At 49.8% G+C, this 143,704-nt stretch overlaps 3 protein-coding genes and 1 pseudogene across 5 annotated transcripts; 2 read left to right on the top strand and 2 right to left on the bottom strand.

The window, feature by feature from the left end:
* Positions 1–32,710: 32,710 nt before the first annotated feature.
* LOC144153419 (uncharacterized) lies at positions 32,711–79,352 on the bottom strand. Its single transcript, XM_077685066.1, has 8 exons — positions 79,323–79,352; positions 74,940–75,344; positions 70,589–70,971; positions 67,673–67,829; positions 63,923–64,152; positions 38,335–38,673; positions 33,516–33,717; positions 32,711–32,988 (listed from the first exon to the last, which is right to left on the bottom strand). The coding sequence occupies exons 1-8, from the start codon at positions 79,350–79,352 to the stop codon at positions 32,869–32,871; spliced, it is 1,866 nt and encodes a 621-aa protein (XP_077541192.1). The 3' UTR covers positions 32,711–32,868.
* A 3,122-nt stretch (positions 79,353–82,474) lies between these two features.
* Positions 82,475–99,375, top strand: LOC144151909 (glutathione S-transferase B-like). Its single transcript, XM_077683075.1, has 4 exons — positions 82,475–82,616; positions 86,467–86,680; positions 88,038–88,229; positions 99,001–99,375. Exons 1-4 carry the CDS (start codon positions 82,522–82,524, stop codon positions 99,190–99,192), a joined length of 693 nt encoding a protein of 230 aa, XP_077539201.1. The 5' UTR covers positions 82,475–82,521; the 3' UTR covers positions 99,193–99,375.
* An 8,509-nt stretch (positions 99,376–107,884) lies between these two features.
* LOC144151910 (glutathione S-transferase Mu 2-like) lies at positions 107,885–121,067 on the top strand. 2 transcript variants are annotated; one of them, XM_077683076.1, is made up of 4 exons: positions 107,885–108,063; positions 113,062–113,275; positions 116,913–117,104; positions 120,771–121,067. In XM_077683076.1, the coding sequence occupies exons 1-4, from the start codon at positions 107,969–107,971 to the stop codon at positions 120,960–120,962; spliced, it is 693 nt and encodes a 230-aa protein (XP_077539202.1). In that variant the 5' UTR covers positions 107,885–107,968; the 3' UTR covers positions 120,963–121,067. The 2 variants fall into 2 exon arrangements, with proteins under 2 accessions (XP_077539202.1, XP_077539203.1); XM_077683077.1 differs by lacking the exon at positions 120,771–121,067 and adding an exon at positions 118,265–118,407.
* Positions 121,068–134,276: 13,209 nt separating this feature from the next.
* Positions 134,277–138,063, bottom strand: LOC144152142 (uncharacterized; annotated as a pseudogene). Its single transcript, XR_013319074.1, has 2 exons — positions 136,725–138,063; positions 134,277–135,659 (listed from the first exon to the last, which is right to left on the bottom strand). The product of XR_013319074.1 is annotated as an uncharacterized LOC144152142 (transcript).
* Positions 138,064–143,704: the final 5,641 nt, after the last annotated feature.

Below are 143,704 nucleotides of genomic sequence, written 5' to 3'. Positions count from 1 at the left end.
GCAGTACGACCGCCCAATCAATGCGCTGGTTTCGGAGACGCTTGGTGCCAGCGCTATCAACTCCGACTCACTACGCGACACTATCCGCGAAATAGTGAGGGAGGAGCTGCGGAAACTGCTCCCGACGCCGCTGCAACCACAAGTCGCTTCTCTTACCGACGTCATTAGAGAAGAAGTGCAACAAGCGCTGGGAACGTCAACGACGCCAGTAGCACCTCGCGAGCCGCAAGCCATGACCTACGCGGCTGCTGTACATCGCCCTCGCCCACCTGCACCCTATCGTCACGAGGCTCCGTACCGTCGTCCCCTCTCGCCGGCCCGACCACCTGCGGCGCAACCCCCTGCCCCAAGGAAGACCGACGTGTGGCGAACGTCCGACAATCGTCCGCTGTGCTACCACTGCGGAGAGGCCGACCACGTCTACCGTCGCTGCCCCTACAGGAGGCTCGGTTTGCGAGGGTTCTCCGTCGACGCACCCCGCCCCCGAACTGGCCAGCGCCCATCGGAGATCGAAGAATACCTCTCCAACACCAACCGAGGACCAGCCCGCTTCAACCGTTCACCGTCACCCTACCCATACCAGTCGCCGAACCGCCGTAGCAATGCTGAGTTCTCACGTGGAAGGTCCCCCAGCCCACGCGGGGGAAACTAAAAGCAGCAACTTCTGGAGGTAAAGTTGCACGATCGCGGAAAAATGAAAACCCTCCAACGACGCAACGACTCGCGGAAGACAGTGACTCACAACGTGCCCTCATCCCGACGATCCGACCCAGACCTGACGAGACTCCCGTACACGACGACAGCTATACGCCGCGACGCGCACCCGACCGGACCGACACGTCCGCTGAGAAGACGATGACAACGACGACGCACAGTGCCCGACCGTCAACACGTACAAGCAGAGATACGACGCCCCGACAAACCCGGAACTCGAGGAAGACTGCATCTGACGTCAAGGTGTCCATCGACGGCTTTGACGTAGTCGCCCTCGTAGACACGGGAGCTGACTATTCGGTAATGAGCGGACCATTTGCGTCTAAACTGAAGAAAGTTATGACCAGATGGGACGGTCCGCACATACGCACAGCAGGAGGCCACCTCGTGACGCCAAGTGGAACGTGCACATCGCGCGTCACCATAGACGGCACAACGTACCCTGCGGCGTTCGTCATTCTGCCTAACTGCTCCCGCGACGTAATTCTTGGAATGGACTTTTTGATGGACAACGGTGCAATAATCGACCTGCAGACCAAGTCAGTAACTTTTTCTCCCAATCACTCCATGACGCCGGAACCGAACCCCGAACGACGTGCTGCTGTAAGGATTGCCGATGATCATGTCACCCTGCCACCCCGCGCAAGCTTGATGGTCGCAGTCTACTGTGAAGATGCTGCTCCTGACGTCGACGCTATCGTAGACACCGATCAAAGGGTGCTTCTCAACCGTGGTGTGTCGGTCGCAAGAGGCATTGCGCGCTTCAAGGAACACCAATCCCACATTTTGGTTACGAATTTCACCGAGGAGTACCAGCATTTAAACAAGGGCGCGGCAATTGCATTCCTCGAAGAAGCGCAAGAAGCAAGTGACGTGATCGCGGTCGCCGACTTTGAACGCACACCCGTAGAAACCTTCAAGCTCCCGCAGCCTTTCGACGTGAATCCGGCGCTACCGCAAGAACAACGGAACAAGTTATTGGCTTTGCTGCGTCGCTATAGCGAATGTTTTTCGTCGAGCGCAAAACTACGTCAGACCCCTCTAGCGAAGCACCGAATAATAACCGAAGATGGAGCCCGACCCACCCGACAGTCACCGTACCGCGTCTCTTCACACGAACGGGAAGCCATCCGGACTCAAGTCGACGACATGCTCAGCGACGACATTATACAGCCCTCGAAAAGCCCCTGGGCTGCGCCCGTCGTACTCGTAAAGAAAAAAGACGGCACATTAAGGTTTTGTGTTGACTACCGGCGACTGAACAAAATCACGAAAAAGGACGTGTACCCCCTCCCCCGAATCGACGACGCCCTTGACCACCTCTGCCACGCGAAGTACTTCTCATCGATGGACCTGAAGACCGGCTACTGGCAAATTGAAGTGGACGAGAGAGACCGAGAGAAGACTGCATTTATAACCCCAGACGGCCTATACGAGTTCAAGGTGATGCCGTTTGGGCTGTGCACAGCACCAGCGACGTTTCAAAGAGTCATGGACACTGTGCCTTAAGTGGCACACCTGCCTCGTATACCTCGACGACGTAGTGGTATTCGCCCGGACTTTCGACGAACACCTTGCAAGGTTGGAGTCTGTACTCGAGGCCATTCGTACGTCGGGGTTGACGCTGAAGCCTGAAAAGTGCCGTTTCGCATACGGGGAACTCAAGTTCTTGGGCCACGTCGTCAACGCCGCGGGAGTCCTACCTGACCCGGCAAAAACTTCAGCCATTGCGAACTTCCCAAGGCCGAAAGACAAGAAGGGCGTGCGAAGATTTCTCGGGCTGTGCGCATACTACCGGCGCTTCGTCGCAAACTTCGCACGCATTGCAGAGCCACTCACGCGCTTGACGAAAGATAGCACTCCTTTCAGCTGGGAAAACGACCAAGAAAAAGCATTCTGCGAGCTGCAAAAACGCCTGCAAAGACCGCCCGTGCTCGCTCATTTCGACGAAAATGCCGAAACGGAAATGCACACGGACGCCAGTGATATAGGCTTGGGTGCCGTCCTTGTCCAAAAGCAAAGCGGCTGCGAAAGGGTGATCGCCTATGCCAGCCGTGGTCTGTCGAAGGAGGAGAAAAACTATTCTGCCTCTGAGAAAGAGTGCCTGGCTATTATATGGGCGATTTCAAAATTTCGCCCATACGTGTATGGACGGCCATTCAAGGTTGTAACAGACCACCATGCGCTGTGTTGGCTCGCCAATTTGAAGGACCCCTCTGGCCGTCTTGGGCGGTGGAGCTTACGCCTGCAGGAGTTCGACGTTACAGTCGTTTATAAATCCGGCAGGAAACACTCCGACGCCGACTGCCTGTCCCGCGCCCCCGTCGACCCACCACCACAAGACTCTGATGAAGACAGCGCGTTCTTCGGGATCGTGACGGAGAGCGACCTAGCCGCCCAGCAGCGTGCCGACCCCGACTTACGCGTCATAATCGAGTACCTCGAGGGATGCAACGTTGCCGTTCCTAGGACCTTCAAACGCAGCCTACCAGCATTCAGCCTGAGAAACTCCGTTCTCGTGAAGAAGAATTTCAGCCCCGGAACAAGAGCGAATTACCTTCTCGTCATCCCCGCGGACCTTCGTGACGAAATTTTGGAAGCGTGCCACGACGACCCGTCTTCCGGACATCTCGGCACAGCGCGCACTATTGGAAAAATCAAGGCGAGGTACTACTGGCCCGGCCTTACCTCTGACGTCACCCACTACGTCCGGAGCTGCCGTGACTGCCAGCGACGAAAAACGCCGCCGACAAGACCCGCCGGACTTCTGCAACCGATCGCCGTCCCATCGAGACCATTTCAACAGATTGGAATGGACCTTTTAGGCCCGTTTCCTACGTCACGATCACAGAACAAGTGGATTGTCGTAGCGACAGACTACATGACGCGCTACGCAGAGACCGCCGCTCTTCCGAGGGGGACTGCACAAGAAGTGGCAAAGTTCTTTATAAGCCAAGTTGTGCTGCGACATGGAGCCCCGGAAGTCCTAATCACCGACCGCGGAACGGCATTTACTGCGGAGCTGATGCAAGGAGTATTACGCTACAGCAACACGGATCACCGAAGAACGACGGCGTACCACCCCCAAACGAACGGACTAACAGAACGTCTGAACAAGACAATCGCAGATATGCTGTCAATGTACGTTGACGTTGAACATAAGACTTGGGACGAAGTGCTCCCGTATGTCACGTTTGCGTACAACACGGCTATCCAGGAGACGACGCAGCTGACGCCGTTCGAGCTTGTCTACGGTAGAAGGCCAACTACGATGCTCGACGCCATGCTTCCGCACGTAGAAGACGACGACCTCAACGCCGACGTCCACGGATATCTTCAACGTGCGGAGGAGGCCCGCCAGCTCGCTCGAGTTCGTATAACGGACCAGCAGCTGGTGGATGCGGGCCGCTACAACCTCCGACGCCGAGACGCCGAGTACCAACCAGGGGATCGTGTTTGGGTTTGGACTCCCATCCGACGACGCGGACTCAGTGAGAAGCTCCTGCGACGGTATTTCGGACCCTACCAGATTCTACGACGTGTCGGCCAACTTACCTACGAGGTGATCCCCGATGGTGATTCCGGAACATCACGACGACGCACGCGGCCCGAAGTCGTTCACGTGGTTCGCTTAAAACCTTTCTATGGACGATAACGAATTTTATTTTTATTTTCGGACTGTCGCTTATGTTAGCATCGGGTCGATGCACTCTTAGAGGGGGGGGGTAATGCCGCGAACCATACATTGGGTTTGTTTATTTGTGTTTTGCTTTTACCGCCCGGCTGCGCCGGTCTGTGTTATCTCTGCGCCAAGGGAAGCGCGTGTTCCATTCTTTCTTTCTGTGCCGCATGTGTTATCTGTCGTGATAGGGAGAGCATTCCGATCTAACGTGAACAGCCCAGAATAATCTTCTTGGATCTACTATGTTCTCGATGTGAATGGACGTTTCGAGAACCACGCGCGCCGAAAGATAAAAAGCCTGCAGTGCGGACGCCGGAGCATTCGATTCTGCGACGCTCGCTGACGCAAGTCACTTTGTTGACCGCTGCTTCGCCGCCTCTGTATTCTTTTGAGTTGTTAGGGGAGCACAAGTTCGCTCCAATAAACTTGTTTCTCCTGCAAGACAACTGCGTTGTCCTTGGCTTCGTGACAATATATATATATATATATATATATATATATATATTTAATATATAAAAAATATATATATTTACTATTTATATATAAATATAATATATATATAAATTATATTTATATGATTAATTCGCCGCGCTTGCCGTCGCTTCACAGGTATCTGCAGTTTGCCACACCACCCTCTGTTCACACCAGGACTCAACATGCGCTAAATATTACGCCATTTCACCCCAAAACTGATTTGTTTAAGTATAGTTTTTTTCCTTTCACTATTGAGCTCTGGAACTTGCTACCCGGCGATACCCGGGGGCTCCCTTTAGATCAGTTTCAGAGTGCAATATCACATGCGTGCTAAGTAGAGATTTGCATGTTCTCTTGCTTTCTTTGGTCTTACCTTTGTTCATTCTGTATCTTGTGTAGTATTGTGAACCACAAATTTGTGCCCTACGCTCATGTTTTTGTTCCTGCTTGTTATCACCTGCTCATTTCTATGTCCACTCCTGCAATAGCCCTAATAGGGGCTGCAGTATGTATAAATAAATATATATATATATATATATATATATATATATATATATATATATATATATATATATATATATATATATATATATATATATATATATATATATATAGGAAATGAGGGGCTCGTTGAAAATAACACAGAAATAAGGGTTGGCAGTCGAGAAAACCTCGGAAAGCAAAGGGGAGGATGTGGTAGATCATTGAAACAGATTAAGAATTTGGAAAGAAAGAAAGAAAGTGAAGAAAAAATGCCCGCCAGGTGGGATCCGAACCCACGACCTCCAGAATACCGGTCTGGTGCGATAACCACTACGCTACCGGCGGGGCTACCGGCGGGGCGGGGTAGCCAGCGAATGGCGCTGGCTACCACCCGCAAGCACAGGAAACAAAAATACCTAACATAAATAGCCCAGAAAGTGAAGGGGAAAATCGCCCCGCCGGTAGCGTAGTGGTTATCGCACCAGACCGGTATTCTGGAGGTCGTGGGTTCGGATCCCACCTGGCGGGCATTTTTTCTTCACTTTCTTTCTTTCTTTCCAAATTCTTAATCTGTTTCAATGATCTACCACATCCTCCCCTTTGCTTTCCGAGGTTTTCTCGACTGCCAACCCTTATTTCTATATATATATATATATATATATATGGTTGATGGCTAGTTACATCATGCTTTGTGTAGCGATGTTTAGATGTGGCTTATCGTATTAGGACCACCCGTATCCCGACGTGTTTCGCGATGTATTACTCCTGATCTCCTCAATCTTTCTATCTCATTCATCTCACTTTATTCACCTCCATTTGAAACAGCAAGCTCTACCGCTAGCGCGGATGACCTCTTCAGTTTTCATTAAAGCATCCCCTCCCTCCCTCCCATCGCAACTTCACCTAGGTGCCTCTCTTTATACTTTTAGTTAAACGTTTCCTATCGATATCTACGGTGCATGTGCATTTTCTTGATTTGTCGGTATTTACACAGTCGGCATCCTCGTCGTGTCAAGAGACCCCTCCCCGTAGCTCGAGGTTAGCGCATATGCTTCTACTACCGTCAACTGGCACATCATGCTTATATTGATCAGAAATACACCAACCCTTTGGCGAATTCTGCATAATCCCTCTATTTTCCCCGCTATCTCTTCGTGAATCACGAATCCGAACCCGAGGCCCCTCTTGTCGTCATGTCCACCATGGCACAGAATCTGCCGGCTTCTCAATTCCTTAAAGCTCTCACCTGTTATTATGACCTCGCTAATCCAAAAGATATGTCACAGAATGTCCTGTCCGAGAGCTTTGCTTATAGCACAGCTGAGTTCGCTCGCCTCAACACAGTTGGAGTGTCGAAAGTTGCCAGGCTCAAATTCTAGACACGGCCTGCCCGGTCCCAGATATTCTTGGCAGCATCTGGTGTAACCATGACCACACCCCGGTTGCGGTCAGGTGCTCTTTATGCTGCTTGGGACTGGGGAGGCAAGTTTGGACGTTGGTGCATAGTATGCTATATCAGGGTGGCCGTCTCCAGTTCGGGCGAGGAAGTACTGTTCGTGTCCACCATGCCAGTGACCCACAAGCGGGTGGAACTACCGGTTACATCTCTGATTGGGGTGAGAGAAAAACAGACGGACGGACAAGCAGACATACATACATACATACATACATACATACATACATACATACATACATACATACATACATACATACATACATACATGCATGCATGCATGCATGCATGCATGCATACATACATACATACATACATACATACATACATACATACATACATACATACATACATACGTATATACATACATGCATGCATGCATGCATGCACACATAAATGCATACATACATGCACGCCTACATACATACACATCCATCCATCCATTCACACATACATACGTACATACATACGTACATACATACAGACAGAAACACAGACCGAAATTTCCACGTTTACCCGGCGCAATAAACACTGGACTATAAGAAGTCCGAGGACACGCAAGCACTTCTTACGAGCTGTGAATGCTAAAACCTTCTTAGAAAAATAAAAGAAAGATTTATATTTGTCAAAATTTTATGTGTAAATCATGTGAAAGGAGCTTTTGCATCTAGATCCATAGCCATAATGTTTTTTTTAATGTATCTATGGTTTCGGATACACGAAAAAGAGCATTTTATTTCTCAATCCAAGTCAAGAACTGCGCGAGAAACATCCGGTACATTTCAGAGGGTATAATCTGAATGAATAGGAAAACGCGAGGGTAAAACAATGTGAAATAAAAGAAAAGAGGCGAAACAAATGAAATGTTTACGACTTCGAAACTATGCAAAAACTGAAGCGAAATTTCTCAGGGCGCTTAAGTCTGCTTACGTGCTTCGAAGGCGAGAGCCTGGCGATACTTACTAACAACCGCTTTACTGCCTACACTCTTAATAAAAAAAGGTCGTAAAAGGGCAGTAACGGCCGTATTTACTAACTCCTTACGAACTTTATTACCCCGCAGAACGGTACGCAGGCTCTTCCACTAACAACTGCATGGTTAGGGAATTACTGGGTGTAGGAAGCAGTATACACTAGATTAAGGTTGTGCTTATTACTAAGTTATGCATGACCAGTTACTACAGCATGTAGTTAAGAAGGGTGTTATCACTAGGACTTTACTAGTGAGGGTAGTGGTGCTTACTGCCTGCCTCAGTTAGTAACCTTGGCTAGTGCTACGTTCACTACCTCCAGTTACTAAGCACCTAGTGTATACTGTGGCAAGTAACTTGTTAGTGTTTCTTTATCTGATGCCACAACTGTTTTTTAAGCGTGTACATCGTAATGGCATCTTTTTCTTCTCTATTTTTTTTTCATTTTTTGGCGCAGATTACCTCGAACAGCATCTTTTCTGCTGGCCCGTGTACTTCTTCGCTTTCGCTTCTTCATTTTACGGCGCGCATTATGTCAGCAGGCAGACTGGCACACGCCACAGCTGCCCTACAACCATCGTCTTGAGCGGCTGGTGTGTACATGTTCTACTCACATGCTAAGACGTTATGGGTCCTCGCAACCCATAACGCTGCAGCTTATCCAGCAAAATGTTGGGGTCAACACAATCAAAGGTCTTTTTAATGTCAAGAAATATGCCTATCTATGGAAATGTGAGCCTTATCGAGAGCTTGGTTTACAATATCGGTTGCAGAATGAACTGCGGTGTTATTAGAATAACTTAAGCTATGCTGCTGTGAGGCAAATATGTGCTATTTTTCATATATCCTACCATTCTATGAGTTACCGATATTTCAAACAAAACAGCAATGGCAGGCAGGATTGTAACTGGATGATAATGTTCCACAGGTTTGATATCATCATGTTTTATAGACACGCACAACATTACCAAAACGAGCTGTGAATGATCTAAAAAAAACACCACTAAAAGTATTTGATTAAATATATTTTGTAATGGACTGCTCGATATGTCGATATTAACCTTCAGTGTATTCACAGATACCTCGCCATGCCCTTGGACATTATTCGAGGACATCTGTCGAGTAACATAAAGGATTTCTCCTTAAGTTATTTCTTTAAGGACAAAGCTGTTATTCAAATGACTAGGCGAAAAAAAATCATTATTGTGACCAGGAATGGACCTAAAATGGCCACCCATGCTAATAAAATAATTAACTTATCTGCGAAAGCTTCCTGACTGCAATTTATAACGCATAGATCTAGTAATAAACAACGTTTCTGTGATTTCATATTATAATTAATGACGCTCAACACCGTAGAGATGTGTGCAACTCCGCTACTGTTGCATGCTGATGCGGCGATAAGGCACACAGTGGTTTTTTTTTTATGTGCTAGGTTAACTTGTTTAGCTTACTCAGAATAACATTAGCTAACATTCGAGGCATAGGATTTAGATTATTACACTTATCCCACCGAAGCAGGAAAAATAATCAAATGCATTTAGTGGAACATAGCTGATGAGCGAAACGTTTTCACGGTCTGACCCCGACGACGGCCGGTGTCTCTCGAGCAGCCTTGTATGTAACGCTTTACAAGTAATATATTACTTAAAATCAGTTACACTTCGCTGCAAATTTGTAACGCTCTAATCTATTTCTTTAACGGGAAACCAGGTTTGTAAGTCAATTACTTTTTTTTCCTGTAATAAATTAGAAACTAATCAAATAAAATATTTCTTGTCTCAGTAATAGTTGTTCTTAGTACTCGGAGAAGAGGAGCTGCGCTTTGAAATTCGGTACGGTGAACGATGTATTCACAAGTACTTGCAATTCTGCCGTGACAGCTCGAGAAATGTCTACGTGGCAGCCAGCCACAGTTTCGTTGTCGTCGGTGGTAGATTCTCCCGGCCCTACGCGCCCTTGTCTACTTCTTGGCATTCTCATAACAGTATACATGAGTAAGTTTTGAAAGAAACTTGAATAAATGTCACTCTGTTCTCTTCAGAGAAAATTTTGCTCCAAGTACCTGCACATTGTCACATTAATTGGCCCACTGGTTTACAGTAAGTTGTGAAAAAACGCTAGTTTTGTTCATCTGGCACTTTTAGAAGCCACAGCCAAGCAGAAAGTAACCCAAGGGTAATTAGCCGTGTATAACGCTCATTATCCAGCGAATTTGCATATTCATTCATACAGAGGCCCAAATTCAACTCCTGCTCAGATATGCGTTAAAGGGAACTAAAAGCTTACACCTGACTGAACACATACTAACAAAAGACTGGATACTAGTAAACAGCACTTCTCTCCAAATATCGCAGCCACACCTGTTTTACTCAAAAGCAAAAGTTTTCATTGAATTCTGTTTTTCTAATCCACTGTTGGCGTGGACGTCTCCCTATGTTTTTTTGCGATGTTGGTGTAAAAAGTAAAACTATTCTGAGTAAAAAGACGCAGAAACAACATTGACGTTTCACTCTGATATTCTGTTCCCTTTCTGTTTTTCGGGGTTGAGTACCAATACACGGCGATATTCGGTGACCTCGTGAGGTGGCGGAAGGAAGCGCTTGGTGAACGCCGGCTGGGTAAACATTCCCAACCACGTCAGCCGACAAACACGAGGCAACCACTTTTCTGTCATTGCCTCCTGCCAATCCACAAAGGAAGGTTGTAGCATTCAGCTGGGGCAATCGGCAGGATAGCGGCGCGTTTCAGAAAGTGTGTGAAATAGGTCACAGCTTTGCCCACACTTCGATATCTTCCTCTCTCTTATCTTCGTTGTGGCCCAGCTGCGTCTTATACTCAAGGAATGACGCTAAAGATATCAGTCGTGCGTGCATATGGTGGCACATCCGTACACTCAGATAAGCGAAGTTCAGGCACGCATCAAGGCCACTCTTGTGCTTGTTCTGTTAAAAATAAATATTTGATTGATTGATTATGGGGCTTAACGCACCGACGCTACACAGACGATGTAGTGAGGCGTATACGGAAGGGCGCCGAATGAATTTTGACCACCTGTAGACAACCGCCGTTGCGACGACGTCTTATATTTCTGCTAATGTCCGGCTGGCTCAATTTTCTATAGACGATATAAATCTGGGTTTGTAAACGCCGAGAAAAATCAGGTTTAGAATAGGGATTATAAAGGACCTGTAAAACTCGTTTTCAATGTATTACTGAATCGGCGTACAGAACGCCTTGTAAACGCCGGAAGAATCCCGGTTTAAAAACTGGTCGTTGTGATACTATTAAAACCTCTTTGCTGGCTTGTTACACCTTCATTTAAATAGCCTGATAGACGACCATCACGTGCCTTTCGTCCTCGCTCTACACGGCATTGTCGAATAAAATAGTTGAAACAGTACCCTGCGCGACAAAATATAACGGAACGCACGCCATCCATGCTTTAAACAATTTTTGGAATACTATAAAAACACAATCACTTCAAAGATTTTATTGAATTCAGCGCGACACCCTTGCAAACACTTTAATGTATGATTTACGGTTTGATTCTGATTCAGAATGATCAGAGCGAAATGTCTATTATTTTTTTCACAAGTTCCAGTCCTATCTCACTGGCTTGGCAGCGGAGACAATTTCATTAGGGCGTTCCGCTGAAAAAGAGGCATGCGACGAGCCCTTAAGGGGCCGAGTCACTGTTTCTCGTTTGGGTGGGTCCACGCCGAGTTCCGAGGAAAAGAGACATAGACGAACGGGCATCAACAGATAACAATTAGGTTTAATCAATAAGGGGTTGAACGGTGTCGGCTCCCTCACCGGTCTCGAGGACGGGGTATATAGCGTCGGCGCTCGTTCTGCTCCTCGTCAAGTAGAAGCGTATCAGGTGGGTGGCTGGTTCCGGACCGTGGAGGCGAGACCCGTCGCTCTCGCGTCGAAGTGCGCGAAGGCGCGCGCGCGCGCGCGAGAGAGAGAGAGAGAGAGAGAGAGAGAGAGAGAGAGAGAGAGAGAGAGAGAGAGAGAGAGAGAGAGAGAGAGAGAGAGAGAGAGAGAGAGAGAGAGAGAAATAACATTTATTAAAAGAGCTCCCCCTTATGGGGCGGTGGCGGCTGCCCACAGGGCCGCACGCGGAAGGCGAGCGCTCACCGGTGGACCGGGGGCTTGAGCTCTCGAGCAGGGGAACGCGTACTCCGCTGGGCTGTGGAGGTGATCTCAGAGTGCAGCTGCGGGCTGGCTAGCGCGTACTGGTGGACGGTGCAAGGAGCGGCGTTCCTCCTCGTTTAGTTCTCGGGCCGGCTTCCTCCGGCAGAATCGAATGCCGCCGGGTGGAGAAGGCGACCCCTAGGGCTTGTTTCGACGCATTCTTTTACCTCCCATGGGTTGCGTGGAGAGAAGGTATGGCACGGTGGGGAACAAAGGAGAACCGGCCGGTCATTGTTTGCTCCCGCACGTACGTGACGCCTCCACCAGTGTTGCGGGTGCTTCAAGATCGGCTTAAGCCCGTCCCCGCGAAGGACGGCATTGTAGGCACGGGGAATGGTACGAACGGTGGCACCGGTGGCAACGTCCGAACGTCCCAGGAACGTAACAAAATACTAGATTCACCACACCGCGAGGCGCCAATGTGAGAACTCAAACCTACAAAGTAAGATTTTCGAAACTGTTCCCAAAAACACCAGAACCACCCCCAGAAAAGAGCAATGATGCTTGCAATACACGACCAAGAAGTTTTCAAACCGGAGTCTAGTAAAAATATACAAAAAAAAGCCCCATCTGGTCCGCAGAACACGTGTACAGTGAACTAGAATACTATAATAGTGGCGAAAGCAAGGATATTTTTAACTGAAGGCAAAGAAGGCAGAAAACCAGAAATCCGCAGGGTGTGCCTCTTTAGAATACTGGAGGGGAACGAATGTCGACGATGGTCATACAACAAAAAGGTGCGCCATGACGTACGCAGACAAGCTTTGCCACGGGGAGGAATCAAGTACTAAGGAGGACGTGTCTGTTCAGGTCAGGGATGCGACGGAGGTCGTTGGCGCATCGGGGAAGTTGATCAGTCGGTGCTGTCGGGAAATCTGGAGGCTGTACCTATGGATTCTTAAATAGGAGATTGCAAGAAAACGGAGCCCCACCCTGTGCCACCTGATCGCGAGCGGCCGTATGATTCCCAGAAAGGCCAGCCAACGACAGTGTCATGTGACCAGAACCGGGAAGAGCAAATGGACACGCATTCAACGGCTTCGAACGACTCTTCAGAGGAGTTCCATGCTGCTGCGCCCTTACCTGCCAGTGATGATGAGAGCAGGTACGACTTGTGTGGAGGGCGGGGATGGTAGTTCCGTTACCTGTCCCATGGTGCCGGTGTCCTCATCCTGTGTCTTACCAGAGGATATTCCCCGTGGCAAAAATGGATCGGTGAAGAGGCGAGCTCCTGCCGACGGCGAGGAAAAGCCATCCAGCGCTGGCAAAAAGTAAGCGTCCACTGTTCTAGATTCTTCCGACGTGAATGCGGCGGCTAGTGGTCTTGTGCCACTGGCTGCCTTCAAAAAGCCGGGAAGCCACTGTCGTCGGAAACCACCCGCAAGAGGGATATATCTGGAAGTGAAAAGGTTGCTTAAGATGCTCCGGCAGAATGGGAAGTGTCACGGCATTGCACGCTGCCACACTTAACGTGAGAGGCCTAAGAAACAGGAGAAGGCAATGCCAGCTTTTACGTCTCCTTAAACGGGTGGGCGTGTACGTTGCGGCCATGCAGGAGACAAAGCTGTGCAGTGATGAGGACATGGTTGCTGCATTAGAGGCCTTTTTTAGAACATTACAGCGTATGTGTCAGTCCCTCTGCAGGCTTGTCTGGTGGGTGTTTTCTGCTTATAAGCAAGAAAGCTTAGTTTTCCTGTCTCTCCTGCAGTATAGATTATTCTGGGCGTTTTATTTGCTGTGACCTTGTTATGGTACGAGCTGAGTGGCGTATCGTATGCCTTTATGCACCAGTGAATTGTCGGGAGCGTAACTCCTTTTTTATATCACTAGGAAAGTTCCTTCGCACACGAAGGGAAATCCTCCTCATGGGGGATTTTGACTGTCTCTGCATTGAGCACGATCAGCGTACTTCAAAAGCATTGAAGGGCTCTGGTTGAACTAAGTTTGCGCACCGTAAAGCAGCGCAGCTGACGTTGACTTCCGAGCGCCTAATACCAGCTGTCTGGCTCTGGCCAAGCGCATAAGTAGCGCAGTGCTATTGAGATCATCGTTTTCATTCCCGAATACAGTGTAGCGGAAGCCGATCGGAACCACAGCGCAAGCGGCTTCCCCGAGACGGGGCTTTTCCTTTCTCTCCGCTCTGCCGCCGGCTTAACGACAGTGCGCCTTTGTGCAAGACGTGTATTGGCGACGTCGCCGATGGCTTACTACTGGGGTAATTCCCCCACTCTCTTCAACGGTCGCCGTCGGGGGAGGCATAACTTGTTGTCCGGCCGACCCCTGGCATTAGTCCTGGCGCCGTTGCCGTCTGCTCGCTTGGGGGACCTTTTCGCCCTCTCTTTTGAACGACGCGGGGGTTCCCCTTCTTTCCCTCGCCGGGGGACACTCTCAGCGTACGCATCTTTTGAAAATAAACAGTCTTGTCTTAAACTGCAAACGAGCTCCACGTCTGCTTTCTCGCCTCCTTCAGTAGCCGACATTCCGGGCTGCTACAACAGCAACCGCTCCGGTTAGTAAACCCATTTTAGTCACTTTCCTCTGATTTCTTGTTATAGCCACTCATACGGTCATTGGTACGGTACAAGGCTCTAACAACCACTATGAGAAAAAAAATTATCTGGGTTTACAAAAACACGTAAGGCCCGTTTTTTCTTTAAGAATCGCGCCAGCGACAAACCGGGTGGATTCTGTCGCATTTGCCGCTCCAGACGCGGTCAGAGAAGCGATCGTTCTTTTGCCGCACGTAACGTCAAGTTATCAGCAAGCGTGAACGAGATGTTAGTATCCACCATCTTTTAGGCGAAATCCTCGCCCGGAGTTTCGTGCTCACCGTTTAATCTGCCCTAAAAGTACGCCAACCGAAGATCCTAATACATGTGATGAGTGCCGACTGTTCTGGCTCAAATAGCGCCTACGAGTTGAGTCTCTAGATTAGACTAGAGTAGAGTTGAGTTGAGGTAGTTGAGTTGTTGGCGGTACTAGCTTTGGGAGGCTTGCCAGAAACAGCTTCGCCCGAGTGGCACTTTTTCGCGACCAATCACCACAACTCCAGGGTTTATGTCTTTCAACAAGTTCAGGACAAGGCGTAAGATGTCCCGCCTAACGATTCAGGGTCCTGTTGGGAATAGTACTTCCTGGAAGGAGAAATTCGATGTGGCTTTACTGCAAACTTCTCCAGATAAAGCTGAGGGCTCAATCGCATGCGCTTTGCCAGGCAGTTCACGAAAAAATGTCTACCATCATCAAGCACAGCACATGTTGGAAACAGAGGCAATGAGGTCAGATTCAGTTGATAAACCCAAGCCGGGATTCGAGCTGAATTTGTCGTATGCGGAACAGTTACGATGCCTGTGCTCTTTTCATTCTTTTAGTAACACAAGATGGGCACTCTGGGCTTCAAAGGGACGTCAAATGTTCGATATCACCTACCATCAACGAAACATGCGCAGGATATGAAACTCCTAGTTATATTTTTACAACTAAGCAACCTGTATTATCTTGAAGGAGATTTAGCAGTAGTTGATAAGTATCGAAAGCAGAAGCCTCAATGTTTGTATTTTCAAAACATTTCAACTTACTTTGGTGCGCGAGGAATGTTTCTCGCTTTTTTTCTGTCGTGCGCGGACTTATAGTTTTCAGTAGAAAATACTACAACACAGCACAGCACAGGGCAGTTCATCACAATGCACCTGGGCTAAGGCGTGCAACACTAAGAGACAACTTGCGTTTACCGGTCAGCCGGAATGCCAACTATCGCAGCGTGCCTCTTAACCCAACGTATTCCGTTGTCTCATTCATTAGTAGCTAGCCACGTGTTCACCCGATGAACGTTGTTCGATGTTCGAGTAGTCTCGCATTTAAGCTTTACTTCCCTCCTTCGCGGCTTTGCGCTGCAGTTCCCTGCTGTTCTCTGGCCGAATGCGCCGCTTGTGCTCGGTGGCTCCTCATCGACGTCGCTCCGCGGTGGCGAGAGGGAGACCCTTGGTTTCACGCAAAACCACCAGAAAGGATGCTGGTCTCCGCGATGCATCGCCTTCTCAGCCCTACCACCCACACACCCTCAACGAGCCACAAGAGCGTAAAGGAGCACGCAAACAGGCGCCATCAAGGTTGCTCAGAAACGTTCCCGTCGCGTCCAGGACATCAATGGCAGCAAGATGTGCAACGTAGACCAGGAACGTCTTCGATAAGAGCTAAAGGTGGTGCAGACCGCGAATGTATGCTGGCTCGAATGCGTGGGTCACGGCAATAGCAACCACACGTGGCGGCAACGAAAGACGACGAGCGTCGTGAGAACTACGCCCAGAAGCGACGAGCGAACGAAAATGTTACACGCACTCTCGTTTCAATGCAGTTTTGTCACGACGCCAGCGCAATCATTTCAAATGGTGCTACTTGAACTCCATGGTGCAGTTCGGAACAGGGCCATTAATGCCGATGTAAAGTTCATTGAAAGCTTCGCTTTGCGTCGATTCCCACGGAACCCGCATTTTTTTATCTTCCTGACACTACTGTGGAGGTTCGCGCGTCTGTGGGCAAAGGCAGGACCGGTTCCTCAGAGCGTATGACGTGCAGAGGGTCTCGGGTTAAACAGCGGCCACGCCCTGCGACGATCCGCATCGGGCCGCCTAGGAGCCGCCGTGGCGAAAAGTGGCACGCAGCAGGGTTTCTGCCCGTGCACGAGTCGGCAGGTGGAAGAATGAAAAGCAGACGTCGCACGCACCGGCCGCCCAGTCGAGGCCGTATATACATAGGTAACGCTGACGTCACGATAAATATGCCTTGTTGGTGAACCACGTGAACAGCGAAAGGCAGTGAACTTATCTGGTGCTCTTATCTCGAGCAGCGCAAGAGAAGCTGCGAGCAGTGTACAAGAAAGGGCGGTGATGATGTCAGCTGATAAGCTGTGTATATATATATATATATGCAGGCTCGTTTTGTTTTAAGCGATGGTCGCTTACGCCGTATACGACAATTCGTGTGCTTTTATGCTCTGTACGTCATGGGCGTGTTCCAGCCCACATTAAAGTATTCTCTCTCTCTCTCTCTCTCCCTCTCTTTCTCTCTATGTTCTGAGAGGATTCTCAAGGAAAAAATTGGCCGCGTATCTGCTCCTTTCGTTGCAAAGGTCGACAAAAGACGATAGTCTTTATCGACTTTTGCCACGTAAATGCATCCCTTCTCTTTCCCGCTCACCAGTCATGCTGTCCCTCTCCCGTCTCGTTTCTTCCAAGATAACACGCCAGATATTTGCTCAAGCCAATTTAAATTTACCGCGTTCCACTGCTCCAGGCTGGGTGACTCGATGCCAACGCTGCCGTACGGCGGAGACGCGCGTGAATCGAGGCGCCCTACTACAATGTTGATAGAACTACGTTGCCTTACTCCACGAGCGTTCCAAGCGGAACGCAAAACCTATCTAGTGGAACCTTTTGTTGCTGTTGCCATTTGATTTTTTTTTAAATTCCGCCAGGCATCGCGGGCAACAGCAGGCGAGGGTTCTTGCAGTTGATGTAGTATTTTATTTGCTATCGCAAAAAGCAGGCATCCGTAAATTTTTTAATAAATAAACACTGCAAATATCACTCATGTATGGATTTTCTGCCTTATATTTGCGCAATGTCTTGTTCTTGTTCAACAATGTTGACAAGTATCAACATCAACACCGAACTTAGACGTTTAGATTTGTCTGTGAGTATACAAGAATATTGCCCAGCACTTGTGTTGCTCTGGCCGGCTAGCTGAACCGAGGAACAGACAGACTGACATAGAGACAGACAGACCAGCATTTTCCCGTTCAAGTAACCCATGGCAAGAAAGACTGCCGTCTTCAAAAAAGAAAGAAAAAAATTCACAGCATATCCACGGGGTGAATGATGATGAGTGGGCGAAGCTCCTGAGGGGAAATCATCGGTAAAACCGTGACTCTTCAGTGAAAGTTCGCCCACTACATCTGTGTCCGAACGTAACGTCTAGAAAGTCTCGCTTAAACCGCGCGTCGGCACCTTGGGGCTGAGCTCGCCTGATGCGTTTTGCAGACGCCTCACGAGCTCTCACTGCATCGGGGTCTGCCTGCCGATACGCGCGCTTTCTCGCCGCTTCCCGTTCTCTGACGTTTTGGAGATCCTCTTCGCGCCGCAGCCGTGCCGCTTCGCGTACGGCAGGGTCCTCGCGCCGTTGCCGTGACGCTTGGGCCTCTCGTTCTCGAACGCTGGGATCTTGGCGGCGTCGTCGCGCAGCCAGACGACACGCTTCGGCCTCCCGCTCTCGTACGGCAGGATCTTGGCGGCGGCGTAGCGCAGCTTCACGGAGCGCTTCTGCCTCGCGGGCTCGCACATCTGCAGCCTTATCCATCGAGCGACTCCGAGCGCGCGCCAACAGCGAACGGATTTTATTACAACGCTCCCCGCCATCTAGTAAACAATCCAAGAACTAAACTAGAGGTAGCCACGCCATCTAGTAAACAATTCAAGCGCATCTTTTCATCATATACAAGTACCGCCATCTAGTAAACAATCCAAGAACTAAACTAGAGGTAGCCACGCCATCTAGTAAACAATCCAAGAACTAAACTAGAGGTGGCTACATACATACGTCGAGGATGGACAGACCCACGCCCTAAGGAGCTTCGCCCCTAAAAAAAACGCCGGGACACTTATTTACACCTCACGCTATAGTGCTTCGTGCTTCAAAGATAATATACTTTTACAGCAAAGCTGCATACCTCTACCTCCTAAAGGTTTCATCTCCGTTGGGAAAAAAATTCTGCAGAAATTCAGAGAATTATCAAGTAATGCGTAGAATTCTTATGCCACTTGTCTTGAGTGTGAGTTTTTTGCAGTTACTTTTTTGGTTTTTCCAAATCCTGTCTGACAAGCTATCTCTATTTACGCTATTATAACGATCACAAGTAAAACTTTCGCTAAATCTGCATTGTTGTGGAAATGCAGGGCTTTACACGGTTCTTCATTTTCCGTAATTCTAAAGATCTTTTTATTTTTTTAGCGTTTCCTAATGTTTTTCTACAAATTATCTCATTTATGCTAATCTAACGATTATAAGTGGAACTTCCGCAAAATCTGCATCATAGTGGAAATGGAGGGCATTATACGATTTGCCATTTTCCGAATTTTCTTGATATTTTCGTTATTTATTATTTTTTCAAAATTTAGTTGGACCAATTATCTCCATTTACGCTATTATAACGACTACACGTGGAACCTTTCAGAAATCTGCATTATTATGGAAGGGCAGGGCTTTACACGCTTCGCCAATTTCTGTAATTATTTTATAATTTTCCTATTTTTTTTTTAGTTTTTAAAAATTTTCGGCTCGACCGATTACCTCCGTTTGCGCTATTATAACTATTACGAGTGGAACTTTCGCGAAATCTGCATTATTGCGGAAATCCTATGGCTTATACATTTTGCCATTTTCCTTAATTTTTAAATATTTTTTAGTTTCTAGCTTTTCAAAATTTCAACCGACAAATTATCTCCATGTACAATTTATCTCCCTCTCCATAACTGTTACAGTCGGAAGTTTCGGAAAATCTGCATTATTGTGGAAATGCAGGGCGTTATTCGGTTAGCCATTTTCCGCAATTATTTTTTATATTTTTTCATTTTTTAGTTTTTCAAAACTTCCTTCGACTGATTAACTCTATTATCGCTATTATAACGGTTGCAGGTGAAACTTTCGTGAAATCCGCATTATTGTAGAGATGGCATGCGTTTTACGCTTAGCCATTTCTCGTATCTTTTTTAATATTTACCTTATTTTTAGTTTTTCAAAAATGTCGTCCGACCAATTATCCGCATTTACGTTATTACGAGTACATTTCGAATTTTCGTGAAATCTGCATTACAGTGGAACTGCAGGACGTTACACGGTTCACCACTTTTTGGAAATATTTTTCAGTTTTCTTGTTTTTTTTAGTTTCTCAAAATTTCGTTCAACCAACTGTATCGCCATTTACGCTATTATAACGATTACAAATGGAACTTCCGCGACATCTGCATTATTGGGGAAATGCAGGGCGTTACAAGGTCCTGGCTGGGGGAGGGAGGGGTTACTCGGCAAAGAGTGCTACGCATTAAAAATAGCGTAAACGGACGAACTCTGCAGTACGCCTCGCATCTTCCGAAAAAAAAAAAAACATAAATAGCGAAGTAAAGACACTTCATCGCTCTAGTGGTACACATTGGCATCATTGGTGAAAACAAAAAAAAACTTAAAAGGAATAAAATATTCCAAAGTCTTTCGTTCCTCATAGCCATATTTGGCTGCAAAGAACTCACACTCTAGCCAAGCGACATAAGAATGTTACGCATGAGTAAAGAATTCCCTAAATATCGGCAGATTTCTTTTTTCGCTAATAAATAAAACGTTTTCCAGGATGCTGGAAATACCAATGTCCGACACCCTATCATCAAGAACTGGTGTTGCAAAAAGCCTGGACAAAACATTCGTGTTAAAGAAGTGCGCTGTGTAGTAGCAGTAGTCCAGGAGCCAAGTGACGATTTGCCGATCTCTGTCCTGAAAAATTGTTAAGAAAAAAGCCTACCAAGTGCTTCGGGCATAGCTTCGGGCGAGCATGAAATTAAAGCCGTTCCACTTAATGGGAAAGCTGTCGGAATTGCAGAGCAGTGATTCACCATAATGGGCTGTAGCGACGTTATCCGCTCACTGCTACCACCCATCGCATTTCAAACTTCCCACCTTCGCAGTGCTCGCGCGCCCCCTGCCTGAAACTGCGCCAGCGGGAGTTCGGCTCTTTTTGTTCTTGCTTTTCTTCCCGCACGTGTCGGCGTTGCACCGCGACTTTTTTGTAGCGCAAGCTACACTACGCTACCTCGGGGAGTCTTGGCGGGGTGACCAGTTTTGCCCTTGAGCGCTAAAGGTCAAACTACGCCCCCTTCAGCATGCGCCCGGCACGGAGCAGCGGCTCGGTAACGGGGAGAGGTAGGCGAGGAGGGAAAGGAGATGTGCGCGGGACGTGGCGGCGGAAGGCGATAAGAGCAGAACCGTGTGCGCTGGAGGAAGACAACCATCCCGCTGAGGTCTCTCGTACAGTGGCGAGGCTTAAATAACGCTGTGAGGCGAGAAAGTGGAAAAACGCTAATGCTGCGTACAACTGCGCTACCTGCAAGACTTACGCATTAGTGTGAGCTGAATTCCTTCATTTTATCGCTCGCTATCGTAAAAACCAACCCAACGAGCGTTCCTAACTAAATGGACGCGGGCGCTGCCGGTTGATTGCGTATATTTACCTCAAATGTACCTGCAGTTTTTTGCGCTAAACAACGGGGAAATGTATGACAGGTGCCAGCGGTTCACGAGTTTCGAACGCTTATGACTATATAAACCACTTGGCTTTCGAAGCCTCTTTGGGACGCGGCCACGACAGCCGCTACGACTGAACGCCGTGTGACTTTACTTGGGTCCATCGAGCGAGCTACGACGACAAGGCGAGCCCCTAAAATGCTCTGCATTTAAAAAAATAACATCAGCAAATGCCAGCGGAGCAGCCTGCTTCCTGCAAAGGGTGCTCCGCCTCCAGCTTACTCTTTCAAAGGAGAAGCCCGCTTTACGAAAGCGCTCCGGTGGGCTGCTTTGTGCCACGACGCAAGTGTACTGCGTGATCTTACAGCAACGACGGCTGCCAATTGTTTGTTACTGGAATTAACTTATCCCTGGCTGTGCAGAGAACGCGTGTGCGTGACATCACGCATGCGTTGTCGCTATCAGAGCGCATGCAGCACCCTGCACTGACCTAAATAGCAAAACTCTTTTGCTAGTTTGGACGTACGAAGGAATAAGTTTGCTCAGAAGACGAGGACGAAGATGGAGAGGACGAGACGAGCGCGTCTCACGAGTGCATCTGAAGACGACAAAGAGTTTAATACTAACATACACTAGAGGTAAATCTGGCGCTGCAATCGCGGACCGCCGTGGGCGGCGCCATTGCAACTAGCGACATTCCTCGCCTACTTGGCTCGGTTCTTGTTTCGAAGCTAAAATCAACAAAAACGGGTAGCATCGTTTTCTTGTTCATCTTGCATGAAGCTTCTAAATAATTCCTGACAAACAAATCTTCCTGGAGCTTAAATTTTATAGCGACAAAACAAATCGATTATTCTTCTCCAGTAATATTGCTGCTTTTTTTCAGCCAGAGGCAACTTTTTAACCTGTTAGTGAGTACCACTCAAAGCCGTTCAACTCAATGCGAAAGCTGTCGAAAGAGCAGAGCAGTAATTCGCCACAACGGGCTGTAGCGCCGCTCTCCGCTCACTGCTACCACCCAACGCATTTCAAACTTCCCGCCTTCGCAGTGCTCGCGCGCCCCCTGCCTGAAATTGCGCCAGCAGGAGTTCTGTTCTCTTTGTGCTTTTCTCCCCGCACGTACCGGGGTTGCACTGCCACATTTTGCGCTAACCGACCCAACGGGCGTACTTAACTAAATAAACGCGGGCGCTGCCGGTTAATTACGTATATTTTTCCTCAAATGTACCTATAGTTTGCGCTAAACAACGGGAAGATGTATGACAAGCGCCAGAGTTTCGGGAGTTTCGAACGCTTATGGCTATATAAACCGCTGAGCTTTCGAAGCCTCTGGGGTACACCGCGAACAACAGCGTTCATTCTACTTCCGGTCGCCCTAGCGTTCGGACGTGCGAATCATGAGCTCCGGCGGAGCGGTAATGGCGGCTCAGCAGAGCCGCGGAAACAGGCCTGACGGAAGCGACAGCGAGGATTATCAGGTAATACTGCCCCACCTGCCCACCGGTTGTATTGTAGTGAACACGTTATTTTTGCACGGTGATGTGAAAGCAAGACCTTTCAAGGTCGAAAACTTCAGGGACGCGCGTGCACGGACTGGTTTGCTCTCCGAGGTTGTCGCCTACCAAATAAACCACGTCTGGGCGATAACATTCAACAGTGCCGAAGCGACGAAGAGGATGTTGGAAGTCACCGAGCTACAGGTGAAGGGCCGGCGGGGCGTCATCATTGACCCGCAAGACCATCAGGTACGCCTGAAACCGCATTGGCTGCTGCACAGCGTCGCCGACGAAGACATTCGTGCCACCCTCGCGCCGTACGGCAAAGTGGCCTAAGTGAATTGCGAACGCTGGCGTGTCCAAGGCGTTACAGACAAAGTGTCAACGACGAGGACGGTGTGGCTCAAGCTGAAAAGGGGCATCAAGCTGGACGATCTGCCACATCATATAAAAGTCGCGGGAGAGCTCGTCCTAGTGGTGGTGCCGGAGGAGGAGGAGGAAACAACTTTTATTGTCAGACAGAGCGCGTTATGCGCCCGATGGGGTGGCTCCCTCTTCACGGGTTCCATATGCTTCCAGGGCCGCCTGGCCCCTGTGGATCAGCCGGAGCTGGTCTTCCAGGGCGGGGCTGGATAGCAAGATCTCCCATCGCTCGTCAACGGTGAGGATAGTAGGCGAATTACTTATGGGTATAGGTGGGGGGCGGTCTTTGGAGAAATTGCACTCTCCTATGACGTGCTGGAGAGTGCCTAGTAGATTGCAGTGAGGGCATCTGTTCTTGTAGATTTCAGGGTACATTTTATTCTGGAGGCAGGGGTGAGGAAAGGAGCCTGCCTGTATTTGCCTGTATATTGCTTGTTCTGCTCTAGTCAAGGAGTGGTGGGGGTGTGGGAATGTCTTCCTACCGTCCCTGTAATATTTGACTATATCTGTGTAGTTGGTGATGGGTTGCCATCCCCTTCCCTCCTCCTCGGTGGCCCGGGAGTTCAGCGCTCGGGCCTGTTGATGAGCATATTCGTTGCCCTCAATAGAGGAGTGGGCCGGGACCCAAACTAATTCGATCTTTTGTTTAGGAGGCCTAGCTTTTTCGAGGAGTTTTAGAGCCGCAAGGGACACCCAGCCAGATCTGTAGTTCTTGTACGCAGCTTGTGAGTCCGTAACGATCTTGGTGACGTTAGGTTGCAGGAGTGCGAGGGCTATCGCCACTTCTTCTGCTTCCTCTGAAGATGGAGTGTTGATCGATGCGCAGGTGACCAGCTTGTCCCACCCGGTTACCGCGACCGTTGCTCTTGTGGAGTGTTTGGGCAGGGAGGCGTCTGTGTAGAGGACAGTGTCGTCTTCCTCCAGGGTCCTGGAGAGGGCTCTGGCCCGGGCATCGCGCCGTCCGGCGTGCCTTGTGGGGTTCATGTTGCGCGGTAATGGTTTGCTTTCCGCCGGCCTATGCAGTGTCTTCGCTGCAATGGACAGGGTCATGTGCGCCGGGAGCGTAAGGGGCCGCGTTGTACCCAGTGCCGGCGATTTGGACACCTCGCCGCGCAGTGCGTGCCCTCGTACGCGCCGGTGACGACGCGCACTGACCCCGTGCACCTCATGGACGTCGGCGAAGCAGAGGAAGCAGCGCAAGGAACGGGTGGTAGCGAGACACCGGGAACTACCGCGACGACACCGAGGGAAGCCGACGCTAACGAGGAGGGAGGAGACGCTGAGGTAGAGTTCCTGTATATCGCTTAGCGTAGAGCAAGAGTTGCGCGTCTGATTGCCACATGCCGCGGGTTCTAGTTCGACAGGAAAGTCCGCTTTCAGTGCTGCGCACACGACCCCGTATTCAGTCAGTTCTGCTCCACTGAGCATCCACGGTTGCAGAAGCGGCGGCCGCAGCGGCCGTTCAGCTGATAAGCGGCCGACTATCGTGCGCGTTTTTGTCCGCGCTCCTCCTCGCCACTCCTCCTCGCCGCTGCCGCTGGCGCGGCTGCACGGCGGCAGCTCCTACATGCGAGACGGGTGGCTTTCCCGCACAACCTGGAACTCAAGATGGCGGGTGGACGAGCGACTCTGCTCCCCTAGGGGAGCTATTCGCCGTGAGATCGACATGTAGGTGGCGACAGCGTCGCGCTGCTATGTGGATGCTCCGTTGAGCGGCCCGGAAGAATACACACTGTGGGTGCGCTTTGTGCCTTTTTCGCGCTGTATCTGCACACGAAAGGTGCAAACAAGAGAGGTATGCTGTAGTTCGGTTCCTCAACGTTCAATGTATAGCATGTAAGCGGCAATAAGTTTTCATCACTACGACAAAAAAGCGGCGACCCATCGGGAATCTCAGAACGGCCGCAATAATGATAATGAACTTGTACGCCGTGGCTCGTAGTAAGCTCCATCTTTCCAGACTATGCCTTTGAGCCTTCAATAAAATCATAAATAGAAACAAATTAGGAAGGCTCGATCTCCGGAATTCAGTTTACAACAGCAGTTTCAATCGCTTCCACTGGTAGCATGACGCATTGCATTTGTGGGATGCCCTGAAATGGTAACACCACTTAACTGCACCGACATTCCTTCTAAGAGCTTACAATATTTTTTGTGTGTTCGAAAGGCAACATAAAATTACTGAATTTTAACCAGCGCAGAGATGTAACTGCAACCGTTCTAATGGGACTTTTGTGCGCAGCTCCAGTTAAATGAAATTTTAGAAACTCTGAAGGCAGGTTTGATGAATAATGTTGTCGGATCACTTAATTAAGGCTTTCGTCGCAAGTTAACTTGCGAATTAAATTGCTAACGTGCGCAGTACAATCAACATCTCATGTTTGGATGCACTTGCAAAGTAACAAGCAGGTTTACAGTGTGTAAACCAAGCTTCCGGGACCTCACAGTGAGCACAGATTCTCTGTTACGGCTGTGCTGTTGACCATTTGCGTTCCTTTTAAAAGCCAACAGGGGCCTAAAACAGCGAGATGTGTTTTCATTCTTGCGTAATGTTGCTTACGAACCATAAAGATGGCAAATGGAGTTGCCCTGTTGCAGATGTAGTAAAAGTTACTTTTTATTTCTCGTTACGAGACAGCGCAACGGGTTCCCGTTAGCTACTTTGTTTTGTAAACTGAACGTCGCTTTTGTGTTGACGTTTAATTCTTGAGGATTGGTGAAAAAAGGCAAGGATAAAAGATTTCTGTGCATTTCGTTTTCTTTTTTTTCGGAGGGGGGGCTCTGCCAACGTTCCAAGAAGAAGAGAATGAGAATACGCGAAAAGCGAAACGTTGGTTATCAGTATTACTTGTGAAAGTACGCTAGGTGGCGTGTTCCGTAGCGGTGAAAAAGCAGTACCTCAACAAGTAGAAGGCAGTATTTTCATAACTGCTTGACCCCGTTTTGGTCCGAGATTGTCCAGGAATTTTGGGTCACCTTTTTCAAAATGGTATTGAAAGCAAGCATTGTGGGAAAAATAAAAAAATCCAGCGAGCCATGACACGCACCTTCCTCACCTGTGGGCAGCAACGTGCATTATATTACGCGATTTTTCATCTTTCTTTAAACTTAGGTCCCCCTTAACACGTTAAGACGTGACCATATTAGGCATTTGGTTATGCTGAGTGAGACACGTTTCTGGACAAGGTGATCCATGTCGGGATTTAAAAATGGGATGCATAAAAATGGCCCACGTAATGCCATAGGAGTGACGCAAATTGACAACTGCTTACTTTTACAGAGAGATCCTCCCGAAATACTCTTGCGCATCCACAGAAACGTGTTTTAAATAATGCGTAAAATTAGCAACACAGTATAAGCGACGACTACAAAAAAATGGTATTTATTTTTCAAAAGGTACGGGAACAATTCGATCAGACAGGCGCTTGCAGGCGTAAAATACGTCTCGGGTAATGTATGGGCGATAGCGCACGGGTCGTGTGCAGTGTAACTGTTTTGTTTGTTGCTTTTTTAAATAAGGACACAGCGTAATTTTTCAAGGATTGTGGCAAATGCACGGGTATGCACAGGTCTTGTCGCTTCTTACCCGCTTCGTGTACCAAACTTTTTATCCTTTAAAAAAACACCACGCCACCTTCGAAAAGCACCCTTTGACGTTCCCGAAACGGCAGACGATTGCGCTCATCAATAAGAAAAGTGCAATGCGTCGAAACAACGTTTCACACTCAAGCGGTGACCACGGCGAAGATGTTTCGTGGAATTAAACCAGCACATTAACCTGCAACGCCCGCCGATTGTTGCGTTTGTAGAGGAAATTCGCAAGCACAGGTAACTATGTCATTGCTTACTACCAAACGAGCACACATATTGGTTGTTTTGTCGTGTGCAGCACGCGTCTTGCGGCGCACGCAACGTGAAAAAGCAGACGACGCGAGAGCGCCATCCACACTATAGGAGCGGTTCGTCGTGCCGCTGCCAGGGGCCGACTGTGTTCGATCTCAGGAACTCTACTCTGAGGACTCACGCAATGTCGCCTAGAGGAAATTCGCGGAACGCTGAACAGCGAAGAGTCCAGCCCAGACTCCAAGCTTGCACCTCTACACGGAGGCTGGCATGAACACCCTTGCCGACCTCACCTCCGACAGGCATCTAGCACAGCAGCATCGCCTAGCTATGACACCAGCCGGACGTTGCATCATTAAGCAACATCTCAGACTGCAACCGCAAGAACCCAGAAGGCAGTTTCCGCAAGCACCGTGGACAGCAGATGTGCCCGCATATGCTCCAGTCCCTGGACACCGCACCGGCCTTCATGGCTGGAGGGCCGAACAACGGAAACTGACCCAGCATCCTTGGGACTTAAACGGCTAGACGAGGAGTATAACACCGCTCTCAGAATTTTCACCGACGGCTCAGTTGACCCAGTTACTGGGCGAGCGGGGGCTGCCTTCGTGTGTACAGAATGCAATGAAAAGCATAAGGTGCACCTTTTAGACAACATGACACCTTGGATGGCCGAGTATGATAGCCATTCAGAAAGCTGCTCAGTGGCTAGAAACGCAAGAACGTTTCAAAAAATCGGCGATTCTTACAGACGCGATCAATGTCCTACGCCGTCTAAAACGACCAGATGAAACCGCCGAGGTCATCTTAAATATCCGGCAACGCGACAGCACGCTGCGGACCCGCGGACGTCTTGTGACCTTTTTCTGGATACCGGCTCACGCGGGAATCTCAGGCAATGGTAAGGCTCACGCAATTGCTCAACAAGCCGCAAGGGACACATGAACTGGGAAAAGCGGCACCACCCCGGCTTACTTACCCCTTCTCTTCTGAGCATGGACATTCTCCTGAGCTTCCTTCGGTCATAGTGCCATCACCTGCATCTCAGGATGAGCAGACGGATGAGAACTGTGAAAACACAGCGGAGGAACCTTCACCTACTTCGAGCTCGGAATTTTACACCCGCTGCAAGGTGTAAAGGAAATTGTAACTACGAGCGTCTCTAGGATAACGTCCAGTCATACCTCAGCATTGGCCCCGGAAATGGCACACGATCGTTCACAGGATTAGAACTGGATCGGCAAGAACCCCACACTTTTGCGCCACAAAATACGGCAGCCTAGATGACCCCGAGTGTTCGCGGTGCTCAGCCAATAATGACATTGCACACATCTTGTGGGACTGTCCTCGTTTTGCCGACTGTCGCGAACAAGCCTTCAAACCCGTGGGATTGGTAACCCCACCGAGCCTTAAAATGATTGGCTTTATCCAGGCAGTTCCAATCAGAGCGAAGAAAGGCGCCTGCTCGTCGCTCTACGAAACTTCGTCGAGGACTCTGGTCTTCACCATTTCCTTTAATTTCACACCGAATTGGATGTACCATTGGATGTATCCTACTTTTTCCCCGACTCCCATTACCTAATCCCTCTCCCCCTAGACACCAAAATTCGCTAAAGCGTAACATGGCGTCTTTGTATCCCTTGTACATAAAATAAATGCGTGCTACCACCACCACCGGATAAGAGCGACGAAAGACTCTCAAACGCCGGGGCCTCCGGGGAAGCGTTGGTGCAAGGGGAGGAAACCATGGACGCGGACATGGCTGTGACTGTGGCGGGTGTAGCCAAGCGTCCGCACGCTGAAGAGAAAGACGACGCAGGAGACGCGCACATCGGAGAGCCACCAGTGAAGGCGACTCAAGGGCGACGGCTATCGTTGAGTGCCAGGCCCACTATCCCGCCGGGTAGGACCCCCGCGGACACGCCGCCCGGGCAACGTAGCCCGGGTGACAGTGCAGCAGCGGCAGGGAACGCGTAGCCCGACCGAGACGCGAAAGGTGGGCGCCATGCTCTCGGCCTCTAATTGAACTGAAATGGCACAGGACCCCGCCCTGAACATAGCTACGCGTAACGTCACGGGATTGGCAAGCAAAAGAAAGCAAAGTCAAGTGCACAGACTGTTCACTGAGCATTTTGTTGATGTGTTAGTTCAGGAATCCAAAGTTCAGGGGAAGGCAGAGACCGAGAGCATGCATGGTGCGACGTTTCACGGCGAGATACTATGTGTGCTTTAGTCATGCAGCCGGTACCTCGGCCGGTTGTGTGCTTTTTGAGCGAAAGCCGCCTGGTTTAGTGGTTCAATCTGTTATGGCCGTTTGCCTGGAAGGTTTGTGGTGTGCGATATGTCTTTCTGTAACGTTGAGTGGCGTATTGTGTGTATTTATGCGCCTAATTTACTCGACGAGCGGGCAGATTTTTTTTGCGAATACAGGAAGGCATTTATCTAATGATAGGATGATAATATTAATAGGGCACTTTAACTCTGTATTAACCGCACGTGAGAAGACAAGCAGCCGGACTTTTAATGATTGCGTGCTCTGCAGCCATCCCCAGCAGGAAATGATGCCACTTGGAGTCAGCATTTCTCGGAAAGTACGGATGCACGAAAGGATGCTTTTCAAAGCTTGGGGGGGGGGGGGGGGGGATAAGGATGCGAGCACTGAGTTGTTACGCCAGCAGATTGTAGAATACGGGGTGGAGGATGTTGCTGAATGTATGGAGGTAGCCAGAAGCCTACAATACACCCACTTCCAGGGTACACGCCACGCCCGTCTGGACCGGATATACATAACTTTAGAACTGGTTCTGAAGTGCCGCAACTACAGTGTTTTGCCAATGTCCTTTTGTGACCATTGTATGGTAAAGTGTAGGAGATTTTACGACGTGTCAGATTTTACGACCCTACCAGATTTTACGACGTGTCGGCCAACTTACCTGCGAGGTGACCCCCGATGGTGATTCCGGAACATCACGACGACGCACGCGGCCCGAAGTCGTCCATGTAGTTCGCTTGAAACCTTACTATGCAAGATGACGGACTTTTTTGTTGTTTGTTTGGACTGTCTTCTGTTTTAGCATCGGGTCGATGCACTCTTAGAGGGGGGGTAATGCCGCGAACCATGTATGCGTTTGTTTGTTTATTTATTGTCTGTTTTTACTGGCCGGCCACGCCCGGCCCTGTTATCTGTGTCAAGCGAAGCGTGTCTTGCATTCTTTATTTTTATCCCGCACTGGCTATCGCATTCAGATAAGCAGACTGTTTCGTGATATTGCCGCGAACCATGTATGTGTTTATTTATTGTTTGTTTTTACCACCTGGCCACGCCTGGCTCTGTTATCTGTGTCCGCAAAACGCGTCTTCCATTCTTTATTTTTATGCCGCACGGGTTATCTCATTCAGATAAGCAGACTGTTTCGCCCTAATGTCACTAGCCCAGAATAATCTTCTCTGATCTACAATGTTCTGGGTGGAAATGGACGGTTCCAGAAACACTCGTGCCGAAAGATACAAGCCTGTAGAGCAGACGCCACGGCATTCCGATCGTCGAAGCTAGCCCGCACACGTCACTTTGTTGACTGCTGCTTCGCCGCCTGTGTATTCTTTGAGTTGTTAGGGGAGCACAAGTTCGCTCCAATAAATGTGTTTTCCTTCAAAACAACTGCGTCGTCCCTGGCTTCGTGACAATATCACCACTGTCACCTCTGAACACGTCCGGTACAAGTGAATAGTGAATGGTATTGTGGCCTCGTTTAGACGTGCTACTGGCTCAGTGAAAAGTTTGTTTCGTCTGGCAGGGCGTACAAAGAATGCAGCTTCGTTTCGAATGTATACGTGGTAAAATATATCTCGGAGATGTGATTATCCCAATACCTGATAACCAGTTGTTCCTTTTCAAGGAATATAAGCCACGCGAAAATCATAAGCATAGTGTAAATGCTCTGAGTCGTTAAATATGTGCACACCCATGCCTTATAGCGAGAACGAAGGAAAGTTAACGAAACTACGGAATAACAAATGGTCTGCAAGTCAGCAAGAAACAGAGTAGCTCTTAAGGGAATGAAAAAAAAATTAGCAGTGGCTTAGCTCGGCTATGCCATGTTATACGTAGCGTGAGCTAAGGTTCAGCATCCGTACTCCAATTGGATTGGATTTCAATCCAACACAATCCAATTTAATCCAATCCAATCCAAATCAATTGCAATCCAAGCCAATCCAATCCGAGCCAAGCCAATCCGATCCAATCCGATCCAAACCAATCCAATGCTTCTCGCGCTTGCGCAGAACGGCCCTTCACGGCACACGCGAAACCGCTCAACCTCAGCCAGTGTAGCTTACGCTACAAAAAGCCAATGCAATTTCGTAGATACTAAAGACGTTCGTCTCAACTTAACCGAGACAGGAGTCACAAGACCCAACAACTTTCGAAACGCGCTGCTATTCCGCAGGCCTTGGGGGGAGGGCAAGCTTAACTGTCGTGTCCGAATGCGGGACCGAATCAAGGAGTGAACGTTTTAGTAATCACACACACAAGCTGCGCGTTCACTTTCCTTTGGTGTTTCGGCTTCAACGAACAGCTGACAAATAGGCGCAGACGCATGTTTTAATGTAAAGGGTGAGCAGTTCACAAAGAATAAAAAGTGTCGTTGCGAGAGTGGCGTATCTGATACGGCCCTCTGATTTCAGTTTATGCTAGTTTATGCAGGCTCCCTGTATCAAATGGTGATGTTACTATATAGGCGGCTCGCCGCCACGCTGCTCAGGGAGGATATATGCAGCAGATGGTGAATGTTTGCGAGCGCTCACCTCAGGACAAGACGACCTAACATTAAATTGTTTGTCTCGTGATGATGCCGGGGTATAATTTTGTATGATCCAGCGTACTTCTTTCGTAGAATGTTCGTGAAGTTTATGACATATTGCTTGTCCTGGATCAATATCCGAGATACGATATTGGCAAGCGTAACTGGCCTGCTGTCAGCTATGAGGGCTCGGCTAGATTATGTGAGCGCACATAACCGACTTACATCATAGTGTATAGCCGTATCATGGCCATACGAGGAAACTCTGCTTACGGAGGCGCTGGTTTAAGGACAGTGGAATTAAAAGCAGCTCCATGCATTTGCCGGCTTCGGGACGCTGGTCTGTAACACACACCTGGCGCTCATACAGACCGAATGTGCCACACTAAGAACGCGTCAGAAACGTTTACACTATCGTAAATACGCCACATTTGCGAACAGAGTGACTTCTGCACATTATTATGTATTACGAACGCATACAAGAGGTAAATTTCAGTCGTGAACGTGGCCCAAAAGCAGCGGCGACAGTGGGGAGCTGTCCGCAGCGTCCTGCGATTGCTTTCGAAGCGGGCCGCTAGGGCGATTTCAGTGGTGTCCCTACTAAGGTCCCGGGCATGTAGTTTGGTGTTCCTTCGTGAGTTCTGCGTGTGTAGCTGGGAGCTTCCACCCGTCGTGCCTGTAATAAAGAGTTACGTCCCTATAGGTAAGTAATAGGTTGGTTTTTCGCCTCTACTGCGGACGTGGCCCGGTATAGGCAGCATACAAATAGATTGTTCCGAAGCCGATAGCAACTTAACGTGCACGCTCGTAACGCAGTCGGGAAATTCACTTAGGAATTCAGTGCATAAATACGCGATATGTATTTAACAAAATAGCATTTCGTTCGACTAATCAAGTTCTTTCCGACCAACAACTTTATCGTTGTACGGCATCCCGTACAGTCCCCAAAACGTCACTCTGTCTTCGGTGGTGAACAATACCAATAAGCACGCAAAAACATCTGGTGCTCCGTGAAGGCACAGGCTGGCCGTTGTGTACGTGTCTCCTAGAGGATGTTGCACAAAGGCTTTTTGGACTTGCAGGAGAAGGCCTCGTCGAAGTTCTTCATGAGCTCGAACGGAAAGCTGCACGTCGCGGCCTCCCTTATGTCAGTTTTCACGCAGTCCTGAAGTGCATAAAATTAGCAGTCTTAGAAGTTCTGCATTTTTGGCAGTTTATTAGGGATCACACACGACTATGTCGTGTCTAATGAAATACCGATATAATGAAGTCAAAAAGCGTCGCATGCGTTTAGGCGTATGACCTGGTTTAACCGGTAACTGCACGGAGGACTTGTGTCCTCTGAATCCCACTCGGATTTTGTTGTTTCAGTCTAACAATTTACCCCACGGGATCATTCTGTTCTTATCCCCCAAACGGAAGATTTCGTTACAGCGATGCGTACCACTCGATCTAGTTACTACTCTACCTTAAATAAAAGGAACACTTCCTACAGAACTATAACAAAATCAGCCCCCATCATCAGCAAAGTCTATGTGTCCTTCTGATCGTTTCACGCACATTAACCCTGCTAGTTTTAGTTCTCCTTGCTTCTAGTATTAGCACTCCTTCGCCACAAGGGTGAATAAATAACCTCAGGATAAGGTAAACAGGGCCGGTATAGCATTGCATGCTAGCGGTGGTCTGTCCTACCTTGAGGCAGGCGGACACGTACATCACCCCATCTGGGGTAAGCCACGGCAATTGTGGAAGGTCCAGTTCTCGCGTGGCGTTAGTAGTGACCATGGCGGGACGAACGCAGGCGTAGGCGAGGAGGTTTTCCGCCACACCATCCAGCAGGGTCCCCCCTGGTCCCAAGCACTCGACCGGGATTGAGGCACCGGGTTTCACATACCTGTACGGAGAACCCGCGTTTGGTCGAGGTTTACATTACAGAGCGAATCGATGACTTGGCAGCGGCGTCATTATAGCGAATGCCATTGTAGCTGCTGGAATTGGAGTACCCTAGGCATTGATGTGGTGGATGCTGAGAAGTTTCGGCCAATATTATGAACGTGCACACAAGGTTTTGTACTGAAGGGGTCCTAAAGACTGAATATGTTTTAAAGCAAAGCTTTCTAGCTCCACCCGTCAATGGTTCTTTCGCGGCGTGTGAGGCAAAAAACTCCCAGCGCGCCGGAGGCGGCGGAGGAAGAGTGGGGAAGGGGGGGGGGGGGAGAGGGGGGCGGAGGGTTTGACTCGCGGAGCACACTGTAGATGGCGCGGCGAATTTGCCCAGCATTCCCCGCACGGACGTGCCTGCTCGCCCGCAGGCGCGTCTGTGGTACGGCTTTGTCGTCTGCTTTAGCGACGGTTGTTTTCGGCCTGTTTTGGCGCAGCTTCGCGTCCGTTGCACGCTTCCTTCGCACGGCTTGATTAACTTGTTCAACAGCACCTCCTGGGTAACCCGCACCCGACGGAATTAAGCGGTCCTACACGCCAAGATCCGTTAAGGATTGGTTTGCAGGGCGGCAAAACAAAATCTACAAACCACACACAGACAACTGGCCGCTAGAGAAATGCTACCTTTTGCGCACTGTTTGCCCCGAAGGAGACTGTTTTCTAAATTGGTGAATGCCAATTAGGTTGTGCTTTAAGAGGTACAACAAAAGGCGAAAGGAGCCACTAGTTCTCAAAAATAGCGATTATAATAGTTCCCTCAGCTTTCTCGCAATTCTCAAACTTATTAAACTAACTTTTTTAAATCGGTATAAATGGGAATCACTAAGCTCACATGCCGAACTGTTTTGGTGTCTGCTCTTGCGTCGCGCGGTGGCGCAGCCCCAAGCTAGCACATCAGGATGGCTATAGGTTCCGCTGCCTCACCCTTCGAAAGACGTTCCTCTCCGTTTTCTTTATCCTGACTCACGGCCGGGCTGCAGTCCGCCGCTCCAGCCCAGCCGTGGCCGACGCTGCTGCTGCGTTTGGGACACCGCCCCCGCGAATTCCAGGTAACAGCTGGCAGAATATTCCAAGTGACGTCGCATGAGCAATTGTTGTGGGCGTGAAGGCCTTGCTTTACAACCGCCTTCACAGCGTGGATTGGAGCCAATTTTTTGATTGAACTGAAAGATCACGTGTTTCGTAGCGCTCTCGGATTCTGTTAGCCAGCGAGCGACGCTTCGTTTTCAGAGAAATCAATAGTTAGAGCTTTCATTTCTCTCTCCGGCTTCCGTTTTATTTTTTCCCGTGACGTTTCACAGCAGAGCCCGACTTCCCTCGATCGTCGCCGTCTTCCTTAAAGGAGCCATGAAGAGAAAACAAAAGTTTGTTTTATTCGAAAGATTAGGTGTTTCGTAGTACCCCAAGCGCTTTCCCGGAAGCAAATGATGCTTTATTCACTGAGAAATAAGGCAATTTAAGCCAAAATTTTAAATCTCCCGCTAAAATTGAACATTCCGTGACGTGTACAATGGCGTCATAGAGCCGGTCCATGGAACAGATACTTAGTATGTCGACTCCATATAGCACCCACACGCGGGAGTCGATCGAGACGGCGGCCATTTTAAAAATACTAGTAAAACCTAGTGCACCCGCAGCCCTAGTCATGGAATCGCCTGATCCGGAGAACAAAACTCTCGCCGAGGAGCTCGGGCTTGTATTTAACAACCTCACACCACAAAAACGCTCAATGCTTCTAAGTGCACGAGCGGCAAGAGTTGTGGGATACGCGTTGGACGGGAAAGCGACCATTCCGCGATAGCCACAACAGACGAACGCCCAGCCGTCGGCACCGCTGCCTCGTCAGCCCCGTCGCGACGGACGAAAATAGACTGGTACGTATGTGCCGTATTTTGATTACGGTTAATAATAGTTCAATTTCAGCAGCAGTATCACTTATGCCAGTTGGCCGGTGTCGTGTATGGGAAGCCGTTCGCGCGAGCTCTCTGCTTCGACCAGAAAGATACGAGCGTCAATGCGCGGTGTTTACGGCATTTTCTTCCCCAAGGTCAGAGCGATTTGACGAAGTCGGCGACGAGCGCCAGCATGTCCCAGGAGTGAGCTAACGTAAGGGTCCCTGCCGTAACTGAACAAACTGAAGTTTTCAGTGGTTGTAAACTGGAAACGAGCTCGTAACGACAGCAGCAAGCCAACACCATTGGAAACTTACGCGACGACTGGCACTATCTCGTCGCTTCTTGCTGTTCCTTACTCCCCTCGTTTCTATTTTTACCTTTGCTGGTTGGCGATATGACGGCCAACCTCCTGTGAAGGGATTACGATACGAAGCAAGGTCGCGGCTGTGCGTGCTGGAATGGTTCGTTGGCCCCGAAGAGCCTCGAACCCGAAAATTCGTCTGCGCGACGGCGAGATGTCGAGCTCGGCCGGCGCTAGTTTCGCACGCATTTGCGCACACGCTTGCGAGTTCGTTCGGACCTTCAACCGTTTACTCCACCGTTCTTTGTCATAAAAAGAATGTGCAGTATGTTTCACGGGCATTTAGCTCGCTATGCAAGCTGTAAGCCCTGCCTAACATGCGTTTGCTCTTGCCGGCCTCCGCCAATCGCAGAGCATTCCCAAGTGACATCACAGGTTCTGTTGCGGAAAATGAGCTGGTGGGTCGCATGGTCATTTCCTTTTTTCCTAATTATGTAGCTTATTTGAGCGAAGTTTGCGTTATAAGTGGTGTCGTTATGGTTCTAACGAGGCAATCTTTCGAATGAACCAAACTTGTGTTTTCTCTTCATGGCTCCTTTAAAGCTTGATCCGACTGCCTTTCATATTCGCCACAGCCAGTCACAAAGCGTCTTTTAACGCCATCTCGGTTCCACCACCAAGACTGTGCTGCCAACGTCGTCGAAGCTCTCCCAGATATTCCAGGAAATTGCTACCACCTAAGAGCAGGTGTTAAAAACACACATCTTTGTTCGAGGTGGTTGACGGCAGCCTCATTTCAAGTCGATTGCGCTAGTAATATCTTCTACTGGCAGTTACATATATACCCGCTAGTGGTCAGGAGATACGGTAGGCTTTCGCTTTTTCCTGCATGCATGCATCTTTTCAATGCGCTTGTACGCAAGACCAAACATTTCAACGAAACAGAAATAAAGTATACGCCGCCTGGGCTGAGACATATCATATTTGATGCCTTCCCCCCGACCATTTATGGGGGAAGGCTGAGTGCAATACCCAACCCTGAATACCTTGAATGGCCGTGATGCCGAAGTACAAGTATGCTTTATTCGAAAGATTTGGTGTTTAAAGTATCCGCAGCGTGTGTTAGGCCGGCAGCAAATTATGTTTTATTCCCTAAGAAATTACGTGATTAAACCAAATTTCAATTCTCCCGCTTGGTTATATGTTCCGTGACGTCATCAGTGAGGCATTGTATGCAGGTACCTAAAACTAAGGTTGGTATATTGACCGAGGTTGCCGCTTTCGGTAAAACATGCCTGTTTTGCCTTGGTTACCGTAAGCCTTCCTTAATGGCGCAGCGATTCCGCTCACGGCCGCCGGCCGCGCTCGGTTGTCAGACCAGATTTGTACCTGGCGTAGTTTTGTTACGGTTGCTAGTAAGTGATTCGGGAAACATTGGTCATGGATTAACAAAAGTGGTCACGTTAGGTGTCAGTGTAGCTTATGGCAGTTGGCCAGTGTGGTGCCAGACAAGCCCAACGCGCCAGATGGTTGTGGAGCGTCGGCCGGCATGTGCGCGCCGTACGCACTAGTCACTGCTTCTACGGTTACGTGTTCATTCGTAAATGACATCACTTAGCCAAACATTCTTACTCCTATAAAAATAATAGGCACTTAATTCAAGAGCAAATACTTCGTCTGGCAAGCTTACAATCCCCATTTATTTACCGTTGGATTTTACCGGCCTCGGCCGATGGCAACGAGCTTCTCATTGTCATAACTTCAGAACGGGACGGTGGCTGGTGATTCCCGTGTCTATTTTCTGTTCTCCTCATTATTTCGTGGCTTATTTGAACGAAGTTTACGCTAAAACTGGTGTCAGGGTTATTCTAGCGAGACAATCTTTCGAATGGACCAAATTGGCATTTTGTCTCCATGACCCTAAAAAGCCTCACAGCTCTTAACCCCGTCCTCCTTTTTTCCCTTGGACAACGTCACCACAAAAATTTGCCCCGCACCTGCTTGCTCCGCTGCAAATGACATCGTAAGACGACAGTGTTCAGCCGCCCCTGCTACGTAACACGTTCTTCTCTCCTCCTCCCACCCCCGAGGATCCTCCTTTCCTCGCTCGCTCCTCCAATGTTACTGCGATGGCAATTCAAATCAATATTCCCGCGCTTGCAGTGCTTATTCCCCATCTATAGTACAATAAAGAGCACGCAACTTGCCTCCCATTTTTCACACGTTGTTTATTTTTATTTTTTTTTTTGCGCTGGCTAACAGTTCCGTAAATTGCTCCACCTGCATTTCACAAATATTTAGCTTTAACAAGCACTCGACTCTCCGCGTGCAAGAACAGCTTCCGTGAGTGAATGAACTCCGCGATTGAGCGTACCTTTTGGCCAGGCTCCTGGCGATTAGGTGGCCTATTCCTCCGACGTTCGCCGCACTAGGGCCGCCCTTTCTGTAGTAGGGGGGTCTCAGGAACAACATGGGAATCACCAACGTACCGTTGGTGGTCACTTCGATCTCGGTGTACAGCGGATCGAAGTTATCGTCGTCGGGTTTGATGATTTTGCGCCATTCAGTGGCCCCCAGTACCCAGCTGGCGAAGAAACTCTGATTGGACTGCGGGACGGGCTTGTAGTATTTTCTTAACTCTTCGGAATCGACGGTGACAGAAGGCTGGCCGATAAGAATTTTCCCAGGCTTGGTGAAGGAGTCCAGCCACTGACTGCAGAAATGTAGAGACAAAAACAACAGACACCCACGTAGATTTAAATCTGTTGGATCGTTTGCATAGTAATATCACCCCATTGGCGGCTATAGCCACTAATCCTCCATGTGACAGTAAAATATGCTGTTGGGCTAGTTGGTTCATTGCTTAAGGAAAAACGAACGCTACAAACGAAGACAGAAAAAGCGAAGAACGGCGACACAGATGCGCTTCTGTCTCGTCATTATTCGCTTTTTCTGTCCTCGTTTGTAGCGCTCGTTTTTCCATGTGACATTTCGTTGTTTGCAAAAGAAATTGTCCCCATCAGGGCCTACCCCACTTACTGCGCCGACGTGGACGACTGCCACGGAGATAAACCCCGAAAGAGATTGTACATGCAGATGAATGTATAAACCACCTTTTATGAGACAAGTGTTTAAAAACCCTAAATGGACTCTCCCATCTCTCACCACGCCCATTAGACTGATAAGCGATGAGGGGCGCTGATGTGATGCAAGCCAATTTGCATTGAAACATCCAGGTACGTTAATGTGAAGTTCTTGATATCTCCCACTATCGGTAGTAGTACCCGGAGATGCCAAAGAGTGCCAGTGTAACCACGCCGTTAATTCACATAAGTAATCCGTTAAAAAGTTTCGTTATTTGGTCCTGAATCGAGATTCGCCTAATACGGTATTGTTTCGTGACAACGACGTAATTATTTGTAGACATTGGTATGCGTTATACATGGATGAGCGTAAACCAGTTTGATATCTGAACGGGCCTAGGAAATATTGAAAGATATCGAAAATAAACACTTCAGTATTTCACAGCGAATCTGTACATACCAGAAGTTTTCGGCCCTCCCAGGGCGCATCCATTTTGCCTAAGGCCCCTACTTAATTTTTGCCGCGGTTGGTGCGCCGCCATGCGGGTGTTTTCTGGGGTACTGCGGGAAGAGCAGACGCCACCGCTGCCGCAGGCCGAAAGGGCAAGAACCGATAGCGTTAATCAGCTTCTCAATCATCCTCCCACATGGCCGACCACACAAATAGAACGGTGGCCCCAGAACGAGTTGAAAAAAATTGGCCGCGTATCTGCTTCTTCCGTTGCAAATGTCGACAAAAGACGACAGTCTTTATCGACTTTTGCCAAGTAAATGCTTCCCTTCGCTTTCCTGCTAACGTCTCATGTTGTTCCTCTTGCGTCGCGCCCTTCCCAAGGTAAAAATTACGCCCACCTTCCCTCGCGGGAACCCTGGTGTGATGCAACGCATCTCATGGGGGGGTTCCATTGGCGTTTTCCATCTTATTGATTACGCTTATAGCAGGGATTCTCACGCGAAGGGGAGGTGGGCGGACGACCGTCGACTGAGACCGCCGGAGCGCGGCATGCCGCTTTATATTCACAGCGCCCGAAGGAGAGGAGAGCACGGAGAGAGAGAGTACTGCACATGCGCAGCGCGCGCAGCGCCGAGCGCAGCGCCGCCCACCGGCGCCTAGCAACGGAGTGAGAGCGCGCTGCGCCAACCCGCAGCTGTTTGTGAGAGAGTGTTCGCTATCGGAGAGAGGAGAGGAGGAGAGGCGCAGCTGTGCGGAAAACGCCGGACAGACGCAGGATGGACAGAGGGGCGAGTATGAGATGCGTTGCATCTAAAACGCCAAGGTTTGCTTAAATCATTTTAAGTTTACCGCGTTCCACTGCTCCAGGCCGGGTCTCGGGGGCCTTAATGCCAAAGCTTCCGTGCGGCGGAGACGCGCGTGAATCGAGACGCCCTACTTCATTGTTTATTCGCCGCGAGATCGACATGTAGGTGGCGACAGCGTCGCGCTGCTAGTGGGGATGCTCCGGTGAGCGATCCGGGAGAATGCACACTGTGGGCGCGCTTCGCACCTTTTTCGCGCCGTATGTGCGCACGAAAGGCGCTGGCACGAGTGGTATGCTGTAGTTCGGTTCCTCAACGTTCAATGTATAGCATGGAAGCGGCAATAAGTTTCATTACTACGGCAAAAAGAAAGCGGCGACCCATCGAGATTCTCAGAATGGCCGCAATAATGACAATGAACTTGTACGCCGTGGCTCGTATCAAGCTCGATCTTTCCAGAGTATGGCTTTGAGCTTTGAGATCTCTGGAATTCAGTTTACAACTGCAGTTTCAATCGATTTTACTGGTAGCATGACGCATTCTTGCCTTTGTGGGATGCCCTGAAGTGGTAACACCACTTAACTGCCAGACATTTTTTTTTCTATGAGCTTACGATATTTTTGTGTGTTCGAAAGGCAACATAAAATTACTGAATTTTAACCAGCGCAGATATATAAATGCGACCGTTCAAACAGGTCTTTCGCGCGCACTTCAGTCAAATGAAATTTTAGCGACTCTGAAGGCAGGTTTGATGAATAACGGTGTCGGATCACTGATTTAAGGCTTTCGTCGCAAGTGCACTTGCGAAATAAATTGATAACGCGCGCAGTACAATCAACATATCATGTTTAGCTAGACTTGCAAAGTGACAAGCAGGTTTACAGTGTTTACAACCAAGCTTCTGGGACATCACAGCGAGCACAGATTTTCTGTTACGGCTGCGCTGCTGACCATTTGCGTTCCTTTTACAATCTAAGAGGTGCCTAGAACAGCGAAATGTGTTTGCATCCTTGCATAATGCCGCTTACGAGCCATAACGATGGCAAATAAACTTGCCCTGTTGCAAATTTATTTTATTTATTTTTTTATTTATTAAATACTGCGGACCATTGAAGGTCCATGCAGGGTGGGTGGTTACATAGTATCAAAGCAGGAAATACAATGCGAACATGAATACAAAGAAACAAAACAACAAACATCACTGAGAACGATACATGGGATCTGTAAGGGAATTCTATTCGGCTATGGTACGAGGGAAGAAAGAGAATTTATATGTATCTGTTCTAGCAAAATACGGTGTTAGGGAATGAGGGTGGTGATGGCGCGTTTGTCGAGTCATTAAAGGAGACAGATATAGTGTCGCGTCAATGGCCAATTGGTTGTTAACAAGTTGAGAGAGAAAATCCAGGCGGAATGTTTTCCTTCTTATCTGAACGGTTGGAATATTGTTGGCTGCCGTAAGGTCAGAGGGAGAATCTAGTGGGGAGAATTTGGAGAAAATAAATCTAACGGCTTTCCTTTGAATCCTTTCAAGTTTTTTAATGTTAGCATCGGTGAATGGATCCCATACGATACAGGAATATTCAAGTTTAGGGGGGATAAGGGAGAGATAGCCAAGTAATTTTACGTTTGAAGGTGTTTTAGAGAGTTTGTGCCTCGGGAAGCAGAGTTTGCGTAGAGAAGACGAGCAAATGTTGTCGATATGTGAATTCCAGGATAGATTGTCGGTAAATGTTACACCTAAATACTTATGGTTAGTGACCTGGTTCAAAGGGGAAGACCTTAGCGTATATGTGAAAGGAATGGGAGTTTTTTTACGAGTTATGCGAAGAAGAACAGATTTTTCATTATTAAGCACCATGCCCCACTCCCTGCACCATTCATTAATGTTATTAAGGCTTGTTTGAAGCCCATTTTGATCGTTGGCACAGGAGATACTCTTGAACAAAACGCAATCATTCGCGAATAATCGAATGCTAACACCAGGCACCACGACAGACACAATATCATTAATATATAGTAGAAAAAAGCAAGGGTCCTAATACACTTCCTTGGGGTACACCTGAAGTTACTGGAAGACAGCCCGATAGTCGTGCACCAACAGTCACGCGCTGTATGCGGTTGCTCAAGTAGCTAGAGATCCAGCTGATTGTCATTTCCGATAGGCCTACTGCTCTTAATTTTAAAATTAGTTTGTCATGGGGAACCTTGTCAAATGCTTTGCTAAAATGTAGAAAAATTGAATCAATTTGACCGCTATTATCAACTACCGAAGCGAATGAATGAGTTATCGTCACTAGCTGCGTTACAGTTGAATATCCTTTCCTGAAGCCATGCTGCCAAGGTGTTAATACTGCATGTTCTTTTAAGGAATTTAGTATATGGTTAGCTATAATATGCTCAATCAATTTACAACAAGACGATGTCAACGAGATAGGCCGGTAGTTTTGGGGCAGGGATCGGTCACCTTTCTTAAATACTGGTACAACTCGGGCTGCCCTCCAGTCATCAGGCAGCATACCAGGCATAAGTGAAGCACGAAACAAAACAGCAAGAAACTTTCCCAAGGATTCTGCATATCGCCTCATAAATGTATTCAGGACATCATCAGGGCCACAACAGGTTTTAGTTTTTAGGTTTAATAGCATTGAAACAATTCCAGCATAGGAAATAAAGGATACATCAGAGGCGGCAAAAACTGAAACATCCGGTAGACATAAATTTGAGCTGGATAAAACGCTATGAAAATAGTTATTGAAGTGCTCTGCAATCGACGCATGATCACAACTACATACTCCATCAACTGACAGCTCTGACACGGGCTGTTTTTTTTTTTCCCTTAAATAATTCCAAAATTTTTCAGGTTCATGTTTAATAAAGACAGGCAACGTTGTCCGGAAGTAATAGTCCTTCGCGCGCTTAAGTTCGCGCGAAATTTTGTCGCGCACATGGCTTATAAGATAAACAGAGCGTGCTTTTTCTTGAGTCGCTTGATTTTTCGCTTAAGGTGGATAATACAACGCGTCATACAGGGTGTCTGTTTAGAGGTGCGTTTAAACTTATTAGGTATGAAGTTACTTATGCAGAAGTGGCACATATTCTTAAAACTATTCCAGAGTGTGCAAATGTCTTCGTCACGAAAGATACTGAAAGCATTTTCCATGTACTACTACATCATTTGCACGAGAATAATCTTAAAACAACCCAATGGTATTTTATAGTGCTTTCTAAGCCGAACGATGGGCATTGATACGTTTACGAGCAAGTGGTCAGATATACCTGGCTCAACGGCTACTGACGTAGTATCAGCGTATGTTCTCGGAAGAAAAACTAAATCAAGAATATTACTGCAATTATCCTGGACACGTGTAGGCTGAAGCAGATGTAGTAAAACGTTCCTTTTTATTTCTCGGTAACGAAACAGCGCGACGGGTTCCCGGTAACTGATTTGTCTTGTAAACTGAAGCTCGCTTTTGTCTTGGCATTTAATTCTTGGGGATCGGTTAAAAAAAAGTACGGATAAAAGTTTTCTGTGCGTTTCTTTTTTTTTTTTTGAATGAATGGGAGGGGGGGGGGGGTGGGGGGGGGGAGGGGTTCTGCCAACGTTCTAAGCGCAGCGAGAAAAGAACGCGTGTAACGCGAAAGGCCAAACGTTGGTTATCAGTATTACTTGCAATTAAAGTCGCTAAGCGTCGTGTTCCGTAGCGGTGAAAAAGAAGTACTTCAAAGAGTAGACGCCAGTATTTTCAAAACTGCTTAACCCCCCATTTTAGCCCGAGATTGTCCAGGAATTGTGGCTCGCCTTTTTCAAAATTGTATTGAACGCGAGCATTGTGAGAAAAATAAAAATATCCAGTGAGTCATGGCACACACCCTCCACAAATGTGGGCAACAACGTGCCTATATTACGCAATTTTTCCTCCTTTAAACTTCGGTCCTCCTTAAGAGATTAAGACTTGACCGTATTAGGCATTTGATTATGCTGAGTGCAACATTTCTGGACAAGGTGATTCCTGTCGAGATTTGAGAATGGAATATATTAAGGCGACACACTAAACGCCACAGGACAGGCGCAAACACACCACTGCTTAATTCTACCAAGAAATCCCCCCCAAATGCTCTGGCTCATCCGCAGAAGCGTATTTTAAATAATACGCAAAATTAGCAACGCGGCATAAGCAACGACTGTCCAAAAATGGTATTTATTTTCAAAAAGGTACGGGAAGAATTCGGTCGAGCAGGAGATTGCGGGTGTAAAATGCGTCCCCGGTAATGCATACGGGCCACAGCGCACGGGTTGTGCAGTGTAATTGTTTTTGTTTATTTCTTCTATCTATAAGGGCACAGCTCAATTTTACAAGGGTGTGGCAGATGCACAGGTATGCACAGGTCTTGTCGCGCTTCTTACCCATTTCGTGTATTAAACTTTTATCTTTTAGATAACCACACGCCACCTTCAAGAAACATCCTTTGATGTTCCCGAACAGGAACGACTTCACTCATCAATAATAAAAGTCCAATGTGTCGAAGCAACGCTTATAACACGTTTCACACTCAAGCGGTTCCCACTGCGATGTTTCGTGGAATTAAACCAGCGCATTAACCCGCAACGGCCGCTGATTATTCCGTCTCTAGACGAAATGTGCAAGCAGAGACAACTATTTCATTGCTTACTGCCAAACAAGTACACATATTGGTTGCTTTATCGTGTGCAGCACGCGTCTTTTGCGCGCGCAACGTGAACGAGCAGACGACGCGAGAGCGCCATCCACACAGGAGCGGTTCGTCCCGCCGCCGCTAGGGGCCGACTGTGTTCGATCTCGGGCGAACAGAACCGCGTTAGGGTGGCTAGAATGCCCTAATCCGCGTGCGTTCCAAGCAGAACATGGAACCTATCTAGTGTAACCTTTCGTAACTGTTGGCGGTTGATTTCTTAAAATGGCGCCAGAAGCAATAGTGGCGCGGGCGACAGCAGGCGACGGCGGAGTGTTTTTTTTTCTGCAGTTAATTCAGTATTTAATTTCGCAAAAATAAAGCATGTATGATTTTTTATAAAGAAACGCTGCAAATATCACTTCTGTATTAAGTTGTTGCCTTCTATTTGCGTAATGTCTCCTTCTTCAACAATGTTGAGAAGTATGGACATTACGCCGGACTAAGACGGGTAGATTTAGCTGTGACTATATAAGACTATTGCGCAGGCCTTGTTTTACTTTGGCCGGGTGGCTGAATCGACTCACAGACAGACAGACGGACAGACAGACATACAGACAGACCAAAATTTCTGGGTTTAAGTAACCCAAGAAAGACAATCATCTTGAAAATATGAGGCCCTCAACTACTCTTGGAGCGGAGTGGGTATCAAGGGACACGCGTACATTGTGCATGCTGTAATGATAGTTTCCGTTGCTCTTTGGGGGACTACTGACGATACCGTGGGAAAAACTTGGCCGAGTCTCCGTCTGTAACCACGCATAAACATAGCTGAACCAAGGCTAATACCCCCGTCAAACGTGCCTATTTAAGCGCACTTCCGCCGAGTGCACTCGGGCTTCCCAAGTGACACTTAGGCTGCGCGCTGCTAAACGACGAAATATAGTGCCCTTGGCCGTGATTTCAGTGACGATAGCCGGCGTAAATATTACGCAAAATTACTTGAAATCCCCCCTCTTTATCACGTGAGGGATAATGCAAACATTTCGTTGTGTTTGCATTGTTGAAAATTGCAATCGGAGCCTCGCACAAGACCACAAAATACAGAGTCGGGACAGCGACTGAACACCGGCGCTGATATCTCCACTGTTATTCACTGCGCAGTGAATAACATCAGCATTATTGTTTGGAGGAAATTATCTGAAAGCATTGAATACAACAGAAATGGTCTGAAGCAGGAACACAATCACAGGGCCACAAGAAATCACCTACGAGAAGTACGAGAACACCGCAGAGAACAGCTGCCATGGAGCAAAATACCCACCAGGCGGCACTGGCACGTTGTTGAGAGAGAGATTATTTTCTTATTTTTCGTCACTGCTTCAATTTTTGTAAAAGTAAATAAGCAATATATCTATAATTAACTTTTAACGTTACTTATTATCATCTAAACGCTCGCGGTTTTATGTTAATTTTTCCGATTTTCGGACTTCTGTTCACGAGATTACTCACTCGGCGGGCTGGGCCGGTAAAGTGTGTTTGGGGACCACACTCGGCTTAAAGTGCGTTCCTTGTAAAGTGTCATTCGCGTTTTCCGTTTTGCTGCTCCCGAATGACATTTTAGCCGAGTGCACTCTGTGTAAGTGCACTTAAATAGGCACGTTTGACAGGGGTATAAGCTAGGTTCACGGGGTCTCCACCTACGCTGTGTGCCCAGTCTTCGTACCACTAGTGCGAAGCTGCACCAAGTTTTTTAACCTTAGATGTTTAATTCTAAAGATGAGGCTTTAGTGAGTTCCAACGCCTGAATAGGAACGTACTCCTGAAATGCCGAAACTCAAGGGCGAGCACTTGGTGCGGCACGCTGACATTGCATCTCAGTCGGGTGCACATCCTTAGTAATTTCAAAATACTGGTGGCCATATTACAGGTTTCTTAGGACAAAACCTTGGAACCGGTCTTGGGGGATTAGCAGGGGTAATATGTGTAGGCTAAAATCATTTGATTACATGCACGAGGTAAGTTACATATTGGGGGACCCGCAAAAATACGCCATTAACCCCAAATCCTGATTATCCCCAGTGGGGATTATTAAAGAAGAAACTTCTCAAGACAGCTTTTAGCTCTTCGTATGGGTTACCCTTATTAGTAAAAACTATGTAGTTCGATATCTGAAAGAGCCTACAAGTAACTGTAAAAGTTAAAAACAGTTTAGCCCTTTTCATTCCCTTGAGATATGAAATTTAAAGACAATGATGACTTTTTGAGTTTCTACACCATGATAGGAATATGTTGCCTGAATTTCGAGTCCCTATGTCTAGCAGTATGGCTAGGCGTCGCTATTCGCTGTTAAGCCGCTTAACACCGTGGGGGGTACAATTGGAAAAGTAATGCTCGCCCTTTTAAACTTCTTTGTGGTTGAAATCCTTACGTCTTTCTATGTGAATATATATGGGCAGCATCAAGACATCCGACACTGTCTACAATGAAGAGCGGTAACAAGCTCCAAATTGTGCACCTAATTCACACACACAAGGAGCTGAGACACCCTTCCTCCCCAACACTCGCGCATGAAGAGTTTTTACTATATTCAGGACTGGCTCTACAGCGTAAACAAAAAAATTGTAAAAGGAAAGACCACTATACTTTTACATGCGAAGCATCTCATGCTCGGGGCTGTGTCCTTCCCTCCCTCGTTGTTGTCGTTGTCCGCCATCCGCACTCTACTGCGCATGCGCGTCTCTTCAGCCCCGTCAGCGTTTGGGCTGGCGTCAGCGCAGTCCACTATAAAAATAAATAGTTAGGCGGCGCCCGGTTTCGATCCCACGACTCTCTGGCCGCAACGGGAGGTACGTGGCGCTCTTCCCACTGCGCTACAAACCGAGACGGGAGCATGTGCTACGAACGCGCCTTATGTCCTTCACTCATTCAAACTACGTCAAGAAGCTACTGATACAACGAAGGCACGCGAAGCTGAACGTCAACGGAAACGACGAACTGAAAACTAATGGGAACTTCAGTCGACCCCCATGGCTGCTTCGCATACTCCTCAGGGTTCCCCTACGGGAAGATAGTGTAATTTTTTTTTTTCACTTCTCCTTGTCTACGCTAAGAGCAGCGACCGAGGGAGACTCCCCGTTATTGACATGCAATCTGTGAGACTGTCATCAGTCATGTCGTGCAAGCTGAACCAGCGCTTGCACCATTTGTGCTTTCTGCCTCTTGCTGAATTTCATTGTGGTACTCTTCAACGCCGCACAACTGTGAAGTACTGGCCGCGACCTTACTACTGACATGGGACTGCGCACCGAGATTTTTATTTCTGTACCCGGAGGTCGCCTGCAATGCCCTCCACGTTTATTCGCCGTATTTATTGAAATTGCGCCCTCTAACCATTTCGCACTTACGGTTCTATAGCCTGGCACACGTTTGCGAGCGCAAAGTTCAAGCAGGCAGAGGATAAGTGTGCTCACTGTCCGCTGAGGCAGCTGGCGATCGCGGCCGTCATGTCGGTCACCGCGGAGCGTGTGTCCTGGTCTACTCGAAACCCGACTGACACAAACACGGGCTCGAACATGTGCGCGACCATGCGCATGCACTCCAAACGAAACTGGTCCTTGTACGGAGCCCTGTTGTCCGCCGGGGTGCTGGAAAAAGGCGTTGCCACTTGAGCTGCAGGTGCCATTAAGTGGGGTTTATTTAAAGTTAACTTTTCAGGGGCCCTGCAACACTTCGGAAAAAGGATTTCACTCTTTCCTTTGTGCCTGAAAGTACTGAGAAAGCTATAGTTATCGCCTGTATGCTTTGCTTGTCGCAGCCGATCTATGCGTCTTCCTGTGACTGCTTTGCTTTCACTGTGATTTTTCTTTAATTGGATCGGCTATCGAATGCGTTTGCTATCTGCAACTAGAAGAAAGTCGTCCAATAGCCGTGCCATCGCTAGAATTGCGCTATTCGATCGCTGAAACTTGGCCAACACCAGGACAAAGAGAAAAGTCTTTTTGCCAAGTTTTCAATTTTTGGCTCAGGTACTTTGTTCTAGATGCACTTCTTGACTGCGTTCTGAAAGCGTACCAGATTAAAAAAAAAAACGCTGAAAGTAATGTTGCAGGCCCCTTATTTCATATTAAAGGAGCATTTGAAAAAGTCTGCTATAAATCACATCACACTCGTTTAAAAATACGTCTTAAAATGAGAAACACGAGGTACAAAATAAAAATTACTCCCACCTCCCCTCGCGGGAACCCCTGTGTAGATGCGACGCATAGGGGGTTCCGTTGTTGTTTCCGTTAGGTTGATTCTCCCATCGCGTGAAACGTGCCGTGAACCCCCTTCCGCGGCTATGACGTGACGTGGCGCGGCTATGACGCAACACAATCCAACACAATCCACTTTAATCCAATCCAATCCAAATCCAAATCCAAGCCAAGCCAATCCAATCGAATCCAATCCAATAACCCTCGCGAGAGAGTGTTCGCTATCGGAGAGGAGAGGGGGTGAGCGGCGGAGAGCGCAGCTGGCGCGGCGAGGAGAATGGGGGAGGGGTGTGAACGGACAACAACAACGCCGTATGGAGGGACAAGGGGAGTGAATGAGATGCAGTCGCATCTAAAAAATCGAAAATGAGAAAACGACCCAAAATAAATAGATCCCGCATGCTCATCAAACTGAGTGTTTGCAACTGCTGAGGTAAGCTGGAGACATTAAAGACCAACTTCACTCAAAATTTTGGCCCCTTGAAAACTCTGCCTCAAAATACAAGGGGAAAAATCGTCGTCATCATCCTCATCATTATCCTCAGCAGCAGCAGCCTACTCAGGTCCACTGCAGGACGAATTCATCTCCCATTGATCTCGAACCGGTCCTGTCGTGCACTGCTCAAGTACACAGTTCACCATGGAATTTTTTTATTTCTCCTCTCCATCGGGCTGATGGTTTTCCCCTATTCTGTTACGCCATTTTTTGGTATCCATTTTTTTTTATTTTGAAACCTACACTCAGCGCAACACAAAAAAAAACACGAGACGAAGGAAGGGAACACAGGACGGGCGCTATCCACTCTGTTACCATAATTTTCCACCGATTGTCAGTTCGTCTCATTACATGGCCAGCCCAAGTCCATCTATTTTTCTTTATCTGACATACAATATCTTATCTAGTTTGTCCTCTGATCCAGGTAGGTCGTTTCCTGTCCCTGAGTGTTACTCCTAACATTATTCATTCCATGGCACGTTGAGCGGACTTTAGTTTGCGTTCTTGTTGGTTAGTAAGGCGCCAAGTTTCAACTCCGTATGTCATCACCGGCAGCACACACTGGTTGTAGACTTTTCTTTTGAGTGACAGAGGTAGCTTACTTTTCATTATTTGGGAGTGCTTGTCGAGTGCTCCCCAATTCATACCTATTTTGCGCCGGATTTCTCTCGTGGTTGGGGTCAGCTCTAAACATAAGTCCGAGGAAGTTATATTCTTTTACTCCTTGTAGCATTTCGTTTTCTAAGCTGAACTTTCGGCATGCTTATTCCTCATTACTTTAGATTTATTCACATTGTTGCGGAGCGGAATACCTAAAAAATTGAAGGTGTATTTAACACACGTATTTACAGACACGCGAGCAGGGTGTTGGCCTTAGCAGGAACCTCTTCTTCCTCTACTTCCAACGGCTCCCCGAAACCCCAGCCCGCCAAGCGTCGTCTTCTTTCCAGCTCAGCTAGGGCTATTTTACGTTCGTACAACGTAAATTCTTGCTTACAGTCCTTATTGCTATTGTTACTATTTTTGATCCTGAGCTTTTCGGCACCAGTCTTGTGTCTCATGAACTCTTTTGTGTAATTTGAATCGCTAGTAACTTCTGAAAAGTGGGCACCTAAAATATCCGCTGGCGTCTGCAACAAATCGCCAACACCGTCGGTAGGAAATACTGGTACGGTAAACCGTCTGTAGCTGCCCTTGACTTTGCGCACATGGTCCCAGACATTTTTTGCGGGGTTGTAATGTTTATTGCGCCTACAAAGTTTCGCCACGAGTTTCTTTTCGCTTCTTCTCCTGATTTTCCTGCCAGCAGCCCGGGCAGCCTAAAAACTCACGCAGTCTTCCATGGTAGGGTACCGTCTGATCTGAACGCACCCCAAGCCTTGTTCTGATTTTTCCGGTATTCGCGACAGGCATCGTTATACCACGGCTTTGGTTGCTTAGAGATTCGGCCAGATGTCTGTGGGACGGCCATTTTAGCAGCTTTAACGCGTTCCTAGCAGATGTAGGCATTTGCCTCGTCTATGGATATACTGCTCATGTCAAATCCCTCAAAACCGATCAGATCCTTAAAGGGGTCCTGAAATACCTTCCGCCGATGCATGGATGTACATGTAACCAAATAAAGCAATGTATTAGCAATCTCCCCCCGCAAGAATTTTGTTAAAGCGCTGAGTATTAGCTGAGAAATCGTAAATCAAAAACCGCGCATTATCGTCGCGCCGCGTTTCCTCCTCCTTTCAACTTACTCTCCGCTGTTGGCGCGGGAGCCTTCCCTCCCATGATGCTGCGCTCCTCAGCGGTGACGTACTTCCGCTATTGCGCTGCTCACACTGCCGTCTGCTACGGGCAAGCTTTGTTGAGACCATGAATCCCGTACTCCGCTCAAGGCTGGAAAAGCGAACGAAAAATCTGGCTGCATGTGTGCGGCGGCCTGGCCTTGCCCTTTCGCGGTGTACGTTGCTTCAGATGCAATCGGCGGCACGTGACTTTTTATCGGCGGTGAACTCGCAGCCGCACGTGGAGGATCGTGCGCTCGTTCTCTTTGAAGCACCGCGCACTGTTTATCCAAAAAGCGCCGTATCAGATTAAGATCCGGCTAGTGCCGGGTCTTAATTTGCGGCGGTGGTAATTCCTGCCGGCGGCATGTGAAAAAGACATTTTAAACCGATACAGAACCCTTGCCCAAAACGCTTCAATCATGTGACCAGTTCAGCTTGGGGCGACGCGTGGTGAACAGCGGCAACGTTGGCAAAACAGGCTCCGCCGCGGCCGCCGCGGCTCTGAGCTTACTAGCGCTGGAGCGAGCGCCATTTCTTTGACAATCTCAAACATCGATTGCCTTGGCAACAAGGCACAAACCACTCTAGAAGTCCGTTACGGTTCCGTGATCCCGGTTCAGCTTGGGGCCCCACCTCGCGACATGTGGGCACTGCAGGCGTACCACTCACTCCGATTAGGAAGTGCGAGATGCGTTTAACATTACAGGAGGCGATGATGTGTGTGTTGTGGACGCCTTTGTTTCGCGATGAAATGCGACGTTGTGCTTCTGCGGGTGGATAGTGCTTCCCATGGTCTGGATTATCTTTCTCGATCGACGTACGACTCAACTTCGCATGGGGTATGTGCAGTGTGCGTGGCTAAAAGCCATCTCGGCTTGTGCACCAGAGTTAAGTGACTTGCTGTTCGTCCCCGCAAACCGCGCCCGATGTGAGTGCCTAATTTAGGAGGAGGCAACCCATCGTCTGTCAATCGCGGTTCAGACTTGCGACGCATGTTGTGACGTTGTGTTTGTTCGAAACGCATCTCTGGATTGTTTTGAAGTTGAATAAAATGTGTGCGTCAAACCCGGGCATTCGGCTCAGGGCGTTCTCTGCGATTGCACGAAAGAAGTGCCGCGGGGCTTCAACGCTTTTTATATGGAACGTACTCAGGTAAGAGAATATCTATGTCGTGTTATTGCCGTGTTGCATTCAATACAAACGGTTAAGCGTTTGTTTACACTTGTTTCGTTTGTCGCAAAATGTCCAAGCACTCCGGCACTACGCTGGCAGATCAGCCGGCGAGCCGACGCTGAGCAGACGACTCATCTCTTTGCCAGAAGTGCGTGAAAAACTCGCCCAATAGCAGGATGTCTAGCTCATCACGAACATCTGGGAATCGATGACGTAGACACGTGAAGATGGCGGCGTCCAAAAACACGAAGGGAAGGGTGAGAAAAAAGCGACAAACTTTGCAACAAAAGTGTGAGCGTTCCGCTGCGCGTAAAAGAGTAATACTTGGCATAGGTGACGTTGACGACCCAATCTAACGATTGCGCTAGTTCATTTAGTGTGCTCAAAACACCTTTCAGGGCCCCTTTAAAATTTCCCCAGTCTGCTCTCTCGAGCCTCCATCAGGGTAGACAGCTATTGAGGGCATAACGATGCACTTCTCACAACAAGGCAGGAAAGTGATCACATATGCGTGTGGATCGTTCACATGCACTCCACTCAAAGTACATCTGGAGCTCTGGTGACACAGCACAAAGGTTTAGCGGGGAAAAGGTTCCCTTACCCACACAAAAAAGTGTATTAGTCTCCATTATTGAACACTAGAAGACTGTTGGTCGTTACCCAATGTTCGATTAGTTTTCCCCGGCCGTCAGTTTGGTCACCTCCCCAAAGGCAGAGATGGGCAGTAAAGTCTCCCGCAATAACAAAGTGCAGACAGTTGCTCAAAAAGGTCACCAAATTCCAGTAATGACACATTATCGGATGGTGGCAGATAAAGGGAGACAGCAGTGACCAGCTTGTTGACAAACATGTGCCGCAACGGCCTCAAGTGTAGTGTTGAGTTGTATGGACTTTAGAATTATACCATGTGCTACAACCAAAGCCACACCCCCTGAAGCGCAAGTGCAGTCTTCTCAGTCCTTTCTGAGTAGGTGATAGTTGCGGAGAATTTTGTTATGCCTTTTCGTTAAATTTGTTCGGGGTTCATATTCGCCTATTAACTCGTGGTTATCGTCTATGTTGTGGACTAGACCTCTACAGTCCCAGCGCATGAAGGGAACTGGCATTTCGGTTTGCCTGGGTCGGGTACAATTAGTTACTTTTTTTACTTTTTGTCAGGTGGTTTTCTTGTAAGAAAACCTTGCAGGGGTCTTCTTGCTTGCAGGGGTCTTAGATGAGTTCTTTCCATTGCCTTTAGAAGGCACTGGCAGGAGAGACGTCGAGTGTCTTCCAGTGCCTTTTTTGGGTCCTGGAAGGGACGAGGTGGAGGGAACAACCTCCATGGCCTTCACAGCCATATGTCAGAGACGGCAGGTGATCGCACAGCCTTTGCTGCCGAAGCACTTGCAGTCGGCTGTGTCTGTGCTGGCTGCTGCATGGAGGGTGGCAGGGAAGGTGCAAGGTCAGCAAAGCTAACCTGCGTGCCCACCCATCCTTGAGGTGGCCCGGACCGCCGGTGCGCCATTTTGGCGAAAGTGCATTTTCGCACAAATGAGAGAGAGAGAGAGAAAGGACTTTATTGAGGTACCGGCAGTCGGGGACGGGTCAGGCCACGCAGGGCTTCACCGTCCCGTAGTCTTCACCGCTCACCGCGGCGTCGGGCCGACCCCGAGGTCTACGTCTGGTCGGCGCGGGCTACTTGGAGTGCCGCCGCTGTCGCCCCTAGCCCTCGCTCCCGCAGGAGGAGGCCGAGAGGAGTGCGGGTTCCCCTTTCGCCTTTGCCTGTCCAGTGCAGCCTCGAGCCGCTGGATGGCCCTTAGCTGATCTTCTCGCCCCGAAGAGCGCACTGAGTCCGCAATGTCCGGTGGGAGGATCGGCCTCCCCGCACTTGAGTCGTGGTCCGCACATCCCCACATCAAGTGGGCCAAGTCTGCGTTCACACGCGCACACACACTGCACACCTCGTCCTCGTACATGTCCGGGCACACGTGGCGCGCGAGCGCCGGCGTAAGCACCGTCCCGGTTTGCAGTTGTCGTAGAAGCACGGCCTCTCTCCTCGCGAGCCCCGGGTGGGGCGGAGGATAGGCCTGCCTCTCTGTCCTATACCAACACAGCGTAGCACCGTATGTGGTCAGGGGCTCTGCGCCGTTGTCGTCCTCGTCGTTGCTTGGCTCCTCGTCGACGTCGGCGTCCGTCGCTGGCGCGGCCCGGCACGCGGCGAGATCACGGGCCGCAGCGTCGGCAGCCTCGTTGACGTTCCTGTAGCCGCCTCGCAGCTCCCGACCCATGTGGGCCGGAAACCAGCGCACGGTCGTCGTTGCGTTCTTGCGCGCGCCTTCCCCGATGCCGGAGAGGACTCGCATCGTTGTCTTGCAGACCATACCCCTGGCGAGATTGGCGATGGCCGACTTCGAGTCGCTGAACACCGTTCGCGTGTCGGGGTGAAGCAGGGCCAGCGCTATGGCCGCCTCCTCCGCCTGTCTGGCGGTCTTGGCTCGCACGCTGCCCGCACTCAGTACTTCTCCCGTGGCGGCTCGTATCGCCACCACGGCGTAGGTGTCTTCCCTGTCGCGGCGTTTGGAAGCGTCCACGTACACCGCGTCGCTCCTCCCATTGTACCCCTTGGCGAGCGCGCACGCCCGCGCCATCCTCCGCTCCGAGTTTCGCCCCGGCGCCACGTTCTTGGGTAGCGGCGGGATCACCAGGCTGCTTGCGATGTCGTCGCGCAGCGGTACTAGCTCGTCCTCCTCGTCGAAGGAGCAGCTTAGTCCCACGCGCTGTAGTAACCTTGTGCCCGTGCGGGTCGACCCTAGGCGCTCCAGTTGAGACGTTCGCTGCGCCTCGCTGATCTCCGAGAGCGTGTTGTGTACTCCTAGAGACGCGAGGGCCGCGTTGCTCGTGCTGTTGAGGAGGCCCAGGGCCGCCCGGTACGACTTGCGTATCGCCGCGTCGATCTTTGCGCGTTCTTGGGTCCGCCAGTCGTGGAAGGCTCCCACGTAGGCCACCTGGCTGACCACGAACGCCTGCAGCAGGCGCAGCAGGCTCGCTTCTCGCATGCCGCGCGCCCGCGTGGCGAGGCGCTTGACGAGGCGCGTGGCGATGCCCATCTTTGTTACCAACCGTTCGACAGTGGTGGTGTTGTAGCGTCGGCTCGCGTCGATGTGCATACCCAGGACGCGGATGCTCGTCGCTTCGGGGATCGCCGTGCCGTCGCTCCCGCGTACCACGATGCTGCGCTCCGCTTCGGTCTTCTTGCGGTGACGTCCCGTCGGGGGCAGGACCAGGAGTTGCGATTTTTGCGGGGCGCATCGGAGACCCGTGCCGCGCAGGCTCTCCTCTATGCCGTCCACTGCCTCTTGTAACGCCGACTCGATGTGGCCGTCGCTGCCGCCCGGCACCCACAGCGTAATGTCGTCGGCGTAGATGGTGTAGCGGACGTCGGGTAGCTCGTCCAGGCGGCGGGCCACGCCGATCATTACGAGGTTGAATAGCAGCGGCGAGATGACAGAGCCCTGCGGCGTGCCGACGCTGCCCAGTTCTCGCTCCTCGAGTTGTGTCCCGCCCACCTCCAGTCGGGCCGTGCGGCCGGTCAGGAAGGTTCGAACGTAGTTGTAAGACCGTTGTCCAAGGCCGAGCCGGGACACTTGGGCCAGGATCGCCGAGTGCTTCACCTTGTCGAAGGCGCTCTGCAGGTCCAGGCCCAGGATGGCGCGGTTGTCCGAGGTCGGTCCCGACGGCGGAGCCAGCACCTCGCGTTGCAGCAGCAGCATTGCGTCCTGTGTCCCCAGCCGCGAGCGGAAGCCCAGCATGGGGTCAGGGTACAGGCCGTTGGACTCGAGATACCGTTGCCACCGGTCGTTGAGAACGTGCTCCAACACCTTCCCCACGCACGACGTGAGAGAGATGGGGCGCAGGCTCTCTATGCCCGGCGGCTTGTTGGGCTTCGGTATGAGAATTGTCTTGGCCGTCTTCCACTGTCGCGGGAGGCTGCCGGCTCGCCAGTGCTCGTTGAAGTACTTTGTGAGCGATGTTATGGCCGCGTCGCTCAAGTTACGCAGCGCCTTGTTCGTGACGCGGTCCGGGCCCGCCGCCGATCGGCAGTTCAGGGCCTGGGTGGCGCGCCGGACCTCCCACTCCTCGATGTCGCGGTCGAGCGAAGGGTTGGGCGGGCCGGCGTACTCTCCTTGTTGTTCCGTCGCGGTCTCGGGAAGGTAGCGCTCGTTGAGCCGCTTGTGTACCTCCCGTTCTCCGAGCTCCTTCGTCGCCGCGTACATGATTTGCGCGAGCCGGTGGCGTTGATACTCCTTGCTTTGTGTTTCGTCCATCAGGTGACGGAGGAGTTTCCACGTTCCCCCGCGATGGAGCTGGCCGTCGGCTTCGTTGCACAGCTCGAACCATTGCTGCGCGCACAGCTGGCGGCTGTACTTCTCGATTTCTCGGCCGAGCGTGGCGATCCGCTTGCGGAGGGCGCGGTTGTGCCGCTGCCGCTTCCACCTTCGCTGTAGCGAGCTTCGAGCCTCCAGCATGTGCGCGAGCCGGGGGTCTATTCGCGTGGTCTCCTCGGACGTCTCCGTGACGGACGTCGCCTTCTCGACGGCTGCGACGACTTTGCGCGTCCACTGCTCTATGTCCGTGATTTCACCCAGGTCTTCGGTGCGGTAATCATGCCAGTTCGTCAGCCGGTGCTTGATCTGCCCGTCGTCGGCGCTGGTCCTACTGTTGGGTCGGAGCGGGATGACGACTTCCACGATGTAGTGGTCGCTGCCGAGATTTATGCCCGTGTTCCTCCAGCTAGCCGGACGGTCGTCGGGCAGGTGGAGAAACGCCAGGTCTGGTGTGGTGTCTTTCACGACGGACGTGCCGATGCGTGTGGGGTGTGCTGGGTCCGTGAGGAGTACGTAATCCGCTTCGGCGGCGTCCTCCAACAACTCTCGGCCCTTGACCGTCGTGGCGGCGTGGCCGAGCTCCTTGTGTCGCGCGTTGAAGTCCCCGCACGCGACGACGATGGCGCCGTCGCATGCGGAGACTGCCCCGCGCGCTCTGTGCAGTAGTGACTTGAAGCGTTGCTGGTTGTGCTGTGGGTTACTATACACGTTGACGCCATGACGATCGTGCTCGTGCTCTTGTGCTTGCCCGTGATCACCGAGAGTTCCGTCGCACACACCTCGATGGCGCTTCCTCGGTTCCCCATGAATGCGTCGTGCTTGATGAAAGTGATGCCCTTCCTGACGAAGGTGCACACGCCTTGCGCTGCTCCGCGCCCGCAGGTGCGAGCGCTCGGCGGGCTAGCGTGCGCCCTGTAGCCGGGGAGGGACGGCGCGTTCTCTGCGTGGGTTTCCTGTATCATGATGACGTCGGGCTGCTCCGCCGGCGTCAACGTTTGAAGGTGTTGTTGCAAGACCGCCTTCCGGCACCGAAAGCCGTTGGCGTTCCAGTGCCAGATGCGGAGCGAAGTGCGTTGCCTGGGCGTCGTCATCCTGGCGAAGAGACGGTGATCGGGTTGCCGTGCTCTTGTGCTGCGCCCCTTACGGATGCTGCCAGTTGATTGAGTTGTTGCTGAACGGGCAGGATTGCCTGCTGAATTGCTTGCTGCATGACTTGTATCATTCTGTTGGTGAGTCGTCGCTCGAGGGCGTCAAAGTCCTTCCCCCAGCGGTTCATCTGGGACTCGAGCTTGCGGTAGCCGTTGTTGAGGCTGGCGTAACTCGTCGGCTTGCTGATTGTGCTCGAGGCGGCAGTCGACATGCTGGAACCGGCGTCGCCGATGTCCTCGTCGCACTCGTCCTCCACCTCTTGCTCCCGCGCCGGGGACGCGCGGCGCTGCGTTACTTGCTTCAGCGGCGGGGCCGGGCACTCCGTCGGCTTGGCGGTCGTAGTCGTTTCTGCGGGCGCGGGTTTGGACCACGTGGTCGCTCTCGCTCCCCACAGTTCCTCGAGCTTTAGGGTTAGTTGTTCGATAGTTACCCGCTGGGCGTGCACAGTAGCCTGCAGCTCCTTCACCATCTTTCTCAGCTCCACGGTTTCCGGGGAGGCACTCCCTTGTTTCGTGGCGTTATTACCGCGGCGTGGCGGCGGCCGGCTCGCGCTCCTCCGTCTCGACTCCGAGCGGTCGCGGCGCGCGGACTTTGAGCGCCGGCGGCTCGGCGCGGCAGCCGCTCCACCAGCTGCGCCGGCGGCAATCGCCGCCCAGGCGGGGCCTCTCGACGTGGCGCGGCGACCGCGCGATGTACTCCTGGCGGCACCTCGCGACGCGCTCCTCCGCGACGATCTCCGGCGCGACGCGCTCCTGCCGCGGCTGCTGCCGCGCGGCGGAGCGATTTCGGGGAACTCGTCTCTCCGAGAGAGTCTGATCTTGGGCGCCGGCGTTGCCGCTCTCGCGCGTTCCTCCTCCAGTTTCCGTTCCCACTGTCGCTTGCGGACTTGATACGGGACTTTGAACTTGTTCTTGCACGAGCCTTCGCCCGTGGGGTGTGGGCCGCCGCACAGGCGACACCGCGGCTTGCACTTGCCTTCGTGCCCGTCACCGGGGTTCTTCAGCCCGCACGCAAAGCACACGCGGGCGCCCGGCGTTGGGCACACGTCCTTCCTGTGTCCGATTTGGCCGCAGATTCTGCAAACCTCTTTGTGCTGCCGGTAGAGGTAGCAACGCGTGACGACGCCGCCGTACCAGACGTAGGACGGCACTTTACTCCCGTGGAACAGGATGACGACCGCCATCGACTGACCGAGGCGGTGCGCGTCACCGGCGGTAGGGTTATGCCTGTTGACTATGTGGCGGTAGATGTCGTCCGCGGAGTCTTCCAGGCCCACTCCACGTATCACGCCGCGAGAGGTGTCCTCCGGCGCCGCGCGGTACGCGTACGTTTCGTATTCTTTGTCGCCGATGCCGATCCTCTTCACAACCTCGTAGCGTAGCATTCTCTCCCAGCTCGGGGTGCTTATGACGAGAATATTCTGGGCAATGTTCGGGAGCATCGTGTCCTCGCACACGGCTTCCTCGTCCGCCTTGGCCGTAGCGAAGATGGCGCGGCGCAGGTCGGTTAGCGGCGTTTTGCCTATCTCTAGGCCGCCATGTGGCCGCACGACCACGCGGAACTCATCTCTCGACGCAAAGTTTGGCATGCGCGCCGATTTTGCCATGCCGGCGTTGACTTTACTCGCGATCTGGGCTCGCGTGAGGGTGGCGTGGCGTTGTGAAGCACTCGGCTTACCGGCGTGTGGCGAAGCCCGCTGCGGAGAAGCTTCGGGAACACTCACGGTCTTCTTACGGCGACGCTGATGGGATACGCGGGTCCAGCCGGCGTGGTCGTCGTCTTCCTCCGGCTCGTCGGCGGCGCGCGGACACTCGATGTCGTCGACTACGTGGCCGTCGGTGCCGGTGTTCGCGATTACAGTCCCCGTCGATGCACAGTCTGACACAGTCCGCACTCGCTGGGAAGGGTAAGGGTCCGCAGGTGACACATCCATTTCACAGGATTCGGAGAATAATTCTTCGTCGGAGCGCCGAAGATCCGCCCGCTGGGCAGGTCCGGGCACGCCCGCGGCGGCGGCGGCGGCCGTCGACGTGGCCGACGCCATGCCCGTACTCGTTCGAGCCCTCGTTAGGCTTAGCTGGGGTGCCTCGCCTCGCGGAGAGAAGATGCTCGTAAAACGGCCAAAAATGGGCTAATCGGCCCAAATTTGGTATCGGCGTGGTCCTCGCAACGTTAGGAAGCTCGTACGTACGCTTGGGACATCAGAGGCGGGATGGTCCTCCCGAAATCCGTGACGGCGACGGAGCCAACGTGGAGTGCGTCCGCTCTCCTCGGCGACCGCAGCGCCCTCCCCGCACAAATGAGAAGCGTCGTCGCGCTTCTTGAATTGAAGGAAATGAGAAGCGTCGTCGCGCTTCTTGAATTGAAGGACCTTATTTTATCGTGGCATTATTTCTTTATAGTCTTGAAATTTCTGACATTTTGTTGAGTACGCAGGATGTGTCCCTGCACAGATGGCACACTTCGCTTCCTGCACTGCGCAGGAGTTCGACAGATGATCAGTACTGGCGCACTTGGCACAATTCTCTTTCCACGACAGCTCTGCAGTGTATGGCCAAACCTCTGGCACCTAAAGCACCGGTGCCAGTTGGGGATATATGGACGGACTCGGTGGACCACGTAGCTGAGTTTAAGAGATTGCGGAAGCTTAGTGGAGTTGAAAGTCAGAACCAGGTAGTTGGTAGGGATGTCAATGCCGTTACGTCGGATCATGATACGCCTGACTGCTGTAACATTTTTCTCTTGCAGGCCCTCAAGAATTCAATCCTGCCTGAGGTCTGCAAGGTCATGATCCGAAATCACTCCATGGAATGAGTTTAGGCTTCGGTGAACCGATACTTTAACACTTAGATTTTCTAGCCTTTGCATTGCCAGCACTGCATCAGCCTGGGATTTGTTTTCGCATTCAATGTGGATACCTCCACAGGACATCTTTGTCGCTTTACATTTACCGCCGAGGACAGCTTCCAGTTCTTTAGCGAATAAAAATGGAGAGGCCTTTAGTAGGGGGCACTGACAGTCGATGGATTCGATAACAAGAAATTTTGGAAAGCTTCGTTCTTTTTGTTGGAATGGGACCCTTGATGCAGGGTAGCTTACTGCGGTGCAGACTAGTTTCCGGGCAAGATCAAAAGAAGGTTTTGTCGTAGCCGTAGATAATCAGATTCATGTTGAGCAGCCACTCTGGCCGCCCACCTTGGAGCCCAACATGGGAACGCAGACCTGCGTTAGCCATACGTGGCCACTATAGCCTAGGGTGGCATTCACACAGGGTGAACCCTTGAAACCCGCAAGAGGAGATCAGAAAGCAGAAAAAATAGACAGGAAAAATGGAGAAACAAGACAAGAAAGCGAAAGAGTGGAGAGGGAGACAGGAAATGGCGACTGGCTGATTCCCCCTCTACCGGGTCAGTCCTGGGGTGCCGTCTAAGAGAAGCGAGGGCCAAAGTGGCGTGTTGCCTTCACCGAGGGGCCCTAAGGTCCATAACAACCTCGGTGTCAGCGCAGCCACCAGAATCCCCTTTTACCTGGACATGGCTAAGCCACGCACAGACTAAAGCGTGGGTGGGTCCAACCCACATGGGCTCGGGGTCCGCGGTGTCGCCACCACCGTCACCTTGAACACGCAAGGTGCTCCTGTGGGGGAGGAGTTTGAATAGCTCAAATTCAAAATGCCGTCTTTGATCAGTTGTGACGCGACGGGATATCCAGCCGTAGTAGAAAGTTGAGGCTACATGTTCTGCAGTAGTCCTTTCGAGAGCCCATATCTTAGTCCATGGAGGGAAACGACCAATGGCTGTGACGCAACAGCGGTAAGGTCCGGCTGTTCCAACGGCAGGGGAAGTGCTCCTCGTGGCAAAGTGACTTGCCTGGTGATTTTGGCGCGTTGGCATCGGGTACAATTGCGTGGCCAGGTGCGGCAGTCAGGCTGAATGGCGGGCCAAACGTAGCGGTCAGTCACGAGGCGTGTAGAAGCGCGAATACCGGGATGGCTGAAGTTGAGTAACTTGTTGAGAAGGCTGCGGCGATGCAGTGAAGGCGCATAAGGTCTCACTAAGGTGGATATGCCTCAGTAGAGACTATGTCAACGCAGGGACAGAAACTTGTTGATGCAGAAGAGACGAGGCGTTCTGAAGGAGCTGCTGCAGTTCGGCATCAGTTTTGTGACCCTCGGCAAGGGCGTCAGTCGTCAAGGGCAGCAACTAAACAGCGGAGAAACGGGAGAGCCCTTCAACAACAACATTATCTTTCCCGCTGATGTGCTGGGTGTTTGTGATAAACTGGGCGATAAAGGACAGCTGGTTCTGCTGGACCCGTGGGAGTTTATCGCGGCTTTGAGAGAAGGCGGATGTTTGTGGTCGGTATAGATGGTGCAGTACTGTGCCTCGAGGATGTGGCGAAAGTACTGAGCCACCTCGTTGATGGCAAAAGCTGTCAGCAGTAAGCTGGCCAGGTCGGCTCAACAGCCGCCGAAGTTGTATCGGCAGAGCTGCCGGAGGACGAGGCCGTCTTTGGGCTGGAGATTTTCTTGGAAAAGAACGTCAGCTGACACCAGTTGTTGACCACTAGCTGCACCAGGAAGTCGCCAACGGTGGTGCTAAAGGCGACAGTGAACAGCCCCAAGGGAGCATCTGGCTTTGGATGAGAGAGAAGGGTGACCTTGCATAGAGAGAGCAGCATTGCAGTCTTCGAATGCATGTGTTGAAGCTGGTGTTCAAGTGACAGATTGGCTGCCTCATAGGCCAGCCAACTCGTCGTGGAAAGGGGACCTTGTTTTGATGCACATCCCATCTTGTCACGCGATGAGTTGGTGTTCGCACTTGGGACGAGCGGCAACGCGACTGCGCTTAGCGGAGCTGTTACCCGACCTGTATACGACTTCATTGGTGCTTACACCATTTGCACTAAAAAATTACGTTACACTACCGCGACAAGAACACGTAGCAATCACTCTACAACACATGCTACTAACCTAAAACAGTGCCGAAAGCATTGCGGGTTGCGGGAGGAGCCAAAAATTACGAATTCAAGCAGACCCGTTTCAAAATATCAATTCAGGAAGAAATACACACGTTAACTTTCACGCCAAACATCCGCATCCCACCAGCCCGCAAATTTCGCTTCTTTTCAGATACGGAGAAGTTCTGGCGCCTCTGAACTACACGGTGTTTACTACTCGCTGATAGAAGTACGAAAAGGCTGCAAGTAAGCCTACCGTCCCGCTATCCAACCGGCTAATAAAAAGATTACTTGCTTTTACAATTGAAATACGTTTATCCGCACTGGTGAGTCTCACGCTGGCCGTTGATTTGTACAAATGTACGCTGAAGCCAGAGCAACTCACCAAAGAACTGAAGTGCACGGGAAGTTGCTTGGCGGTCAGACGGGTCCGGCGGGCCCGTCGGGCCAGCCGTTAGGCATCACTTCTTTGAGACAGTACCCCGAAATAATAAAAACAACAGCCGTCAGGCAGTTTCTTGTTAAACAGAACGCGGGAACAGGAACCTAGGTGACGGCCGTCAATCATAACAGCGATGAGTAAGCAATATCCGAAAGTTGGCCTACAGTACCTGGTCGACTGCCAAATTCCCAATCACAGCAAGACGCAGCGCCCGCATTCGCCGAAGCGCATGCGCACCAGCGTGAACGCCATGGAAAACAAAAACGCGTTCTAGAGCTATGCCAGCTATGGCGAGTTATGTAATATCGCAGTACATGGCCGCGCCCAGTGCGCCTCCCTGTAAACGGCTCACTTTTTGCCCGAGAACTTGGCGGCATCGGCGAAGGGGACCACTTCGTCGACCACGTGCCAGCTGGTCCACAGGAGGAGCTCTGTTTCACTGAGCTCGGCCCACACGCTTTTCACGACGCTGACGAGGAGGTCAGGGTGGAACAGCGTGGCGCTGCGCTTGTACGGAGTCTTCGCCTCGACTGCATCCGGGAATGCCGTGATGCTGGGGCCGACAAACCGAACGTCCTTCACCTGAGGGCATATATCAACGGTCAAGCAATTGGGACCAGCTCCAGTGTAAGGAGCACCCAGACTCGTCTGCCCGATGCCGACTTGCGCGCCCTCCTTCTCTAACTGGTAAACGCTTAAGCGTGCCGTCAAAATGTCATGCGCGTTAACTGGCACCCAAAGAGGCCACGGATGCAATTTACAACGTTGTTCAGTTTGAATGAACTAGACTTTGCTAACTCGCTCAGATTTATCACAGTGACGAAATACATTTTTAGTTCAAACTTCTTCTAATTTGCAGCGTAAGAAAACAGGGGTGAGAGGGGACTGTGTCGCCGTATTCATATATGCTGTATACAAGAGTGAATTCAAGAATGTCGGAAACCCAATTGCCCAAGCATCAACGTTTGGCTGAAACAAACAAAAAAAGAAACAACGCAAAAAATTTTGCAAAATTTGAAAGCTTCGCGCTACACGCAGTTAGAAGTGATGCAGTAGCGGCAACAGACATAATCGGGCTTTGTCAGATTTTCCACTTCTTTCTGCCCGCCGGCTACATACGTCATTTCCGGCGGCGCCAGATAGTCTTCGATTTTTTCGGGTCGAGCAATATGGCTCCCCATACGCTGCCAGGACGTTTGGGATCTGGCGAAGAGCTGGTACCAGTAAGCATACAGTTTAATACTAATATATACTAGAGGGAAATCTGGCGCTGCATTCGCGGGCCGGCGTGGGCGGCGCCATTGCAGCTAGCGACGTTCCTCGCCTCCTTGGCTTGGTTAGCCACATGGCTTCTTTTTCGTCTTGAAGCCAAAAGGGGTAACATTGTTTTTTTGTTCATATTCCATGAAGCTTCTAAATAATCCCTAACAAATAAACCTTTCTGGAGCTTTAATTTTATAATAACAAAACAAATTCGATAAATTTTCCGCAGTAATATTGTTGCCTTTTTGCAGCCAAAGCCAACTTTTCAGCCTGTTCGTGAGCCATGCCAAGGACAAGTGGAAGCACGCTCACTGAAGCACGACTCCCCTAGACAGTGGCGCCAGATTTCCCTCTATTATATATTAGTATGAAACTCTATGCCAGTAAGCAAGTTAGCAGACGACGCTGCTAGCAGACGACAAAAGATTGACTAGTGCCGTGCAGCCAGTTTCAGCATAACATTGGGGGGTTGTTTGGCTACTCTGGGTTTTAAGGTTTAAAGTTGCTGTAACTTATGCGCAACCTAACCTTGCAATATTAAAGATCAGCGCGAAAGAACGCGACACACAAGAACAAGAAACGGAGAGGACAGCGCTTCACTCTAATGATATCCGTTTCTGGTTTCTTTTTGTGCCGTGTTTTGTTTTTCGCACTGATAGTTAATAATGAACTTTCCCGAACTGCGCCCATTTCACAGTCTTCTTTAATTAACTTTGCAAGCACAACATTTCACTTTATTAAAACGTTGTCTGTTGATACAGCACGTTCTCATTGCAAGAAGCGGCTGTTTTTTCTCGCCCGGAAAGTTCGATAAAAGACAGAATCTTCCCACTTCACTAGGTAATAATTTTCAAATGAGTTTGTGTTATACACGGCAAGCGTTTCTCAGCTGGTAGACGAAAGCAGCGTTCAGAAGTTAGACGGAAGCATGCATATTTCTGTTAGGGGAGGCAATTGTTTTTTTTTTTTTTTTGCCCGAACACAGGCTGTCCGTAGGCGAAGCCTTAAAAATGAATGCTTTCGTGTGTGTGCCCGCAAGCGGTGCCGGCTGCTTCTCAAGAAGAGGGGTCGCAAAGCACATCAGAAGAACTTTAAATTCGGCTTAAGGCGGGCATCCTCTTTTCATTTGACGTAAGGAACAACCAAGGTAAAGATTCAAATAACGTTGAACGGGCAGGATGTTCCCGAGAAAAAAACAATGACGCCTTCCCAAAGACCGTGACGATTTCGCAAGTAGAAAAGAACTGGATGTCATAGCGACGGCAAGCGGCTGCCGAAATGAGTCGGTGTCACTCATTGGTGTCGCTACGTCATGCTCGCTTTCAGTTTCGGGCAGAGGCCCGTCCGTACCGAGCAGACGACACAAGCAGCGATACAACATTTTGTGAAGTGGACCTTAGCAGACGACTGGAAAAATGATTGCTGCCTTCAGTGTTCATTGCTGCTGGGCTTTCCTCCCCTCGATTTTGCGGCTTCCGGTGTACACCGAAGCGCTTGAGCTACTTAATCATGACGCAACTGCTTGTCCGAGAGCAAACTCTGGGTCTCCTCGATTTCGCTGCACTTTGTGCACTAGTTTACAAAAGTGTCGTGCAAGTGAAGCGCCAGTTCTTTCAGTGCGAGTGGTGCAGCCGGCCAAAGCGAGGGCAAAAGTACACAAACGTCGCCTGCTGCAATCCGTGTTTGCGCGCTTTTTTTTAAATGGCGTCATCCTGCACTTACCTTGTGTTTTGTACAGAAATGCACTATTTTGCTGCACGTGACGACCATTCTCGTCTTAAACGGGAAACGCTGTCGTTTCTACTTTTTTTACTGACACAAGTATCATGTTGGAACCATCTGCTATGGTGCGCACCAAAAAACGTGCCAAAGCACGCTGCACCTTGCACGAGACGAGAACTCGCACAGAGGCTAGTGCAAAAGTGTAGAAGAACTCGTGCAGCACTGCGTCAAATCGAGGGCCGAAGTGCAGGTGGCGCGAGATGCACTGGCAAATCGAGTGCGAGAGTGCTACACCGCCTCAACTGGTGCAGAAAGTGTAGCCAAATCGAGGAGACCATCTGGCAGACCGCCCGCAGCCCGAACGCCCGTAAATCGAAGAGGCCGATAGCGACAACACTAAAAACAGCGTTATCCGTGTCTTCACTGCATGTTAGCATTCAAGTGACATGTACGGTCAAACGGAACCTGAAACCCCACTACAATCGCAGGGCGGTGCTTCGTGGCTGTGGCTGACTCTGCCGAGGTTTTTTTCCCTGATCCAAGGCGCTCGTGACTAATCCCTGAGCGTTGCTTCTATCAGATTTTTTCTATGGTTCGTTGGGTTGCGACCTTGTTTTCCAGTTATGCATACCACATGACTCGCCTTTTGAAACACGCTTGTTTGGAGTGGGTGGTTCGTTTAAGACTGAATGTTTCTGTTAATGAACATGTATGTTTATCTAAATGTTCTACTTTTTTTATTTTTTTTTATTTTTCGAAATTCTGATCTCTATTTACGCGATCATAAGCATGAAATGCCAATTGTGCATTTTAATCAGCATGCGAAGCGTTCGACGGTTCGGGATGCAGGGGTGCTCGGCAAAGCATGCTACGCATTAAAACAGCCAGTAAGTTTGCCGCCAATAAAAAAAAAAAAGATAGCGGCCTTTCCTAGCTTTCGCGGAATTAGGATCTAAGTGTACAATGCATAGGTCCAATGACACAGGCTGTCCACTAGGCTATTGCCAGATGTAGGTTGCACCGGCCGGCTTACGTAATTCAGGCAGAATGCACACAGTTTTGTTCTATTCGCGCTTAGAAATTGTTCAAAGCGTCCGAGCGTCAGCGCTTCGCTGACCTGAACGACGACCAATGGCGTAGGAACAGTCGGCTTCGCTAACTGCCCAGTGCCCGAGGTGACGGCCACTCTCATCTTGCTGTAGACCGTTGTTCTCGATGCTATCAAAGAAGCGGTCGCCGTGACACCTGCCACGCCTGCCAGGTTCGTGGCATAACTGCGGACGTAATAAACACGCAGCTGTCAAATTACAGATGTAGACATCACGCGCGCCCATCCATCAAGCTAATTGTTTAGATTGTCACCACTGTGAGCGTGTGTGCTTGTGCGGGCGTGTGTGCACGTGTGTGTGCGCGCGTACGTGTGCGTGTGTGGGTGTGCACGTGCGTGCGTACGTATACGGACGGACGGACGGACTGATGGGTGGATGGATGGATGTATTGACGGATGGACGGACGGACGGATAGACAGAGATACTAAAAATGGAAGACTAAGGACAGGAAACATTTAGGTCGCTAAGGGAAGCGATCTAGTAAGTACTTTTCTTTGCCCTGTGAAAAAAATTAGCTTCGAAATGCTAGGGAGCAATGAAACTGGAGGAAAATATCCGCACCGCGTGGAATCCGGACTTCAACATTCGGGTTATGCGACCGATTATTTACCAATTGAGCTCCAGGAGCGACTGAACGTGTTCTCTCCACTTTCTGGTGCATCCATGTGCCTTGAAAGGGCACCCTTCCTTTAGGGCCCGTAGAGTAGCTTGGACAACTTTGGTGTGAAGGGGACTTTTTAGCCGCTGTAGCCGTGCCTTGAGCGTCTACGCCATACGTACCAGAATAAGACTACTGGTTGGAATCACGCGCATGCTACCTGTGACAGCAACACTAAGAATACCGAGCCCTCAGTCACGGCCGCTCGATGGACCTTGTTTCCATCGAGTGGCCGTGCCTCAGTATTCGTGTGAATTAGCGGCTTCCCCTATGACATTGTGAAGAAAGCTTTTAGTCAGTACGACAAACCTGGCATAGGAATGGTAGTCAGTCTCCTTTATGGTGGGAACAGAAATTTCCAATAGGTAGGAAAGAAACAAATGTAAATATATAAGCACCGAGTGGGATTCCATCTCACAAAATTCACTACCGGAGGCGCCGACTATAACCTATAAAAAAAGGGTGCACTCACATACACGTAAATAAACCAGGATAAGGAGGGCAATATAGCTAGTTCAACTGGCAGAGCTTCAATAGCTTCATTAGAAGGTTGTGTGTTCCCACCCCAAACGGAGAGCATATTTCTTAAAATTTTCGTGTTCTAGCTGCTGTTTTAAAATTCCTTCTTTTCTATAAAAAAATGACTGCAGATGCTTAGAACTCCTTAAAGATGTCAAGGGGAAATCCTATAGTTGTACCTTTTGGCGACCTACGGTTGAACTATTTGTCGTACTTTGAGGCCGCGCACGTCATCACTTTATCAGCCCCTGCGGCTGCACCCTTGGAATCTCGTTCCACTCGCTATAGCCACCCAGGTCGGCTCTCAAGGCGGCTCGACAAGACGATAACATAAGAAGACAAGCGCCAGCTGTTTGTGCGCTGTTATTTTTACGCGCTGTTTGTTGGGTTTTGTCTTTGCGATGGATAGTATCCGACTAGCGCAACTTTCGACTCTTCTACCCCCTTTTGTGCGGCTGTTTCATTTCCCCCCCGCGCACTGCGTCATTCTTTTTCAGAGCCCTCCTTCTCCGACCGTCCGCCAGCACTGGTGTTTTCTTGCATTCCTAACGTGTGTTCATCGGCTCACGCTTCCGAAGCCGAACAACGCAACAAATACAGCGACATTGCTTCTACGGTATCTGCAAGATTTTGCACAATCCACAAAAGCCGCAGCCTAGCAAGTTCGTTGTGGGACTTTACTCTCGACCTACGGTTGTGAAGATCGCTTGATAGTCCACCATACAAGTAGGGCGAGTCGCCGTACATTTGTGTTAGAGAGGCCATGAAGAAAATTCACAACTTTGTTCGCTTTGAAAGAACTAGCGCTTGGTAACTCACTAAGCTCCATTACAGCCGCGAAAGAAGTTTGATGGAAACAAAAAATGGAATACTGAAAAACTTACAATTCTAATGGTACAGTTACGTACTATGAGCAGGAGTGACGTATTTTCGACCAAGCACCAAAACACAGTTAACAGTGTGTCAACTGCGCGGTAGCATTCAAGTAATAGGATCAAACGGAACGATAAGACAATAAAACGGAGAGTCACATACAGCTCCATTCTCTCTCATTACACAAACACAAGAAGGATATACCCACCTCCTCATCACACTCTTTCCAACCATCAAGCGTATATCTACCGGCGACTGCAAACCGAGACATACAACCACACCATCCTGTCCCACATCTCCCCATCTCTGTTCCCCTACAATTGCCCACAGTGTGACATCCCGCTCTCAACTTACCACCTAGTATACTCCTGTCCCCACCACCCTCACCCCATCCCATCCCCATCCCCTGAGCAGTGGGAGTCTGCGCTGACCAGCTCGGCGCCGGAGCGTCAACTCGCGCTGGTGCAACGAGCCACGGATGCAGCGCAGGCCCGCGGCCTCCTGGACGAAGGAGGCTGACCACACCCCTTTCCCTACCCCTTGAGCTCAGTAAAGAACGTTTTTCACCACCACCCCTACTACAATCTCGCCGGTACGTTCCTTGGCGGTGGCTTAGGTCTGCAGCCCTCAACTAGAAAAAAGAAATTCGATTATTTCACAGAGAAATCGCCTGGAACTGGATGGGGACTCGCCACTGCTTCTTATGTTTTCATTAATATCCCCATTACCTGGCAGAACCTTGCGTTATTGGTAATGAATGAACGAAACTTATATTTATCTTAATGACCCCTTTAATGAATCTAATCCATTCAGATTTTCCGCTGAGAAGCTCGGGTAGGCGACGAGACGAGCAGGTTTTAGCGATCGCACTCACCTTGGGTCGGTTCCCCGGGTGAGCGCCGCCTGCATCATCCTGCCGTTGAAGGCCACGTGCAGGGAATTGTACGGGCGTGGCCGGATGATCATGATGGCGCTCAAGCCGTACACGAAGGCCAGTTCCACGTGCAGCGAGAGCAGCTGGTCCCGCGTCGACGGCGAGCCGGGGGGCGGCGGGCTCGACAGGGACAGCCCAAGCTGGCTCATGAAGCCCACCAGCGCTGCGTGCTCCGCCTTATATTTGCCTACGCCGTTGAACGTCCCCGCGCAAACCGCTACGTAAGAGGATAACTTCTGATATGGGTCGTCAGTGAGGGTTTTAATCTTCTTGCCCGTACTTTCGGCAGAGTCGAATACGGACTTTAACCTTGTCATGAGATCCTGCGAAAAGAATGGCCGTTATTTCATCTCGGCTTCGGGTGAAGATTTCTAAGGTATCTAGGAAAATGTATTACAGTTATATAATCAAACTCGACCTTCACCCCTCTTTGTAACCCTGTAAATTAGCGGCTCAGCGCAAGTTGGAAGTGAGAAACGTCAAGCCGTTGCTTCAAGGCCGCAAGGAGGTATAACGAAGATCTCGCATTCGCACCCCTCCCCAAATTCAAAAATTGGGCCCATCTCCCCGCGAGGGGGACTCGAGTAAATGCGTCGCATAGGGAGTGGGTGTATCGCGTTACCGTTTAGTGTTTGGGGGGTTGGTGCTATCACGTGTACACCACGCAGCTATCACGCCGCTAGCATGCCGCTGAGTCGCCAAAGCACGCCGCTGACGACGTAGTTTGAATGAGTCAAGGATATAAGGCGCGTTCGTAGCCTTTGATTCTGTGTCGGTTTTGTGGCGCAGTGGGAAGAGCACCATGTACCTCGCGTTCCGCCCACAGGTAGTGAATGCGTTGTATCAGCAGCTTCTTGACGTAGTTCGAATGAGTCAAGGATATAAGGCGCGTTCGTAGCCTTTCATTCTGTGTCGGCTTTGTGGCGCAGTGGGTAGAGCAGCATGTACCTTGCGTTCCGCCCAGAGGGTCGTGGGATCGAAACCAGGCGCCGGTAACTGTTATTTCTTTTTATAGTGTAGGGGGAGGCTGGCTGCTGCGGACGCCGACGCACGGGTGACATCGTGAGTTATACAAATGCTCTGCATTTAAAATAATCCCGACACTCATATGTAGCGTAAACTGCGCGATGCACTAGACCTGTGCACGCGTTACGACGCTCGAGTGACAAGACTTGCACGTTCCCCCGCACATTTGACTGTCTGCTTGCCTTCCTGGCTGCCCTTCCGTGTCTGTCTGCTCGTCTGCCCTGCTCGTCTGTCTGCCTGCTTGTGGACTCAGCCACCCCGCCAACAGTTTGAATAAATTCTAAAGGAAAATTTTTCCAAACTGCTGAATATGGTAGCATACTTCGTACCTCTCAACATTGTTCCGCAAAATCAAACTACTAGGCATATTTGAGGCGAAACATCAATACTTACTTCTTTCCCGCAGTGTTCTAATTAAAATTGATGGGTGCGCGACATTTGAGATGGTGAATTAAACCACGTTGGAAACTTTCTGATCTAAAACAGAAAGAGGCCTCGATTCCGAGCCAATAACTGGAGGCGGCATTCCAAGTCCAGCAGTAACGAAAAACTGCAACAGATGACGCGGGAGAAGTGCGAATGCGGGAAAATTGAATTTAGTTGAACAAACCTCCGCTGTGGTTATTGTGGAAGGGGTGAGAGGTGGGCGGGAAAGAGTAGGGAGGCATTTACGGGGCGTGGGTGGTGGAAGACTATCATCTTTCACCGACGTTTGCAGCGAAGTGAGAATGTACGCGGACAATTTTTGAGTCAAATTTTCAACATTTCGCCGTAAACATCGCTACATAAAATACTGCAATGAAATTAGTTGCTAGTGTTCAGCTTGCGTTAGTCGCGCTGAAAGAAGCATTATCGCCAGGTTTATAATATGGTGATCGGGAAATAGCAACAACGCGGTGGTGTTAGTAGCGCATCAGTGGAGACGTTTCTTGATGCTGCGTAGCTGAGTGGAAGAGCGCTCACAGTTCAAAAACGAACGTTTCGCTACGCTCTGGGCCAGGTACATCGCACTTTTTAATATAAAGATACTTCCGCTGCCCTTAGGTCCAATGACAACCGCCACACAGGGGAGGCTTTCGGCATTGTGCCTGCAAGAGGGGAAAACGATGTTAGCGCCCCTTTTATCAGCCTGTTCAAGAAGATAGAATTTGTCGAAACCTCAACTGCGCATGCTTGAAATAAGAACAACATGTGCGTCAGCGCGTATCACATTTATTTGTTTTGCATACAGTGTATATATGTGGCGTGTTTCGTCAATTGTTGATGCGTTGCCGTCTTGCGTTGCTGTCTTTTTTCGTCCGGTTCATTTTTCAAAGTTTAAGCGCTTCCCACTCAACTATGCAGTTGTTTTCTCTTTTATGTCACCAATATCCTCCAGAAATACTCTCGGTGGTTTTCTGCACAACAAAAAAGGCCTCGATTAATAAAGGCGTTTTTTTTTCGAAATAAGCCATATCCAAAAACCGCAAGTGAGTTGGATAAGGCTGAGTTGACAAAAAAAGGAAACTCGGCAACTTTCCCCTAAACAAGGGGTGGCTAGGAAATAGCTGAGATAATTCCCTGAAAACGTGTACGCAGATCGTAGTTCGTATCGAAAATGAACCAGATCCGACTGTTTCATGTTTCACGGATCAAAATGAGCCAAATGCATTTGCCCAATGAGAGTTTGCTTATGGCTTGAGCGTTCAGAATGTTGCGCGGGTGCTTTCGGCAGCTTGTTCTTGCGTTTCGCAGCTGACGTATTATGAATTCCGACGGCAATCAGGAGATCGGCGAAAGAGCTGACCCCAGGGCTCAACGATGAAGTGAACGAAATGACATATAAATGCGAAACAAGGATTTCATTTCGTCGCCCGCGTTCCTACAAAATAGCACTGGTTAGAGATGGTTATTTTTTTTTACTTCCATATTTGCCATTTCAGTACTCATCTAAACAGCCGCCCCTTACAAGCACTGGCAAATCCCCCCCGCCCCCCCTCTGAGTACGATCCACTTCATCAAGGTGAAGAATAAGATGTGAGCAGCTTTCTTGTGAAGCGTTTTGTATATTCAGGGCACAGCTATGAAGATCTTGTTTACCTTAATAGTGGCTTGAAGTGCGCTCAAGATAATTATCCTATAGAAGAATTCGAAAAGAGCAGCTAATGGTGCCAAGAGGACTCACCTGCTCTCCACGTACAGTTCTACCGTTCTTGAGGCCCTGTTGCATATTTTCAATGCCGTTTCCACCAAAACTCAGTCGCACAATACTTGAAAGTCAATTTAAATATAGTATTCACAAGAATGCAGCATCCAACTCGAGTATTTCAATTCAGTATGAGCCATATTTAAACTTATCACCCCAATATCGCTCAAATTCATGGTGTAATTCTTGATTACTTCGGGCCATAAACTTCCCCTACCTGACGTGTAAAATATATCGTATAATAGTTTTGACGGCGCTGAATTTAGGTCCGGTAAGAAACTTCCGCTTGTTTCTCAAATTCTCGTTAGGTGGACCTGGCTCATTTCGCAAACAAACGACTCAATTTTTTAAAACCACCGAAAATATCTTGTAACAATGATGAGGGATTCTAAAGAGGCCAAGAAAACTAAATACCACTCTGTTCAGTTTCACAGAACCAACTCTTGGAAACTCATTTAGCTCCATTGCAGCCACTAAAGACGGGTTTTTGAACCGAAAAGGCGCACGAAAAGAGGAGAAAACTGTGGTTGATTCTGTCATAGGAATCAGCAATACACGAAAGTGAAATGTGCAGCGAAATCTGCAGGTGAGCATGATTTGCGCATCGGCGGCGTTCTTTGGGCGTACGTGCTTGGCGAGCGACGTCCTGCTGGCGGGTCGCTTCGGCAAAGGTGCACTGGCGTCATTTCAGTGACGGATATGACATCAGTAAAATCTTGGGGTACCGCAGCATAAAACACCTTCGTGTTAAAATATAGAACTAAAAAACGAACAACTCTAAGTGTAACGTACTCTTCAGTGTTAAAGGTTGCTTCCCCGCAAGAAGACCCTGTTTGCAGACCTTTACAGGTCGCTTGCGTCATTGCACTGGCGTCACTTCCGTAACAAATATGACGTCAACGAAATCTTCGTGTAACCGGGAATAAAACACTTTCGTGTTAAAACAAAGTCTGAGCAGTGGGAGAGGTGTTGCACTGCCCAGAACAGGAGGCTCAAGATTCACTGGTAGCCCGGGCGGCCGCGGTCGCAGCCAAGCTGGCGGTGCTCGTCAATGAATGTGTTTCTTCTACTGAAACCTACCTTGGTGGCGAAAGTGTCCCCTACTTTCGCGTCGAAGCGGCCGCACACGTGTTGAGAGAACTTCCGGCACGGGTCCACCAGAGGATTCAGCACATTCCGCAGGAATCCCGCAACTTCTATGCATCTGCTGGTGTAACAGGCGACGTAGTCACGGGGCGTCGGTCGGGTCGTCGGGGGCGGCGGGGGTTGTGGTGGGGACGGCTCCGTCTGCTTCGTTGTCGGCGCTGAGTCCGAAGTCGTGGTCATAATCGTGTTTGTGGTTGTGCGATCGCCTCTTGTGGCGTACGCGTAGCTCAGGAAGCCGACGGCGCCAGCCACCGCCCCGACGATGACTCCAACGACCGAGGCAACCACCACAGCCAGCGGAGAGTAGCCACCTTCGAAGTCAACTTCCCGGGGTGGCCGCTGCAAGTACGAACACGGCGTGTCGCGCTAGTACGGGTACTCCGACGCTAACTGAGCTGTGCTACGGGCAGCAGCTCGCTGTGCACGTGCTCTGCTGCGAGAGACTCTCTCTCTCTCTCTCTCTCTCTCTCTGCCTGCTTTGAGGCGCCATTCCCTCTTAAAGGAACACTGACACCAATTTTCGGCTAATATTATTGCACAGTTCGCTTCCTTCACTCAACAGAATACCCTGAATGAAATATGAGCGGCCTGCGACGCGAAGAACATAGTTCAATTGGATCTCATTTATCGCGCCGACGGAGCAGCGCCCGGAGCGGCACTCAGCAAATGGACATCAGCGTGACATCACTCCAGGAGAGGAAAAAGAAGTGACGCGACAGCGCTGGTCAAAAACTCGTGACGTCACTTCACGCGCGCGGCCCCACGAGCGGAGAGCGGGCGCAACACCCTCTCAAGCGGGCGCCGGTGACGTCCGCACAAAGCGGTGAGGTCAAACCGGGACTCTGTCATATGCGCCGTTCGGGATGAAAGCGCGGGAATTTGAAACAAACGACTTTCAGGCCGTTCAATGTAATGAACTATCGCGCGCTGAAGTATTTGAAGTGCTGTTTCAGGTTCGCCAGACCATTAAGCATCGATAAAAGCAATAAAACTGTAACATGAAATTTTCGTGTCAGTGCTCCTTTAACAGTGTTGGTAGATGCCAGAACGTCATCTATAACCCCCTCCCCCCCCCCCCCTTACTTTCAACTCCTCCGCAAACTCCCTTTCTCAGGCATGCGCACAGGTTTTCATCGGAGGAATTTTCTGCGTACACGGGACGGCCGGTTATTAATTTGGCCTAGACAACAAAGAGTCGGTTCCAAATGATCGTAAGTATAGGCTGATCCCTGGTATGTTCCATTCGCGTGTTGTTCCAATAACAGGTAAGGATACTGCCGTTTTTGATAAAATGTCCGTTGAATACAAAAAATGCGGGTAATTCCCGGCTCTATTTGCGCGAATACAGAATTTATAAAAGGCGAAATTTCTGTTGCGTGTTCGAAAGTTCCGGTATATAAAAAACGGCTAGGTATAAATGCCTTCATCTTGGTTCAGATTTTAGTCGAACCTTTTTTGTGCTATTCGTGTCGTTGAACAGCGCTAGAATGCGCGTTTGAAGACAATGTCCTGCAATCAGCTTTTTAGCTTCGAGGTCCTTAAATTCGCAGCGAATTCTTCCGGGCTGTAGGGGTGAACGTTCAAGCAATTTTCTGCAAGGGAATCGGCGGCGACAAATTTCAAAGGGGCCAGGAAGACAAAACACAACTTGGTTTATTCGAAAAGAAAATAGCTTTAGGTAACTTAGTTCGATTACAGGACCAAAAGACATTTTTTTGACGAAAAAAAAAATCGCAAAAAATATTGAACTTTAGAATTTCGCGCCACAGTGACGCAGTATAGGCAGGAGTGACGTGTATTGGGTTAAATATGAAAACATGATTCTCGGTGTCGTAACTGCACACGAGCCTTCAAGTCGTATGGTCTAAAAAATCTAAAAGCCCAACTACAATCGCCCAGTCGTGTTTCCTGGCAGGGGTTCAAATCGACGCCCGCAAATCGCACAACCAACTTTCTGTAACCAGATAGCGAAATCAAGAAAAATTGGCTGGGAAGTCACAGAGCCTCATCTGTTATGCTTATTATATTTATTCTTTGTTGGAAGTTTGCGATAAACTTGGTTCCATTGTTTCGGGGACAAAGCGGTTCTTTAATGAGCCAATCTTGCATTTTGTCTTCATGGCCCCTTTCAGGACAAGATCCATGTAGCCCAGCAAAAAGTGCTTGATAACCCAAGGGCGATTTTGAAATCGAGCAAGACAATATATGTCGCCAAGCCAAAAGTGCTGCTTTTATTCTGTGATACAAGTAGCGGGACTCTCGAAAGTTTGTTAGCTTTTTCTGTAAAAGTGCATCTGGTGAAAGACAGCGAACGCAAAAAATATTCGCAGCCGTCGTGAAAATTTTTCGCACATGTAAAAATGCGAAATAAGTTGTATTGGTATTTAAATGTAACCGGACAGTTCCGTAGCCAGTCCAGCATCGTATACATAAGCTGTCACTTGCTGCGGCTACCTTTATCCGAAGGCGTCCAATTTCCAACACCCAAATTGTTCAACACTCCTAGTAGAACACACCCTGACCATTTCCGCGCGTCGAGCAGAAAGAAGAACGTGCTCGTTCATGTTAAGGCAGCGTGTTCCGTTCTGTCGCATTTAAGGGCCAAGTGCACTCAAATTTCACCTCGACCAAACTTATTTTTAATGTGTAGTAAGTATGCCAAATCAGCTGGGACACGAGTGGCAGCCCCGTGAAACGCGTCGTTGATCAGTCAGAAGCGTTTAAAAAAGCTCCGCAGCGGAGCACGCTGCACCGTGCCAGCGGATCGCGTTAACAGCCGTAACGCGCCTGTGACGTTCCAGCCGACGGGGGCTTTTTCCTCTGGCCAGCCACGCAGCTTGAGAACCGGTCGAGCTCTGCTGCTCTTGCTTCACCCCACCCATGCGATGGCTCGTGCGCGCGTAGAGCTTGCGCGGACTTCCTTACGAGCTGGTGACCGTCCGGCCGCTCGCTGGACGGCTGCAGCGTCACTGCAATGGCCGCGCTGTACTATCGGTTTCAAAATCGCCGATTTTTGCTGGCCGCTTGCGGCGTCCATGCGCGTATTTCAGCTGTTGTATTTTGCATGTTGTTTTCTTTTTAAGCAGACTATACGAAAATCAGGTTTTCAAGAGGACGAAATTTTGAGTGCAGTTGGCCTTTAAGCGCATTATGCACACATTTTGGTACGCGAGAGTTAAATCGCGGCGGTATGTTCATCATCAGGTTCTAATAAAATTAATCAAAGTTAACCTTCACATAACAAAATTATATTTTGCAACAAATGTCTTCTACAGTGGGCCCATCGCTTGCCATTTGTGTTTTAATTGTGTAATGTTTTTCAGCTTATTCCCGCTGCTCTGTCTTGTCTATACCCTAGTACTGAATCGCACAACATTTTCTGTTGCAACGTATTCCTGCCGTTCTTCTTTACAACCTTTGTAGTATCCTCTACGCAACAGTGCACAGAATTGATTTTTTGCAACCTAACAGTGTTACCTTTCAAGCAAAGCTCCGTGATGTGATACCAAATTACCAAACGCCACAACAAGCAAAACTAGCCGTTGGCATCCCAGGGTAACGACATGTACCGCCGTAATATAAACGAACAAAACGAACGCCCGTACGCTTATCGAACCGTCTTGAAATTCGTTAAACGGCGCCCTGTGAACTTTCTGAGCTGTCTCCCCAAGCCTATGTCGCGAATATGTTAATGACGGTGCCAGAAAAGCGGCACTTCGAATTTAAGGCTAGCATGAAAAGAAACTGTGTCAATTGCGCAGTTAAAACCCAGCATCGAAACTCGCAATTCTTGACTTTAGACATATGCACTAATTAGTAGATTCCTTTCTAAAGGCCTATATGTCAGTGTCATAACATACTTCCAGTGTTATGCTCCGTAACGCGAGCCTATCGATCTGAAGCTTTTCGTAGCTTCGAAGTACGCTCCACAATAGGGAGAATTCCGTAATACACAATTCGTACATAAGCTAAAGACGTTACTAACTATAAAAAGGATGTAATGTACGCCGTCACATGAAAATAACTAGGCTAACAATCGCTGTACGCTCACTGTTCGCCGAGGTAGCTGGATGTCATTGCGACGTCCATGCAAATGGCGCGTGACGAAAGAACAATTGCGTGATTATTTCAGACGAGGGCAAGAAACCTTGCTGCGGAAAAAGCTGGTGCCGTTAGCCGACGTTGCAGGTCTACTGTTCAGTCCTGCCCTCGGCCATATTCACGCCATTCGAGAGAGTTAATCCCCGCTCCCCATTTACGCGAATCCCTGGCGATTCCGCAAAGAAAAGCAATGGTGAATAGAGCAGCGCCGCTTACTAGGGCTGCGGGGCCAGCGGCGGCGTACATGGTGGGCTTCCTCTCGCTTTCAATCCTCGGCTTCTTCTTCGTTTGGGTATTCGCTGCGCATGCCTTCGTAGCAGTTCATCTCTTTCCTGTTCATCGGTGCCGTTTACTCAACGAATTCGAATGGATGGATAAAAATTACGGGGGATGCTTAGATCTTTCTGAGGATATAAAGGCGAGAGCCTTCCTGGACCTTCTGCGGACCTGCCGTTGAGATTTATGCTGAACTGTGCGGCCGAGGCGATCACAACTTCACAGCCCCCAAATAGCCCCCTCCGAAGCTCGTTCCTGTAGCTCGTCTGCCAGGAACCTATTGTTAGCTCCCGTCGCCAGCTTCCCCTCACAACGCGCTTCTTCACGCCGTTTTTCCCATACAATACACCGCTACTTGTCAACACTGCCTACAATAACCATGCATGACCATAACCGTTCCATTCCCCCTCCTCTCCCTGCATATGCCCAACAATGCATTGTTATTTAACGTGTTCAATCGTTTTAACATAAAAGTAGATATAGCGGGCCGAACAAAATTTTTTAAACCGGAAAATACAAGAAATCAAAATAAGAAATAAGAAAGTTCAGCAAACTAGATAACAATGTTCCTTAAACACTGCCATCGCAGGACGAAGACAAATTAAAATCCCCGATGAAACAAATCGAAAAATCAATCAAAATATTCAGGGAAGCTTGAACTCACGCGCAAGACTTGAATGGTGAAGCTGTTGTAGGTGAGCATATTCGGACACACAATTAAGTTTCATAGTTGTATGTTTGTGTATAATGACGCAAGGGTATCTGCGACCACACAGCGCTAATACTCTGTTAGGTGGTTAAGTGGTCTGCATAGGTGCGGAGCTAGTCGTCGTTATATGCGTCGAAAAGGTCTTCGTCGTCTCCGTGGCGAGTGGTTAACGCAAAGTTATACTCAGCGTTGTAGACTTCCACCAGCTCTTCGTAACCGACTTGAGGCAGCAGTGGTGGGATCTGCAAGTCCGCTCGGCAAGGAGTGGCACTCTTGTAGCCATGTCTTTACTAATTATCTATAATGGCTTCTAGAGAAAGCGATGGCAGCGGTGATCTCTCCCAAGCTGGGCGTCTTCTCAACTTTAGCATTAGCGCTGAAGTTTTTATTTTTCTTTTGTTTTGCATGCTTGACTAGAGCGCTGGAGTTCGTTTAATACAAACTTGTTTTATGCCGGAATCCATCAATATCTGACTGACGTCATATCCGTCACGGAAATGACATCGCCAGAGAAAGTTCAATTGACGCGGCTGCGCCAGGATTCGAGCCGGGAACTCCGTCGCCGCAACGGGAGGTTCCAGGCGCTTTACCAACTGCGCCATGAGCTGAAGCGCGGACAACCGAATGAACGCGCCGTATATCCATCCATCCTATCACCTCCATCTAGATGTTGCTGCCGTCTAAGAGGTGAAGCGAAGTAGTGTATCACGATGCTAATGAGCCCCGACAGTTGGCGCCAGCTGAGCTTGTCGCAACGCAAGCGTCTGCCGTATACACTCCACGGAGCAGTAACGCAGTGGTCGCACATTGCCCAACGCGACGCGCCAGCAGGTCGTCGGTTGCCAAGCGACGACCTGCAACTGCCCCGACACACACACACACACAACTGCCCCGAAAATTATGCTCATTCGCTGTAGCGGCCGTGAGCTCACCAAACGATTCGCTGGCAACCCGTTCGGCAACCCGTTCGGCTGGCGGGTGGTTTCATTCGGGTTTGCGCAGCGCTCCGGCAGGTGCGATCCAGTGTCTGACGTTGGTGCGTCTGACGGTGCCATACCGACGAAATATAAATAGCGATGTGCAAGTTCATATCGACGCAGAATATACATTCAACTGATCCTGCGAAGGCGCATTTCACTTTCGTGTTTTACCGATTCTCGGCATATTCCTCGTGTTTTTTTCTGTACTCGCTACCTTACGGCCAGTTACAACAGCTCCGCTGCTAAAATACTAAAAATTCAGCCGACCATGTAACCCTGAATACGCATAAAAATGCATAATTTTGCCAGGTTATACTGTTGTAACTAAACGTACAATATTTGGCGAGGGAAACAAACTTAGGAAGAAGAAAAGCGGCGCAGTAATGCTTGGTATTATCTATCCCTTCCGTTGCATGCTGACCAGCAACCGTTCAGTCCTGCACGATTTCTTAAAATGCCTCCAGAAGTTATAGTCGCGCGGGACGGAGTGAATTTTTTGCAGTGGACATGGTGTTTCATTTGCTATCGCAAAAAGTAAGCATCATTAAAGTAACACTGCAAGTATCCTTTTTGTATTGATTTTCTGCCTCATATGTGCGTAATGTCTTGTTCTTGCTCAACAATGTTGACAAGTATGCACCCGGGCAGCATGACGTCCCTCCCAAAACCATGACGTCTACACACGGCGTAGCATCGCCCGCCAACCGCAGCCAGCGAGTTTGGGGCAAGTAGCAGGTGATGTTGTGCTGGCCTGCTCTGGGCTTTCTCGTGCGGGCAAAGATTACAATCGATTTAATTTATGTTATACTCAACGGTTACTATTTAAACTTGCTGGGAGATGTCTCCGGATAAAAAGAAAGCATTTTACATAGTTGTCTCAGCCTTGAAATTTCGTGTCAGTATTCCTTTAATACCCACGGGCACATGTTTTCCCAAAACGCAGTCATAGACTGCTTCGCTCTAATAACACAAAGAAAAATGTTTGTTATTTTGAAGTAGTGGCGGCAACAGTCGGTCATCCTATACCCTGACATTATCAATAAAGGTATCTACAGCCTCGACTTCCCATCCAGTCCAGGGAGAGCGCCTGCTTTCCTTTGTCATCTTCTCTCTCTGCAGACACCCTGAAAGCCACGTTCCCCTTCTGGTAGCGCTCAAACTAAACCTTTCAGTCGCAGATTAAACGCAAGTCTTTCAAGATAATGGCGACGAGTTCGGGGCCACCTACTGCCCTCTGCCCAAGCGACCTGCCCCGTACAAGTGCCTCCTAACACGGGTAAGACAAAGCTTTCGATGTAGGGTAAGAGGCCGCCAAATTCAGATTCCCGTTATCTTATCCTTATCCTTCCAAGGCTACAGTACGTGAGGTCCGGGAATCGAACAGCGTAAACAACCTGCGACGGCGCAATCAGCCAGTCGGTGTACTGTCACCGTAGCGAGGAAACCAATCATGGTACCCGTGCTTGGATACTGGGATATTCGGGGCTTGGCCGAACCCATACGTTACCTTCTGGCACACGCTGAGGTCACTTACGAGGACAAGAGGTACATGCTCTTTCTACTTCAGAAGCGAGAATTTTTCATCAGGTGTTTTAAGATTTACTGAGCAATTTACGCCACTTTGATTGCTTGCTTGCTTGCGTGTTTGCTTGCTTGCTTGCTTGCTTGCTTGCTTGCTTGCTTGCTTGCTTGCTTGCTTGATTGATTGATTGATTGATTGTGTTCAATAACGAGGAGGCTCGTAGCCCAAAAGGGGTCAAGGATTGTAGGAAGGGGATAGCCGGGTGACATGCCTTGTTGCCTCCAGTCATGGATGCCACCTTGGAGGGTTTGTCAGGCTCAACTCAGTACCTCTCCACCGACATGGCACGCCGCTTCTGAATCATTACGAGCCCCGAAGTCCCGTGCACAAAAGTAGAATAGTTTAAAGCGCCAAAGTCGGTAACCATCTTTGCGGGCTGGTTTATATTTCTTCTTCCTGTCGGTTTTGTGTTGATGAACGGTTACCGCTTAGAATGACACAGGAGTGAAGACCGAGTTGGCCCCAACAAATTACAGTTACCGAGACATGTGTTGTCAGTTATCGCAGTTTGCTCCCTAACTTCAAGAAAACAGATTTTTGTAAGCTCCGCTACATGTTCGGCATGTACTATCGGTAACCCGTTAACTCAGAAAAAGTTGGCAACGAAAAGAGTCGTTGAATATTTAACCGACCAGTTGATGGTTACTTGAATAAGTCACTGGAATAAGTGACTGGTTGGTCGATTGATCGAAAATGTGTTGGCCATATTGCTTTGGCTTCACCACTATACAGTGATCAGAGTAAAGCTCAAAATGCAGCTCAGGTTGTCAGGTTCGTCAACAGCGCTACCACAAATGTGTCGGTGTCAGCCCAGCTTAATCGGCTTTCAATTCTTGGTTCTTGTAAGGGTCCATTCCACAACATTGCGAGATCTTTATATGAAGTCGGAATGATAGCGATGGTACTGCGTCTAAAGGATTCTTAAAGAGGACATGTTACAGGCCAGGTGTTCAGCGTCTCTTGGCTCTTCAAGTTTAGCAAAGGCCCCTCAGCGGTCGTCACCGGAGACGCGGCCACGAAGAGTTGGCGTCATTACTCTGGCGGCGGTATGCGCATGTCAATATTTGAAGTGCTCGGGTGGGCCCGGGGCATGGGCGAAAGGAAGGGGTTGTCGCGTGCTTGTGAGCGGCTCTACAGCCGACGGATTCATGACACCGTAGGCCTTGCGGAAACGAAACAACTTATTTAGAAACTCTGACAACTGAAAACGGTAAAATATCAAGCCGGAGGTTCCTATGCTGATTTGTAAGCTAGCAACGTAAGACGACGAAATAGTACTGAAAGGATAACTTTGTCCGCGAGTTTCTTCCAGTACTTAAAGCCGATGGGTAAACCCAATCAAGAGAAAAAAAGAGAGGGAGGGCAGGCAATGATGGAATAACCACAGAGGGACTGAAATATGGAGTTCATGTACAGTGGACTCGCTATCATTCAAACTCAAAGGTACCTTAGGATCAGGGACCTCAGAAGTTTGAATTATCAGAAGCTCTCATAAATATGACTCGATGCATGCAACATACCGACTTATGCGGTATGAAACATTCACATAGATTTTATAATAAAGCATTCAGAGAAAATACTGAAGTGCTCTTGACACTTCGAAAGAAAAAAATCCCGAATGGGGGACTGTTTTGTGTTAGCTTGAGATATCAAAACAATGTTTTCGGTGCTAGCTAGCACAGCCACTTCATTGCGAGAGTTTCCGGCACTTGTCAAGAACTAGCGGTTTCGATTTGACACGTGTATGCAGGTACTCGGCTTTATCTGTGACCTTTCGAGAAAAAATGATGCAAATCTGCTGCTTGAGGCGGTAACTGCAGCAGATATTCTCCTACAAGGACAAGGAAGAAGTACTAATTAGCCGAATTTACGCAACTGAGCAGTTTGAATTACGCGCATTTAAAATGCATTGAAAAAAAATATCGGACCAACAGAAATATTGAAATTAGTTTGAATTAACCAAAATTAAGAGTTATCCGCGTTCGAACTATAGCGAGTCTACTGTACATTAAAACCTTGCAGTATTATTCTCAGAATGCCTCGGGACATTATATGAGCCTGGAAAAATTGCATTGTTGTTCCAATTAAGGAAATCGGTGATGCCAAAAGAGCTTAAGAATCACCATCCTACTCGTTGTTGTATATAGGTTGTTTATCCAGATATACTTAACATCTTAGATATCGAACCATTGAAAGGATGAGCTGGATTTGGCAAACTTCTGCTTAACAGGAGATCCCGTTCGTGCCATAACCACAGTAATGGAGCCCGCGAAATACATAAAACTCCCTAAACGTGATATTATTAGATTCGGATAACGCGTTTGATATAGTAGACACCACCGCAGTGATTTAAGCGTTAAGAGACCAGGGAGTGGACGAGATGGTACATTGGGCTTCTGGAAACCAGGTACAACGATTGTATTTACATGATTACTATTCCTTACGGAGACTGCGAAGTTCTCTATTTGAAAAGGAGTCATACAAGGCTACCCTAGATCACCGAATAGAGAGAGAGAGAGAGAGAGAGAGAGAGAGAGAGAGAGAGAGAGAGAGAGAGAGAGAGAGAGAGAGAGAGAGAGAGAGAGAGAGAGAGAGAGAGAGAGAGAGAGAGAGACCTTATTGAAAGTAACCCATGTCCGGGTTGCCGAAGGTGTGATTGTGGAGGGCCGCAAAGGAGCCTAACAGGTGCTCCGTTGTCGTTGGCTGGGCATACTCGATATCCGAGGAATGATGCCATGATGTCGGCTGCAAAATGCGTCAGATAAGCCTAACAGGAGGGCTTGGAGTCGTAGCAATCACTAGCCGAGGCGTTCGCAGTGGCTGAACACCCTCCGCCGCACCGGAGACGCTCAAATGCGAGACAACTTGTCCGCAGCCTTGGAGATTGCCCGGCTCGTGCCTGTGTCGTAAGAGGCGTGTTCACACCAGGCCGTGAGTATTCTGGTTCGACACTGTGCCCATAAGCACTCGATGCTTATATCAACAACACCACGCCAACAAAAACTCGTGGGCTCGTCAGTGTCAGTCTGCACGCGTTCTGCGAACAAACTCGTATAGAGCAAACAATGTTGCAGCACAAAATGGTAATTCAGAATCAAAATAATTGGTGAAGCTCGCACCAAGTCTCGCAAGGCTTGAACCATAGCGAAGCTGGAGGATTTCGTTCTATGTAAGCACTAAAGGACACACAACCACGCATTCAATTAGATTTGACATCGTTTATTTACATGTTCCATCGTCGCTTTTCACTGTGCGGGTTGTCGTGGTCATATCCATCTATATCGACGTCTTCCTCATGCATAACTGGCGGGCCCAGATCGTTTTGTCCGCAGGCTTTCACATTTGTCCCAAAGTGAAACGCGTCAGCACGCGCTAGAAGTGGCGGCAACCTGCTTCGCGAATTGGGCATCTGTAGCGCGAGCTGCTTGTGCTCCCCCCTTGAGGCGCGGACGCGCGTGAACTGTTTTCTTGGTATTTTTTGTGAGCGCCACACGCAAGCCTTGATGACACCTGGCGCTCCTCGTAAAACGCGTGCTTTCCGCTGTGGTAAACGGTAAAAGTAGCTGTGACTCAAATCTTTAATGATGCCGCACAGTGCACACATTACGGCCAGCAACAACAGCTTCGCTGTTTATTTCGCAGTTTAGTTTATCAAAAATCCCGGTGTTGCTGACTGCGATGTATTATAAGTTGTATTACAATCATGTATACCAACTTTATTCTGCTTCTCAATGCCCCAGTAAGATAGCTAAGCGCATACTCCACGCGTAGCTGTCGATAAGTCCACGTGCAAATATACATATATCTTCACAGGTACGGCTTCGGCAGTGGCCCCGAGCCAAGCCATAAGGAGTGGCTAGACGAGAAGTACAAACTCGAGTTGCACTTCCCTAACCTGCCGTACCTCATCGATGGAGACGTGCGGATAACGCAAAGCATGGCCATCCTGCGCTACCTAGGCCGCAAGCATGGGCTGGCCCCAAAGGACGAAGATACGAGGCGACGGGTCGAGGTGCTCGAGCTCACGGTGAGGCATAGCGACAGCTGTGCTCTGGACTGCTGCCGAAGTACTATAACGTGCAGCGTACGTTTCTGGGGTCGAACAGACTTCTCAGAATGCTGCGCCCATGATTATCAACTTGAAATAATTGACGTAGCGGTGAGGACTGTTCAAAATGTGCTAAGCAAATATGAGCGGTTGTCTACGCGGGTGCCGCCTCAGATTCGCTTACAGAGAGTTCCCTTGAGTAACGGAGCGCTTATAGCGGTGACACAAGAGACCGAAAGGGAAGGCGCGTCTGTGAGGCCTGAGCGTCTTCGGCAACTTATGACTGATTTGTAACTGTCGCGTAGACGCCCGTGTGCTCGCTGCGGTATACCCATGAACAAACGTGTGGGACGTGCAGGAATAGGATTGTTTTAAAATGACAAAGAATTGAAGCGCTAGGACAACGGGACGAGCGAGTCAACACACTCAAAGCGAGCGCCTTGTGGGTGTTCACTCGCTTGTCGCGTTGTCCTAGCGCTTTATTTCTTTGTCATGTTCCACCAACAGGCACAAATCAGCACCCTTGTTCTAAAATCGCGACTTAGCGCACTTCTAGCTTATTCATAATATTTGTGGGTGGATCATTACTTGTGCGCTACCTAAGCTGCGTTCATTCTTTATAATTACTTGTTTTTAGTTACTTTGCTTGGTTTTTACTGCTTTCTGTGTATTTTTTATTTTGCAATAATTATTCAAAGGTCCCGTTGCAGTCCCCTGACTATGGGACCCTTGTCTGTATACTAACATGATTGTATTTTAACCCCATTGGAAATAATAAAGAATTAAAACAAAACCTGCAAAGACTGAGCAAACGTGACCGCTGAGACGACAAGAGGGCAAAATTGGCACGGTGTGCGAACGGCTTGCGAGAAACGCCGTGCTGCCGGCTTCTAAAGCCGGAACAAAGGTGCGCACCCGGCCTATAGACTCAAGTTCGAGAGGAAGAGAGATGAGATGCTTACGCAGTTTTAAAGATTCACCATTAAATCTTCCATTAAATTGTCTACTTGCCCATGCGTCCTCATTCTTTTGAACTGGGGGTGCCTGGACGTGAGTTGGCGCTCCACCCATACCAGTCATACCATATAGACCCGTTTTATCTCGTCACTAGTGATCCCTCACTGAAAATGTCATGACGCGATAGACTAGTTACACAATTCGCATTCCCTGAGCAGCATTCGGACGAATATATTCAAATTTCTCACTCTCTATGGTATAATGGATGAACTAAGTCAACATATTTCTCAACGATGCCATTTTGCGTGACCTGAGAGCTAGAACCACGGTTGCTTTCACTATTCCTACCCGCAAATTCATTTTGTCGGACGGGCCACAGGCATTCGACGTGCTGATGTCGACCCTGCGTCTCACCTACAACCCGGACTACACGGAGGAGATGAGGCGGCAGTTTCTGGTCGACGTTGCCGACAAACTCCGGCAGTTCGTGTCGTACCTGGCCAAGCACGGCCCTTTCTCCGCCGGACAGACAGTTACCTACGTTGACTTCCTCCTCTACGAGACACTCCAGGTACGTGCACATCATCACGATCATTACTGTGTTCCGGAGGCCATTCGCCCTGGCTCGCAACCACCCGTAACAAGAGCAAGTCGAATTCTTCACTTGAGCTCTAAAACAGGGATCTTCCTACGTGCTTCGGTATCTGCCGTGTGATCCACCTAGTTCTTGTCTTCAATTTGGACAGTGAAAACAAGAAAACAACTGATTGATTGATTGATTGATTGATTGATTGATTGATTGATTGATTGATTGATTGATTGATTGATTGATTGATTGATTGATTGATTGATTGATTGATTGATTGATTGATTGATTGATTGATTGTAGGGTTTTAACGCGCCGACGCAACGCAGGCGATGAGGCGCGCCGTAGTGGAGGGCTCCGGATTAATTTTGACCACCTGGGGATCTTTAACGTGCGCCAAAATCTCGTACACACGGGCGTTTTTGCTTTTAGCCTCCATCAGAAAAGCGACCGCCACGGCCGGGAATCGAACCCGCGACCTCGTGCTCAGCAGCGTAACGCCTTAGCCACTCATCCACCTCGGCGGGTGAGAAAACAACTAAATGTCGTTTTATTCACTTTGCACGTTTGAGAGAAGAAAACGACGTTGCGCATTAGCGCTAGTGAACAAACTCGTACTTCCACTCTAAAATCATCTCCTACTTTGTCTTCGGAATATATAAAACCTATGAAAGCATCGTTCCTTCACTTCAGTTAATCAAAATTATCCACAGCAGTTCGTGCTCTAAGTCCTGGTGCTTACTCCTTATTCCTAAGCGAGCACCCGCGTTTATTTTTCACGGCTGTTAGGTCGTGACCAACTTTTTTTTCTAGGTGCTCAGAATACCTCAGTTTGCTGCCCCTAATTGGCTTACATGATCATGTGCACGTACTCTGTGAGATAAGCCACAGATGCTGAAACTTCTGCCTGACAGCTCATCCGCTCATTGTCGACAACCTTACGTTTGTACACGAGTGACGACTTTGACACAATGTTCGTTGATTGAAAACGCGCAGGGGGTAAGCTAGTTTTGTTCAGACATAAACATAATTCAACTAACAAGTTTTTTTTTTGTGCACATATTCCCCTTAAAATTTTCCAGCAGCTCTCAGGTTACAACTTCTACTGTTGAAGAGGCAACGTGGACAATGGCTTAAGCAAAACAATGACATTGTAAGCATCGTTTAGAAACTTGGGGTCGAATACCAGAAAACGCTTGGGCACATTGCTGTTGTGTATGTAGTACCCGTATGGAGGCCACCGTACTCGTTTCAGTTAGCTGCCATGCGTGGGCATGTAATACCTCCAATAAACATCGCGTTATGAAATGATATACCAAGCCTATACACCATTTTCCTTGCTAGAGGTGGGTGCCGCCATTTGCTTTTTCTGACCTAGAGTTCCTGTATATAGCTCCCGCAGGGAGCTAAGAGTTGCGCGACCGACCGCCATCTTTGTTATCCGGATTGCTGCGGGAAAGCCGCCCGTCGCGGGTGAAGGAGCCTCGCCGCCACGCTTCCGACGGCGGCCGACGCGCGGTGGGGGCGCTTCGGTCGGCGGCGCCTCGCGCTTCTGCTGCTGCTGTTCCTGAGCGGAGCGTGGTGCCGCCCGCGTCGGCGGCTGCGGCGCAGCCGTAGTGGGGGCTTCTCTGCGCGGCATGGATAACCGGAGTGTCGCAATCACGGCGGCGCGTGGAAAAGGGTCGCGCAACTCTTAGCTCCCTGCGGGAGCTATATACAGGAACTCTATTCTGACCGGACCGCTAGCGCCGTCTATGAAGCGACCGCCGAAACTAGGGTCCCTAGAAATCTTGCTAGTCTGCCGTCCGCGCGCCTTCTCTATGGGGAGGCGTGTCCGCGCCGCTGATGCACGCACAGCGCTGCGCAGAGGGCGCTGCCAGCAATCGGAGCGCCCGAGCGGCGGGAGCGAGAGCGGCCGCCGGCCGTCCAGTGCCGCGCGCTACTGCCGCGGAGAGCGGGCGCGCATGGAGGTTTGGCGGCCAGTTAGAGCGGTGAAATTCAGCGGATCGGGGTACATCAGCTCACAATTGAAGCTGCGATAGAACTACTATAGGACCTTTTAATTTCGGCGGCCCGAATTTTTCGCGAATCGGGCTACGGAGCCTAGGCTATTTGCGGACGCTTACCTTCGCGAGTGAGACAGAAGGATGAAACCGCAGCAACGAGATTAGCCGTTTCGCTACCACCGCTGGAACCATTATTTCGCGCATTGTTGAGACAGTGAGATCCGTTCCAGGAGAGCCCGGCGGCGCCACACGCAGTGTTTGTGCTAATTGTGAAAACTACGTGGTTATCCCCGAACGTCATGTATTGAAGGAGGTCTGCATGTACCCGTCCTGGCTGACTCGAGAAAAAAGAAAAAAAAAAAAAGCTGCAGTGAAATCCTTTACCAAAAAACCCATTCCTAAATACTTCTGGCCGAGCCCTTCTACTTCCCCAAGGCATATGGTCATTGAAATAAATAAGCCTTAAGAACTTATGTTTTTAATTTCAAACAGCCGCAAGTAAAATGATTGCCATAACACAGATGTTCTCCCTTGTTGCTTTCCCTGCGTGCGTCTCGTGATTCACTCCGAGTATGCGGGCGATAAAAAAAGAAAAAAAGAAAGCCCTGTGTAATGAAGAATGCAAGCGCAGTTACTGTTTGGCAGCCTGATTCTATGAAAAAGTTTCCCGCACTCTTCAAGGTAGCGAATTTTCCAAATCGTGGAATTCACAAAAATTACAGGCGCGCAAAATAGAAGCTAGTACCACAGTTTCTGTCTGTTGATTGAAAGTGCCAAAAACAATATGCGTGCGTACATTCCTATTACTTTTATTCGGCATTTACATTTAACAGATACTGTATTCCCAACTGAGGAGGCAGCGTTCGACGTGCGATGGGGCCTAGTTAATGAACGATGCAAATTGGTCAGATTCCGTTCAAGCTTCAAAGCATATAAGTAATTCCTCGTTATAACGAAGTCGGCAGGACGGCGGAAAAATTTGTTATAAGCGGTATTTCGATAAAAGCAACCGCTCGAGAAGAGCTTAAGCAATTGAGCTTTAATTGCACCACAACTGCAAGGAACCAAAACACAATGTATTCAGAGAAGAACAACTTTATTCGGGTGCAAAAAGCGAAGTGAGTTTTGGCTGTTTCAAGTTTTTATCGGGCACGAGCAACCCCATCTCCGATTTGACCAGCAATGCATGAGGCCGTGGTCGTCGCCCATAAAAGTGTCAGTGGCTGTGGCCAATTTATAGGGAGGCGTGCGGGCGTCACGGAATGATACGCGAATTTCGCGCTGGAAACCGCCGCAAATGCCGTGGCTATAGAGTCTAGGGTTGTGCTTGTTTGCGCTCAAAAAATGATTACCCGCTCACTCTGGGCACACAGCGTAATCATGAAAACTGACGGTTTTCGCTCTAGAGGCTTAGCATGATCACTGGGCAAATTTTCCTCGCGGTGTGCAGCCGTGAAGTTTGCAAAACAAGCGCTTTTCGGCGTTCCCTCGCCAACGACACTGCTAATTCTACGGTTCGAGTGTCGGTGTTCGCACACCGTCGCGCCCACACCAATGTCTAGGAACAAAATTTAAGGACCGTACCACGCAGTTGGACCGTTTGTCTAAAGTCGGTTGACGTAAATCGAGCATGAACTGACTCCAGAAAATCGCCCGGGGACCAGCTTGCGTTGACCGGCCATGTTGACCTCCTGACTTGCCGATGGGTCGCCGCCAATGGGCGACGCCTCCGCTCGACACTTCGCTCTACAAGCGGGTCAGGCTATTCGAGCGCTTCGAGTAATGCGGCCTAAAAAGCATGCGTTTGGGTTGGGACCAGAAGAAATTTCGAATAAAGCGATCTCGTTATAACGAGGGAATACTGTATTTGACTCCCAAGCAAAGAGAAGTGAGGATGGTTCCAAAGCGCCTCAAAAAAAAAAAAAAAATTATGAAGCGCCCACACACAACACAAATATTTTCACGCGCTATATATCCACGAGGTCGCGGGTTCGATTCCGGGCCGTGGCGGCCGCTTTTCTGATGGAGGCGAAAAGCAAAAACGCCCGTGTGTACGTGATTTCGGCGCACGTTAAAGATCCCCAGGTGGTCAAAATTAATCCGGAACCCTCCACTACGGCGCGCCTCATCGCCTGCGTTGCGTCGGCGCGTTAAAACCCTACAATCAATCAATTATATATCCACGGCACTGTACGGTGGGGGCATACACAAAAACGCTTCTTTGTTAAGTAACTTAGTCGAAATACCGCGTGATGTGCCCCAGCTAGAAAAAGATTCCGTGCCGACAGTGTTTCCGATGCCCCCCAGAATGTGTCGAAACCTTTTCCCTTGAAGAGGATATCGAGGATAGAGCGCAGTGACACGATTCCATGGTTTGGCGGCTCGATCGTTCTTAATTCGCAAAAAACGTACTGGCATTAATTCATGCTTCGGTAACAAACTCTTCGTATTCGTAGGAACCAATTTATTTGGCTAATCTGTTTTGTAGAGGACGAAAATGCGCCCTTAAAATCGGCTGAAAGCGCCCATACCTACGAATGCAGCACAGCGAAGCGCCGCCAGCTGCACTGCTCCCCACGCCGACACTGGCCGGGCTGACTGGCCGGCCGCGCTCCGACTGCGTGCAGCGCCGCCGCTGCATGCATCACGGAGGAGCCCCCTTCGCGGCCGCCGGACGGCAGACTAGCAAGTATTTCTAGGGACCATACCGAAACCTTCGCGCTGGTGCTCCATTCTTTCTATGCGTCTGCTCGGCACCCGTGCATTTCCGAGTGAACCTTAGTGGTTTGGCGTTAAGTTAGCGGTTGCAGTGCTTGTGTGTGTGTGTGTGCTCTGTTTTGTTTTCATCATCTGCGTAAGGATTTTAGGTCCTAATGTGCTGCCAGAGTGGAAAATGCCGACTTCGGCTGTTGCAAGCAGTAGTAGCAGTGTGGTGGTAGTGCCGGTGGTGCTCCGCAGTTCCGCGATGCAAACGTTCCGGTATTGGCACCGACTACTAACATTGAAATCGATATCGGGGAGTAAATACGTGTTTTCAATGCCATTGTGCTTGTTATGTTCACCGATTAGTCATGTTTACGGAAGCGCGGACGTCGAATGCGGAGCGCGCACAGCATATGTGGGTCACGGTGATCCGTGCCGCGATGGGCTTTCGACGAGGCGATTGCTACGCTGTTGACATCGCAATGCAATATAATCTTTCTTAACTAGACTGATGACGGTTACTGACAAAACGAAATTACCTGGGCGGAAAAATAACACGATCGCACAACCAGTCAAATTACTATTCGAAGGTTGAGCAGAAGGGTCGACGTTCGGGCGAGTTAATTCTGGTTGATCATGATCATGATTATGATTGACCTAACTCTGCGCAGCGCATGTGGCCTGTCGCTCGGAGCCCACCTTTGTGAAACCGCTTCTTGCACCACAAATGCTTTACGCGACCAGCAGTAACTGTTTTGTAATTGTAATACTTTAGATGCCGTGACAACGCAAAAGGAGTAGAAGCTTTTCCTTTGACCGCGTTGTGAACAGGTTGAGCTATTTTCCAAATGCAGCGTTCACGCGCGTGATACGCGCGTAGCTCGAGCTGCCTTTCTACATTGGGCTGCCTGCTTATCCTGCTATCGACCAGCAGTGTGCGATGGAGAAAGTTATCTTTTCATATCGTTTGGCAGTGTAAAGCGTTGGCCTGAAAAAAAGTAAACAAAACGCCGTGATTTTAAAGGTTAGATTAAATGAAAATGGGATTGTTTAATGCCAATCGGCTGTAATTACAAACAATACATGATATTTTAAATTGACTACAAGGAACCAGAAGTTATTGTAATGTTGTATTGTATCGGCGCTCGTGAAAGATCCCCAGGTGGTCAAAATTAACCCGGAGCCCTCCACTGCGGCGCGCCTCATCACCCATGAAGCGTTGGGGCGTTAAACACCATATTGAATCAATTAATCAATCAACCAATCAATCAATGCTGTAATGTAAAAGATAAAGTTGCTTCTAACATTTCAGGGGGTTCCGTTCCCTGTCGCAGCAATGCGTGTAATACATGGATTTTACTCCGTCTGCTTGCCGTCCAAGTGCACCCAACAAACACTGGAGTTGGTATTTGGTACAAAGTAGTGGCGATTTATCAACGGCATCCACCGATATCTCAACTCGCTGTGCATAGGGAAGCGATGTAGCAAAAACACGCCGCAACCGCAGTGCATTTTCTCCAGGCAGTGTCGTGCACATGCGTCCTGTCAGCGACTGTTTCTCGCTTTCTCTGGTTGTTCAATAACCCACCACCGCGCAGTGCTGGCCAAGCGACGTTTGCGCCTTGAACGGCATCGCAGCATTGGCTAAAACAGTTGAAAGTTCCGCAAAAACTAAGCACACGGTGCGAAATACTCCGGAACTACGCAGCGGAGCACACCGCGCCGGGCGATTTTAGCAGCCCAGCGCGCACAGGCAACGCTGGTCGGCCGCCGAGAGAACTGGTTTGAGAGTATTTTCCCCCTTTCCCGGCTGCTTATGGAAAATGGTGTATAGACTAAGGTGGCTAGAATGAGAAGGTGTGAAAACCGGCCGCCCGAAGCTGGCTCACTTGCGCGTGCCTCCCGTGTGGCGGCGCTGTAGGTATCGGCGCGGTAAGAACGGCGTCTGCTGCGCCGCCGCGCGCATGCGATCCTGGCTATCCTGGCCGCGCCGCTGCCGTATTTCGGAGCCCGCAATCTTTTCCCACGCGCTTAAAGCCGCCTAATGTGTAACCTAAGTGCTCTTTCACAGTTATGGTCACCGGCCATTATACTGAGCTTGCTTCTCAGCACTATACGAGGACGAACTGCGTATTTTTGCATCAATCTTTGCGAACCAAGCGGAGTATAACGCTTCTGGAGGTTGAGGCCTTCACTTTAAACAGAAAAATTTTCGAGGTTTGGTAAGGTGCACCTGCATTCCACGCGATATTACAGGGTCCCGTTAGAGAAAGTAGTGGGTACCGGTCTCGGTAGGGAGGCTTCGAGGTGTGAACTACTGTAATCCTCGGTTTAGCATACAGGGCGCATAATGCGAATTTTACCTATCGATCCGTGTATTTTACAAGCAATATGCTGCAACCACTAATAAAAAAGTAAAACAAGTTCGTGGTAACCATTTTATTTGCAAAAGTTACAAATATTTACACGTTTGCAAAATATTTCCACTCTTTTAACTCTCAAGATATTTACAAAACAAAGCTACTTTACAAGACACCGGGCTTTAGCCTCTTGCCTTTCTTTGCATTTTCTTCTTGGTTCAGGCACTTTAGTAAGAAATGAATTCTTGTAAGGCAAAAAATCGCGTGAGTCGTGACTGATTCTGTCAATGATACTGCGTGCTCTGGGCAGCCGATATGAGACACATCAGGCATGTTGCACCTAAGATCGTAGATGAAATGCTTGGTGGGAGCATTAACTGCCGTCCCTTGTTCATGAATTTGGGTTTCCATTTCTGCCGACTGGCATGCTTCAGATATGTCACGTACTCTTGCAGCTCTTCTTGGTGCTAGGAGAGTCATGTGAAAAATATGGCCGCCTTTTCCTTTCTTTAGGCAGGGTCTTCGAAATGTATTTCGGAAGGTTCGGAAATATCGTAGGTAGCGCCTCGTCTTTCTGTCGAGGAACACTGCGGGGTATGTGAACTTACGCGTGCCGTTCACAGTGTGCGTGAAATCCCGGATGATAAACCTGCAGGAGGTACAAGCCAATGCTTTAAATAGAAGAAAAAAAAAACATTCCTGAGATCTGCATCGCACTTCAATAACTCGCACAATGCATTTTTCCCCTATAGTAACAAAATACAAATGCCTATACAGACAAATTTTCATACAAATGCCTACACAATTTTCCTGCAGAGGCTTGTCAGCCCTGGGAATGCACGAGCCCACTTTGAGAACTGTTCTGGGCAAGCCGGTGCGCGGAACAGGGACACTTTCTCAACACATTTCGTGTAGCCCACGTCGCATCCCGGTACGAAACACCACCTTTGTGTCTTTTTCTTCGCAGTTGATGGCATGGCTGCCATCATTCCACACGTGTAACTCACAAGTATCACAAATAATGTCCACCAGAACCAAGATCACGGTTTATCAATGATCACGTGCGAAATGAATCGCGAGCCCGTCGACTGGGCCGCCGGCCGCCTCGTCTTACCGCGCCTTAGGGTGCCTCGATCCTACCGCGCCTGTCACCGAGGCGCCCAATGCTCCCCTAGCGGCAGGCCCGCGAAATGGGGCCCCCGGCGGGCAAGGGCGCTGCTCCGCGCATTTCACACCTTCTCATTCTAGCCACCTTAGTATAGACCATTCCAACGAGGGCGCCGCCATCTTGCGTGTGCAGCGCCCTCTCGTAGCTGGCCGGTTTGCTGGCTTGGGCGTTTGCTCCGCGGCGCATGGGCGCCTACGGCGGCTCGGTGAATTTTCCGCTGTAGCGCGTTGTGCGTTCTTTTCCGTAATATATGTACTTTAAATGGAAAAGTTGTGGCATAGGACCAGTTTAAGCGATCTGGCTTAAATTGGCGGCTTTTAAGGCCGCGGGGGAGCTGAAATTCGCTTCGAGGTAGCGTGGTCCACGGTGGGTAAACGATGCCATGTCGAACACGTTTGCAGTACTTCATCACAATTTTTTTGCAGTACTTCATCACATTGCAGTACCTCATCACAGAAAAGCGGCCGCGGCGGCCGCTTTTCTGATGGAGGCGAAAAGCGAAAACGCTTGTGTGTCCGGCTTTCGGCTCATGTTAAAGATCCCCAGGTGGTCAAAATTAATCCGGAGCCCTCCACTGCGGAGCGCCTTATCACCTGTGTACCGTCGGCAAGCTAACTCTCATAACCAATAGATATACCAAGCCCAGATGATTTCCCACGGGCAAAGAACACCAGCCGTCGTTTGGCCCACAAATATTTTGCATACATGTATCAAAAGGGAACACCACAGTAGCACAGTAAATTTAGTTGAAAGTTTACGCTGTATGGTGTATCTATTCCTTTGCATGCCCGTGTCTTTTGCGGAGTAATCTTACTCAAGTTACAACAGAGACGTTGATTAAGAACTGATCTTTTACTTTGCGAAAGACAACGCTTAAATGTGCGTCCAATCATGGAACGTGCAATCCTGGCAATCCTTGTGTGCAATGCATGTGCAATCCTGGCATGTGTGCAGAAGTATCTCACAACAAACGAAAGAAGGTTTGGTTGTGGCGCTTACAGATTATCACGCTAAAGAAGCACATATTCTTGCTTATAAAGCGTTGTTCGCAATATCATCGCCGGAATATGGTACCCTGTAGGCAAATAGGCTTCGGAGTACGCACACAGACTCCTTGCGGTCGACCCTCCTTGTTCTTGCGCGCTAATTGATTGGATGGTAGATTCAGTTATTTGTTGGTTGGTTGTACTTCGCGACGGACTGAAATTGTTGACTTGCTTGGCTAGTTTTCTTCATAACTTTTTTCCCCAATTCTCCCTTGCGTGTATGTGCCGAAGCCAGGTAGCATGAAACGAGTTGTGGTGGAGGTCTCGCGGTCGCGTAGCTCACCATGTAGTTGTTAAATCGTCGCCACCACCCTTTTCCTTTTTGTCTTTTCCTTTTTCTCTTTGTTACTAGGAGAAATAGCCGCGGGTAATTGCCCATGCTGGGTCCATTCTTAGGCTTAACGTGGCAGCCATGCAGTTAAATCTAAGTATCTGTCAAGCAAAGCCAAACTAATTTTACATTAAGCTGCGGGTCTGTTGTACGACGTTAGACCTCAAAGCCTAAGGCTCGTATTAACGTCAGTACGGAGCATGCCCAAATGCCCCTGTCCAGCAGTTCGTCTGGCCTCTTAGCAACAGTGACGCCTTTGCTAAGGCTTCATCTCGCATCCGCTAACACAAGCATGGTATGGTATAGGAGTGCTTCCGCACTAAAACGCACTAGTGCACGTGTCGGAGGGGTTTCCTAAATGTCCAACGTGACCATGAGATATCCGCCCCATCCCAACCTCTCTAGATACACCAACTCAGAGTCATGAAGTCTTGAAAGGGCTAGATAACGCAGATGGCCCGTCCTGTCATATTTTGAAAGTCTCCTTCATTTCCTTTGCTAAAAGAGAGAGTGTGTCTACAGCAACGGTATTGATCGAACGATAGTAATATTTCGGCCCGAGCATTTTTGACGGTGTGCTTAACCAAAGCGGAAGTATTTCTTACTGAAGCGAGCATAGTAGCACGATGAGCACTAAATACCCTTTTTTGCCTACCGTGCGGTTAAGTCACGACCATTACAAAATCGATAAAGACAGCTGAATAAGTTGCTATCGCCCTAGCCAGGCGCCAACAATACCCAGCACCCCACCCACACCTATCCAGAACCGAAGATACAATATTCCGACGACTACAAACGAACTCTTACCCCCACGATACACTACTCCATGCAATGCACCCCACCCCCTACCCCGCATCTTGCAAATACTGCCCCCACCCAGTCACCCTATACCATCTGGTATGGGGGTGTCAACAAACCCCGTCCCTCACTCCTAATCCCCAACCTACATACAAGCAGTGGGTGGCACAGCTTAGCAGCTCCGACCTCTCCTCCCAGCATAGCCTGGTGGAGAGGGCCCGGCAACCCAGCGCAGGCCAGGGTATCCCGGACTATAGAGGAAACCTCCCATCAGGCGGGTGTCCAGACATCAGTACCTAAGGCTCGCCTAAATAAAGTTTATTCCTCCTCCTCCCACCGCGCAGGTCGTGAAGACCCTGGGCCCACGCACCTTCCGCGAGAGCTACCCTCAGCTCGAGGAGTACTGCAAGCGCGTCGCTTCCCTGCCTAAACTCAACGAATACCTGGCTTCTGACCGCTTCAAGGAGTGGCCAATATGGAGCCCGTTCGGAAAAGCACTTGGACCTCAGCACAAGCCGCCCGCCGACGACTGCTGAGTGCATGACTCCTAAGAGGACGGGACCAAAGTGCATGAGAAGTGGCTGCGGAACACCCTTTTAGTGCTCACTTGACAATGTACTTTTCTCAATCAGTTTTTTTTTTCGTGGCCTATTTCTTGCACACCTTTGTCGCCTGTTTTTGCCTTTTAAACTGGTGCTAATAAAACTTATTCTTGGCTCCATTGGATCATTACTCGATTGATGTTCATCTCTCTCTTAGTAGAGAGAACTTTAATGAATACTGAGGAGGTTATCCCCACTAATGGCGGGGATTGCTACTTGAGATGAGGAAAAATGAAATGAGGCGAAAGCAGAAAAGCGGGAAAATGAGGTTCAAACACTAAACAACAGGAACGCAAAAAGAAAATCGTAGTGAGAAAAAATGCAATAACTGGAAAAAAATCTCACGACCTGTTGGTTAGAGAACCTTGGACAATCCTGAAGCACTTAAAGGAGCCTTGAAAGAGGTTTTGCCGATACATAGGTGTCACATTTTCAGGTAAATCAATGTCCTATTAATAACTTCCTTTAAGAATTTTGCGAAAGCGATGAGTATTAGTGGAGTTATTGCAAATCAAAGCATCGCATCTTCGCCCTTGCTGCGACCCCTTCCTCGTTTCGTCCACATCCTCGCACCACGCGAGCGTGACTGCTCATGATGCCTAGCTTCTCGGTGACCCCTGCAATTACGTCCGATTGCGGGCGTTGTCTGTTGCTGCTGCGATGTTCTGCGCCGCAGCATCGCTTTGCGACGGGGAAGTCTGACTATCTGCGTTCCGTTCGGGCCATTTTTTTTTATCATTTTGCTTATGAATCCTGCACCCCACTCACGACTGGAAAAACCGATGAAAGGAATGGGGCGGGACTCCTAAGCTTCCACAGCACACCGAAAGATCACGCGAAAAGAGAAGGACCCTGTCAACGCGCGCTCGCGGCGACGACATGTCTTGGTACTTGTGGGAGTCTCAAGCATGTGAGCGAATGACTAAAGCAAATCTTCAAAATTTGCTATTAGAGTGAGCACGTACATGCGTTCCCAACCGACGTCGGTTTAATTGGCCGCTCGTTCGCGCCAATGTCGACCGTGGTCGTGTTGTGGTGACGTTTTGTTCGCGCGTAGACAGGTAGTTGTAGTAATCTATTCCGCTATTCCGATCAGTCGTAAACCACATTAGAGCCTTTTAGCACTATGTATGCTCTGTGTTGTATGTGCGTACAGTGTTGACCGGGGCCCGTCTGGGCACTCGTCGCGGTAGAGTGGATTACAGGCGAGCCCGCTTATAACGAACACAACGGGAAACCGAAATCACTTCGTTAAATCCGCTTTTCGCTATATATGGACAGAAAATCTATGTATACCAATGGTAACGGGAAACGAAGATTTGTTCGTTATAGCCGCTATATCGTTAAAACCGGGTTCGCTATAAGTGGGCTATACTGTAGTTCCGCGGGCCGGCCCTTCCATGCCCGCGCATTCGCTCCGCTGATGGGCGACTTCCACCCGGAGACGCACCCAGACGATACGTGCAGGGTGTGTCGTAAAGCCACCGCGACCCTCGAGCACATCGTCTGGGACTGTCTCAACTTCCCGGAAGAATCCACGACAGGAAGACTGCCACCCGCCGTTGAGGAGGCGAAGTGATCCGAAGACCAAGACCTCCAAATCCAGGCCGTCCAGCGGGTCCTCGTAGCGTTGACCAGGCAGGAGCCCGAGCGACCCGATGACGGGAAGCGAGGCTCGGGCCTGGCAGCGACGGCGAGGGCGACTCCGGCCAAGTCTGAAGTCTTAGTGTTGGGCTTTAACCGCCGGCCCAATAAACGTTTTTTCCAAACCAATCCAATCGCCCTTCCCGCACGCGCAGGCGCAGTCGGGTCCCGGTCAACATGGTAATTACGGAACAGACAGATCATACGAAGGGCTCTCTAATAACCGTAACAAAAAAAGCAGCCCAAGGGTTGCAGGGCACGGCACAGCGACTTTTTTTTGTTGAGTGCGTCGTGCATTTCATTTCTTCATCCCCCCTTACTTTCCGGGAGACTAATACGCTACCCTGTGTTTATCAGCTACTACACAAGAACACGGTAACAGATATTACGAGCAGTCTCGCAAGAGTAGTGTGAGTTTTTGGGCCGTGCGCGCCTGCCTCCTTGTTCGGTGCGGGCGGGGAAGCATCAACGTGGCAATGTCAAACACCAGCAGCACGTCACTTCGAGGTGGGTAGGCCACGCGTCATACGCAATACGCCGGCCACATATTACAGCTTAAGCTGGTTAACTGTCTGCACGGAGGGTATTGTGGCATTTTTAAAAATGACTTCTGTAAATGCGGTGGTTCCATTTTGGGGAGCCCCCCCCCCCCCCCCCCCCCCCAAGGCCGCACTTAGATAGACATGTTTCTATAGGTGGCATTCGTTGAAAAGTTTAGCTGTCAATTTCTTTGCTTGGCAACACTGGAAACGGCCACATACATGGCCGATGCGCCACGGACATGGCCCGGCCTTGGCCACTGCGGCCGCACGCCGAAGAAAAAAAAAACACCGGCGTGCGTCGTCTCCTCTGTTTCAACCCAATGCTCAACGGTGGCGTCAACAGAGATGTTATTAATAGCCCTCACATTGGACTCAAGGCAATACGTTGCGTTCGGTGAGGTAGAGTTTGTAACGTGCAGCACACTCATGTGCTTAGCACGGACAAGTACCGCCATCCTGCGGAGCCCGACGTAACGAGTGACAGCGCACTCATATGGTTTCCAGTATGCGCGCCTGGCCACTGAATACAAGCAATACGATGCAGTGGAAAAGACATTTGACCCTCTCAGCCAAGGTGTAGGTGAGTCTTAGAGCTGCCGGTGCGCACCGAAACTCGGAACGACAGCAGATGGGTTTCATCTATAAATCGACGCGTCATTTGCCCGTCGCGCTGACTGTCACCATTGCATGCGAAGTAATGTAGTGCCGCAGATTCATGATGCCACTTTCCCACTCACTTTTAGTTCTCAGACGAACGTCCTGAGTGACAGAAGTGATGACAGAGCAAAGAGAGAAGTGCTCTGTCCACCCCGAGTATCTTGCGGAGTGCTGTCAGGCGGGAAGATAGTGGTGTCGGTCTGACTCGGACGATCCTCCACACGCGGCTGCCGTGTCCACGTGGCCGGCGTGGGAGGCAGGCAAGACACAAAAGCAACCGAGGCCAACCTCCAAGGGGGTTTACTCCCAGAACCACCCTAACGTTCAAGTCTTCTACGTCGTCGACGTATTCCACGTATTCCACGTATTCCACGTATTCCACGACGTCGTCGACGCCGTCGACGTATTCCACGTTGCTCGAGCGGCCGAAATCGCTTGGAGTCGATACCGATGGACAGTGGTTGGTCCAGTCTGGAAGGGAAGGAGCCGGCCTGTTAATTGCGGCGCCGCACGTCGTGATGTTCTTGCTCGGCGCAACGAACCGGTTGCGCCCAGCGCCGCCGCCGAATTCCATACTCCACGCCGTCGCACCCCTCGAGCTCCGGGTTCGGGGTGCAAGCGAACCCCGCCGTAGTTGCCACCCTATACCGAGCTAGTCCACTTGCGCAGTTCCCCGTTAGGTGCTCGCGTGTACACGCGGAGAGTAGAAATCAGCGTATGCGATAGGCGGGCAACGGCGCCAGAGCCCTACGACGTTCATTCACTGCGCAGTTCCCGTCGCTGGGGTCACGTGACTTTTGGTACCATTCGTGTTGGCGTCGATGACGACGACGGTCACGCTCCGCGTTCACTTTTCGCGTTTGATGAGACGTAATGAACTGTACTGTTTTCGCGATTCCACCCGTATATATGGTTTTATGTAAAATAACGGTGCCAGCACCTGTTGTGCTCTTGTGTTTTAGCTGAAACCTGATTCAGCTTTCTTTTTTGCTCAATGACATTACGTTGCCGTCTATGAACGGAGCCCCGAGCGCTAGTAGTTGCGAGGAGTGTATGCCCGTGTACATGCTACCGGAACATCAAAACCTGAACACATAATCTATAATAGCCGATAGTGTCTGTAACTGTCGGCTCTTATAGATTATGTGTTCAGGTTTTGATGTTCCGGTAGCATGTACACGGGCATACACTCCTCGCAACTACTAGCGCTCGGGGCTCCGTTCATAGACGGCAACGTAATGTCATTGAGCAAAAAAGAAAGCTGAATCAGGTTTCAGCTAAAACACAAGAGCACAACAGGTGCTGGCACCATTATCGCACGCCACGTGTGCCCGGACGTCTATGTCAGTGATTTGTGCAGTGTATGTGAGCGTGAACGCGCAACTTTGGCCCACATCCTGTGGGACTGTGCAGTGCATCCTGTAGAAGCAGCCGACCTCTACGGCCGGTTGCCGGACACCATCGTCAGTGCCGCGAACTCACCGGACCTGACATCACAAACCTTCGCCGTCCAGCAGCTCGAGGCTGCTCTCGCCAGGCAGAGGCGGAGAGAGGCACCGACGGGGGGGAAAGGGACGAGTTCCCGAGTACCTTTCGCGCGCCGCTCTCGCCGACGCCGGCAGGGCCTAGTCCCGAGGGCGACGTAAACGCGTCGGGGGGAGGGAGCGGCTCTGCGTAGCCCCGGACCTCCCCTCTGCTGGCATTGAATAAAGTCTTTCTCTCTCTCTCTCTCTCTCTCTCTCTCTCTCTCTCTCTCTCTCTCTCTCTCTCTCTCTCTCTCTCTCTCTCTCTCTCTCTCTCTATAAGAGCCCAGACTTTTGAGGCCATGAAATTTTGTAGTGGACTTTTCGTCACGTACTTGAATGTTCAGTTGCAAAACGATCGAGTTATGTATATCACGCTATTTGGATGCCAATGTATATACTTTCTATCTACAGTTTTACTAGCTTCACGAAATTATCTTTTAGATAAGTTTGCCGGACGTGGGTTCGGAAAGAATACTGCACATTAAGAACAAATTGGACGCGTATCTGCTCACACCGCTGCAAATTTCGCCGGAAGACGGTAGTCGTCCGCCGCCCCTGTGACGTAAGTGCCTCTCTTCCCTTTCCCGTTCACCTCTCACCGCTCACCCTTCCCGTTTTGCTCCTCCCGCGATAAACACGGTGGATGTTTGCTCAAAACAATCCAGTTTTTTTTTTCGCGTTGTCAGGTTTGCAGCCACGGCCCAAGGGTACCTGGACCGTAAATCCACCAGAGTGACGGGCTGACGGCTCAGCCACCCCCGTTTGCTCTTTTAAACGTTTATTCTCTCTCTCTCTCTCTCTCTCTCTCTCTCTCTCTCTCTCTCTCTCTCTCTCTCTTCTCTCTCTCTCTCTCTCTCTCTCTCTCTCTCTCTCTCTCTCTCTCTCTCTCCACTGCCCGCGTGTCATCTACTGGAACTTTTCGTTACTATTGCAGTTCTTGAAATGCCTACCGGCAGGATCGCTAGGGTCGCGTACGAGCACTTTTTGCATTTTTGTGCCAAAACATTTTGTCAAAGACGTATATTTTTATTTATCGCAAAAAGCGGTCAGGCGTGTATTTTTCAATAAACGAAAAGTGCAAAAAGCACTTCTGTATTGATGCCTCGCCTCGAATTTGCTTAGCGTTTTTTTTTTTTTTTTTGCGATCAGCAATGTTGACAAGTATGAACACTCTCACCAGATTCAGCAGTTCGTACATGGTTTCGCTATATAGACGCCTCCTGCAAGAATTTTTTTTTTTTTTTCAACTTTTGGGATTCCATGCTGTCGCATGTACTGTACCAGTTTTGCCGCATCAGTTGATTGGCGTAGTTTTCAATGTCCCTATTGAGGGCGGCAAAACTTGGAATCTTCTCCGCTACCTCATTGACCCGGAAAGTAGCAAGACCACGCAAAGGCACAACTTGAGTATTCTGCTTCACAGATTTGAAGGTTCCGACAAAGAGCTAATTGAAACAATTCGACAGAAGTACATAGGGGACTGCTCGGCAGAAGTGCTCCCGCCATATTCAGGGACCGGGAACGAAACCATGGACCGCCCCCTCACGGTGCACGAAGTACGAGGTGCCATTCACAACCTGCGAAACCCCTCCGCCCCGGGTCCAAACGGCATTACAAAAAAAAATGCTACGGAATCTGGACAACAATTCTGTCGAGGCCTTAACCCGATACATTAACGTGTGCTGGGAACGGGGTCAAATCCCGGGCCAGTGAAAAACCGCGAAGCTAGTCATGATTCCCAAATCAGGCAAAAAGCTCCAGATAGAAAACTTAAGACCTATATCTCTTACTTCATGTGCCGGGAAACTTATGGAACACGTGATCCCAACAGAATCAACAAATACATGGAGGAAAACGGCCTATTTCCACATACAATGATCGGTTTTCGGCCGAAACTCTCAACACAAGACGTGATGATTCGACTTAAACATGACATCATAGACGGAGCGCATTGCTCACCACTAGACACCAGGGCTATACTGGAATTGATCTCACAAAAGCATTTGACTGCGTAAGACACACGGTCATCCTCGAAAACCTAACCAAACTGGGTCTAGGCCGCAGGACGTACGATTACGTTAGCAACTTTCTTTCGGACCGAACGGCTAAGCTCAGCGTAGGGGGTATTCAGTCGGACACGCTGGAACTGGGGAGCAGGGGGACGCCGCAAGGCTCTGTCCTCTCTGCGTTCCTGTTCAACGTAGCCATGATTGGCCTCCCCGAACTAACATTCACGGCCTGCAATACAGCCTGTATGCAGATGACGTCACGCTGTGGGTTCCGGGTGGCAGTGACGGACAGATACAAGACACACTACAAAGGGCAATAGAGGTAATAGAAACTTACGTGATCCCTCGTGGCCTGAACTGCTCTCCAAAGAAATCAGCGCTTCCACTCTATCGCCCGACTAGCAGGGGACGCCGGACAGACTCAGTACCTCCGGACATTCAGCTCCTTACATGCGGAGGCCAACGCATCCCGACAGTTTCAAGTATCCGAGTCGTGGGCCTCCGCATCCAGGCCAACGGACACAATTCAGAGACCATACTCGCTCTCGAAAAGAGCGTACCCCAAACAACTCGCCTGATCTCACAAATAGCTAATCGACACCACGGGATGAAAGAACACAACCTCGTGAGATTGGTACAAGCCTTCGTCATTAGTAGAGTAACATATGTCGCCCCATTCCTGCACCTGAAACGCGATGAAGAAGCCAAGCTAAATGCCACGATAAGGCGGGCTTATAAACAGGCCATAGGGATACCGTTAACAGCTCCAACCGAACGGTTCGAGGCACTCGGGCTTCACAATACCCTCAGCGAGATTATCGAAGCTCAAAGGCTGTCACAGCGGGAGCGACTTATCCAGAGTCTACCCGGCAGACAGATCCTCAAATCGCTTGGCATTTTTCCCGCAGGGATACCCCGAGCCAAAATAGACCTACCAGCGGAAATAGGGGATCTCATGTACATACCACCGCTACCGAAAAACATGCACCCCGTACATAACCAAGAGCGGCGACAGGCCAGGGCCAAAGCCCTACACAAAAGATATGAAAAATCAGAGGACGTGGTATACGTAGACGCCGCTGATTACATTGCTCGCGACGCCATGGACCTCGCACTGGTCAATTTCCGTGGGGATTCAATTGCCTCATGCTCGGTCCGCACGACGGACACAGAGGTTGGTGAAGAGGCGGCCATCGCCCTGGCGATGACGCTTCTCCAAAAATTAAATTCATTGTTAGCGACTCTAAGTCGGCTATTTTAAATTATTCGAGAGGGCGAATTTCACCCGAGGCGTCCCAAATCCTAAAATCTCGATCCCATGACGAGCGGAACGGGAAGATATACTTGATATGGGCACCGGCCCACTCGGGCCTGGCCGGAAACGAGCGTGCGCACGATGCGTCTCGAGGCTTTACCGACCGAGCTGGCGTCGACACTTCTGACCCAGACGCTCACTCGCTTCGCTGGACGGGCAGAGACAGGCTTGTGTCTTACAGGGAGCTGACTACTCATTACCGGCTTGAACGAGCCCGCTACCCCCCCGCTTATCCATCCCTCAGTAAAAGGCAATCTGTGGTTTGGCGGCTTCTTCAGACGAACTCGTACCCGAACCCCGTCGAGTATAGTCATTGTTATCCTGGACAGTTTTCAGATAAATGTCGGAGATGCAAGGAACGGACCGATCTTGCACATATATTATGGGCATGTCCTTAGGCGACTCTTCAGAGCCGCAAAATTAGCAGTAATGAGCAGTGGGAGACCGTACTGATCAGCTCAGACCCGGCGGATCAAGTCTGGGCCGTCCAGTTAGCCGAAGACGCTGCTAGGACCCAAGGGCTCCTGGCCGACGCCTAGGGTGGAGGTCTAGGTCTCCTCCACAAACTGGACAAATAAACGTTATTTCTCTCTCTCTTAACTTTTGGCCGGGTGGTTGAATCGAGGGTCAGTAAGGCAGACAAAAAAAAGGACCACAATGTTTGCGTAAGTGGCCCAAGAAAGACTATCGTCTTTAAAAATACTCGCGACTCAGTGGTTGCACATCCAATCAGAGCTCCTGTACAGAGCAAAGCCAACCGCCTTGCTTGGCGAAGAGCACTCTAACGAAACCTTTCATTAGCAGATAAAACGCGCTCAACGTTCTTCGAGACAATGGCAGAGGAGACAATGGCCCAGCGATCCTCTCCGCACAATTGCGTGTCCTGACTGTGAGATTCTGCGTCGCTTATCGCTGCAAGGTCCCAGCGCGTAAGGTCCCGCCATTGGACAAAGTGGTACGCGCGTGCTGGCGGCATCAGGCACTGCGTGTATTGCTACCCTATCGAGAAAACCAGCCATGGTACCCGTACTCGGATACTGGGATTGTCGAGCCTTGGCCGAATCCATACGCTACCTACTGGCGCACGCTGGGGTCACCTACGAAGACAAGAGGTACATATATTTTTTTTCTTTTTAGCAGTGAAGCTGTTTAGCAAATTGTAATTCTTCGTGTCCGCAGTTAAGAATACCAAGAAATGGGAGAGCGCTGGTTTGTGCGTGCCTCGCGACGACCGCCCAGCGTTTCCGGCTCACGTTTGTCCAGCCAAGCAGATTGGCCGAAAAAAAACTGTAGCGTTCGCCGTAATGGCGACAACACTTGCTCACAACGAGAGAGAGAGAGAACTATTTAATGAGCTCAACGAGAAACACTCCAGCGTTCGCCGTAACCGTGGCAACAATTGCGCCCGGAACGAAGCAGACAATTGAAAGCGTACGCCCGTCCAATGCGGTGTCAAATGATAATCACTTCCAAAAAATGAAGGAAGCTCACACTTTTAGCAGCAATGATGGAGTAAAGGTCGTGTCGGCAGCGAAGAAGAAGCAAATCGGGTGCAATCGTGGACTCAACCTTCGTGATGGTCGTGAAGGTTGAGTACAGCTTCGCTACCTTCAAGTCTTACGCGCTGGTGCAAGCTGCCTTTTTTTTTTTCATAAGCGAGAATTTGGAATTTTGGTTTTTTATTTAAGACTTCATGCATAAAGTAACCCCTACTGGTCAAGTTTAAAAGCTGCAAAACATACCATCACAACAACAATTAAAAATGTTACTCGATCGCAGCGCGAAACTCCAAAAAGAATGCAGCAGCATTGATCGTTTCGCATTCAAAATTTATAAAGAATGCTTCGGTGACCTCGGGGTTTTTGTTGTCGCGTCAGGTTTTTGTTCATTAAGGGTTTCTGCTTAGAAAACACAGAAAAGAACACTGGTCTGGATCTCGCAAATTACATCAGGTGAAACACATCCTTCCGGAGGCACAATTTTCTCCTTATAGTTGCAAACGGGAGAAGGTTCTGTGGTGATCTCTAGAGCGCCGTGTACTATACTCCTCCGCAGGATTCCCCATCCTATACTAAAAATAAACTCCCCTTTCACTGTAGCGACATTAAGATTAGTGTTGTTTGTTTCGTGGGTCTCGTGTTTTTTTTTTTTTTGCTTATCTTAAATTATCGGGAATTGCTTCCAGAAGCAGTGGGAAACGATTTGACAGCGCCTTTTGTGAGGTCGGATTGAAACCACGATCTGTCGCAGACGTTACTTAAGCTTCGGAATCCGTCTACGGGGAGCGTTTCTCTAGAGTACTTGTGGCAAAGGTGCTCGCGAGATGCCGGAACTTTGGGGGCGAAAAATCAACCTTTTACGCGCTATAATAGGCACTGAAATGTTCCATTTAGGCATTTATAGGCATCAAATACTGTCGTTTAGGCAGATATAGTTTCAGTTCGTATTTACTTCAGCAGAATATTTTACTACGAATTTTTGACTTGCAGTAAAAACAGCGGGCAAGCATTGTGCTGTAGGAAAGCAATGTTATTTTCTTTGTGAAAACTACCATCACAAGAGCTATATTAACAGGTTTACGTAAAACACAGGGTGAATCGACAACAAAATAAAAGCTTAAAAGCCATGGCAAGCCAGACACATCTCAATGATTTGTAGCTTGAAATAGTACCTCATTTCAGTCCATAATTGCGTGCGAAAAAACAACACTCAACGTTCACTGAAGTTTCGGGAGCGCGCTTGTTGCTCGAGACGCTCCATGACGTGATTCCATTTTGAATGTCAGATTGTTTGGATCTCAGAACCTTCGGCAGTTGTCTCATGAAATCCACGAATTTTTTCAGACAGAATGGGAGATTTTCAGACAAGGATGACTCTGTCAGCCCCCTGTCCTTTGCGGATGGTGGGGGATCTGTCCTGCACCTCCGAAATGAGCTCAGCATTCTCAGGCAGAGAGTGGCGCCCAAGCTGTCCGCTGCGGAAATGTTTTCTGCTAAGAGTGGGAAATAAGCACACGAATGTGCCAAGTCACGTTCAAGTGTAGCGTTGTGTAAATAATTTCGGCTACGACGATTTTGTCGTCTGCAAAGCTGTCAGTATAAACGGCAAGTGTTTCTATTAGATTTCCGCTCTAAGCGTAGTATTTTAAATGCAGAGCATTTCAGTAACTCACGATGTCACCCGCGTTGACGTCCGTAGTCGTAGTCCGCACCCCTCCCCCTACACTGTATAAAAAAAATACTATCCGGCGCCTGGTTTCGATCCCTCGACCCTGCCGGTGGAACGCAATGTACATGGTGCTCTACCCACTGCGCCACAAAGCCGACACAGAATGGGAGGCTACGAACTCGCCTTATATCCTTGACTCACTCAAACTACGTCAAGAAGCTGCTGATACAACGCATTCACTACCACCAACTCCCCAAACACTAAACGTTAACGCAATACACCCACCCCCTATGCGACGCATTTACTCGAGTCCCCCTCGCGGGGAGATGGGCCCAATTTTTTTAGGAGTAACAGCGGTCGCTGGTGGAAGAGGCACAATCGGTAGCTGCCGCTTGAAGACACAACCACGGCGCGGCCTCTGTAGCATCCACGGTGGTCCTCCGTCATTCGCGCCAACAGCGCCAAATCCTCCCCTAGTGGTACGTGGCGTCTGAAACCCGTTGCATTTATCGTGTGGCGAGGGGAGAAAGGAGGTTGGTGACGTCGCGGACGCCGCTGACGTCATTTTCCCGCGGCAGCCGGGCCGCCGCTTGTCGGCGGCAGCAACCGACGCTACCCCAACTTTCGCGCCTGCCGCCGGTGGCTGCCTCATGGACCACTCGGTAATGGCACCAGGCGCGAAAGCTGGACGAGTGGCAGCCGATGCCTCGGAATGGCCGCCGCCCGTTGTTGGGTATGTATGCACGGTAACGTGTTTCATAATTGAACTAAGAAAACATGCAGGTAATAGTGTGTTTTCTGGTGTCGAATTGTTGTCTTTGTCGCGGTATTATTTGGAGCGTTACGCAAACATTCTATTTGCTTTTTTTATTCAAAATTCGTATGAGGACGTCTTTGATTCGAGGTCATGAGAACACATGTGCTACACTCGTGTACTGTACATACGATTGGACTCTAAGCAAAAATATGACATATGCAAATTTAGACATACAATACTGCACCATCCGAAAAAACGTGCTACATACACATTTAGGTGCACAACAATTGATTACGAAAGAAGAACTTCGAAGGTTCTAGTCACTACACAGATTTGTTTTCGCGCACGGCTCGGTGGGAGAAGAAAAGAACTTGAAAGTTGCGCTCAAAGGGATGTTCCTTATACGTTCAAAATAATCTTTTCAGTTCAGAGACAATAATCGGGAACCTATAATTTAAAAAATAAGCATGCACATGTATGGTTCAAGGCCTGCCTTTTGGGCCAGTTAACGCAAACTCTGAAAGAAAGCGTTGATTCGACCATTAACCTGCATACACTTCCGACAAATCATGTTCATACCAACAAAAATTCAGCGAGAAAAACGTTGCAACACAATACCCGCATTATTGACCACTCATTGCTGCTTTCTATCTAAGTACAAAAATAATGCGCAACCATTGCGTATTTTTGCAGAACACAAATCGAACGCACCCGTCTTTTTTAATGGCGCGTGAACAGTCTGATTACCAGGGGAGATGGAAGACGCGCAGAAAAAAAGCGTTCCTCTATTGTTAGCCGCATGTACTGAACTCATTGATCGCCATGTGATCAAAATTAATTCGGAGCCCTCCACTACGGCGCGCCTCATCGCCTCCGTTGCGTCGGCGCGTTAAACCCTACAATCAATCTATAATAGCAGGGTACTTACACCTTGAAGACGCGGCCTAAATACGGGCCGATTACTAAGTCCTGAGGAGATACCTCCCCCCAGTTATAGCAGGGGAGCACTCATTGTACGTCCCCGCGCACGTATTGTACGCTGTGCGCCCCACAGCAGCCACTGCCACTTTGTTGGTGTTGGCGCCAACAAAAGCCGACCCAACCCTCGTTTTCGCTGAGGAGAGGCAGAAGGTCGAGGGGCCACGCATATGAGAGGAGGGATTTTGAACAGGAGGGGAAATAGCCAGTTTATTTTGAGAGTGGGATTTTGAAACACGCAAATCGCATTCGGGTTGTTGCGAGAATTGCGAGAAAGCTGAGGGAACTTTTCTAATCGCTTTTTATAAGAACGATTGATTGATTGATTGATTGATTGATTGATTGATTGATTGATTGATTGATTGATTGATTGATTGATTGATTGATTGATTGATTGATTGTAGGGTTTAACTCGCCGACGCAACGCAGGCGATGAGGCGCGCCGTAGTGGAGGGCTCCGGAATAATTTTGACCACCTGGGGATCTTTAACGTGCACCGAAATCTCGCACACACGGGCGTTTTTGCTTTTCGCCTCCATCAGAAAAGCGGCCGCCGCTACCGGGAATCGAACCTGCGACCTCGTGCTCAGGAGCGCAACGCCTTAGCCACTGAGCCACCGCGGCGGGTTTTTTATCAGAATGAGTTGCTCCTTTCGCCTTTTGTAATACCTCTTAAAACACAACCGAATTGGTATTCACCAATTTGGAAAACGGAGTCCCATTCGTGGCAAGCAGTGCGCAAAAGGTAGCGTTTCTCTAGCGGCCATATTTCTGTACGTGGTCTCTACACTTTGTTTTCCCGGCCTCCAAACCAGTCCTTAACGTATCTTTTCTGTACGACCACTCAATTCTCTCGGGTCCGGGTTACCCAGGAGGTGCTGTCGAACAAGTTAATCAAGCCGTGCGAAGGAAGCACGCAATGGACGCGAAGCTGCGCCAAAACAAGCCCAAAACAACCGTCGCTAGAGCAGACGACAAAGCCGTTACGCCAACACCGCCGCCGGCAAGCAGGCACTTGCGTTGGGAACGCTGGGTAAACTCGCCCCGTCATCTATAGTGTGCTCCGTGAGTTGAGTGAACGCCCCCCCCCCCCCCCTCCCCCTCTTGCCGCCGCCTCTGCCGCGTTGGGAGTTTGTTGTCCCGCACGCCACGAAAAAACCGTTGGGCTGGTAGAGGTAGAAAGCTTTGCTTTAATACATCTTTACAGGTATGGTTTCGGCAGCGGCCCCGAGCCGACCCGACAGGAGTGGCTGCAGGAGAAGTACGAGCTCGAGTTGGACTTCCCTAATGTGCCGTACTTCATCGATGGAGATGTGCGGATAACACAAAGCATGGCCATCCTGCGCTACCTGGGCCGCCAGCATGGGCTGGCCCCAAAGGACGAAGATACTAGGCAACGGGTCGAGGTGCTCGAACTCACGGTGAGAGAGAGAGAGAGAGAGAGAGAGAGAGAGAGAGAGAGAGAGAGAGAGAGAGAGAGAGAGCAATGACGTTATTGTGTGACAACCAGTCATTAGACGTCGGCTTAGAGCTCGTGGGCTCTGGAGGCGTCTTCGGCTGCTGAATGGCCCAGACTTAATCCGCTCGGTCGGAACTAAGCAATATGGCCTCCTACTCTTATGTATACTCCTGATGTTGTGGGCTCTGGTCAGGCCTACAACATGTCTGCTAGCTCTGCCCAGACTTACACCGGTGGCACTTGTCGAAATAAATGGTAGGGGTAACAGTGACTGCATACGCAATCAATCTGGTGCCCGTGGTCATTTGCACAAGTCGCCAAGCCATGGATGAGAATATATTTTTATTTATTTATTTATTTATTTATTTATTTATTTATTTATTTATTTATTTATTTATTTATTTATTTATTTATTTATTTCTTGATCAGTAGGTGGCTCATGTCGATAAGAAAAGGCCCGTCGACCCGTGGAGAGCGGCAGTAGAACATTGAACGACAGGGTGAGATCGGGGACTTCAAGCTTAACTGGCAGCGGTTGTGCGCTGCCTTCGCGCAGCTCCCTGCCGAGTTGCTTGGGAAGCGCCAGCTCCTCGCCGGCTCCTGCCTTCGACGCACCCGTCGACCGACGTCTCAGCGTAAGATGGACTGTTAAGCGAGCCCGGCGTCGAGTACGGGAAAGAGAGGATAAAATGGGAATGACGGCGACTAAATGTGAATATTGGTGGGCAACAAAAGTAGCGACAGACAGCCAATGCCACTGCTTAAGCCAGAAAACACGACCACTGAGGCAGTTAAAACGCAACGCACGATCTGCGCGTTGTGTGAGAGGCATGCGAGAAACACCGTGTTTCGGGCCTGTAAAGCCACAGGAATGCGTGCGTTTCGGACCGAGCCTTGCTTTTCAGGACCCCCCCCCCCCCCCCAGAATAAAAAAAAGGGGGGGGGGAAGCGGGGGGGGGGGGGCTGGACGCACTAATCCAAAAATGGGTCGACCAGTTCGGGGGGAAATTGCCAAAGTAGAGTATGTTTGTGCGAAGGAAAAATGTAACGCCTCCGTACATCTGCAAAGAAAAACTGTATAGCTTTCTTAGAAGCTTCGGAAATGAAGAAAATTTCACAAAGGCTTGTTGTGGCCCGTGTGTAAAGTTACAACGTTTGAGCATGAAACAAAACCGCGCTAAGGACAGAACATCAGCGCATGTCTTATGTGATCTATTTTGCTATTGTGCTTTCTTTAGCATTGTGTTTCCCCAATAAAAAAAAATCCTTCCTGGACCAGTACGAGTTTTACTTCTAGTGGCAAGTTTCTGAGAAACCTATTTTCTTTGCGACCATATGACTGCATTTCAAGTGGATTAAAAAAATTCTATCGGCAGCACTACGGAAAGACGCAAAACTCTCCTTAACGACATGTGCCAAAATTTGTGTATCTATATGTGAAGCCAACTGCCCGGCATGGCCCCACAAGCCTTTGCGTGGCTTCGGCCAGCCAACACCTGTAACGTGTTCATTTGAAAAATATATAATTGTGTTTAGGGATCGTAGTGAGTGCCAGCACAACGAAGCGTATTTGCAACGGGACTCTATGCATACCACAGAAGTAACAGCGACACATAAGAACAAGCGACTACTTTGGGTAAAAAGCACGCACTCGGCGCGAGCCATGCTCACGGAACTCGGCTAATATATCCTTAATTAGTAGTAGGTGGGCCTCGGTTGCCGTCAACAGTACGGACAGTATACCGTTCTACAAACTGTACCTCTGTCGACGTTTTGGTCCAAGGCCGACCACATTTGATATATGTCGTCCACCGACCGATCCTGGGGAGCCCCAGAATGGTTTTCGTGCCACTTTTTTTATGCCTAAACATTTCCGTGTGCACTAAGCCGGGAAACCCTTCTGTCCGCCCAGTCATATTTGAAGAAACCAGCTCACAGACCCGAGGTGGACGACGAGGATTTATAAAAAAGTCCCGAGTCACCTCCACTATCGTGAACCCTTGAGAGGGGCGAAGCATGCAGTGTATAAGTGTATTCAAATATTGTAATTTTCTCTCTTGTCACACGGCGCACGCTGATTGGGCGCCGGAGACGCGCGGGTAGGAGGAGCAATCGCGCGCTTGCTGAGGCGGTGGCGCCCTCTTTTGCGTTGAACCGGATTTAGCAAATAAATGAGAGACAGAGTGGCCGTAAGAGCTGTCTTCGAGTCACACGCCACACCATGCTAAGAAGTATGCTCTACAGGAGAAAAACTGGCGTTATAAACCAATTTCGAGATGGAATTTAACAAATTTCTGCTATTAACGCAAATAAATCCTGATTATTTCAGTATTTTATGTTAGTTTAAATCATGTTAGTTTATTTTAAACCGGTTTTATCCAGTATACACTTGATTTTTACCATAGTTCGACAACTTGATTTACTGTGACGACACGAGACGACAACACGAAACGCCGACAGCCCGCGCCCGTAAGCTGCTTCGCCCATAACGAATATATCTTTTTTTCAACACTATCTATTGGTCAACATTTTGCACGCAGGCCTACCAAATGTAACAGAAATCGGAACCAAACGATCCTGCCGAACTCCAGCATGGTTTTCGTGTCGTTTGTTGAATGCGTAAGCATTTCTATGTACTCAACCAGGACACGAGTCTGTCCATCCATTCATATTTAAAGAAGTGAGCGCACAAAAAAAAACAAGTTCGACAGGGAGTATTCACCAAAACAGAGCTCGTATTGCATATATATATATATATATATATATATATATATATATATATATATATATATATATATATAGAGAGAGAGAGAGAGAGAGAGAGAGAGAGAGGGAGAGAGAGGGAGATAGGTCAGCAGTCGGCACTAACGGTAAAAAAATATTCTAACCATTCCCCTATGCCCTCTTTGGCGTTGTAGACTGCCGGCGTTTCTTTCTGTATTTTCTAACGAGCCCCTCATTTCCAAACCCTATTATCGTGCGAAAGCTTAGCGAGGGCCTCGGTTCTGGCAGCCTTGATGCCAAGGTAGCATAAGAGGGCTTCCCGCCAGTTACCCGCTTATGACAGGCTGTAGACGTTCGCGTCACGCCCCGGGGGTAGAAAAGAAGGTCCCCTTCTCCCCGTGTAGTCTGAGTGGCGCTGGCTACCACCCTCAAGCGTCAGATACAGTTGTGGTAAATATAAATACCCCAGAAAGTGAAGCAGAACACAGTCGCCCAGATAGCCGAATTGGTAAGGCATTCGAGATCTAATCGAAAGGCGTGGGTTCGGTCCCCACTCTGGGCGCGTGTTTTTCTTTCTTTCTTTCTTTCTAACGTGATTAATAAAAATAATAATTTAACGTCACGAACGGTAAAAAAATATTCTAACCATTCCCCTATGCCCTCTTTGGCGTTGTAGACTGCCGGCATTTCTTTCTGTATTTTCTAACGAGCCCCTCATTTCCAAACCCTATATATATATATATATATATATATATATATATATATATATATATATATATATATATATATATATTAACGTATTGTGCATGGCCTCAGAACCGCAACTAATGTTTTTTTTTCACACCCGTAAATATATTCTGGTGTACGGTCAACAGGCATTTGACGTAATGAAGTCCATTCTGCGTCTCTGCTACGAGCCGGGCTACTCGGAGGAGAAGCGGAAACAATTTCTAGTCATCGTCGCCGACAAGCTTCGGCAGTTCGTGTCGTACCTGGCCAAGCACGGCCCTTTCTGCGCAGGTCAGGACGTCACGTACGCCGACTTCCTCCTCTACGAGACCCTGCAGGTACGTGCATGTCATCATCACCATCCTCACTCTTGTTGTTTGTGATGCAGTACGGAGGCCTCTTGCACTGACACACTATTACCGCTAATGAGAGCGAGCCGAATTATTTCCATTAAATCTGAAATTGCCGTGCCATCTTTTTTCTGTCTCTTTCCACCTTCTCGCATGTTCCGCCATCTGGTCTTCAGTACGTTCACCGTTACATATGGACGCCACATCAACATCCGCACAAGCACGGGAGGAACGCACAGCATAGAAACGCGCAATGAAACCGAGCATTTCACCGGAAGACGGAAGTGGCTTCCGTGCCCACACGCGAACACGTGTAGACTGAACACTAAAGGATGAGTACGGCGTTGTGGAGTACAGCCACGTACAACACATGCAAAATACACAGGGTACACCAATCGCAAGCGCATGAGAGAGAGAGAGCGAGAGAGAGCGAGAGAGAGAGAGAGAGAGAGAGAGAGAGAGAGAGAGAGAGAGAGAGAGAGAGAGAGAGAGAGAGAGAGAGAGAGAGAGAGATGAAACTTTATTCTGCAGCTCAAGTCCGAACCGCGGAGTTAATGTCTTAGATGATCACGAACGAAGGCTCCGGGCCCCTCACAAAAGCCGCCGGTGACAGCTGTTAAATCTCCCTCTGGGCATGCGCCAGTCATTATCATCATCACGAACAAGCTCGCTGTACCATTAAAGTATCAGCCCCGTTACGGTTAGCCATGGCCCAGGTCTGCCTTGCGTCGCTCTTCCGCTACAGTAGCGGTTGTCGTCTCATGCAAGGTAGAACTCGTGACATTCAGGGACAGGCACAGACAGCGTGAAGGTCAGATTCACTGCCGCAAGACGTCTGGTATGCTTTCGTCGGCAAACTTCAGGAGTTATATGATAATTCTTACTCATTAGGTGCTGTCCAGTGGCACGTCAGGGTACCAGTCTGCGGTAAATGACGCACATAAATCGGGCCACCAGAAAGTGTTTCGGCACAATCCAGCAGGTAGTAGCTTGTAGAAGAAGCATTTCGGCCGCCGCAGAAGCACTTGTAGTCGGGTAGCGGGTCAACACGGTTGAAATAAGGGGAAAGCGGTTATAAGGTTGGCAAATATTCGGGGAGGAGAAGAAAAAAAAGGAAGATACTGCCATTGCGTGCTTTTCCCATGCAGTATCGGAGAACACCAACGTTGTCGCCGGCACGCTTTGACAAGCCAGCTGTTCCTCCCGGCCAGTTCTGAAGGGGATGCTTCGCCTGGTGAATGCAAATGCACGGGGAAACAGCGGCGCAGCCCATTTGCGGCACACCGGGCATAGCTACAAGGGAAAAACCACTAGTACATTCTATACACCGGTAGCAGGCGTGGTTGCGTCCTTTTTTCTGGAGGCCAGCGCATCTCGCACGCCGAAATCGAAACCCGTTTGCGTGTTGCCCTGCACCGAGAATGAAGAACGCGCTGTTTTTGCGTTGTGGGTTGGAGGCAAGCTCGCTCCATGGTAACGCTAGCAACGCGTGTGCGCCAAGGGGGTCACCCGAATCCAAATGGACCCGTGCCACGACTCAGGAGATCATGGCTAGTGCTTGAGCTCTAATTGGGGTTAATAAAACTGGTTCCCTTATTCGAGAGGCCGGTATCATATCGAGTGGGGGTGGGGTAGGGTAGGCTCACCCAGGCTCAGCAGGACGATTCTTTTCGCCGAGAAACTCTCTGTCACCTCGGAAGGCGGGCCGCCACGACGTTGGTGGCTCCGCGACGGACACAAAACAGCCTGAGCCAGCTTGCATTTCTGGCAGTGTAGAGGACACGCCCCTGCTAGACTGCTATGAAATCGCGAAGAAATACGTCAACACCGATGACGAGTCTCTTGACGTGTTGGAGGTGGTTATCTTGAAACGTCTGAAGTGCGTACTGCTGCACTACGTTCCTGACAAACCGGTGGCCAGACTTCTGAGCAGCTCGAAAGCCTTTTCGAAGGTCAATCGCACTGTGCCCTGGCCCAGCATGAAGCGGCACATTTTCCGCTACTGCCGGTTTGCCATGCCTGTTAATCCGTCGAATCGCGCGGTGGCAGTGCACCGGCGCTGATAAAACCCATTGGCAGCTGCAGCGACCGCGGCTGATTTCTGCCTGCAACCTTATGCGGTCTTTCCCGAGACCTACTCCTCAGCTTCGAGGATCTTACCAACCATTTCAAATGTGCTCGTCACCTGTTACCCCTCCCGCACCCCTCCTTACACGCGGATGAACGGTAAGCCGAATCCCTGCCCACCCCATCCTTGTACCACCCCATCCGCCCCTTGGTGTTTCCCACACCTACATGTTCAATCTGCGGCCTCAAGGCAACCTTCCACCACCAAATTTGGGAGCGCCGGCCGAACCCTTCCACCCATCCACACCCTTTCCTAATGGGTGGCGGTGGTGAGTGATCCGGACTCGGTGGTCCAGAGGCTCCTCGCTGCGCGGGGTGGCACTGGCGACCTCGCCGAAAAAGCCCCCTCCTCACCCCTACCCCCGCTTAGCAGACTTCAGCGCTATCCATTCATCCTCTGGAAAAAGTACGGCTGTCAGATTTTATTGGTGCTGTGGCCAATCGGTGCCCTCTTGTGGGCCCTCCTTGCTGTCAGATTGTGACGTCCCTTCGATTGGCGAGGCTTTGGTGATTAAAGCGAGCAGTCAGGTGTTTCGGAGGAGAGAGGGGAGCCCCAATGGATGCTGACCTCTGCCCAAACTCTTTTCCCTGATCTCAGCTGCGACGAATTTTAGGTTGTAAATACTTTGTGTAAATCAACTATGCATGTGCCTGTTTAATAAAGAAGAAGTCGTCTACAAGCTTTCCTTGTAACTCAGTTACAACTGCTGCATGTCTTTCAAGTTTAAATGGTCTCTTAAGTCCTCCACATTCGTTTGAAGAGTTTTTGTTAGGACCTTTCGAGATATTACACCCTAAAGTCAAATGTGATGCTCCAGCTAAGCCTGTGGACGACTGTACATACTGTGCAGCTTGCTTCTTGGAATAGCCCATTGTCTCGTGTGTGCCGTCGACCACGATCTTCGGGAATTATCTGCTCGTCTCTTCCACTTCAATCCACCGGTCCTCCTATCGGGTGTTATTGCACTTTCTACTCGCTGCCTACCATGTCATGAAAAGATTGTGCTACCTAGATGTAATGACACTAGGCCCAACGGTTCGGTCATGGTGATCTGGAGCCATTAGGAGAGGCAGAAATCCCCCCCCCCCCCTCAATCCTTCATGTCAACTTGTCTTAACCTGTACAATTTATCATCCTTAACCCCTCTTTCGCGCCAGTGGTGACAGCAGCGAGGGTATTGTAATTGATTGATTGTAGGGTTTAACGCGCCGACGCAACGCAGGCGATGAGGCGCGCCGTAGTGGAGGGCTCCGGATTAATTTTGACCGCCTGGGGATCTTTACCGTGCGCCGAAATCTCGTACACACGGGCGTTTTTGCTTTTCGCCTCCATCAGAAAAGCGGCCGCCGCGGCCGGGAATCGAACCCGCGACCTCGTGCTCAGCAGCGCAACGCCTTAGTCACTGAGCCACCGCGGCGGGTGCGAGGGTATTGTATCAGAGACATTATTTTGTGGGGAGCACTTCGCAGTGAAGCAAGCCTAGTGGCACGGTGAGTTGGAAATCAGTTCCTTTGCTCACAACGCAGGTCGTGAAGATCCTGGGCCCGCGCACGTTCCGCGAGGGCTACCCTCAGCTCGAGGAGTACTGCAAGCGCGTCGCTTCTCTGCCTAAAGTCAAGGAATACCTGGCCTCTGACCGTTTCAAGAAGTGGCCAGTGTTCAGCCCCTTCGCCGAAGCTCTTGGGCCACAGCACAAGCCACCGGCCGACGACTGCTGAGCGCAGGACATCTAAGAAAAGGAGATCGGCGAACATGAAAAGTGACTGCGGAACACCGGACCTTCTCGTGCTTGTTTGAAAAAAAAAACCGTTTTCTTTATCAAATCTTCTACGTTGTCGATTTACTAAAAAGGTTTGTCCCCCATTTCGCCTTCTAAACCACTGCTCATATCAAAACATTTTTTTGTTGGCTTCACTATTCATTACTCTGTGTTCAAGTTCACCTGTACCTTACATATTTACTGATGGAATCACTTGTTCATTGCATTTTAGATGCAACGCATCTCATGCTCACCCCTCTGTCCTTCCTGCGTCTGTCCGGCGTTGTCCGCACAGCTGCGCCTCTCATCCTCTCCTCTTTACGATAGTGAACACTCTCTCCCAAACAGCTGCGGGTTGGCGCAGAGCGCTCTCACTACGTTGCTAGGCACCGGTGGGCGGCGCTGCGCTCGGCGCTGCGCGCGCTGCGCATGTGCAGTACTCTATCTCTCTCCGCGCTCTCCCCTCCTTCGGGCGCTGTGAATGTAAAGCGGCATGCCGCGCTCCGGCAGTCTCAGTCGACGGTTGTCCGTGCTACGCTTGCACTCTCTCGCAGCACTCGACGATTGCTTGATGCGACGGTATACGCTCGTAATCAACACGGCGGAAACGCCAATGGAACCCCCCAGATGCGTTGCATCACACCAGGGTTCCCGCGAGGGGAGGTGGGCGTAATTTTTTACTGTTTTCACCTCTAGCCAAAAGCAGGTGTTGTACAATAAAATTCGCGTTAAAAGTTATATAAGCACTATTTCCCTGACTTCTGCTGTTTCGGTGAAGAAGAACTGTTATGATGAATTATTTGAATCATTGCATTCCCTATAATCATTCCGCGCCTGTAATGTGTTTAGCTCAGGGCTGTTACGAAATGACTAATGTGAAAATTTACTGCAAATGTTTCGCATTGACCACTCAGCAAACCTGCAGTCTTGGGAAGGGTCTTTAAAACATCTGCATCTCTGCTACCCTTAAATTTGACAATGAGAATGGAGAAGATGTTTTTCCCACAAGGGCGCAAAACAACAGGGGGAAGTGCGTGTCATTTTGCGCTTTTGTCGGAGTGCTCCCCTCAGGGGTTTTCCTTCTTCCTTTACCCCTCAAAGCGGCGCCCCAACCCGAGAACACATGCATTTGCATGGCGCTACCGCGCCGTTTCAGAACGACGGCCCCTTTTTAGAGAATTGGGCCCCTACTGCGAACCGGAATGGAAATGTGCTTAAAACGGTAAACCACTCTGCTGCTCGGCGTCACTAGTCGGAGCTCCGAAATCCTGACTTCTGCATTTTTATTTGAACTGGTGCAGGCCAGTGCAGAGTGCTACTGAGGATATAAATTAGCAAAAACAGAACATATGCTGCAGTGCTTGCACCATTCAGCCAGTTAAGTTAAAAAAAATACCCCTAGTGTACCGCCACCTCATCATATGGGAGGTCACCTCTTGGGTACCAGTGAGCGTGATATCTCTATGCACTGTCCATGCATGTCAACGACAGAGAAACGCACAAGGGTGAGACACCAGCGCTACTTTTAGTTCGGCAAGCCCAACGATTTCTTTCTAGCCCGCAAACAGGCGTGGTCTGTTTTCGGAGACCTGCTTGTCTGAAGTGTGTCAATGGCTATTGGCGTCCCCGCGTAGCTTCGCATTACTCCATCCAGCAATTTGTTTTCCTGGTGCCATATCAGCAAACTTCACTAAAACCCTCTCACTTGTGACCGTTTCACCGCCGGATACCCCAAGGACCCATTGACCCAATCGCCCGATCAGAAGCAGCTGCTAGCTTCTTGTGCCACTGACTAACACTATGCGTTCGTGGCGATCCCAGCTTCCTGTCAATTAAATATCTTCTTGCGGGCACGCGCAGGCTAATTAAATAACACGGGTAGAAGATGGCAAGTTGACCACGGTATACGATGCCTCTACTTGCGTATATCTGTCTCTTTCAAAGACATCCATGAATGCAATGGCCTCAAAGTAGTTATTTGAAGAGGCACGAACGTGGGCTTCAGACGTGTTTCTGTTCTGTAGAACGCAGCGGGAAAGACATGTCGCCCTCTATGCCAAGGATCATACGGGGCTGGGTGCTTTCGGTGTGCTTCAAGACTCGTAAAGACAGCAGATAGATTCCATTGCCAGTAATTGAAGCGGCAATTTCCGCAGGCTGTCCCCATGTTGTACGTATAGGGATCTAGTGCCGGAGGATCTTGTCGGTTCTGTCGCACTCACTTGTTGTTTTGAGGCGAGCCTGCTGAAAAACAGGAGCGATGGCACAGCAATGAGGGAAGCTGTTCAGCCACCCGCAGTCTCTTGCCGCCTTAGCGTTTACGGTAGACTAGTGTCACTAAATAGCTTATGTATTGGCTCTATGGTAGACGTGAAAGTCTGTGTTACCCTGTGCCTAGACAATTTACAGGCACCGTGGTAACAAGCACGGTTTACCTGTCTCCTAGGGCCTGCTACGAAGCGGCGAAGAGGAGAAGTATGCGGCACCGTCCCATCACACCAAGGTTTGCAGAGGCCTGGTGGCACTGGTACGGTTCTCCGGGTGACTGGTTCTTGAACCCAGCGCTGCTTTCTTTCACATGAGCGTACGATTTTAAAAGACGATAGTCTTTCTTGGCCTACTTAAACCAAGACATTTTGGTCTGTCTGTCTGTCTGTCTGTCTGTCTGTCTGTCTGTCTGTCTGTCTGTCTGTCTGTCTGTCTGTCTGTCTGTCTGTCTGTCTGTCTGTCTGTCTGTCTGTCTGTCTGTCTGTCTGTCTGTCTGTGAACCGATTCAGCCACCCAGCTAAAGTAAAACAACGCCTGCGCAATAGTCTTATATAGTCACACCTAAATATGGCTAAGTCCGATGTAATGTTCATACTTGTCAACATTGTTGAAGAAGAACAAGGCATTGCGCAAATATAAGACGACAAATTAATACAGAAGTGATATTTGCAGCGTTTCTTTATAAAAAATCATACATGCATGTTTTTGTGCGAAATTAAATACTTCATCAACTGCAAAAAAAAAATTCACTCCGCCGTCGCCTGCTGTCGCCCGCGCCACTATAGCTTCTTGCGCCATTGTAAGAAATTAACCGAAACAGTTAAGAAAGGTTCCACTAGATAGGTTCCACGTTCTGCTATGCTTGGAACGCACGTGAATTAGGGCAACGCGGCTCCATAAACGCTGAAGTGGGGCGCCTCGATTCACGCGCATCTCCGCCGTAAAACAGCGTTTGCATCGAGAAACCCGGCTTGGAGCAGTGGAACGCGGTAAATTTAAAATGGTTTAAGCAAACCTTTGGCGTCTTTACCTTGGGAGGAGCGCGACGGAAGAGGAACAACATGAGAGGTGAGCGAGAAAGCGAAGAGAGGCATTTACTTGGCAAAAGTCGATAAAGACTATCGTCTTTTGTCGACATTTGCAACGAAAGGAGCAGATACGCGGCCAATTTTTTGAAGATCCCTTTCGCGCTGTGGTCGTGTTGTTTTCACAGTTCGTCACTAAGTATCCTCGGAGGTTGCAAAGGCACACATTCATTAAGCAGATGGAAGTGCGTCTCGTTCGTTTAGACGCAACGCAGAACGATCAATACGCGGGTGGCACTGATTTCATGCATCTCTAGAATTTGGTAGCGTGAGCTACACTGGCCGAGGTTGAGCAGTTTCGCGTGGCTGTTGGAGAGCAGTGCTGCGCATGCGCAAGGAGCAGTGACGTCACACGGTGCACAGAACGTTGCTCGCTACCCGGCGTCTCTCACACACCCCACGCGCCCAGCGTCTTCGCCGACCTCCGTTCCACACGTGGCGGCCCGGTCCACTTGATGGTCATGCGAGGGGTGGTCGGGTGTGCAACCGATGGCTCGTGCGTCGCAGCAACACCGGCGTGCGCCTGTGGAACCAGCTTAGCTCTGGGGCGATTGGTGACGCTGCGCCGGAGCCGCTTGATAAATATACACGTGTCAAATAATGCGTATACCGTGTGTGTGTCATTGAAGCAGCAGTAAACGTGATAATCAAGCTAATCCTAGACAACCAGGAAAGCTAAGAATAACCAGCTGAACCTTAGCTCAGGCTACGTATATCCTGGCATAGTCGAGCTAAGCCACTGCTAATTTTTTTATATGCAGGCTGCGATACGGTTTCGTTCCTTCCAGTCGTGGTCTCTCAAGACACCGGCCTGATCTCAAGGTGCGTTTTGGCTTCGCATCCAGTGCGGTGCGACAGCCATGGACGGGAACTTGACTGAAAGGACGGCTTCAGAAGCGCGACGAGCACTGGCGGCTCACAAACGGCGATAGAGACGGTGCGCCAGAGATTCTTGAGGTGGCGCTAGCGATCCGGAATTTCGAGGGGAAGGCGGTGAACCATCCAATGAATTTTGCTCGCACTGGGCTGAATCAAGTCGCTACGTCTTCACGTGGGTAGCCTCCAAGCTTTTAGCGGCGTTCAGAAAGGAAGTGTGATGTCACGGGATCCGGCGGCTCCATCTTTTAGCTCCACCGTCGTGCACGTCGAATGCGTACCGTTTAACCCAACCCCTGAGCAGTGGGAGGCCATCTAGCTAGCGGCGACCTGAGTGACCAGCAAGAGCTGATATCCCGGGCGCAACTGGCCGCACGTGCCTAGGGCCTCCTGGACTGAGGACGCCCCTCGCAAGAGAGGAACGGCTCAACTAACTCCGTTCCAGCTCAGTAAAACGTTTTCACCACCATCGTTAGCGGTTTCGCGAACAGCTACGCCCTGCAAAAATACTGACGTCATAGCTGTTGCTGGACAGTTTAAATGGGATATCCTGGTTAAGTAACAGATCCCCTATTCTAGGTCTTCTTGTCAAGAACAATGTCAAACTAGAATGAAATATTGAGATCGCGCGGGTCCGGGTGGTGTATGCAGGGCGCCAATTGTCGCTGCGGCCCTCGTGATTTTGGCTCACGGGAAGCTCTGGCTTCGGTAGTATTTTGTGGTTGGCAGTGGCATAGCTGTGAGGCGAGGCATGTGCTAGTGTGGTGTAGAAATCAGAAACGAGAGACACCAACTTCTGCGCCTTGTGTCGTCGTGGTAACAATTGCCCGAATAGGATGAAACTCCAGCTCTATGCCTGCGCCCCTGGCTATACGCTCGTTGAGAAATACGCTTTCACTTTATCGCCTTGCCGTTAAGCAATCACCCGTGCTCTAGTGCTCGTGCTGGGGTGCTTTCTTATATAGAGCCACTAAATAAGACACACTTATTTCTTAGCTCACCTGGTCCATCGTTCATCGTTGAGTTCCTCGTGATGTCTTCATGAGTCTTAGGAGCGCCCCCAAGACAACGGATGGGTCGACATTGTCTTCCAATGTAAGCATTCCTGCATTGTAGCCACATTCATCCTCCTACCGCAAGACGGCTTCGCCCTTCGCAACATAAGGCCCGCCCACCTCATGGCAGCCTCGGAACTTGCCGAATTAGCGAATCGGAACCCCAAGCAACCTAGTTTTCCTTCTATATAAAGAAAGTTGCCATCGTAGAAACCACTGGCTTCACTCCCCCTGAAACGGCAATTATTAATTTCCGAGGCGCCCACACGCATCGAACAGTCCCACTTCGGCCGGGTGACTATACCCATGTACGCTGCATCACCCCAAGGCGTACTTCGGCAATATTGCTTTGGCATCGGCTGTAAAGTGGTCATATGCCCTCAAGCAGGTGCGCATCGCAGGCACGAAACTTCTGTCTCCAGATCAAGTTCGCACGAACGACCCCGGTTCCCTAAACATGAGTGGGCACAGGAGCGGCGTAGCTGCTCAGATGGCTGAACGATATCACTTTCGTCATTTCCACGTTTGTAACAGGCTTTCGCTCTATGCTAAACACATTAAAAATGTTGTCTAGTGCTGTTCGTGTCCCCAGCTGCTTGGTAACACCAAGCAGCTGGGGACACGAACAGCACTATTTATGAACAGTGTGTTAATACTGTCCGAGTACTCCCCCCCCCCCCCCCCCTACAAAAGAATCCTCGAAGGCGCAAAACAGCCTTTGTCGAGTGAAAGCGATCCCCAAACAAAAGTTCGGCACTATTCGGAAGAAATAAAACAACAATCATTTGAGGCTACAAAAACACAAGCCGAACTAGCACGAGGTCAAGCCAACTTACTGCTGGCGGTAAACTACGCAAGAGCGGCACAGGCATCTCTCGAGAAATAACTGTTGGATATACGCCAACACTTGAACAAAATTGAAGCCAAGTCGGGCGATATTGATTGCATTGAGTCCGTTGTACAGTGTGCAACAAGCCATTAATGACGTGTCTCGTCATTTTTATGACGGCCTCAAAGATCATAAGGACAGGGTGTTGCATCCCACGGGCCGCACAAAGGCGCGCCGAAGAACAGAGCTTACGCCGGTCAGCAAGAGAGCAGAACGCCGATTTATTGTCAAAGCCAGGCTCGCTTATATTTGGTTCGAACGTAAGAGAGGAAGGGGGACGAGGGAGAGGAGCGGCGATAGCTGCCGCCGCGACATAAAGAAAGATGCGCACGTAACCGTGCGCGCCACGCAATGGTGACGTCGGCGCAGAATATGCAACACTTCTTTCTCCTTAAATTTGGAAACGCTCCACCGGTCGGCGTGTTCTCGTAGAACGTCTGAGGACTTGTTGGGGGCTTCTTGCAGTGTTGTCCGTGGGGGCTGATCTGGTTGTAGGTTGAGGTGGGGAGGGTACCGGAGAGTCTGCGCACCGAGGCGTGTTGGTTGCCGGGTCACCCTCCTCTGCTGTCGTTGGCGGGTGTTATGACTCACCGGCGCCATGTTTGCGCGGGTCAGTCACCCGCCGGTCGACCTCCCCACCGCTTGTCGACGGAAACGAAAGGAAGCCGACACCGCGGCGGCGGCCACTGATTGACAGCGGCTTTTGAGCGGTGTTTAGTGTTGTTGCCCAAAAGGGATTAAGGAGCCGCCGCTCGTCCCCCGGCCTGAGCAACTGAACGCGTGTGCGCGTGAAAGCCCAGACGGCGACGACCGGACAATGGGACCCAGTGGCGGCGGCAGCACAGCGAAGAAGGCATGGCAATGGTCAAGCCATTAACCCTTCCGAGTGATTCCACGAACCTTGTTAGCTCCCTGGGAAGTATGTGTGAGAACCCCACCGTGGGAACGCAGCGCGCGGCGGACACCAAAAAGATACGAGGCGCTCGCGCGTCTTCCGTTCTTCCCCTTCTACTACAGCAACACCGACTAGATGCTCCTGACGAGTGGCAAGGGTGTGTGTGTGTGTCTGTGTGTGCCGTGCATCTGTCGACATACCTGAAAGGCGTGTCCCTACCCGAGGGCGGTGCTTCACAGCGAGGAACTTACACCTCACCATTGGTCCGCATTGTTTTGTATGGGGATCCCCAACCTAGGGAACTAGGGATCGGGGGTCAACAAAAAGGGCGTGCTGCGGCCCGCCAAGATCTGTCTTCTGTCTTCATCTCGACAACTCACTGTAAAAATGTAAATAAACCCGTTGAGTTTGCTCTAAAGCTCTCCCCTAGTCCTGGCTCGACGAAGCGACGGCGACCGGCCCCGCTACCAGCAGACTGCGGTCGCTACAACTCGCTACAAGACGCAACAACTGGATGGCAAGCGGTTGGATCTGAGCCTGGAGGACGGAGAATGATCAACACGCCGAGATCACGGAGACTGACAGCTGTGAACTGGTGAGTGCTGGCTTTGGTTTTTTGGTTGCCAGGCTGATAAGATAGAAGTGCAATCTTTTCGCTGGTAGAGGCTACCACAGAAGCAGTTGTTTCCAGAACTTCTGGGTAGAGAGTGAGCCGCACCACACTAGTTCTCTGTCATGGATTGGAAGCGTTTGTTGAAGAATCAGCTGCTGATTCTGGGGGAGGAGCTGGGAGCAGAAGTAGATTCGGGGATGAAGAAGGACGAAATTGTTCGCGCTATCGAGGGCTTGAATCTCACCAGTGAAGATATCAAAGAAACGTGGAACGAGATTCAAAAGCAACAGGAACAGGAGCGCGAGCAAAAGCGGGAGCAACAGGAGTGCCAGCTAAAGCAACAGGAGTGCCAGCTAAAGCAAAAAGAACTGGAAGTAGAACAGCTGCGCCTGGAAGTGGAAGCGAGGAAGATGGCTGAGATTCAAGGAGTGGAGGTAGCAGGCAGACAAAATCTTTGTGATTTATCTAAGCTAATGCAACCCTTCAAAGTAGGGCAAGATGTGGGCCTCTTTCTTGTGAACTTCGAGAGAACCTGTGAAAAAGCGAAGCTTGGCCGTAGCACATGGGCTCGAAATTTGTTAAGTTTGCTGCCATGTGAAGCAGCGGATGTGATCGCGCGGCTTCCGGTGGAGGATGCGGACAATTACGACAAAGTGAAGGATAGCCTTCTAAAGAGGTTCCGACTTTCGTCAGATGCGTTCCGGCAGCGGTTTCGCAATCTGACAAAGAAGCAGGGCAGCACGTATTCTGAGTTTGCCTACGAGTTGAAGGTAAACTTGGTAGAATGGATGAAGGGAGCCAGCGCTTTTGGGAACTTCGAAAAGGCTCTTGAGGTAGTGGCTCTGGAACAGTTTTTTTCTAAGCTTTCCGAGCCAATGAAGCTCTGGATCCAAGATAGGGCCGGAGTAGTAACAGTGCAGGCAGCTGCCGACTTGGCTGATGAGTACGCGTCACGCCGGGGAGAAAGGGACGAGGTTCCTCCCGCAAAAGCGGGAGATAGAGGAAAACCTTGGACGGGAAAGCAGGGGGCTGGCGCAGGTACGACGGCACAGAAAAAGGCGGACTTCGCTGCAAGTAGTCAGGGATCACAAAACAAACAGGAGGGAAAGGCTTCGGATAGTTCTCCCAAAAAGAGTCCTTTTGACGCTAGGCAACCACCTACCTGCTACAAATGCAAGGAGGTCGGTCACATTGCCATAGGATGTCGTAGGCCCAGGCCAGCCCTTTCGTATACTTGTGACTCTGCTACTAGCGAGGAGCTACTTAGTCCGTACCTTTTTAATCTAACCGTGAACGGAAAGCCATGCCGCGTCTTACGAGACAGTGGGGCAACCATTGATCTGGTGCACCCGGACTACGTGACACAAGCAGACTACAATGGCAAGTGCGCATGGATTAAGCCGGTTTTGGAAGATGGAAGCATTTGTCTCCCGGTAGCTCGAGTAGTCATCACTGGGCCGTTCGGAGAAGTAGAGACGGAAGCGGCGGTGTCAGACAAGCTACCCTCGCAATACCCCTACTTGTTCTCGAATCGGACCGACCATCTGCTTAGAGAGCAAGGGAAAAGTTTTCACGAGGGAACAGTCCAAGCCTTGACTAGAGCTAAAGCACGCGCTTTAGCAGCCGAACTAGAGCGGCAAGAACCGAGTTTCGCCGGGCGTACAGCAACACCAGCTGGAGTCAGCACAGCGGAGCCTACTATCCCGTCACCTGCTGAAAAAGAGAGAGAGGGATCAGAGGAGGAGACTAGCGCTGATATAGCTGAAAGGGAAACGGAAGGGGGGCTGCTCGTGTTGCCTGTATCAAAGTCACTAGGCAATGTACTGGGGAAAGTGACCAGAGACGAGCTTATCGAGCAGCAAAACAGCGATCCCAGCCTTAAGGAGATTTGGAACACCGTCAGGGAAGGGGTGGCGAGGAAGAATGTCAGTTTTCCCGTCAAAAATGGCATCTTGTACCGCCACTACCGGAATGCAAAAGGTCGCACGTTTGACCAGATTGTAGTGCCGGCTAAGTATCGGCATGACATTGTTGAGCTCTGTCACGGAGTTGGTTGGTCGGGGCATTTAGGAGCTCGGAAGACCAAAGATAGGCTCCTAACGGAGTTTTATTGGCCAGGATGCTTCAAAGAAGTTGAGGACCACGTAAGAGCGTGTGACACCTGTCAGAGAGTGGGAAAACCGAACGAGAAGGGAAAGGCACCACTTAAGCTTGTTCCGCTCATTTCGGAGCCCTTTCGCCGGCTGGTAATAGACGTTGTGGGACCACTCCCAGCGACAAAGTCAGGCTACCGGTATTTGCTTACCGCCGTTTGTCCAGCAACCAAATTTCCAGAGGCGATCCCAATGAAGGAGCAAAGCTCAGTAGAAGTAGTCAACGCACTACTGTCTATTTTTTCGAGAGTGGGCTTTCCTCAGGAGATACAGTGCGACCAGGGTTCAGTATTCACCAGCGTTCTGACTACGGGCTTCCTCGAGAAGTGTGGAATGAAAATAATCCACAGCTCAGTTTACCACCCACAGTCCAACAGTGTAGAGCGGTGTCATTCCGTGATGAAGCGAATCCTGCGAGCCCTTATCTTTGAAAAGAAGTGTCAGTGGGATGCCTGTCTCCCAGCAATGCTGTTTGCGCTGAGATCGGTCACTCATGAAGCGACGGGTTTCAGCCCCGCGGAGCTGGTTTACGGAAGGACGCTCAGGTCTCCACTGCGACTTTTGCGCGAAACCTGGGAGTCGAAAGGTACCGACCCTACGGTGGTCGAGTACATTCTCGAATTGTTGGAAAGATTGCGTTGCGCTCGCGACATGGCTGAGGCGAACATGAGAGAGGCCTAAAGTAGAGCCAAGAGCTACTACGATCGAAACGCGAAACTGAGAGCTTATCAGGAAGGGGATCAGGTGATGGTCTTGCGCCCCTCGCGAGCAAATAAGGTGGAGGTTCAATGGGAAGGGCCCTTTCGGGTTGTGAAAAAGCTCTCGGACACAAATTATGCACTGGAACGGAAAGGAAGGCGCCGAGAGGTTGTAATTTATCACCACAATCTAATGAAGCGCTATGTGGGAGAAGTGCAGAAGGTGAACTTGGCTCTTAATAGCCCGGAGGAGCTAACGCCTGAAATTCCACGCTTGGTTGAGGTTGGAAGATCAATGGAGGTTACCGACGTCATGAAAGCCGTGGCACCTACTGAGGGCTTGACTGAGACGCAGCAAGTCGACTTACGTAACTTGTCAGAACACATCACAGTTTTCTCGGAAAGGCCAGGGCGAACTACGGTTATCACTCATGACATTGAACTAACTTCTGACACCACCGTGAAGTCGAGGCCGTACAGGTTAGCCCCGCGGCAGCAGGAGATCTTGAAAAAAGAAGTAGATCGAATGCTGGAGCTTAAGCTTATTGAACCATGCGAAAGCACCTGCACGTCCCCCATGATACTAGTAGAGGTTCCTGGCAAAGATCCACGACCTTGCGTGGATTATCGCAAACTTAACGCGATAACGAAGGACCAGACCTATCCTATACCCAACGTGGAGGAGCTGGTCGAAAAAGTGAGTGCTGCAAAATACGTCTCGACTTTGGACTTAGTAAGAGGCTATTGGCAAGTTCCAATGTCTGAACGAGCTAGTGAGTATGCAGCCTTTGTGGCACCGACGGGCACATTTCGGCCCCTAGTTTTGAGTTTTGGTCTTAAGAACGCCCCATTTTGCTTTTCAAGGCTAATGAACCGAGTTCTGCAGGGGGCTGAAGGGTACGCTGTTCCCTACTTAGTCGACCTTGCTATGTACTACAATACATGGGAAGACCACCTGTACCAGCTTAGCGATGTCCTTAGACGTTTGACACACGCTGGACTGACAGCGAAGCCGGCTAACTGCCAACTAGCTCGCGCCGAAGTACGGTACCTAGGGCATGTGGTAGGGCAGGGCAGGAGGCGACCTGGCGAGTTGAAAGTAGAGGCGGTTAGCGAATTCCCGCAACCAGAAATGGAGGGTGCTTTCCAAGGCCTCAAAACGGCTCTTGTTAGCTCGCCCGTACGGCATGCACCGAACTATGATCGTCCCTTTACTGTGCAATGCGATTCCCGCAACAGAGGCCTAGGAGTAGTACTCTGCCAGGAGGATGAGAACGGGAACGATAACCCTGTGCTGTACGCCAGCAGGAAACTCTCGGTTCGCGAGGAGGCCTACAGTGCGTCAGAAAAAGAACGTACCTGCAATGTGTGGGCCACCCAAAAATTGGCCTGCTACCTTTACGGAACTTCTTTTGTCTTCGTCACTGACCACTGCCCACTGACGTGGCTATCGCAAATGTCGGGAAAGAATCCGCGACTACTACGCTGGAGCCTTGCGCTTCAGGAGCTTAACTTCACTGTGAAGTATAAGAAGGGTTCTGCCAACGCCAATGTTGACACATTAAGCAGAGCCTTCTAGCTTTTCTTTCGCTTTCTTTTGTTTTCAGTGGAGGAACGTTTTCAGTAATGGTTTTGAGTAGTGTTGTGAGTAACTCAGTCTAAGCTTTTAGCTGTGAGCAAGAGTATTGGTGTGGTTGCCATATGAAAAAAAAAAATTGAAAAGCGTAGGTGCATTGTAGCACCTTTGAAAGAGCAGCCTGGTTGCCGAAAACTCATTGCCGGCTCTTGCTGGTTCGGGAGGTTGGTCTTTGTGGTTTCAATGGTGCTGAAAGAATGCTGCTATTGTGATCTCTCCCGTCGAGCAGCTGATACTACACGACGTCCGAGATCTTCCCGTCGGCGGAGGAGCTGTTATGACTCACCGGCGCCATGTTTGCGCGGGTCAGTCACCCGCCGGTCGACCTCCCCACCGCTTGTCGACGGAAACGAAAGGAAGCCGACACCGCGGCGGCGGCCACTGATTGACAGCGGCTTTTGAGCGGTGTTTAGTGTTGTTGCCCAAAAGGGATTAAGGAGCCGCCGCTCGTCCCCCGGCCTGAGCAACTGAACGCGTGTGCGCGTGAAAGCCCAGACGGCGACGACCGGACAATGGGACCCAGTGGCGGCGGCAGCACAGCGAAGAAGGCATGGCAATGGTCAAGCCATTAACCCTTCCGAGTGATTCCACGAACCTTGTTAGCTCCCTGGGAAGTATGTGTGAGAACCCCACCGTGGGAACGCAGCGCGCGGCGGACACCAAAAAGATACGAGGCGCTCGCGCGTCTTCCGTTCTTCCCCTTCTACTACAGCAACACCGACTAGATGCTCCTGACGAGTGGCAAGGGTGTGTGTGTGTGTCTGTGTGTGCCGTGCATCTGTCGACATACCTGAAAGGCGTGTCCCTACCCGAGGGCGGTGCTTCACAGCGAGGAACTTACACCTCACCATTGGTCCGCATTGTTTTGTATGGGGATCCCCAACCTAGGGAACTAGGGATCGGGGGTCAACAAAAAGGGCGTGCTGCGGCCCGCCAAGATCTGTCTTCTGTCTTCATCTCGACAACTCACTGTAAAAATGTAAATAAACCCGTTGAGTTTGCTCTAAAGCTCTCCCCTAGTCCTGGCTCGACGAAGCGACGGCGACTGGCCCCGCTACCAGCAGACTGCGGTCGCTACAACTCGCTACAAGACGCAACACGGGCTGGATGCCAGTCGTTGCTCGATCACACCGTCAGGCTGTTGCTGCTGCTCCACTGTACCGTTGCGTTGCAAGCGCACTTGATCGGCATGTCGCTGGGCCAGTCCTCCCGAAGTTTCCACGGTAGCCATCCTGGACCCGGACGCAGTCTTTACCCGTCCCGGTATCCACTTGTCACCGCTACCATAGTTCCGCACGTAAACATTGGTCTCTGGTAGCAAGGTCCAGTCGTCTTGACCCTGCGACGGCTCTCCAAGAGTAGGAGGAAAACACGAGTCCAGCCGGGACCGTATTTGGTAACCGAGAAGCATCTCTGCTGGTGACTTTCCATTTTTCTGTGGAGTTCTCCGGTAGTTGAACAAGAGTCGCACTAGATTGTCCTCCATCTTCCCTCCTTTCATTTTTCGAAGCCCCTCCTTTATAGTTCGCACTACTCTTTCTGCAGCTCCATTCGACTGGGGGTGGTAGAGGGCGCACCTTAGATGCACTATGTTGTTCTTTGCAAAGGTCTCGAATTCCTGGCTGGTAAATTGTGGCCCATTATCAGCATCTAAGGTTCGTGGGACACCAAACCTGCTAAAAATAGTACGCAGGCAGTTTACCGTGGTTTCACTGTTAGCGTGCACCAGCGGTATGGCTTCGACCCATTTTGTATGCGTGTCGACCACCACCAGAATCATTTTTCCTGCGATTGGGCCCGCAAAATCCACGTGAACACGATACCATCTCTCATTCGTCGCTGGCCAGCTGACTGGTGGCGCTGCTGTAGGCATCGGTAGGTTCTGGATGCAGGTTTGACACGAAGCCGATATTTTCTCTATATCTCTATCCAGCCCTGGCCACCAAAGCAGCGAACGTGCAATAGCTTTCATAGCAGACGATCCCTGGTGCGTGTCATGCAGTAGACGCAACACTCCAGTACGAACCTCTTCCGGTACTACTACCCGGTTTCACCAGTAGAGTAGCTCATGCGCCACTGACAACTCCAACTTCCGGTCAAAGTATGGCAGGACCAAATGGTGCAAGGAGTCTTGTTTTAGGCCACCCGTTCAGTGTATAACGTTTAACCTCAGACAGGACAGGGTCAGCGGCAGTCAAAACCTTCAGCTCACGTGTGGTCACTCCCCCTTCGTCCAGTGTTTCCAGAGACAGAACGTATTCGGGCGGTTCATCATCCGGGACAGGTTCCGGAACTCGCCGGGGTAGACGGCTCAGGGCGTCGGAGTTGAACATCTGCCTCCCTGGAGTGTACTGAAGCTTGTATTGGTAGGCCCCGAGGCTAAGTGCCCAGCGTTGGATTCGGGCGGCGGCCATCGTTGGTGTCTGGCGGTCCGGTCTCAGCAGGCCCAGAAGTGGCTGGTGGTCGGTCACCAGCGTGAACTCTCGCCCTAGAAGGTAGTCACGAAATTTTGTTACGCCAAAAATGAGCGCCAGCGCCTCTGGTTCTAGTTGAGAATAGTTCCGCTCAGCTTGTGTCAATGTTCTGGAACGGAATCCAATGGGTTTATAAACATTGCCTACTGTGTGGAACAGAGCTGCTCCGACACCGTGGGGGGATGCGTGACATTCCAACTTCAACTCTTTGTTTGGATCGAAAGGCACGAGAACTTGGGCATCTTTACGCCTTTTCTTGGCAGCTGTAAAAGCAGCTTCCTGCTGCTCCTTCCAGTTCCAGCGCGCATTTTTTTCCAGCAGCTGATATAAAGGGAAAAGCGTAGTTGACATGCTAGGCAGGAACTTCGCGTAAAACGTCAGCATTCCAAGAAACGAGCGCAGTTCGGTAACATTGCGCGGACTCGGTGCCTCAACAATAGCGTCGACGTTCTTTTCTGTCGGGTGAAGACCCCCTCGGTCGATTCGGTGCCCAAGATACGTCACAGACGGTCTGCGCAATTCGCACTTATCAAATCTGAGCTTTATGCCCCGTTCGCGGAAGCGCTGCAGGACGTTTCTTAGTCGCTCGCCATTATCATTCCTTCTCTCCGACACGAGCACGTCGTCTAGATAAGCTTGCACGCCCGGCAGGCCTGCCAGCACCTCATCCATCTTTCTTGGAAAGATTGCCGGGGCGGATGCTATTCCGAATGGCAGCCTATTAAAGCAAAACAGGCCTCTGTGCGTGTTAATGACGCAGAATTTTCTTGCCGCTTCGTCGAGTGGTACTTGGTTGTATGCGTCGCGCAGGTCAAGAGTGCTAAAACAGTCACCATCGCTTAAGCGAGCAAACATGTCCTCAATCACGGGCAACGGGTATTGCTCAGTGGCACAAGCTGGGTTCAAGTTGGCTTTAAAATCCCCGCAAATTCTGACAGTGCCGTCTTTCTTTAACACCACCACAATTGGCGTTGCCCAATCGGAATGCTTTACTGGCGACAACACTCCTATTGAAACCCGCCTGTCCAGCTCTTGCGTTACTTTATCGCGCAAAGTGTAGGGAAGGGGCCGTGCCTTACAGAATTTTGGAATGGCGCCCTCTTTTAGGTGCAGACTGGCGGGGGTTCCCTCGATAAGGCCCAGGTAGGCAGAAAAGACGTCCTCGTAGTCCTCGAAGATGCTGTTGATGTGGTAGCTGCTTTCGTGGTCTTCCGGAGAGACGTCCCGTGCTGCTACCTGCAATATTGGAGCTCCTGCGTTGTCGAGTAAACGAAGCAAATCACGGCCGCACAGGCTTGGCCCCGCACAGTCCAACACAGTCAGCAAACAGTCCACGGACACCCCTCCGTAGCGGACGCGTAACTGAAGTTCTCCCAGGACAGGTAGGCGGCCTACGTAGCAGGAAAGCTTGATATTGGAGGCTCTCAGACTTGGCCACTGCCTGCGGTGCTTCTGATAAAGTTCGCGAGAAATGACGCAAATTGGTGACCCGGTGTCTACCTCCATTGGTAATTCAATGCCTCCCCACGTGAATACTCGGCGAATCGGGGGCTCCAGAACGTTCTTCCTTTTAGACGCTAGTGTCCAGATATGGGCTGTTTCCATTTCCTCGTTAGAGGAGCCTTCTGTGACAGTCAAAGTGTTGGTTCGCACCGCTCTGGAGTCGTTTGCATGCTGCGCACGGCTTCGGCACTTTCGTGCAAGGTGCCCTTTACGTTTACACTGATAACACCGTGACCTGGCCCAGGGACAACCGTCATCATCGTGATTTCCACTACCGCATCTGCCACAGCTTTCGACTTGAGAAGTCTTCCGTTCCCCTTGTGGGTACATTTTTCTAGACGCATCTACTTTTAGTAGTGGTGTGTCCTCTGCGTTCATGTTTTGTACATCTGTTTCTGCGGCCTCGGCTGCCATTGCTATAGCCTCTGCTTCTTCCAGCGTCAAGTCCTTTTTGACAATAGCTGTTTCTGCAACGCACTAGAACGTACGCCGCAAACAATGCGGTCCCGTAGCATCCGGTCCAGAGCGCCTCCGAAGTTGCAGTTATCAGCTATCCGCCGAATTTCCACCAAAAAGGCATGCATCGGCTCCCCTTCAGCTTGGCACCGGTTGAAAAATTTGTAGCTTTCGGAAATTCCGTTCTTTTTTGGGTCATAATACTCGTTGAGCGTGGCCACTGCTTCTTCATAAGTCAAGGAATTTGGCGTGCGCGGAGCTACTTTCCCTGCCAAAGTCTATACCGTGTGGGTGCTCAATGCCGCCACAAGAATTCTCAACGGCGTTCGCTTCGAAGTAAGCTTCAACCTTGATAAGGTACGGTTTCCACTTATCGTTGCTTTCGTCGAAGTCTGGTAGCTTGAGATGGGCCATGTCGTCCAACGGCGTGGTGCGGTCTTCGGGTTCCTTTTTCGCGACTATCGCGTCTTCAGTCCTCGCCACTGTTGCATCCCACGGGCCGCACAAAGGCGCGCCGAAGAACAGAGCTTACACCGGTCAGCAAGAGAGCAGAACGTCGATTTATTGTCAAAGCAAGGCTCGCTTATGTTTGTTTCGGATGTAAGAGGAGAAGGGGGACGAGGGAGAGGAGCGGCGATAGCTGCCGCAACGCCGCCTGTATTAACATTGCCTGACGCGTCGCGCGCTTTTCAATGGGAAGGGTAGGAACGCTTAGTTCAGGCACTGATCCACTATGTGGCGCGTTCCGGCGGACATCTCGCCTTACGTCACTGCTCGCGAGTCGCGAACGCTGCACCCACTTCTACGACGTGTGTCTGTCAGCTTGCCTGTTGGGCTTCAAGGGCCGTTTCGCTTACATCTTAGCCGTGACGGGGCGCTAGTTCTGTGGCGCACGGGGGATCTCGTTCAACGTGTCGCTCGCTTCATACTTGCTGCAGTTTTCGAAAGATAAAGACGGAGGCGAACTGAAATAGTGTAAGAACATACTGATTGTCGGGTAGACATATAGCTAACAGAAAAACGATATTTTCTGCTGGGGCAGCCATTATTTTACTGATATTTTTTTTCCGGAGTATTTAGAGAAGAAAAACTTGCGTGCGCGTTTTTTGTTCAGGCGCTCACTTCTACGATTCCTTTCCAATACTATCACGTGCTTGTAAACTTCAGAAAATTATAGGAAACAAAAGGAGAAGCAGCTGGGATCCCGCCACCACGCTGTCCGGGTGCTTCTACAGTACAGTCTGCAATTTTAGAAGTGCGTACCGATGCGGAGTGCGAACAGCGGGGTCAAAACAATACCTAAATGCGGAGGGGATAGAGGTGGGATGCCCCACTCAGAAAATTTGAGGGCCTGTGATCCGAGTAGATAAGCGCGCAAAGCCGGCATCAGCCTGCGGCAGCGCAAGGGATTTTGCTTCGTGACAAAGGAAGTTTTATCAGTGACAGACCAAGACAGACAGGCATGGTGAAAAACAAGAAGGCGTAGAAGCGCCGCCTCGGAAACGCTAAACAAACTTTCCACTATTTTGCATAGTTTCCGAGAAGCGGCGCTGGCTGGCGGACACGAAAGCACGCTGGAAGGCTATGGAGCGGGGAAGGGTAGGAGAGAGCAACAGGAGAGTGGCTGTTTGGCCATTTTTCGCTCACGCGTTAGGCACTGTTTATACAGGCGGCGTTGGCTGCCGCCGCGACATAAAGAAAGATGCGCACGTAACCGTGGGCGCCACGCAATGGTGACGTCGGCGCAGAATATGCAACACAGGGACCGACGAAATAACTTACTCTTTCATGAGGTGAAATAGGCTAAGGAAACCTAGCCGAAAACAGGAAAGAAAAGTTTGGATATAATTGCCCAACCCCTTGCCCTGGAGCTAGGACCTAACACAATCGAGCGGGCTCACCGCTTGGGAGGACTATATAGAGCACAGAAGTGCAAACCAATCATTGTCCAGTTTAGAAGATATAGAGATAACGAAAAGATACTATCCTAACGATCAAAACTAAAAGAATGCGATGTATCACTGACTGGAGATATTTTACCGGCACAAGATTAACTAGGAAAGAAAACTGCGGAAATATGGCAAAGAGCTGCAAGGTTCGCCTGAATTCAAAATCCGTCACAGCAGGCTGACCGTAAATGGTGCACCATACGCCTACGACCGACGGTGACAGCATGCGGAACATTTCCCCTAATAATGCAAGTAGTGCTCCAAATGCCGACGCTACCACGCCCTAGGGCCAACCTCGAGCATTCGTGCGCACAGCAGCCCTACAGTTGCTTCTAATCGCGCAGAGGCTTCTTCCGGTGCGCACAGATACTCTTAGCAATCAGCATCTGCTAACCGCGCAGGCGCTGGAATATTATCATCGGCTCAAGTTTTATTTGCCAACGTGAGAAGCGTTGTGAACAAACGGGACCAACTAGCTCATGCGACGCGCACATAATTATTTCAGCCGAAACATGGCTATCGGCTGAAGTGCGCAGAAGCGAAATACTTCACGGCAGCACGGGTTACGAGTTTTACCCCTGCGGCAGGGAAGGACGACACGGTGGTGGCACACTTATTGCTATAGCTCATGGCATCCCGTCTTTTTCCATAAATTTCCAAACACATTTGGAAACAGTATGAAACTGTGCTACTTTCACTAACACAAAAGTTATAACTGGTGCCTGCTACCGCCCTCCGAACGCGTCAGAAGGCGTTTTTGACGAACTACATGATCTTCTTAATATTCTCGTCTGTCGGTTGACCTCTTCACCATTAGTTTTAATGGGGTGATTTCAAATTCCCAAATATAATCTGGTCCGGCCTGTAACCGATCCTTAACCTGTTGGCTACGCAATCTCAAAATTTTCCGAATCTTTGTTCGTGTTTTCAACTAACTCGACAGGTTTCAGGGCCGACCAGGTGCTTCCGGGATTCGTATAGAGAACTTGACGACACACCAAGATGTACCCCGCCACAGTGGCTCAGTGGCTAAGGCGTTACGCTACTCAACACGAGGTCTCGGGTTCGATTCCCGGCCGCAGCGGCCGCTTTTCTGATGGAGGCGAAAAGCAAAAACGCCAGTGTGTACGAGATTTCGGCGCACGTTAAAGAACCCCAGGTGGTCAAAATTATTCCGGAGCCCTCCACTACGGCGCGCCTCATCGCCTGCGTTGCGTCGGCGCTTTCAACCCTACAATCAATCAATCACACACCAAGATGTGTTTTCTAGTACAACCTGCCTAACTGGCCTCAGTGATTGCACTTTGCCTTTGAGGTCTCTGCCTCGAGCAGCATAAACACAACGAAAGTAATTCTCGAATATAGTAAGGCAAATTGTGCTGCTATCCATGCTGAGCTGGCTATATATCTTGACACATATATTGCAGAATTCCATCAGCGGAGCATGCAAGAAAACTGGGATTTATTTCGCGCCAATGTAAATGAACTTATAGGTGCACACATGCCGACAAGACCCGCCGCAATGGCTCAGTGGCTAAGGTGGTGCGCTACTGAGCACGAGGTCGCGGATTCGATTCCCGGCCGCGACGGCCGCCTTTCTGATGGAGGCGAAAAGCAAGACCGCCCGTGTGTACGAGATTTCGGGGCACGTTGAAGATCCACATGTGGTCAAAAGTAATTGCGCTGCTGAGCACAAGGTCGCGGGTTCGATTCCCGGCCGCGGCGGCCACTTTTCTGATGGAGGCGAAAAGCAAAAACGCCCGTGTGTACGAGATTTCGGCGCACGTTAAAGATCCCCAGGTGGTCAAAATTAATCCGGAGCCCTCCACTACGGCGCGCCTCATCGCCTGCGTTGCGTCGGCGCGTTAAACCCTACAATCAATCAATCAAATGGTCAAAATTAATCCGGAGCCCTCCACTACGGCGCGCCTGCGTCGTCTGCGTTGCGTCGGCGCGTTAAGCCCTACAATAAAAAATAATACATGCCGAAGAGATGGATTAAATGTAATTCCAGCGCACCGTGGTATACCAAAACTTTTTCCAGGCACAACAACGAAAAAAAAAAACGCCTACTCCGTATGGTGAAGCAGCACAACACACGCGATAAGTAGGAATTATATCGTAAGGTGGACGCAGAATATTTCACGGCAATCTGCGATGCAAGGGAACATTATCTTCGTAGCACTTTGCGAAGTATGTTAGCCAGCAATCCGAAGAAATTGTGGGATGGCGTAAGCAAAAAAGACGAGATCATCGCTCTGGCTGATTCTTGTGGGAAACCCGTGGCGCCTTCGGAATGTCCTTTGATGTTTAATGTTTTTTCGCAGGTGTTCAATTGTTCCTCCATCGCATTCCTTTACCCTGAAGTCCGGCAATTCTGCTTCCCCCAATATTCCCGATCATTTTTGACCTACCAGGAATCATAAAATTGATTAATTCCTTGAAGTTATCGTCCTCTAGTGGTACCGACAACATAAGCTCAAATTTTCTAGAGCAGCCCAAAACCTACCTATCAATATACTCTTAATCTGGTTACACATAGGGTCCTCTTAGTAAGAGAAACTGTTTTTTGCAGAGGAGTTCTTCTTATTTAAGTGCAACCTGTGCCCCACATCACGTTTTAATAAAGGAACGACGCCCCACATAAATCCACAAGGCTGTATGTGAAACAGATACCCAGATATTGATTTATTGGGAACACTGTTTAGCATATTTTCTGCCCACTTATGTGGAAGGTCGTAGCTTATAACTGTACCTGCTATTCCAGTAAAAAAATTTTTTTATTTCTGACTTCGTCTGCCACTAATAACATGTGGTAGGCGAACCAATTTACGACGTAACCCCTTCGACCAACCTTAAAACATTGACACACGAGTGAAATGTACTCATTGCAATACTACGCAATGTTAGTTGTAACTTTAGGACAACAAAGACTGACAGAGAAGTTCTTACTACAATATGAAGGCCAAAATAAGGTTTTGAACTATTGCATCTACAACACCCGCAAAACCAAGAAATACCCTGAAAAATATGTTTCTAGCTGCTGCCAAGAAAGGCGAAAAAAAGAAAAGACCACTAAACACAACGCACAGTAAGACTGAGTAAATACAAACGTTGAAACCTTGCACTCCTTTTATTCAGGGCTGTGCAACAAGAGCTGTACAAAAAAAGAGTGACTACACAAATCAGTGCAGCACGAAGTGCCATCAAAAAAGATGCCAAACTTAGATTACATGTGCTTATGACTAAAAAGTCACCCTTTGCTCTCATATCGCAGACGTTTAGCTGCTTGAGAAAGCTTGTCAATAGACCTCTCCCTGTTTGTAAACAGTGTGACGTCACGCAGCGCATCGGCATCGACATCGCGCCGAGCAAGTTTCGTGCTGGTTGGCAAAAAGCCGCCGTTCCGGCAAGGCCTCTGCCGGGAAACGCGAATGGAGCTGTCGGAGTACGTGCAGTCGCTTCCTGAAAATGCGCGCCAGCGGTACGCTGACAAGCTGAAAGTTAACGGCAATCAGTACCCTGACCCCTACGCCATTTCGGCGTGGATAAATGACCCGAAGCGTTGGCCAAACGATCGGTTTGGCGATATATATGTATACCTCGTCAACACAGGTGGGCCGTACAGTGCCGAGGTCATGAAATCTTACAGATCGCTAAAAGCATACGGTCTTGCCATGGAAGGCCACGTGCGGGAGGTGCTCGTTTCCGACATGGACAGCAACATGGAATACTGCTTCCTCAAAGCACTGGTGACACCGTCGCAGAGGACGACGGCCAAGCCCTACGAAGCCTGGGCGCTTGTCAACGGAGACGGCAGCGTACACACGGCGCACTGCACCTGGATGGTTGGGTGAGTTATTCGAGTCTTGATTTCTACTCGGTTTTTGTTGGTCGCGCTCATCCATGAGTGCATTTTCCCACCGTCTGGTGACGCTTCCAAGCGTGCAAAGCCGTACACGCACAGCGTGAAAGGTGAACACTTCGACGAAGTTAGCGTGCGCTTCATAGCCTCTCTCAAGCAAACGGGCGAATCAAGCATTGTAAACAACAATGTTAGGTCATGTAATGCCCTATCCGAGACTAAATTTTCCACAAAGTCGTCGCAGCACCACACGACCATTGTGGACAAGCGACGAATGCCACGTTTA

This window comes from Haemaphysalis longicornis, unplaced genomic scaffold (assembly GCF_048455015.1).
Source record: "Haemaphysalis longicornis isolate Haplotype H1 unplaced genomic scaffold, Haemaphysalis longicornis Haplotype H1 scaffold_9, whole genome shotgun sequence".
Taxonomy (NCBI): domain Eukaryota; kingdom Metazoa; phylum Arthropoda; class Arachnida; order Ixodida; family Ixodidae; genus Haemaphysalis; species Haemaphysalis longicornis.
Note: the sequence above shows the minus strand (reverse complement) of the source record. Positions and strands in the feature narration are given on the sequence as shown.

Coding starts and splice junctions, on each gene's coding strand:
- LOC144151910 (XM_077683076.1), top strand. CDS start 107,969: ATGGTACCCGTACTCGGATACTGGGATTGTCGAGCCTTGGCCGAATCC. Junction 108,064..113,061: donor GTCACCTACGAAGACAAGAG/GTACATATATTT, acceptor ACATCTTTACAG/GTATGGTTTCGGCAGCGGCC. Junction 113,276..116,912: donor TCGAGGTGCTCGAACTCACG/GTGAGAGAGAGA, acceptor TACGGTCAACAG/GCATTTGACGTAATGAAGTC.
- LOC144151909 (XM_077683075.1), top strand. CDS start 82,522: ATGGTACCCGTGCTTGGATACTGGGATATTCGGGGCTTGGCCGAACCC. Junction 82,617..86,466: donor GTCACTTACGAGGACAAGAG/GTACATGCTCTT, acceptor ATATCTTCACAG/GTACGGCTTCGGCAGTGGCC. Junction 88,230..99,000: donor TCCTCTACGAGACACTCCAG/GTACGTGCACAT, acceptor CCCACCGCGCAG/GTCGTGAAGACCCTGGGCCC.
- LOC144153419 (XM_077685066.1), bottom strand. CDS start 79,352: ATGTACGCCGCCGCTGGCCCCGCAGCCCTA. Junction 70,972..74,939: donor GGGACACTTTCGCCACCAAG/GTAGGTTTCAGT, acceptor TTCTTTTCGCAG/GATCTCATGACAAGGTTAAA. Junction 33,718..38,334: donor GCCAGGAGCCTGGCCAAAAG/GTACGCTCAATC, acceptor TTCTCCGTACAG/GTATGTGAAACCCGGTGCCT.